This window comes from Paroedura picta, chromosome 16 (genome assembly GCF_049243985.1).
Source record: "Paroedura picta isolate Pp20150507F chromosome 16, Ppicta_v3.0, whole genome shotgun sequence".
In the NCBI taxonomy this organism is placed as follows: Eukaryota; Metazoa; Chordata; class Lepidosauria; order Squamata; family Gekkonidae; genus Paroedura; species Paroedura picta.
This window is the reverse complement of record NC_135384.1, coordinates 22118120-22227706: the sequence shown is the minus strand read 5'-3', so window position 1 is coordinate 22227706 and position 109587 is coordinate 22118120. Positions and strand designations below refer to the sequence as shown.

The 109587-nt window shown below is 46.6% G+C and overlaps 4 protein-coding genes and 2 non-coding genes across 13 annotated transcripts; 2 read left to right on the top strand and 4 right to left on the bottom strand.

The window, feature by feature from the left end:
* Positions 1 to 10621: 10621 nt before the first annotated feature.
* B4GALNT2 (beta-1,4-N-acetyl-galactosaminyltransferase 2 (SID blood group)) lies at positions 10622 to 74690 on the bottom strand. Of its 6 annotated transcripts, none has more exons than XM_077314252.1 (12): positions 74614 to 74690; positions 70653 to 70773; positions 50877 to 51068; positions 29016 to 29153; positions 26471 to 26577; positions 25562 to 25599; positions 19948 to 20128; positions 18911 to 18997; positions 17535 to 17722; positions 16713 to 16853; positions 13332 to 13551; positions 10622 to 12505 (listed from the first exon to the last, which is right to left on the bottom strand). In XM_077314252.1, the coding sequence occupies exons 3-12, from the start codon at positions 50930 to 50932 to the stop codon at positions 12291 to 12293; spliced, it is 1371 nt and encodes a 456-aa protein (XP_077170367.1). In that variant the 5' UTR covers positions 50933 to 51068; positions 70653 to 70773; positions 74614 to 74690; the 3' UTR covers positions 10622 to 12290. The 6 variants fall into 6 exon arrangements, with proteins under 6 accessions (XP_077170367.1, XP_077170362.1, XP_077170361.1 ...); XM_077314247.1 differs by lacking the exons at positions 70653 to 70773; positions 74614 to 74690 and adding exons at positions 51166 to 51248; positions 52684 to 52759; XM_077314246.1 differs by lacking the exons at positions 70653 to 70773; positions 74614 to 74690 and adding exons at positions 51166 to 51248; positions 52643 to 52713.
* Positions 28802 to 28873, bottom strand: TRNAA-UGC (transfer RNA alanine (anticodon UGC)). Its single transcript has one exon. It is a non-coding gene; the product is annotated as a tRNA-Ala (tRNA).
* On the top strand, positions 72853 to 72924 carry TRNAQ-UUG (transfer RNA glutamine (anticodon UUG)). Its single transcript has one exon. It is a non-coding gene; the product is annotated as a tRNA-Gln (tRNA).
* A 2090-nt stretch (positions 74691 to 76780) lies between the features above and the next one.
* EMC10 (ER membrane protein complex subunit 10) lies at positions 76781 to 85875 on the bottom strand. Of its 2 annotated transcripts, XM_077314095.1 has the most exons (8): positions 85705 to 85875; positions 81695 to 81761; positions 80416 to 80528; positions 79839 to 79943; positions 79392 to 79573; positions 78559 to 78652; positions 78287 to 78376; positions 77436 to 77525 (listed from the first exon to the last, which is right to left on the bottom strand). In XM_077314095.1, the coding sequence occupies exons 1-7, from the start codon at positions 85858 to 85860 to the stop codon at positions 78293 to 78295; spliced, it is 801 nt and encodes a 266-aa protein (XP_077170210.1). In that variant the 5' UTR covers positions 85861 to 85875; the 3' UTR covers positions 77436 to 77525; positions 78287 to 78292. The 2 variants fall into 2 exon arrangements, with proteins under 2 accessions (XP_077170209.1, XP_077170210.1); XM_077314094.1 differs by lacking the exon at positions 78287 to 78376 and having other exon boundaries at positions 76781 to 77525.
* LOC143825783 (Golgi-associated RAB2 interactor protein 5A-like) lies at positions 77913 to 96106 on the top strand. Its single transcript, XM_077314098.1, has 6 exons — positions 77913 to 78076; positions 79893 to 79977; positions 88756 to 88880; positions 90855 to 91033; positions 92146 to 92374; positions 95684 to 96106. The coding sequence occupies exons 3-5, from the start codon at positions 88797 to 88799 to the stop codon at positions 92372 to 92374; spliced, it is 492 nt and encodes a 163-aa protein (XP_077170213.1). The 5' UTR covers positions 77913 to 78076; positions 79893 to 79977; positions 88756 to 88796; the 3' UTR covers positions 95684 to 96106.
* Positions 96107 to 96118: 12 nt separating this feature from the next.
* GNGT2 (G protein subunit gamma transducin 2) lies at positions 96119 to 106384 on the bottom strand. Of its 2 annotated transcripts, XM_077314097.1 has the most exons (3): positions 106226 to 106384; positions 102543 to 102632; positions 96126 to 97564 (listed from the first exon to the last, which is right to left on the bottom strand). In XM_077314097.1, the coding sequence occupies exons 2-3, from the start codon at positions 102624 to 102626 to the stop codon at positions 97439 to 97441; spliced, it is 210 nt and encodes a 69-aa protein (XP_077170212.1). In that variant the 5' UTR covers positions 102627 to 102632; positions 106226 to 106384; the 3' UTR covers positions 96126 to 97438. The 2 variants fall into 2 exon arrangements, with proteins under 2 accessions (XP_077170211.1, XP_077170212.1); XM_077314096.1 differs by lacking the exon at positions 106226 to 106384 and having other exon boundaries at positions 96119 to 97564; positions 102543 to 102647.
* Positions 106385 to 109587: the final 3203 nt, after the last annotated feature.

Below are 109587 nucleotides of genomic sequence, written 5' to 3'. Positions count from 1 at the left end.
TTGCCTTCTGCCCTGCAGGAGTTCCATTCATCTTTTTATGAGAATGTCCATGTGCAGTGGTTGGGGAATAGATTTGAGGGGCGCAGCAGTTTATGCATTGCCCTTAACTGTCAGAGGATTGCAATGATGGCATGCTCTTTGCAAAACTGGCAAGAAGGGCATTTTCTCCCCTGCCATTGCCGCCAACATAATGGGTTCTGCACCAGCATTTTGTCTTCTGAATCTTTGTATTTTACAATTGGGTGTCTTCTGTGAACTTTTTATATTCCGAAATTTGCGCTCGGTTCCTGCTGGCTCTTACAGCTTCCTGGAACAAAACTCTTCTTGTTAGTGCCATCCTGAACAGTTAAGTCCACTGAAGCCTGTGGGTTTGGAAGGGCATAGCTCTGCTTACGATGGCACTGTCAGTCTCAGACACATAGAGTGATATTTGGAGCTCCAGTCAAGTTTCAGATCTGGCCCTCTGAGCCTGATTGCAAATTAGCATGCCTGCTACTGCCCATTGCACATGATTCAATTGCCTGCCTCTGCCTGCTTTTGCTACCGCCATTTTGAATGCCATTGGTGTGAAATTCAGTAGTGGTAACTAAAGTGGGCATAGTGGGCTGCAAGTTCCCACAACCACCCTCACCCTGACACATTCCCACATGTTATTCCAAGCTTTACCTCAAGAGATGCTAGACAAGTGAAAATTGCCAGAAAAGATATGGAAACTCTAGGGGGTGCTTTTTTTTTTATTAAGGAAAATGAAATAATATTTGTTTAGGCTCTCTGTCGGAAAGGATGCTGGGAGAATTTTTTTTTTTCACATTTTGGATCTCTCAGCCATTTTTTCCTATTGTGATAACGTTTTGAGAAATCACACCACCCTTTTCTTCATTTTAACCATCAAGCTGTCTGAAAATGGCTCAGTGATAGCTTGTACAAACATGAAAGAAGTATAAGAAGAAAACACACACAAAAGTTTTTATTCGGCAAGTCAATAAAATTGACTCCTTATTTAAAGGGGAAGAAAATGTACTAGTTATGTTAATACCTCAATGATCTTGCTGTATATCAGAATTTAACTCAGATATCTGGATGAATCTCATCCTTTTGTTTTGTCCTTCAGGATACTCTGTGGGGGGAAAAATCCCTCAGTCATTGGTTGGTGTGTTGATCTGGGTTTATTATACTTACCCTTGACAACTGGGAGAGAGAAAACAACTCTAAATGGAAAGGAACTCCACCTGAGTCCATTCGCTGCTGTTTTGCTTGACTCAAAATCCCCAGTTTTACCTGACATTGAGATTGAAAAGGTATCCCTTGCTCATTTCAAGCTTTGGGCTGCTTTGAATCTCCTGTCCGTTACTCAACATGCCCCTCCAAGGGTTACAATCTGGAGAAAGTAAATTATGCTCAAGTCTCACTGAAATCAGTAGGAAATACACATGTTGAAAAGGCCATGGTTTCAAATGGCTTTCCTGTTTTCCAAGTAGGGTTTTCTAGTCAATGCTTCTTGGGTAGTAACCAGGAAGTCTGAAAACTTAAATCTGACTCTTTTTTTCCAGATTGCCAATGGAAATACAAAATGTATACAACATCAAAACTGCAATTTATTGTTGGACGTGATTTCCAGGTGAAGCTTTAACTGTAGCCTTGACATGGAGTTCAGTAGGCATTAACAGCTAAAACTTCTTTGGAAAATTGACTGTGTGTTCACACATTGGACTCTTCTAGGGCCAAATCTGGAATGTCTTTAATTGTGCTCTGGTTTTCAGAGACCAGAGTTTGGCTTAATTTTTTCCCTTAAAAAATATACCTTCTGACGATTTTTCAAGTTATCCCAAGTCTCAAACCACACCAAACCAATATCTCCAGATTTTCATTTAAAGATAAAACTTGGGATCCAAATCTAATGCCCAGGAAATGTCTGAAGGCTTTGGGCTTGATAGAATGCAGTTTTGAAAAGATTAGAAGGGGTGTGGTTTGAGTATAAACATATATGCCATTTGTGTTGCTTTTCTAAAAGAGAGAGAGAAGAGTGAAATTTAAAAACTTATGACTTCATCATAAGTTTATAACTTTGAGAATATGCAGGTGTCAGAAGCAACAGAATTTACACATAATGCAAAAACTACCTCAGACTTCAGAGAAAGATAACAGATTTAAATGATTGGTGTGTGAGTGTATGAATGGGTGTTTCCAACTCTTGAGGCTGTACTCCCAAGTGAATCAGGAAAAGGAAGGTTGGACAAGTTACCTCAAGAAAGTATAGAAGCTTATGCAGTGGGAAAGTGGCTTCCCTTCGCCTTTCCACAGGTACATTTCAAGATCTGATCCTTCACGTGGTTCTGCGGGATCCTTTTGGCTCCCTGACCAAAAGTAAACTTTGGGGGGAGGGATATTATCAGGTCTGAATTCTGCACCCTAAAATCAGAAGTACTGCAACTAGGAAACCTCATGATCTGCTGGCAAAAAAACGTGTGTTTCTGTAACAACGATGGCATTAGTCAGAATTGCTCTGTTACCATCTGACACATATTGTGGGTCAAAATTATACCTTTTAGCACATAATGACCTTGGATTGTCTGGTGGGAAGTTTGAATTTCTTGATGTGGACTTGTAGGATGGAGTACAAGAGTAGGGCATTTTACTAACCTTTTTTTCAATAAGGTGTTCTTTCTTTAAAGTTCTGCAGTTCTCTAAAACTTAAGTTTATTTCAGATCTTTCCTAGAAAAGGATTCTTCAGGATTTTGCAGTGTAAAGAGAGCATCACTTGCATGTAACATAAGTTTAGTGTCTATGCACTGACATACCAGCTACTTGATCCTTGTTTTTTTGCCTCATTTTAATGCTAGCATCTCAGTACACAAGATAAATAACAACCAGCTATGAAAGGGGACACCCTTGGCACAATTCCAGCTGTAATGGAAAATATGATGGACACAGCCATTTGTTAGTGGGTGTTTCTGCATTCTCATTTTCTTCACTTGCAATTTCTGGGTTTTTTTGGGGGGGGGTTCTTTTCTGTACATGTTTTGCCCCCTCTCGTGGTTGATTTCATTGACTGGCTTATCTCCTTGCAGGTTTTTATGCCAAACATAAACTAGTGTCATATTGAATTGTCTACTAGAGAGAGCAAAACAGATAATGAGCAATATTTCTCCTCTCCCCCCCCCCCCAAACAGGAATTTTCAAGAAGAAAGAATTGGAATTCAGAAAAGCCCAATATTCACATTAAGGGAGGCTGACAACAGAATTCTGCCCTGTTGCAAAATGCATTGTTAAAACTGCACCCTAGAATAACCTGATTTAGAAATAGTAGAACTGTCATGTTAGTGCATACTGTGAGTAAGCACCAAATGTCTCTTAAGTCTTGAAAACAGCTTGATCTACTGGCTTCTTCAAGACATTATTCAAAATTCCAGGGCCTGAAATTAACAAAAAAATGTGCATGCCATCAGAATATACATCTGAGGATGCCCCCCCCCCACATAGTTCCCCATAGAACTCAATGCACAGCTCCTCCCGCTGCCAGTCTTTTTCCAAGCAAGATTTTGTATTGTTTTTCCACATATAATAAATGCCATGTAACTCTACCACATACCCTTATACAGACATCTGCAATGTCGTTGACCCAACCATTCACGGAGGGAGGAATTCAAGGTGTCCAGTGCTATGGATAATTTGTTTGGCAGCCAAGGCTGCCCTTTGAATCCATAATGCTTAATGTTTGGGAAATGCCCCACAGAAATGGTATATAGCCTAGGATTCGATAATTAACTGGTAGGCACAGTTTGGTAGATAATGTAAGAATAATCCAAGATATAACACCTTGCCAATTCCCCCTTCCCCAGACATGGGGCCACAGTGTGGCTGTAGGTGTTAGGCAGTGCCAATACACATCACTCTCTGCAAGACTGGGCTATGTACTCATAAGAGGGCTTAAAAAAAGAATAAACCTTAGATGCAAATCCAGGGTAGCAGATTTAATGGATTTAAGGAATGGCTGTGTTTCATTGTGACATGAAAGGAATCCATAGAGCCTTGTATACAGGCTGGTTGTGACATGGCCACAAATCATTCAGTTGCTAGCTGCCAACATTTGCAAGCCACAGATAGCAAGATCATTCTCGTATATAGAAGGACAGAATTTAATTTCAGTGCAATGGCACAGAAACTGCTTTTTAAGGAGGGCCAAGGGGAGATGCAGATTGTGAACATTTCATGTGACTCAAGAAAACGTGGGCCCAAGATGGCAGGAGGTTTTCCTGTGCAAGCTACATCAAACTGAATGAGAATGGTACCTGAGCACATGACAGGAGAACTTCCTGCCAGATTGGCACCAGACATAGAGCTAGGAGGACCCAATCTCTCGGTCTGCGGCTCTCCTAGAAGTGTTCAGAAACTGTGGGGCATGCAGATCTTGTTTTAAGAAGATCAAAATTGACAGAACCTGGGACCCAGTACTGGTGTAACACATTTTTCAGCCAAGGAATGGCTCCTGGAAACAGGAAAGCGTTTTGTGATTACACAAACGCATTTTCTGAAATCCCGGTGCAACAGATGGGATTGTCTTTAAACAGGGTGTTTGGAAAGTCCGCATGAAAACACAAGCAGTCAAGAATTAATCCAGGATTTGTTTCTCAGGCACTCGATCACAGTATTTTGCTCCGAGTGGCAGACAGGAATTTGTCACGTATTGTGGAAACAGGGAACTCTTCAACTTGGAGCATGAATATTGACTGTCATTTATCCAGCGGCAATTTATTACGGTGTACATTATGGCACAACGAAGGCCAGGCATTCGTGATATCCCACTTAGAAGCAAATAGTATTTTACCGGATATCTGTAGTAAAGAAGGGATCAAATTATAAATGCTAACCAATCACTGGGCCTCGATGACATATTTGCACATAAAAATTACCCTGTATACATGAAGGTCCAGGGGTAGTCAAACTGTGGCCCTCCAGATGTCCATGGACTACAATTCCCATGAGCCCCTGCCAGCGAACGCTGACGGGTTCATGGGAATTGTCGTCCATGGACATCTGAAGGGCCGCAGTTTGACTACCCCTGGCTAACGCTTTGGTTTCAAAAAAGTATCCGGTAGGCTACATTGTTCACTTAATTATGTATATCCAGCCTGCTGATGGTTTTTTGATAGTCCGTTACAGAATCGTTCTAATATTCGATTTGTTCAAAGATGAATACCTCCCTGGCTGGTGGTTGGTGTCACTGGCAAAGCCAGTTTCAGGCATGGTTATTGTGTAAAGAGGACTTTTGTTCTTCAAAAACTGCCTTTGGTTGCCTTCCTGGCAAAGATTGACTGGATACAATTGGCCATTTGTCCCGTTTTGCTGCTGAGATCTTTCAAAGGTGTCTGCTGGAATGGAAAGACTGTGGTCAGGATCCAAATAGCTATGGGGAGAGAGCCCACAAGGGAGGCTGGATATCCTCCAGTTATGTTTCTATGGGTGTCCAAAAATAAATGCTGGGGTTATATGAGTGGCTTAAGCAATACCTAGGGCAATTAAGGGCTATTTTGGTGGTGGAAAGTGCCATCAAGTCACAGTTGACTTACGGTGACCCTGTAGGATTTTTTAGGCCAGAGACTAATAGAAACGATTTCTCAGTGCCTTCCTCTATATAGCAGCTCAGCCTTCCTTGGGGGTCTCCCAATTGAGTACAAACCAGGGCCAACCCTGCTTTGCTTCCAAGATCAGGCTAGCTTGGGCCATGCTGGACAGGGCAGCGTTTCATTACCTGCCTGTAAAGTAATATCCACCACACCCATCTTATCAGCCTTAAAGAAAAGGGAGCCACTAGAAATCCTGGGAAGAGAGGACTTTCCGTCACCTGTCTTCGCCAACATACGGGACGGTCAGTTTTGCTCTAGCGGCCTTTCGAGAGCTTTGAGCGAACCAAATAGGGCAAGACTTTTCTCCTCTTGTACAAGCGGAGAGCCAGTCAAAATGGCTGCCTGAGTCTGGACAGGGTTTGTGTCAGCCGCCACAGACCACCCAAGTGTCTTAACATGGCTAGGCCGTTAGGGTTGCCAACGTTTTTCCATTACATGCATATGTGGCCATCTTTGTTGCACGCAGCCAACCTGTTACATGGAAACGTGCCAGCTTTTGCCACATCTGTTTTCTTCTTTGAAAGGCTGCCTGGCAGGCCTTGTTTCAACAGTAGGAGCTCTAGCCATGACCTCCCCCCCCCATATCTGACACTCTCCTCTTTTAATCAGAGCCATGCCATGAATGTTTATGGGGCAGCAAACAAACAAACAAAAACACTTGGTATCCTGTGGCCCCATTTAGCACCTGCAATGACGCCCCTTCTCCATCACCAAGGGATTAATCAGCAGTTAGTTAAAAGTGCCTGTAGACCTGCACTTCCTGTCAATCTAGGGGCATGCTGAACATATATACATATGAATATAACCAATTCATGTTTGTTTATCTACCTCTTAGCACCAGTAGATTAAAAATAAATAAATAAATAGGTAGTGATTATCCCACAATGCTGTGTAGTTTAGGGAGAAAAATACTTTGTTTTTTTTTTTTCCAAAGAAATATTGTTCTGCTTAAAAAAAAAATTTAAAAACCCTAGAAATTAAGGGCTCTTTTTGCATTTTAAAGCAGGTTTGGTAAACTGCAGAGTATTATAGATTCACAAGTGAGTAGCTGTGTTGGTCTGAAGGAGCACAACAAAACTGGAGTCCAGTAGCAACTTTAGGACCAACAAAGATCGATTCGAGGTGTGAGGTTTTGTGTCTGCATGCACACAAAAACTCACACCTTGACTAAACCTTTGTTGGCCTTAAAGGTGCTACTGGACTCTGATTTTGTTGTGCAGAGTATTACGAAATTATGGGCCACGTAGATAGCGTGGCCAGCTCGTTCTCGTGTTCAGAAACCTGAGTTCAGATCAGGGTATAACCAGGATATCACTGGGCAAGTTGCAGGTCTCAATCCAAAGACTCAAGGAAGCAGCAAACAGTTGCACACCCACAGCTGTGCCCTTTGGAGACTGTTAGACGTGTTGCATGCAGAGATCACAGTGAGGCAACCCAGTTCAGCCAGTGGCTGGATGAAGTTCTCCCCCACCTGTGGGTCGTGGTGCACATCTAGCCCCCCAGGTCCTCTGCTAGGGAGAACCCAATGTCTGCATTTCTCTGTGTTTGCTCAGTCGGAACACCTCTTGCCTTAGCACTTCCGGTCTGTCACAAGAGAGCAAAAAAAAATCTTTGTTACCTCACTCAGTTTTTGAGAGGAAGTTAAGCTTGGACGGGGACAGGTGTGTAGCAGCCCTTAAACCAGGGGTAGTCAAACTGTGGCCCTCCAGATGTCCATGGACTACAATTCCCAGGAGCCCCCTGCCAGCAAATGCTGGCAGGGGGCTCCTGGGAATTGTAGTCCATGGACATCTGGAGGGCTGCAGTTTTGACTACCCCTGCCTTAAACTTTTGAAGCGTTGTTGGGTGTTCCTCTGAGCCAGTATGCATGTCTCCTCTCTACAGGTTAGCGAACCTGATCTTAAAATGTGTGTTAGTTTGTAAGAGCCCCAAACCTCAGCCGTTCTCTCCCTCTTTTATGACTTAAAAAAAAAATCTCCCATATTTGTTTCCTTTTCTTCCCTCTCACATCTACCAACAAGACTCATTTTCCTTCCAGGGTTTTTGTTGTTCTTCGCATTACGTTTAAACGGATTTTAGATAGCTGTTTGTCAGCAATTGATTGAATTGTGCCTTAAACCCCACAAGTGTGAAGCTCTCCTCCGTGTCCTTCCTGCAAGGGCACCGAGCATCTACATTACATTAAAGGACAAATAACCTTGAAGGAGCTCAAGTTGACCAACATTAACTTGAGCAAGGGGAAGGAGTTCTGAGGATGGACGAACCACTTTTGCTGGGTCAGCAGCGTTGTGCTTCCAGAAGTAGCCAGCCAGAGGTCTCTCGGAAGCATCCGCTTTTGATCGCCTCCCAATAGGCCGTAGATTCGGAGGTCCACTGCCTCTGAACGTGGAGGCTCAACTTCGTTGCATCAAACAGCTGCCGTTGGGCCTATCCTCTATGAATGTCTCTGATCTTTCTCTAAGGTCATCAGCAACTCTTATCAGGTAAAGGGAAGAAAAGGCCAGGAGTTCTTCCAGTTTTTGGAGCGGGATATGTTTTGCTACTTGGGCGTGGGTACTGGTTGTTTCCTGTCACAGCAATCAATTGTTAACCCTCTGAACGGTCAGATAATGTATCTTCAAAACGTTGTGTGGATTTGGAAAGGCCTCTGCTGTACATTATTATACTGGTTTCAGAAATATGTTTCTCCCTTCCCACCCCCACCCCTCTTCCAAATCCTTTAAGAATCATTGAGAGTTCAAACCCTCTCCTTGAACGGCTGTACCCTCTTAACAGCTGTTTTCCTTCCTTTGGTCAACTGTAATTTTTTTTGTTTTTGAATGACGTTCTCTTCAAACTTCCCTCTCTACATTTCCTGTTCTTTGACACCCCCCCCTCCCCTTTGTATTTTTTGCATGAGGCAGGTTAGTTGGCTCGGATTCAAAGTTTCGATTATGTATGGGCCGCTGGCTCCATTTTTACTTCCGGCTCGGTTAACGCCACAAACTGCTTTTACTCCACTGTTACATTTTTAAAAATAAAAGGAGGGGAAAAAAAACTACCCTTGTGTTTGATTCTGTTCATCCACTTCATTTTCTGCCTTGTGCTGCAGCCCCGCATTGGGACATGCACAGTTTGCACACACAGGCCCGTCACAGAGGAATTCTCAAGCTAAAGTTCCAGAAGGGGGCGCTCTCGGCCTCCTGACTGCGCATGTGCTCTCTCCGCCTACAGACACACACACCACGTGTACTGGGGGTGGAGCACCCCTTACCCTCAGTGCCTTTTCTGACACCTTTTGGCCCAGGTTCAGCTCTTTTTTAAGCACCTGACCGCAACAGAGACCTTACTAGATTATGCCTTCCAAAAACAATTGGATGGGAAGAGAAAGTTGGGGCCAGCAGACTGGAAGAAGGGGAAATAGGTGGGAGGGGGGGGAGGGTCTTCTCCCCTAGATGTTTTCATTTAAACAGTATCTGTGCATAGTTTTATCATCCTGTTTTCACAAGGAGCAGAGAGGAGGAGATTTCTCAACATGCTGCAATCAGTGGGTGTTGATCCCTTGGACAGAAGACATCAGAACAACAAGGCAAAATATACCGTCAAAATACTAATACCCTCCTTAACATTTATTTGGTTGTCAGATGGATTAGATTGAATTGCTTTTATGTAAAATGTGATTTTAATGTATTTTATACACTGATGGTAATCCGCCCTGAGCTTCACAGGAAGGACAGGATAGAAAAATGTTTTAGTACTGTTATCCCAATATTCAGGTCTCTGGCTAAGATCAATCACATCACCAGGTTCTTTTAACTGGAAATGCCAGGGGTTGAACTTGGAATCTTCCGCATGCCAAGTAAGCACGCTGTCAGTGAGCCATGGCCCCGATCCCTGAATGTCTTACACGGAGTCGTATCTATCAAGGTCAGTATGGCGTCTCACAGGCAGTGGTCCTCCAAGCTCTCAAGCGGACCTGTTTATTGAATTTCTATGTTGCCTTCCCCAAGGGCTCAGGGGAGTCTATAGCATGTCAGGGTACATTCCATAAAATGAAACCGTGTAGCTCAATTGAATTTAAATTTATAATTATTAAAATTATTTATAAAACTAGGGGCCAAGCCTGTTGCATTCTGGAATACAACGGGCGCTAGAATGGAGGGATGGAGTGGAAGAACTATGCAGATGGCCTTCCCCTCCCCCCAGGATTTGGAATGGCTGGAGGGCCCAGGGCAGGGAACTCACCGGCAGGGGCAGCTCCCATGAAAGAGGGATCTGCAGCCTCCAAGCCTCAGAGAGAAGTGGAGGGAGGAGGGGTGGTCGGGGTGGTGGACGAAAGATGATTGGCTGGCTGCTGGACAGGCAAGCCGATTGGAGGAGGAGGTACTCAAGGGCAGGACATCCGCCCTGAGTGGGTGTTAAGCGCTGAGTGGCACTTAAGCCATGAGACATGGTCCTCCTCCAAGGCCTTACCAGAAATATAGTGGAACAGATTATTTAAAAACAGCATATTGCAATGTTATCCATCAAGGCGTAGGAGCATTCTGCCTTTCTCAACTGGTGTGTGTATTTTTTTTTGGGGGGGGGGGAAATAAAGAGCTAGGACAGGATATTTCTGTGATGGCTTGGTATTACTGACTGTATTTGCTTATATGCATTCATAGGGTGCATGCATAGAGTGGCCAGTTTCATTAGAGGTCTCTGGTCCTCAGCCATAGGCCCGGTGGAACAACTGTCTTGCAGGTCCTGTGGAACTGCTGTAAGCCCCTGATCTCACTCGGGACAGTATTCCACCTGGCTGGAACTCCACATTGTATCATACCTGGAGATGGTGGGGATTGAGCCTGGTACCTTCTGCCAACAAAATGCTGGGCTACACACCCTCTTGCTGGCTGGAGAAACATTCACGAATAGCTGCTGCAGAAATGCTCCTAATTTGATAGAGCACAATCCAGTTGTGGATCTGTACACTCTTGCCTGTCCAGACAGCCAAAAAGAAGAAATCCAGCAGCAAGGGTTCCATTCCTTTACCAGCCTGCCTCTGGGAGGTACCAAGCTGTTTCATGTACCTTTTATTGAAGCCTTGAAAAGTAAGATGTCAGCACCAGAAATAAATAATGAACATCTCACTCAAATAGCAAGTTTTGTATGCACAGCTCGCTTGGGAGGTGGTGTTTGCATGAGCATGGTCGGCACACCACAATTGAGTGCAATCCTAAGCTGAGTTGCTCTTTTTGCAGTTCTCTGAAGTCAGCAGGCTTTGGAAGGCATAGCTCTGCTTGCATCATTGTGGCTGTATGTTACTGTTGACTGGGCTGTGTCCACCCCCAAAGGCACAGATATCCCAGATAGGCTGAGATCAATCACTACCTTCAGGGGCAAACGAAGGAACCATGCAAACAAAGGAAATCTACCCAAAACGGAAGAGGGACCTTTTTCTGAGGCCCTGATTACGTAAAGACAGTTGTGTCACTGTGCTGAAGAATGAGTCATGGCCAAACTAGAAGTTACGGCAATCGTATGTCCGGCCTGCGGTTGGCAACACCATCTGAAAGGTGAACTTAGACCACTGAAAAATGCCAAGTTGATCTTGGCCTCCCTGTGCCCTTTCAAGGGCCAAAGCGGATTATTTTATGCTTGAGAAGGCATCTATTGGGGAACAAGACCCATGAGGTCCCTTCCAACTCTATTATTCTGTGATTCTAAGAACGCCCGGTCCATCAGGATCAGGCCCTCACCACATTTTCAAACAACCCAAGTTCACCTCTTAAATAGTGGTGCTTACAGATCTGACTCCCAAACACCTTGGAGGCAGCCCATTCCAGATGGCAAGAGCTCCTTTCAAGCCTGGGCATTTTGTGCATCTGGCCCAGAGCTACTGACTCAGTGCTTTCCTAGGCAGAGCTACACCTTCTAAACCTGTTGAAGGCTAAGCCTGGGCAGGCGTAACTCTGTTACGGACTGTACTGTATACAAGGCCAGTAGCTTCTAAAAGCACAACAAGAATTTCTAGCATAGGAGCTTTTGAGCATCTAAGCTCCCTTCAGGGGACAAGTATACTTATACCCAACGAAGGCAGATCTCCATCTTGAAAATTTCCGCCTTGGCAGTTATTAATTTGCTACTCTCTATAGCCAGGCCTGGGGCGATGCTGGTCCTTAAGCTGCACTCAAATCTTGCACCCCCCACATGAAAGGTGATGATGTTTCTCCTGTTTTCCGCCTTCCTAAATTCTTTTAATTTTATAAACGCCAACCAAGGGCATAAAGCCTCTATGAGGTTTTCCAGCATGAGCAGAAGAGAATTTGCAGCCCTTGGTCTTCCGTAGATCTCCAACATCTGTAGATTCATGGTGGTTCTCATCTTGGCCCATGGGGTTGGCATATTTAATTACAGTGTTGAATCTGTTGCTGAATTTTAAAGCATCAACAGTGACCCACCTAAGTAGCCCTTCAGACATTCCCTTCATGGGAGCCATTCTCTCAGTGGGGCCTATCAGAAGGAATCAGCACAGACTGAGGTGTCAAGTGGAATCTTTAGTCTCCAGAAAGTCTAGAAGGTCTTTTGCTGATTCTGGCCACAGCCAGAAGGGATGGTCCATAGGGCTGGTGAACCCAGCTCATCAGTTCAGCTCTTCCCAGAAACATCACCTCTGGGGACCCAGGTGCAACGGAGCCAGACAGCTGTTACCCTATCCTCGTGTAGCATTTCAACCTGTTCTTAAAATAGTGTAAAGACAATTTGAATTTGATCTGTTCCTGGGTATTGGTTCGGAATTTGCCGTAAGTCTTCTCGATGGCAGCCAGCTGAGGATCGGTGGCGGGGCTCCGACGCTGGTGGTCCGCACCGACATCACTGCAGGAACCGACGAGTAGGTTCCCCAGTCCATCCATGAAATATTCTGGAAAGGAGATTTGGAGGGAGAGGAGAAAAACAGTTCAGCCATTCATGGAACCAGGTAATGGAAACACAAAATGTTGGAAGCTTGGCTGGAAGACACCCAGAGATGGCGTGTAACATTTGGGAGGTTGGTGGACAGCAATAACTGGGACAAATCACTGCATTTATGTTTCCTGGGGAATATTCTCAAACTAAGGTCCTTGTACAAAAGGGACTCTTTGTACAGAAAATAAGGGGGCTCCTCCTTCACTCTCGAGATGTGCTCCAAAAATCACTGCAAACTGCACCTTCCATGTCTAGTATTTCAGATTCAGATTTAGTTTGTTAGTTGGCCATTGGCCATTTCCAGCAAATTGACTGTACAGTACAAAAGTCAGTTAAAATTAAGACATCAAAGTGATAAAATCACAGGGAGTAATAAAAGTAATAAAAGGTTACACAGATAAAAGAAGCCATAAAGATTAGGCTTTTAATCCTAATTGCACAATTTGGACCTGATTTTCCTGGCTGCGAGAGGAAACAGTGCAACTCTGTTGGTAACACAGGCATCGATATCAGACAATAAAAGATCATATACTCAGCTTTTGAGAGGCCTGAGGTGGTCTAGTATTTGAAGAGGCTTGCTCAGGAAGTTAATTTTCTTACCTGAGAGAAGGAAACCTTGAGATGACCAAGAACGGCTCACTTAGACAACTTCACCTCCACCTCAGCAAGCAGCATTCAGCTTTCAAAAATGACAGGGTGCAGGATTTTAAAGAGCCCTGTGGACCTTAGAATGCTGCTTTCAACGGGTGTCGAAAGGATAAAGAGACAACCTTTCCATTTACCTGTGTGAGCCACCCTCTGCAGCTTCGGGTCGAAACCAACCCGGCTGCTCTCCTCCGTACGAGCAAGGAAGAAGTTGACCACTGCATTAGTGACCACGCAGTTGGGAAAGCCTTCCAAGGGACCATAGGAGCCACTTCTGATATGCAGGCAGCTGCCGTCATCCCCTTCCTCGTAGAAAATCTTAAACTTGAAGTCATTCCCTTCCAGGCGGCCTCCAACCTGTAAGGAAGATTGGGCTGGGTTAGTCCTATCCCCCTTGCTATGAAGTCTGATTTTAGGGATACCACATCCAGTCTTTTGAGAATGCCGGAAATAATCAGCGGGTTGGATCCAACCTGCTTTTCTGCAAAAAGAAAACAGCCGTGTCTGACCACGCAAAAAGGCCGCGATGATAGGATCTGCATGGACAATAAACCGTGGGGAACAGATGCTGTAAGAAGAAGAACTGGGTGAGATTAAGCAACGCAACTTGCTGCTCCATCCAACTCAGTGGTTTTCCCTGGAAACTCCCTTGGCCGTGTACTTTAATTAGTAGCTCCGTGACGGGGTATGTGTGTGTGTGTGGGGGGGGGAGGGGGTCCTTTGCTCACTGCAAGCTTTCCCAGCATGATACAATTGCAGGGAATTGTACGAGTTGGCTCAGGGGGTGCTCTAGGATCACGCAAAGCAATGGGGAAAGCTCACTAAGAGACATAATCTGGAATATTAAGAATGCAGCCCAAGGTGGCTTGCTCCCCTCTTCCATCTTAACCTTCCAGAAACTCCCGTGAGGCTGGTTAAGACTGAAGGAGTCACGCCAGGTCACCTCACAAGCTTTTAAGCAAATGGGGGAATTTGAATCTGGGTCTCCAATCAAACACTCTTAACTACTGCAGTATGCTGGCTCAAAATGTTCTCCCAAATCCTATGTACAACACATGACAGACATGGGGAGGTATCCTTGTGAATACTTTCAAGACCACATAAAAATCAGAGCTTGTCATCCCCCCCCACCAATTTTGCTTTTATTTTACTTACTTTCCCTATAGCTTGCCTTTGTCTTTGAGGCAGACTACAAAATATATTTTAAAAATGCAACTGGACAGCAGAAAATGTCCAATAAACATTTTAATAGGATGAAAACTAAGAAAATTACAAAACAGTGCCAATAAAATACTGTCTAAAGCATAATCTGTCATAATGCAGCTCACAAAAGTGCAAGGCGATGGCGTAAAGACCCAATAATCCATGTCATGAACAGGGCAACAGACTACAAGCCTATTCCCTTATATCAAAGCACTCTTGTTCTGGAGCATCAGCAGCTATTATGGGACACCAAAGACATTTCCATTTGAAGGGTTTAGTCCAGGGATTCCCAGCCAGGGCTCCTGGGAAAGGGGGTGGAGCCTGGATGTCTACTGCTGTCTGAAACCGCCTCCTTTCTCCCCCTCCAGTACTCTTTGGGCATGGCAGGGAAGGCGTGGCCAGCTGATATCCCTTCTGGCCCAGACCCAGGGGTTCCTCAAAGCCTGAAAATATTTTGAGGGTTCCTCCATGGTCAAAAGGTTGAAAAAGGCTGGTTTAGCCAATTGATTGGTTTCCCATTGAGGTGGGAATGAAAGAGGACACCATTGCAATGGGGGGAGCGGGTATGTAGCACCTTCCTTGGGCCGAATTGTCTTCTTCTAGCATTGTGACCCACTTTCTGCCTTTAGTTATGCCTAAATGGTTTTTGTCTGTTTGCATTGTTGCTCAGTCCAGTGCTACAGCAATATTATCTAGAGGTGTCCACTTACAGATTGCATTATAGTCTGCGATCCACCTCAAGTCTCAGTGAGGCTATAAAAGAAGTAAGTAAACTAAATTTCGAAACCAGCCTGGTGATTGGGCATGCCCCACCTGCTGGACTCACTTGCACATATCAACGGAGAGTCCAGTAGCACCTTTAAGACCCACCAAGATGTATTCAAGGTGTGAGCTTTCGAGTGCAGGCACTCTTCCTCAGACAAAATGAACAACCCTCCTAATCTGTGTGGCGACCTTGGATTTTCTTGGTGGTCTCCATCCAAATACTAAACCGGGCCAACTCTGCTTAGGTTCTGAGATTTGATGGCATCAGGCTAGCTGATTATTACATAGCCGGCAACCAATCCTCACGCCTTGAATAAATCTTTGTTAAAGGTGCTATTGGGCTCTGTTTTTGTTGAGAATCTCAGCTGAGTCATCCCTCCATCCATGCATCCCCCACCCACAAGCTCCTTGGAGAAAGAAAAGGACATCAGTGCAGAGAATCTTAAACTCTTTGATTTAGAAAGATCTTTCAGCAATAACCATGTCACATAGTTTAGTTTGTGGGGTGAAGGGGAATAAACAGAATGTCTTTCCTTTTAGCATCAGGAGGCTGGGTTAGGAATCATTTGGATTTCTCACAAGAGTATGTGCCATCTAGCAAAGAATTAAGCAGACCAAAATCCATTTATTTCTATGCTGAATGGTAGCAAATGATTCCAGGAAGAGAGAGAGAGAGCTGCTTCCCAGAGGATTAGGGGATTGGAGCAACTTTCCTATGAGGGAAGGCTGAAGAGCTTGGGACTTTTTCAGGTGAGAAAAAAGACAGCTAAGAAGGAACATGATAGAGGTTTACATAATTGTGCAAAGGATGATGACAAGGATTGACAAAGAGAACCTTCTCCCTCTCTCCCAAAACTCTAGGAGTCAAGGGCATTCAATGAAGCTGATGGGCAGTCGATTCAGGATGGACAAGAGAAGATGCCTCTTTACAGTGGCTAAAATGCAGAATTCACTGCCAGAGGATGTAGTGATGGCCACAGACATAGATGGCTTTAAATGGGAATTAGATTGATGCATGGAACTACCAGCCATGGTGACTAAAGGAAACCTCTATGTTCAGTTAGAGTTTCATGGCATGGAATATCTTTTAAGAGCTGTCTATGGAAAGGTGGTTTGGTGAAACAGACCTTTTCTGCACTGGAGGCTTTGCACTGGGCTGCAGGCTGGGGTTTGAGCTAGGGCAGGTTGCCCCACTTCTTCCCACTCCCACATGGGGGAGCATTTGGCCAAGTGCACCTCGTCCACCCCAGATTTGTGCTCCTACACAGGAGCCATTGCAGCCAAGTTCCCAGTGCAGAAACGGTCAGAGTGTCACACTAGGATCTGGAAAACCCAGGTTCAAATTTCCACTCTCCCAAGGAAGCCTACTGTGTGACTGTGAACTAGTCCCATCCCCTCAGCCTCACCTCACAGGGATGCTGTGAGGCTAAGAGGAGAATGCTGTAAGCTGCTTTGGGTCTTGACGGGGGAGAAAGGTCAATATAAACAAAGGAGCAGGGCTTTCCCTCCTCAAGGCCTGTTGGAAGCCCCTATTGCCCAAATTTCCATACCACATCCAGGTTGGTGTTCTCCAGCACGTCAACCAGTTTCTCGATCTTGGTGTTTTTGGTGAATAGGTAGTCATCATCCACCCACAGGTAGTATTTAGTTGTCACCTGAGAGATAGCAAGGTTTCTCCCTGCAAACCAACCCTGATAAGATGAAACAAACCAGGGTAAAGGAAGAAAAAATAACACAATAAAAATGTTTCTTGCCTTTCAACAACATAAACCCCCCACCTCCCACCTCCACTCTGGCAGCTCACAACAGTATAAAAACCTTCAAATTAAATATAGAAAGCTGCTTAGAATAAACGCACACAAGCAACAAATTAGCTACTGGGAAGGGAGCTACGCAAAGGGCAAGAAGAGTTACACAACAAATAGATTTTAGCAGCTTTCCTGACAGCCACCAGAGAGGAAGCTGATCAGGAAAGGGCAAGTCACAACATTTTCATTTATTTGGGTTTTACCATCTAGTCTTGGGGTGGGGAGGTGTGGCACTGAAGAAGAACATGCTACATGCATGGAAATCCACGTTGACAGAATCATAGAATCACAGAGTTGGAAGGGACCTCCTGGGTAATCTTGTCCAACCCCCTGCAGTATGCAGGACACAACCCTATCACTCATCCGCCGTAACTTGCCACACCTTAAGCCTGTGTATGAAGGCATGCGTATGAGAACGGGGACCAGTGGATCAGATTCTGCTCAAGGATTCCACGCTCAGCATGAGCTGCAGCCCGTCAAGAATCCCTTTGCTGCAGAGACATCCAAAAGCTTAGAATTGCCCGCCCAGCAGTTGTCAAGGTTGTTCTTCCAGGTGACCGGTACCTTTCCAAAGGGCATGATGTAGTGCTCAACGTTGGCATCGTCGATCTTCTCCGGATGCTCGCTGTCATCGGCCACAATCACCCTAATGTCTGGGTAAAACTGCCTTATGCTTTGAATGAGGACCCGCAGCTTGTGGTACCGTAAGAAGGTCTTGGTGGTAATGGTCACAAGATCCCTGATATTGTTACCTGCAGTATAAAAAGAAGCAGAGCTCAGAGAGAGAGAGTGTGCCATCTGAAACCCATGCAGATCTCTTCCCTTGGAGCTTTCCTTGTATTCACGGCTAAAGCACGTCTGGCTGGAAAGTGTCCCTTTGCCAACCTTTGGGGCCTGCGGGTACCTTTGGAGTGTTGACATGGCCAGGTGGGGCACCAGGAGGCAGAGACAGTCGCAACACGATTGCCACAGTTTTACTTGGCACCCTGCCGGTAGCTGGTGCCAACGCAACTGCACAGCCAATCAAATCTCCAGTAGTCCCTCAGACGCCTTGCTGGGCCCAAGCCACATCCGTTTCCTACAAACACTTGGCAGGTGTCAGAAAAGGTGGTGAGTCTACAGCACTCATGGACACCATGTTGGGGCCACCTGGTCTTGCAATCTACAGGAGTTATCCAGTGCAGCAGGACAGGTCTCCTCGAACCATTTTCCCCACCCAAAATTGTTGCTTCCAAGTTGCTTGTCCCACTGCTGAAAGAAATTCATGAGGAACCATGAATAATAAAATAAATAAAAAAAACAAACAGAAGGTTGGTTCCAACTTTCCAGACAGACAGATGCTCTCCCAGCATCACTGAATTTGCCCTTCAGGCTGCAGAGCATTTTTAGTGCCTGACTCATCACAGTGGCAAGGACCGTCCTTTGATCCTTGGGGTGTAACCGCCTTGTCTAGGACAATGTTACGACAGCCCTGGAGTCTCAGTGATTCCAACCTCAAGTACCTAAATTCAGCATGCTGAACTTCCTATCAAATGGAACCAAAATTCAACAAAGTTCAGGTTCGCTGGAACAAAATCCGACCACAGAACACATGGAGAAGTAGCGGGGAAACAGCATTACGGCAAATTTATTGTTTTTATTTTAAACTGCATTTTAAGATGTTGTAAACTGCCCCAGTTCTGTTCATAGGGAGCAGCAGTCTAAATAAATAAAATAAAATAAATAAAAAGGCAATGCTGACAATTTTGTCTTGTAAAAGGCAATCAGACACAAACCGGTATGAAATGCAAGTCTGCACACAGGACCCAGCTTGGAGTCCTTTCCTGTGAAGGTCTTATCCCACGTCAGGTTGCTGTACAGCCCAGCTTGTATACTCCACAGTGTTTGAACTGGCCCAAACTGGTGAAAAACTGCTCACCTGCTGGTGAAAAACTGCTTACCTGCTCCTGGGTCAAAGAACTTGGGAAGGGGCCGCTGTCGGATGGTCACAGGAAACTTAACAAGGTGTGACCCTGTTTTGAAGCTCACTGGAAAGCAAATGGGACATAGCTAATTAGGTGTTTGTTTGTCTGATTGCAGCTTTTAGTCGCAAATGGCAGAACACATACATTGAAGGCAGAGCATCAGAGAAGGAAGCAGGAAGGGATTTAGGTTCAATGGGGAAATTGAGATGCATTCAAATACTGACCATGGGCAACCCTGCATAGCTTCCAAGATTGGACCAGTACTTGGTGTGTGTGTGTGTTACGGTTCTTTGTGAAGATCAGTCCCCACAGAACTGGATGCTGGCTGGCCTTCAAGTGCTGCCAGGTATATGGCTGAACCAAAACGGCCAACATTGTTCATAAGATTGGCTCCAGCTCAGTTATGAGTGGTCATATAGAAACCATGCATAGCTTACACTGAAGGGATATATTTTTGCTCTGGCTTTTTAAACTCAGTTCATACCTTATGCAAATAAGGTTGGGTCTACAGAAATAAGCCAGCGTTTGGTGACTGACCTTGGACCCAACGGCAGCCATTTTGTAACCGGCCCTACCTCTGTGACAGGTGTGTTTCTGAAGAGACATTTGTTACCCTTTCCAAAATCCCAACTGTATTTCCAACGCTAGGGGCCTCTGCATTTAGGATCAACCCAGAGCTGGCCCAGGTTTGTCCAGCAGTATCTAGAGTTGCCAGCTCTGGATTGGGATATTCCGGGACATTTTAAGGCTGGAGAAGGGAGGGACCTCATCAGAGAGACTACCCTCTAAAGCAGAGACTACCCTCTAAACCTGTGGTCCTCCAGTTGTCCATGGACTACAAACGCTGGCAGGGGCTCATGGGAATTGTAGTCCATGGACATCTGGAGGACCACAGGTTGACTACCCCTGCTCTAAAGCAGCCATTTTCTCCAGAGGAACTGCTCCCTGTTGACTGAATGTCAGCTGTATTTCTGCGGGATTTCCAGCCCCTGATTCCAGTTATTTCAACTCACCCATGTCTACGGCATGGAGTAGGAATATTGTACTGGTGTACGTGACGTGTTCCAGTATGTAATTTAGTAGCTTCGCATTGGAGGTGGAGATGGTCAGCTCTTTCCCCCCTCGCCCCTGCACCACATCTTTGGACGTGTCAGCCAGGGTGTTCAAAGTACCAAATGAGGCTTGTAGAATCACCTATCATTTTGCAAAAGAGAGAAAAACTTAGGAGCAGAGCCTTAGAAGCCCACGGTCATGCAAACACTATTCTACAGACACTTGTTGAGATTAAAAGAAGGAGCAGAGGCAGCGTTCATTACATTTGCAGATTGGAAGAGAGAGCAAATTTAGAAAAATACAGAATTAAGATACAGGACAATCCTGACAGGCTGGAAAACTGGGCTACAACTAACAAAATGAATTTCAACAGAATTAATGAGAAGTTCTGCACTTAGGAAGGACAAATCAAAGACATGTCTTGGCAGTAGGATGTGCCAGAAAGATCTAGGGGGTCTTAGTAAATCATACACGGGACATGAGTCAGCAATGTGATACAGCAGCTAAAAAGGCATGTGAATTTTGGCTGCATCAACAGAGGTATAGTGTCCAGATCACACAAAATGATAGCAGTGTTTGATTCTACTCTCGTTAGACTCCAGTTGAAATAGTATATGCAAAAGGGGGCTCCTCCACCAGGCATTCTCTTGAGGCCGACCGACCGAGAACATCTGCTGCGCCCCCGCTCAGACGCCCTTCCATGACTGAACAAATTTGATCTCTCCAGTGTTGTTGTTATTTATGTTATAAATTGTTACTTGGTTGTTATGATGTTGTATTGAAACTTGTATTTTATAGATTAAAAAGGTAAAGGTATCCCCTGTGCAAGCACCGGGTCATGCCTAACCCTTGGGGTGACGCCCTCCAGCGTTTTCATGGCAGACTCAATACGGGGTGGTTTGCCAGTGCCTTCCCCAGTCATTACCGTTTACTCCCCCCAGCAAGCTGGGTACTCATTTTACCAACCTCGGAAGGATGGAAGGCTGACTCAACTTTCAGCCAGCTGCTGGGATTGAACTCCCAGCCTCATGGGCAGCGCTTTCAGACTGCATGTCTGCTGCCTTACCACTCTGCGACACAAGAGGCTCTTATGTTATAGATTAGATTATTATAATGTTCCATGTAAAATTACATAACGTTCCATGTAAACCGCCCAGAGCTGTAAAGAATGGGCGGTATAAAAATCCAAATAAACAAACAAATAAATAATAAAATAAATCCAGTTTTGGGCCCCACAGTTTAAGAAGGATGCTGGCAGTCTGGAATGTGTCAAAAGAAGGGCAACCAAGATGTTGAGAGGTCTAGAGACCAAGTGTCACGAAGAAAGTTTGAAGGAGCTAGATATGCTTAGCCAGGAGAACATACAACTGAGAGGCGATATTACAGCCATCTTCAAGTACCTGAAGGGCTGTCAGATACAGAATTGCATGAAGTTCTTTTCTTTTACCCCAGAAGGTTGGACCAGAACCAACAGAGCGAAATTAAGTCAGGAAGAATTTCCTGGAACAAGCTTTCTCAGGAGGAGGTGGGCTCACCTTATACAGAAGTTTTAAAGCAGAGGTTAGATGGCCATCTGGCAGCAGTGTTGATTCTGTGCATTTGGGAAGATCATGAGAAGGGAGGCAGGAAGGAATGAGCCCATGCTCAGCTCTCATGGCACTTCCTTATATGCCCAGTGTAATTTTCCTCCAGGCCAGACTGGCTCAAGGATCCTAAAGATTTCATTGCCTTTCTCTGGGCATGGAGCACTGGTCACTAGGGGGGGTTGGAGAGCTGGGAATTGCCTTTTGGTTCCTTCCAGGTCCACATTTCTATGTTTCATTCCATTAAAATCACTGCTTGGCTTCTTTATCCCACTCATTTGGAAGAAAGATCCGCCTAGAATTCTTTTTAAATGTATCAACAAACCTGTCACATCCAGACTGAATGGCAGATTGAATTAATTGGCAGAGTCTGAACTGTGATATCGAAAGGTTATGTCCTGAAAGGATATTTTTCAGGACAGCCAAGTGTTTTATGCTCTACTCAGAAACCAGTGCGAGAACCTTTGCATCTCCTAAGACATTCCTTGCTGACCTCAGAATTCATCAGCACTTTCAGGACAATGGACCCCCCTCCCTTAGTTGCTTCAGATGTTTCTTATCTCATTACAGATGCTAATTTTCTGCATGTCTCATCCTTATGCATCTCTCCCAGCTTTAGTTAGGGTTGCCAGCTCTGGGTTGGTGTAGTGGTTAAGAGCAGCAGTTTCTAATCTGGAGAACCTGGTTTGATTCTCCACTCCTGCACATATATCCAGGGTGACTTTGGGTTAGTCACAGTCCTGTTAGAGCTGTTCTCACAGACCAGTTCTGACAGGGTTCTTTCAGTCCTACCTACCCCACAGGGTATCTGTTGTGGGGAGGGGAATCATAAAATCATAGAATAATAGAGTTGGAAGGGACCTCATGGGTCATCAATCCAACCCCCTGCACTATGCAGGACACTCACAAACCTATCGCTCATCCACTGTCACCTGCCACCCCCTTGAGCCTTCCCAGAATCAGCCTCTCCGTCAAATGGCTATCTAGCCTCTGTTTAAAAATCTCCAAAGATGGAGAACCCACCACCTCCTGAGGAAGCCTGTTCCACTGAGAAACCGCTCTGTCAGGAACTTCTTCCGGATGCTTAGATGGAATTTCTTTTGAATTAATTTCATCCCACTGGTTCTGGTCCATCCCTCCGGGGCAAGAGAGAACAACTCTGTTCTATCCTCTTCATGGCAGCCTTTAAAATACTTGAAGATTACTATCAGATCCCCTTTCAGTCGTTTCCTCTCCAGGCTAAACAGACCTTTCTTCATACGTCTTGGTCTCCAAACCCCTCACCATTTTTGTTGCCCTCCTCTGGACTCACTCCAGTTTGTCTACATCCCTCTTCAACTGCGGTGGCCAAAACTGAACACAGGACTCCAAGTACTGCAAGTACTCCAAGTACCATCACCTCCTGTGATCTGGACATGATACTCCGTTTGATTCAGCCCAAAACCCCAAAGGAAGAAACGCAGGGCATAAAAACCAACTCTTCTTCCTGGGATGGAGCCCGGGGAGAACAGGATTTGGGGAGGGGTAGGGCCTCAGCAGGCCACAGTGCAATATAGCCCACCCTCCAATGCAGCCATTTCCTCCAAGGAAACAATCTCAGTGACCCAGAGATCAATTGTAATACCAGGAGATCTCCAGGCTCCACCAGGAGGTTGGCAACGTATTCAATCTGATTACACTTTCCATCCTGACTCCAATTACTCCTTCTTAATACCCTCCCACCTTAAAGACCTGGCTATAAGGGATGATGGATCTTCACTTTCAGTTGTATCTAATGAAGTGAGCTTTGACATCAATATTTACACCAGCCTTTCTCAGTTTTTTTTTATCATTGAGAAACCCCTGAAACATTCTTCAGTCTTCAAGAAACCCCAGAAGTGGCATGACTGTGCTGAATATGGTTGGGAAGCAGAGCTGTGGACACGCCCACCTGGAGCCCCTCCCCTCCCCACCCCCTCCAGGCCCAGCATTGGCCATTATGGGAGGAGGGGTGAGTTGACATGAACATATATGGCCATATCACCTGATAAATGCTTAACACATTTTAAAAATCTATTAACAATTCACGCCCATTTGGGAAACCCTTCCAGGGCTGTCAAGAAACCTCAGGGTTTCAAAAAACTGCGGTTGAGATTCTGAACTGTTTTAACCTTCCAGCCTGGCTTATACTCTAGAATTGCTAAAGTTTATTTATTTTTAAAATGGGCAACCCAGATGATGTCTTGGCTGAGCCACTGTATTTTTTCTAGGATCAGGTCTTTTCTTAGACCAGATTTGTAATGGTCAGGTCATTCTGCTTGGCTTTCCAGGACTATTAGAATCATAGTATCATAGAGTTGGAAGGGGCCATACAGGCCATCTAGTCCCAATCCCCTGCTCAATGCATAGAATCATAGAATCATAGAGTTGGAAGGGGCCATACAGGCCATCTAGTCCCAATCCTCTGCTCAATGCAGGATAAACCTAAAGCAGGGGTAGTCAACTTGTGGTCCTCCAGATGTCCATTTGCTGGCAGACGCTCATGGGAATTGTAGTCCATGGACATCTGGAGGACCACAGGTTGACTACCCCTGGCCTAAAGCATGCATGGAAAAGCAGGTGCTGTGCCACTGTGTCACATCCCTCCCCCTGGGATTGAACTCATGAACCGTCAAAGTCCCATCAAAGTCAATACCATCCATTCTGGCTGGTGGCATCTCTCCAGATGGCCCCTTTAAAATTGCTTCCTCTCTTTCTCCTTTCAACTTAATTGCTTCCTGTTCTTTCAGCAGGCGCTCAGAAATCATTGGTAGGTAATTAGGTGTAACTGCCATTTTGCATTTTGCCATCAACCAAGGAAACCGTCCTTTCAGTTTATTTCTATCCTGGTTATTTTGTAATCCAACTATTTTGGACCAGTCACCCAAAATAACCATGAGCAGGGCTTGCTACAGGTAAAAATCAGAACTTTTCACTCCTCCTCCTAATTAATAACCAATTAATGAAGGCCCAAAAGAACAAGCGGGAAGTAAATAATTGCACAGCAGACAAAAGAACAATTTTACAAAAAAACCCAAAAAATAAATCAAAAACAGAGCAGCAGGCAGAGAACAAGAAGTAATTAATTAGGCTGAAGGCAAACAAGAAAGGACAGCTGCAGAAAGAATTGGCGCGTCTGCTGAAGGAGACAATTTCTGCCTAGACATTTACATGATGCTTGCTTGGGATGACGGATCCGAATGAGGAAAGCCGCCCTAGGTGGAGCGCTTTGTGGAATTCACCCCACCTCCGTTTCAACTCTAGTAGCAGGAAGAACTCACTTCGTGAAAGTCCCATCAGAAGCACCCAAATGCTTTTATTTGTTGATTTGGGTTGGCCGCTCAGTTTACATAAGGGTGTGACGTCCGGGTGGGGAAATTCCCAGAGATTTGGGGCTGGAACCTGCAGAAGAAGAGCTGGTATTTTGTAGCTTGCTTTTCACTACCCGAAGGAGTTTTAAAGCAGCTTACCATTGCCTTCCCTTCCTCTCCCCACAACACTCTGTGAGGCAGGTGAGGCTGAGAGGGCTCTGAGAGAACTATGACTGGCCCAAGGTCACCCAGCTGGACGCATGTAGTGGGGAATCAAACCCAGCTCTCCAGATCAGAGGCTGCTGTTCTTAACCACTACCCCAAGTTGGCTCTCAGAAGGGCATAATGCTGTTGAGTCCACCCTTCAAGGCAGCCATTTTCCCCTGGGAAATCAATTTCTGCCATCTGGAGATCAGTTGTAATTCCTGGAGATCTCCAGGTCCCACCCGGAGGTTGGCAACCCTAATTATACCCATCCACAGTGCCATCTGAGAACCACCCAGTTTTCTCAGCCTGAGAATCAGTCCTTTCTGAAATTCTTGCTTTTCCCCACTTGTTAAATACAAAGCAAAACCCCGGGCATTACCCATGGCCACTCGGTTATATTAGCTAGAAACCCAGGGTGGTGATGCACGCTTCCAAGTTTTTATGAAATACATTACCTGGACTTTTTCTGCACTTTTGTTATGGAATCCAAGCCCTTTAGGAACAAAATAAACGAAAATCCAAAAACACATGAAGCAGTAAGTAAATACAAGACACACACAGAGAGATTAATATTTGAATCAAAAAAAGAACAAATCCATTTGAACCTATTTCTCTCAAGGGTAGGGGCCTCCCCTTTGGATTGAGGTTACTGTGTCTCTTAGCGCAGTGGTCTGCGCTAAGAGACCTTTTTATCACCGGGGACCACTCACCGGGGACCACTCAACGCCTTTTACTGAGGCCCGGTCGGGGGGGGGGGTAGTTTACTCCTCTACTCTCAACCACTGCCCTAACGCTCTCTGATCGCTATGGTAATGTTTAAACATCCCTTCAAAATAAGATACAGACACGCCACAACAATGAACATAAGGAACATTTTATTTTCATGGAATTTTTAACTCATGGCAATGACAGATCAATGGGAACCCTGAGCTTGTTTCTCTGCAACGAGATAGTCCCATCTGGGAGTGATGGGAGACAAGGACACCCGAAGTGTGTTGTAAAGGGCCGGGGGGGGGGGAGAGGGCGTCCTTCGCGGCCCACCTCCAATTAGTCAAAGGACCACATGTGGTCTGCCGCCCACAGGTTGGGGATCGCTATCTTAGCGGACACATTCCTCACGATTTGGGAGAGAGAACCCTGTTTTGCTATTTTGTGTCCTGTGGCGTTACCTGAATAGGGATTTGAACTTCTTTCATCCAACACTCAGTCTAACCAGTGAACCACATGACTACCAAGGCCATGGCCTGCTTACGTTCGAACGGAATAGTGGCGATGAGGGAAGGATTCCAGGAATGTCTCCTTGCCAGCCTGACAAAGGTTATTTTCAAACACAATTTCCACCCTCTGTTTGGTGCTCAACATACCTGGGATTACAATGGTGTGGAAGGGCATTACTTCCACCCCATAAATGGGGTAGCTTAAAGGTGTGCTTGGAGCAGCGATTACAACATCTTTGGTCATGGTGGGATATCTATAAGAAAGCAGAGAGACAGAAGTGGCAAACAGGCAAGGTGGCTTTTCTGAAGCCGCAGAAACAGAAGAGGAGTTGGTTTTTATGCTCCACTTTTCACTACCCAAAAGAGTCTCAATGTGGCTGACCTGTGCCTTCCGTTCCCCTCCCCACAACATACACCTATGAGATAGAAGGGACTGAGCGAGCTCTGACAGGACTATGACTAGCCCAAGGTCACTCAGTTGACTGCTTATGAAGGCATGGGGACTCAAACCCGGCTCTATAAATTAGAAGCCGCTGCTCTTAACCACTATAGCAAGCTGGCTCCTGCAGGTACCTGCGAAGGCGTGACTACATTTACAGGGCCAGAAAACCGACATTTAGGACCCCTTCTGTGTAAGCTGTACACCACCCCCATGGGACTGAAAAATCAGAGGCTCTGTCTCTAAGGTCGCCAGTACTGGGTTGGGAGACACCTGGAGATTTGGGGGTGGAGCCTGGGGAGGGCGGGGTTTGGGGAGGGGAGGGACCTCGGATGAGTAGAACGCCATAGAGCAGGGGTAGTCAAACTGTGGCCCTCCAGATGTCCATGGACTACAATTCCCTTTCCTCCTCCAAATGGCAGCTTTGGAGACTATAACACCATAGAGCAGGGGTGGTCAAACTGCAGCCCTCCAGATGTCCATGGACTACAATTCCCAGCCAGTGTGCTGGCAGGGGCTCATGGGAATTGTAGTGCATGGACATCTGGAGGGCTGCAGTTTGACCACCCCTGCTCTATGGCGTCCTACTCTCCAAAGCTGCCATTTTCTCCAGGGGACGTGATCTGGATTGCCTGGAGGTCAATTGTAACAGCGGGAGATCTCTGGTTCAATGTGGAGCTTGGTAAATCCATCTGCCAGTGAGCCACAAAACCCTCTTCCCCACAGCCCCAGATGGGGAAAAGAAGAGTTGGTTTTTAGACCCTACTTTTCAAAGTGGCTTCCAATCACCTTCCCTTCCTCTCCCCACAACACTGTGAGGTGGGTGTGGCTGCAAGAGCTCTGTGAGGGCAGCTCTAACAGGACTGTGACTGGCCCAAGATCACCGAGCTGGCTGCAAGTGGAGGAGGAAAGGGAATCGAACCTGGCTCGTCAGATTAGAAACTGCTGCTCTTAACCACGACTCTAAGCTGGCTCTTTAAAAAGCGCAGCAGAAAGGGCTGGTTAAAAAATTGACAGTCCTTCAACAACAGATATAGACGAATGTTCGGTAGTTTAATAAAATCAGAGTCCAGGAGCACCTTTAAGACCAACAAAGATGTATTCAAGGCGTGAGCTTTCGAGTGCAAGCACTCTTCGTCAGCTGAGGAAGCTTGGGCCTTGAATAAATCTTTCTTGGTCTTAAAGGTGCTCCTGGACTCTGATTTTATTGTGCTACTTCAGACCAACACGGCTACTCATTTGAATCTGTTTGGTAGTTTGTAATAGTGAAAAAGACAAGGGAGATCTGAAGACCCAGATAAAATTGGAGGGGGGGGCAGAAATCAAGGGGGAAATAACTGTTTTTCCAAAGATTTAAAAAAATACCCTATGACAAAACTGGACAATTTGGGGGAGCACAAAAAACCCCTCTCCTAATAAATATTTTTTCTTAAGCACACCAGAAAAACCAGGTTGAATCAGACTGGGTTACCAACTTCCTGGCAGGGCATGGAGTTCTCCCGGAATGACAGCAGACCTCTGGGCTACAAAAATCAGTTCCCCAGGCAGCTTTGGAGAGTAGCTAAAGGAGGCAGTCCTGTATTTTAACACCTGATAGGGCATGTAAAGAGAAAGGGACAGAGAGGCTGCATTTCCCCCCTTTCCTTTGGCTCTGCAAAGGCGTACCAGCCACCAAACTGTCCCTAGGGTGACCAGGCATGCGGAAGCAGGGCACAAAGACAGGGTCCAGAACTTGGAGTCCTGAGTCTCTGAGCGGGCAGTGGGGGGCAAGCAGGGTGGAAGCCAGGGCCTGCAAGCCAGAACAGGCCCATAATATCTTTGTGTTGCAAATGATGTGGTTGACAAGTAAACAGAGCATGAACTCTTTGCGGGAAAAGAAAAGAGCATGTTGCATGTTATTTGTGAATTAATGAAATGATAGCTTCTTTAACTGTAAAGACTGCCCGAGGGGCTGAGAGATGGTAGAAGAGGAACACCAGGGCTCTTATCTGAAAATTTATGCTAGAAACTCCTGGAGATTTGCACCTGACTTTTTATACTGGAGGTGCTCGGGATTGAACCTGAGACCTCCTGCATGCAAAGCAGAGGCTCTTCCACTGAGCCACATCCCCTCCCCACAATTCTTTCTTGGAGCATCAGATTATTGGAGATAATATGCTTGGTTAAATCCAGCAAGGCAGTTCTTCTGCACTCAGGTCCATTGTATTGTCCTACAAACTGTGGCTTCTGTTCTCCAAGGACAATGAGGCTTACCTTCTCTGATACTGCTGAAATTCCTTCTCTCGTCGTTCTGTGATGGAGGCAATTTGATCCTTAGCAATATAGTCCTCCATTTGATAGACTGTCGTCCTTGGGGTTTTGGCACATTCGCAATGATTCTTTGGTCCAAGCCTAATGCCGGGGCAGGGAAGGGGGGAGACACCCCAGGGAAGGATTATTAACAGATTATTAATTATTGAATTCCTATATGCAGTTGTATAACGGGCATGGAGCTCTGATGCTTTAGGATGCTTAGGGCTGATCCTGCGTAGAGCAGGGGGTTGGACTAGATGGCCTGTATGGCCCCTTCCAACTCTATGATTCTATGATTCTATGATTCTATGATTCTATGATTCTATGATTCTATGATTCTATGTTAGATTTTATTTTGTAAAGCATTCTATTTCCATTTAAAAGCAAACAAAATGCAGCTCATAGATTTTCCCAGAACGGCGTCTCTATCAAAAGTGTTGCAAAGCATTTTCTGATCCATGGTTGCATTGTGATGCAGTGACCAGCCAACATTAACCCAAAATGTGCACAAAATGGCTCATTGCTAATATTGTAAATATGCCCCCTGCACAGAGTCCTAATTGGGCACTAACTTTGGGGCTTTTCAGATGTTACGGTGGCCCATCCCAGTATAAGAGACGTAGCAACCTAGCATATTGGCAATGGGCTCTATCTGCACTCCTCCCAGTAAGCATGGATGCTGAGTTGTGTGAACAGGGTAGGGATGCCAGCTCCTAGGTGGGACCTGGGGATTCCCTAGAATTACAGCTCATCTCCAGATTACAGAGATCAGTTCCACCCGGAGGAAATGGCTGCTTTAGAGGGGGAACTGTATGGCACTATTTCCCTCACCCCCTGAGGCCCCTGTCCTCCCCAGGCTCCAGCTGCAAATCTTCAGGAGTTTCCAACATGGATCTGGCAATACAACCCCACTATCCTCTCTCTGTGTGTGGAAACCTGGCAATCCTAGAACAGGGGCATTGTGCATACTTAGTCTTGGCCCCCCCGCGTCCTGAAAAATCCAATAATTTATGTGCTAGAGGCAGGGACAATCTTTGCCAATGGACAAAAGGGGCAGCTGTACGAGGCCCTGTGCTGTGAGCCTGTTTTAAAGTGACTGTGCTCCAGAAGCCCACACTTCTCTGTGTTCTCTGTCCCCCACCCTCGCTGGCTCAGGAAAAGGAAAATAAACAAGTAGCTTTAAGACCACCACTCCACTTCCCACTCTGAGCTTCCCCAACCAAGTGCAGCACACTTTCTGTTTCAATTTAGGGGTAGGAAGGAGGAAGACCCGGGTTCAAATAGATCTAAATTCAGCAGGATCGACAATGGAAAAAACAAAGTAAGTGCAGAACCAGCTCAGTTCTATATAAGCATAGGTCATAAAGGGGTGAGTGAGTCTGCTGTCTGGGACTACACCTGCCAGGGAGGAGAAGAATGGTTTGCAGGGAATGAAAAGCTACCTGAAAATGTGCTCCCTGTTGAAACAGCCATATAATTTCCTGATATGACTAGCTTTCATTCCAGCATTAAGGAATATGACTCAAGTTCTTAAACAGCAAAAGAACATACTAAACCAGACTAAACCAAAACGTTGCTAAGTCAGACCATCCTCAGAGAGAGGTGGCCTAAAAAAATTGCAAAAATAAATAAATTCAGACTCAAACTGCATCAACATTCAAAGCAAGAGACCAACGAGGAGCTAGTATAAGAAAGTCCATCTATATAAATGAAAATATACAATTTAACATTACTGAACATTGACACAGGGTTCAATCTATGGTGTCCCAGTTAAAAGACCTGGAATGGGGGGGGGGTGTGGAAAACCTCTGCCTGTGGCCCCAGAGATGCTGGTATGACAATGCTGACTTTGATGCACCAAGAGTCTGATTCAGGAAGAGAAAAGGATAATGTCTACCTACAACAGTAAGATTTGAGTCCAGCAGTACCTGAAAGACCAACAACATTTGGTGTGTTTTTTTTGGGGGGGGGGTTAGAAGCTTTTGAGAGTCAAAGCTCTCCCTCTGTCATATACAAGACATGAGGAAGAGAGCTTTGGCCCTTGAAAGTTTCTAATCCCCCCCCCCAAATCTTGTCAGTCTGCAGGATGCAGTGGCCAAACTGTAGCTCTACAATTCCCTTGCTGGCAGGGACTCATGGGAACTGTAGTGCATGGACATCTGGAGAGCCACAGTTTGCCCCCCCCCCCTGCTTTCATGGGCTATTAGACTCAGATCTAATTCTCCTACTGCAGACCGATATGTCTCCCCTCTGGAACTGTCCATTTTCAGTAATTTAATACAGTTTGCAATCTGAGCTATCTTCAAAAGGGCAGAATTGGATCCAAACTTTGGCACCCATTTGAAGAAATACCTGAGTAGAAGAAGAAGAAGAGTTGGTTCTTATATGCCGCTTTTCCCTACCCGAAGGAGGCTCAAAGCGGCTTACAGTCGCCTTCCCTTTCCTCTCCCCACAACAGACACCCTGTGAGATGGGTGAGGCTGAGAGAGCGCTGATATCACTGCTGGGTCAGAACAGTTTTATCAGTGCTGTGGCGAGCCCAAGTTCAGCCAGCTGGTTGCATGTGGGGGAGCGCAGAATCGAACCCGGCATGCCAGATCAGAAGTCCACACTCCTAACCACTACACCAAACTGGACTTCATGCAAGTTGGCCCAATTTTTGCAAATAATTTTTTTAAGAACCAGGTGCGCACCCAAGGGTTTGCTAAAGCGATTGTGAAACTTTCCAGCCTGAACAGCAGCAGGTTACACTAAGCTGTTCCCCAGAGGAAAACTGGCAATTGTCAGGATTGTAGAATCTCTGTCATAAATTAGCCTGAGTTCCTCCATGTCAGTTATATTGCTTGATTGGGCCTGGCGCCTGCTTGCCCCGGCCTTGTAGTTTGTAAGCTATAAAATAGAATAGTGATGTTATGTTAACCTTATCTTGTTGTGGGCTCACAGGGTAGTTGTCACCTCTCTCAAGGCTGAGAGAATGAAATCCTGTTTTTGTTATACATATGTCTTTTCTCTCCTACCCCCCCCCCTTGGAAACGTCAAGTTTTGGGCGGGAGAAATGTATTGATAAGCTGGGGCAAATCTGGCCTCTGGTCAGATTTGACTTTCAGTCCAATGCGTATAGTGCTAATCAATAAAACTCTTTTCTTTCGAAGAAGTTTTGTTGTGAGTTTCCTGTGCGTCTGACATCAAGTCAAATCTCACAACTCCTTTCACCTGCCAATATGCAGGGCGAAGGACCTACTTTTTCCGATCAAGGAGAGGGCCTGGATTGGGACCTCTCCCAGGGCGATGGCGCTGGTGCAGGGCCGTACAGCTCGGGCATGCTGCGGGCCGTCTCGGGGACGACTCCGGGGCCCGAGGAATTTTTGGAACGACACGTCACCCAACGTAGGCGATTGTCAAAATACGACCGCCCAACTGGGGATGAACTGTGGCCGGAGCACCTGGCACTGCCTAGCTACGGACTGGAGCCTGTGGGTGAGACACAGGACTTGCAGTACAAGCTGGACAGGGTGACTAACTGGCTGCAGGACCTCTCGGGTCGGTTGGATCCGGAGGAGCAACGCCGAACACAACGCCTGCTGAAGGAAGTGCTCGGTGGTGGTGCGCACGACACCAGTGGACGAAGGTCGGGCGGTGCGCTCGCCCTGCGGGAACACGGCATGGCGGACACGCAAGCAGCGGCAGAGGCCGAAGCGGCGGCCAGGGCCAGAGCGCAGCTGGAGATCGAGGCGGAGGCGGCGGCTCGGGCGAGAGCGCAGAGGGAAAGGGACAACGGAGACGAGGAGCGTGAGGACGCCGGCGGCGGCGGTGGCGATGGAGCCGGAGGGGACGGCGCGGAAGGAGAGGATGCAGCAGCAGCGGCGGCGGCGGCGGCGGCGAACGTTGCGGGAGCTGAAGCAGCAGCGGCGGCAGCGGCCCGAGAGGCGGCGGCGGCGGCCGCACGGGCAGCAGAGGCGGCAAGGGCGGCAGAGCGAGCCAGAGCGGCAGCGGGGAGAGGACGAGGCATCGGCCGTGACGCGAGACCCCTGGGCCCGGCCCCGGCACCGGCGGATTGGGGCCCAGGACGCCTACCCCCCCACCTCCGTGGAGTGGAAATGCGGAGCACCTACAAATTCAAGCCTAAGTTTTCGGGGAACCCCGCAGACTTCCCTACGTTCCTGGTGCATCTCCAGGCCTACATGATGGACATGGGTTTCACTTTCCATGACGATGCCGAGCGTGTGCGCTTCGTGGGGGAAGCCCTGGAGGGCAAGGCTGCCAAATGGTTCCTGGACTTGTACCGTTACCATCCCCAAGCCATCCGTAACTACAACCACTTTCTGCGTGCCATGCGCCAGATGTACGTGGAACCGTTTGAACGGGAGACAGCGGAGAAGAAGCTCAGAGCCCACCGGCAGGGAAAATTGTCTGTGGTCGAGTACGCCAGGGAATTTAAGGAGTTGGCGTCTTCGGTGCCGGACTGGACCGAACCCCAACGCGTGCTTGCGTTTGTGGGGGGCCTCTCACCCTCTCTGGCTGACAAATGCCTCCTTTTGGACGACCCGCTCACGGTCGACGGGTGGGTCCAATTGGCGGGGGAGATGGAGAATCGATTGGAGCGGGCCTCGATGGTTCAGGTCCTGGCAGGTAAAACCGTGGCGAAGACTTCCACCCCGGCGAAAGCCAAGCCCAGAGCAAAATTGGAACCTACTGAGCGCACCCGGCGCATGGAGAAAGGGTTGTGTTTGGGCTGCGGCCAAGCTGGGCACTTCCTCGCACACTGCCCATCAAAAGCAGTTTCAACCCCGAGGGCCGTGAGCAGCCCCCCGCCAAAAACCCAGCCCGCCAAGAAAACTGCGCCGAAGAAAAGTGCCAAGTCTCTTCTGGTGCCAGTGGCTGCCGTACCGGCAGTGGACGACTCGGAGGAAGGCAGCGGGCTGGAGGACGAGGATCAAGCTGACGAGCAGTCGGGAAACGAGGACGGTCTGCTGTAAAGGCGCCCCGCCAGCAGGCCGCCAACAGGGGCAAACGCGCGGTGAGTGATTCCCCCTTACTGCTCCTACCCGCCAATCTCTCCAACCCCAAGTCTGGGAAAACGGTGGGGGTCCGATGTATCGTGGACTCGGGGTGCACCCAATCCTTGGTGAGCCCGGCACTGGCCGAGACTTTGGGGGTGGGAAGAGTGCCGTTGGGGGAACCCTTGCCAATTACCCAACTAGATGGGAAATGTGCTCCCGGAGGGGAAGCCACGGCGAAAACGCGCCCAATGGACTTGGACATAAAAAAACATTGGGAGCAGATCCAACCTTTGGTAGCCCCTCACTCTGCTTTCCCTTGCGTGTTGGGGCTGGATTGGCTCAGGGAGCATGATCCCCTAGTGAAGTGGAAAGAAGGGACTGTGGAGTTCACCGCTCCCGCTTGCGAGCAGCATGCTCGACCACGGGGCCCTCCGTGCACGGGGGTTGTGGCCGCGTTGGGAGCCGGGGGGGCAGCGCTCCCTCCCGAGTACCGAGACTTTGCTGATGTGTTCGCGGAGACGGAGTGCAATCAACTCCCCCCTCATCGTAAAACTGACTGTGCCATCGAATTGAAGAAAGGGGAACCCCTGCCCAAAGCCAAACTTTATTCTATGAGTCCGCAGGAAATGGCGGAGCTCAGGGAATTTCTGGATAAGAACCTGGCGAGGGGCTTTATTAGACCGGCCACTTCTTCCTTGGCGGCCCCGGTTCTTTTCGTGAAAAAGAAAGACGGTTCGCTACGCTTGTGCACTGACTACCGTGGGTTGAACGCAGTTTCAACGTGTAATGCCTACCCGCTCCCTCTGATAAAGGACTTATTGGGCCACTTGGGGAAGGCGCGAATTGTCACAAAACTGGATTTGAGGGAGGCCTATTACCGGGTCCGGATAAAAAAGGGGCACGAATATTTGACAGCTTTTAACACTCCCCCGGGGCAGTTTGAGTACACCGTAATGCCGTTCGGCCTCGCCGGCGCTCCGGGCGTGTTCATGAATATGATTAATGAAATTATGCATGATTTATTGTACCAAGGGGTGTTGGTGTACATTGATGATATTTTAGTGTACTCAGAAACTGTTGAGAGCCATGCTAACTTGGTCCGTGAGGTGCTCCGCCGATTGCGGAAGCACCAATTGTTCGCCAAACTATCAAAATGTGAGTTCCACCGAGATGCGGTGGAGTTTTTGGGCTTCCGGGTCTCCCAGGCTGGGATCGAGATGGACCCTGGCAAGGTGCGGGACCTGTTAGCTTGGGAACCCCCCCGTACTAGGAGGCAATTGCAAAGTTTCTTGGGGTTCGCTAATTTCTACAGAACGTTTATCCCCAATTTCGCCAAAGTGGCTTTGCCTCTCACTGACTTGTTGAAAACCAAACAAGGGGGAAAGACAGCGAACCGTCCGGGGGCGCCCCTCCTGTGGACTCCCCCATGCCAGGACGCGTTTGACAGATTAAAATTGTTGTTCACGTCCGAACCGGTGCTGGCCCATGCCGATCCAAATAGGCAATTCACCGTGCAAGTAGACTCTTCGGACGTGGCAATGGGGGCCGTAATCCTCCAAGAGGGGGAGGATGGGAAATTGCATCCGCTGGCCTATCTTTCAAAGAAATTTTCTGGGGCTGAGAGGAACTGGGCAATTTGGGAAAAGGAGGCAGCTGCAGTAAAATTAGCCCTTTCCACCTGGAGGCATTGGTTAGAGGGGTCCGCAGTCCCATTCGTAGTCTGGACAGATCACAAAAACCTCCAGGCGCTCAAGCAGCCCCGCTCGCTTTCGGCAAAGCAGATGAGGTGGGCGGAGTTTTTCGCTCGTTTCAACTTCTCCCTTAAACATCTGCCAGGCAAAATGAACTTTTTGGCAGACGCCCTGTCGCGCCTGCCACAGTACAACAGCAAACGGGACCCATTGGTGGATACAGTGTTTACCCCCGCCCAACTGGGGATGGCCGCAGTGACACGTAGTCACACGAAGTCTGGAACGCCCATTCCAGGGGGTTGGGTCCAGAAGGAGGTGTCACAGGACTTGGAGTTTCACTCCCTCCGCCCCGATCTAACTGAGAAGGGGGGGCTATTTTTCAAAGGCGAGAGGCTTTTTGTCCCGGCGGCAGCCAGGGGAGAGGTTTTAAAACTTTGCCACGATGCAAAAACTGCTGGACATTTTGGGTTCGTGAAAACTCTGCACCTGGTCAGGAGACAGTATTGGTGGCTATCTCTGCGCAAGGATGTGGAAAAGTATGTGCAGGGGTGCCCCATTTGTATCGCCTCAAAACCTGCCGGGGGAAAGAAGAAAGGGCTGTTGCAGCCCCAGCCCACCCCCTCTCGTCCATGGACAGATGTTACTATGGACTTTATCACAGACCTACCCCCCAGTCAAGGGAAAACCGTCATTTGGGTGGTAGTGGACGCTTTTTCAAAACAGGCGCATTTTATCCCTTGTACAGGCTTGCCCACTGCAGCAAAATTGGCCTCATTGTTTGTAAACCACGTGGTACGCCTGCACGGGATCCCGACACGTGTTCTGACGGATCGGGGCCCCCAGTTCGTTGCCAAGTTCTGGCGGGAGCTCCTAAGACTGTTAGGCGTGGAGCAAGCCCTCACTTCAGGCTATCACCCTGAGTCCAAGGGCCAGACCGAGAGGGTAAACCAGATCTTGGAGCAATATTTACGCTGTTTCATTAACCATCAACAAGATGATTGGGTCACCTTATTGCCACTCGCTGAATTTGCCTACAACAATGGGGCCCACGCCTCAACGGGGGTATCCCCCTTCAAGGTGGTCTATGGAACTGATTTGGTGGCAGCACCCACCTGGGAACTCAACTCCACCGAAGCGCCTGACATTAATAAATGGGCAGCAACCATCAGTGCAGGGTGGCCAGACATAATTGCTAGCCTCAAAGGGGCGAAACAAGCCTATAAGGCCCAGGCAGATAAGAAACGGGCGCCTGCACCTGATTGGAAAGTGGGAGATCTGGCCTATTTGTCCACAAAAAATTTGAGGTGCCAACAGAAATCCAAGAAACTTGGCCCAAAGTATGTGGGGCCGTTTAAAGTGGTTAAATTAATTAACGCTGTAACTGTGGAGCTAGCTTTACCAAAAACTTATAGGAATGTGCATCCGGTTTTTCATTCCAGCCTGCTGCGGAGAGCTCCCGTCCCGGATGAATGGCACCCTCCTCCAGCTACGCCTGTGCCGATTTACATCGACAAAGACACCCACTATGAAGTCAACCAAATTTTAGACTCTCGTTTGCATAAGGGTCGTCTTCAGTATTTGGTCGACTGGAAAGATTTTCCCTCTGGGGATAAGGAGTGGGTTGAGGCTGGGAATGTGAAGGCACCCCGCCTTCTCAGGGCTTTCCATCGAGCATTCCCTGATTGTCCTCGCCCGGTGGATGCCGGCTAGGTGGGGGAGTGAAGGTAGTTTTAATGCGGAGGGATGTCAGGATTGTAGAATCTCTGTCATAAATTAGCCTGAGTTCCTCCATGTCAGTTATATTGCTTGATTGGGCCTGGCGCCTGCTTGCCCCGGCCTTGTAGTTTGTAAGCTATAAAATAGAATAGTGATGTTATGTTAACCTTATCTTGTTGTGGGCTCACAGGGTAGTTGTCACCTCTCTCAAGGCTGAGAGAATGAAATCCTGTTTTTGTTATACATATGTCTTTTCTCTCCTACCCCCCCCCTTGGAAACGTCAAGTTTTGGGCAGGAGAAATGTATTGATAAGCTGGGGCAAATCTGGCCTCTGGTCAGATTTGACTTTCAGTCCAATGCGTATAGTGCTAATCAATAAAACTCTTTTCTTTCGAAGAAGTTTTGTTGTGAGTTTCCTGTGCGTCTGACAGCAATAAAACAGTTAAAGGAAAACAATACCCCCCCACCCCCCCAGAATAACTCACATCCTGGGTGGGGAGGTGGTACAGAGATCAATATGCCCAGAACTAAAGCCTTCCAAAGAGACCTGTGGCCTAAAACATCAAACACCCAAGGGAACAGAAACTGCAAAAGCAGATGCCAAAACACCTGCTTGGTTCACATCTGAGGAGGTGGCTGGGTTGATGGCAGCCTATTTGAAAACTTTAAGCATCTGATTCAGGCAAGAGAAAGCCTGTTAAATAGTGCTATGGGGTACTTAGAGCATAACCAGATGTTCATTTATTTAAAGTCCAGTTCCCCATGCATTGATGTATCTCGGCTTTCAGGTCAAGAGGAAAAAATCATTTGTTTGTTTATTTATATATCGCCCTCCCTTGAGGCTCACGGCAGTTTACATGGAACCGGAGCAAAACAGTACAAATAACATCGTAACAATAACAATACAGTCATAACATCAAAACTGAACTGAGAAACCCCAGAAAGAAACCAATTTATATACAATCATGCACAATGGATCTTCATGCCATTGGTCAGTTTTGGCTTAATTTCTGTGAAAAAACCCTTGCATCATTTTATGGTTGGGGGCCACCACAACATGAGGAACTGTATTAAAGGGTTGTGGCATTTGGAAGGTTGAGAACCACTGGGTTAGTGCCATGGTTCCTAGAGTGTCAACTGTGTGAGATCCAAGAACCAAGGGTGGCAAGGCCAAAAGGGAGCCCCCAGTATGATGTCTGCCCCCTCCAGGTGGATTCTGTTGTTCAAGCAACTGATGAATGGGATGGGAGGGAAAATGTGCAGCAGCTTTGGTGGTCAACAGTAAATCATGGCATCCACTCCTGCCACCGGGGGATCGGGAAACCTTGACATGAAATTAGGTATCTTGTGATTTGCTGATGATGCCATCAGGTTGAGATATAGCCATCCAAAGTGGCTCACCGGGAGCTGGAACACCTCTGGGTTGAGACTCCATTCCCCAGGATTTAGATCCTGCTCGCTCAGCCAATCCACTTGCACGTTGATGTTCTGTCCCGAGGCCTGCCAGACGGGCTTCCACCCATCCAATCAGCTTTGTCACCTCCTTGAACAAGGACTTTGATCATGTTCCACCCTGGTAGTTGATGTGTGCCTTAATTGACAAAGACATAGCTGCCCTGCAGCCACTGCTGAAAGGCCTTTAGGACTCTCTGAGCTGACTGCAGTTCCAACCAGTTTATGCTGTGACTTGTCTCTGCCAGGGACTACCAGCCTTGTGCAGAGTGGCCATTGCAATACCCCTCTTGCTGGCACCCATGGTGACTACCACCAGAAACTGCAGTTGAAACAACATGCCCTATATGAAGTTGCTGGAGAGTGTCCACCAGTGGAGCTGGTTTTTGAGGTCCGCTGATAACCGAATCACTTTGTATACCTTCTGTGCTATTGCCCCCTGATGGTGCAGAAGGGCCCTTTGCAAGGCCCTGGAATGGAAACATCCCCAAGGCACTATGTCTATTGTGGAAATCAGAAGACCCTGCACTGCCTCTGGGCGCATTATAGTGGCTATGCTGGCTGTCAAGAGATGTTGTATCATGCTGACAATCTTGTTCTGCTTCTTGACAGGAAGAAACACTCTGGCTTGATGTGTGCCTGTTTTGGTCCCCAAATGAAGCAGATCCCTTGTTAGTGTCAAGTGGCTTTTGGACAGGTTGATGAGAAAACCATGATCCCGCAACAGGTGGATGGTGCACCTTGTTACTTTGATCACTGTAGGGCCCTGAGGTCTGTAAGATGTTGGATCGCTTGTTTGAAGGCTGCCTTCTTGTGAGCTAGCTTTGGCACTGGGGAAGGAACAACCATCTCTGATGCCTGAGAAGACCCATTGGTTGGAGGTGGGGGCTGACCATTCTCCCTGAAATGCTGCAGCCATCCTCCAATTTGGAAGTCAAGTGGATGCCTTCTTGGCTGGAGCCTTCCTGACCTGGCAGAAAGGCTACTGCTGCTGTTGAGGGGTCCTGGACTGGAGCTTAGGGTTTGCTGAGGCTCTATAGCAGGGGTAGTCAAACTGTGGCCCTCCAGATGTCCATGGACTACAATTCCCAGGAGCCCTTGCCAGCATTCGCCAGCGAATGCTGGCAAGGGCTCCTGGGAATTGTAGTCCATGGACATCTGGAGGGCCGCAGTTTGACTACCCCTACTCTATAGTCTCTATATTGCCTTGCAGAAACTGATCTGTATGGATGAAAGGAGTGTATGGATGAAGGGAGGCATGGGCACTGGCACGCCAGTGGACGTGCCTCCCTCCCCCTTCGGTGGCTGATCGCTCCTGGCTGATCGCTCCTGATCGCTCCTGGCTTGCTGGCACGCAGGTGGGTACAAACATACAGCTCCGCACCTACGCGTTTGCACCTGCTGGCGCGCCAGCTTCCACGCCTCCCTCTCCCCCCACGGTCCTCGGCCCGAAAAAGGTTGGGGAGATAATAGGATAACATTGTCCGCATGGAGGAGAATAGGTCTACGTGCCAAGGTGGGTAGGTGGAACTCACTATCCTGGAAGACTTTGATTATATTGTTTATGTAGAAGTTGAATAGGGTGGGTGCAAGTATGCATCCTTATTTCACCCCTTAGATATACTAATGGGGTTAGTGAGATGGCCTTGGGAGCTGTCCATCACCCTTGAAGCTGTTCCTTGGTAAAGTGACTTAATAGGGGCCAGCAATTTACAATCAATGGATGTGCTTTGTGGGTTGTCTCAAAGATGGGCCCTAGATATTGAATCAAATATGGCTTTAAAATCAACAAAAGCCACATACAATGGCCTAGTGGAAGTATATTTATTCGCCAGATGTTGTACGATCATACAGTGATGGATCGTTGAGGCCATTTCGGTAATCCTTTGGTTATAAGAGAGTCCTTACGTTGTACAGTGTCATAATATAACTTCTGGAAGTGAGCAATCCAAACAGTTGGAGGAATTTGCATTTCTGCTAGGGTCTTACCTCTCTGTTTTACCCCTGATGTTAGCTACCAGAAGAGAGAAGTGTTTTTTCTCTTACAGATTAAACAAATGCTCTCCACAACTCTAGACTATACTGTTTCATCTTACTGTTTAGCAATGATGTATAGTTTGTCTTAATGTTAACACATGTGAAATTAGATCAGTCCTATGCTCCAGTCCTTGTTCAATGTTGGTCCCATATGTCTCAATGAGCTCCCTTTTTGCTTTAATACAGCCCTTGTCAAACCAAGACTTCTTTGACTTGTTGCTTTGCTATGTATAGTAGGATTCTGGGGAACTGTTTTCAGCCTTTCCATGAGTCACTTATATTTGATGCTTGGATTCTGGGGGAAAGCTACATTCAGGATTCCATTATAAAGTGCCTGACATTCTTCTGTAGCCATCATTTTTCGGATCCAATCTTCAAGTTGAGGCAACCATCTAGCTCTACGGCCCTGTTGTTCAGATCGCATTATCTGTAATGGATGGTCTAACTCAAGACGATATTGCCTGCGGGGTTTGGAAATTGATAGAAGAAGGGGAAGATGATCTCCCTTGAGATATGGCATCACTTGGAATTGGGCACACTGGCTGAAGACTCATATCCGTCAGCATATGATCAATGGTGCTGGCTCTGAACCCTGCTAAAGAGGTGCATTCATTGGATGGTCTCCCGCAACAGAGCCATTCAGTAAATATAAATTATGCTTAAATGCTAATGAGACCAAGATCTGCATAATTAGAATGGAGATCTTTAGAACTACAAAACAGTAGGCCACAAGCTAAGCCATCGTTATTACAGCAAAGTAACATATATTTGTCACTGTTCAATTATTAGGGCCGATATGGACATTAAAGTCCCCCAGCACTAGTAGATCTACTCTGGGAGTGTTTGAGGAAGGGTCCACCTTCCAGTGTTTCAGCCAGACATTACGCTGATTAATGATGTTAGCCACTTGTTTCCTTAGCCGCTTTCTGGTCCTCTTTGTGCTTTTTGCTGTCGCCTTGCAGCCCCCTGGGAATCCTTCCTCAATGGGCACATTGGCCCTGCTGCACTCCTGCGGTGATCAGAGTCTCCCACATCCTCTGAGATGGCACAGAAGCCCACCCCTGAAGCCTCAGGGGGCTCACTCAGCAGGTCCGCCAACTGTGTCCCTGTGTATGCCACGGACTCTGCCCAGCAAAGTAGCCAGGGACTCAGAGCAATCCTTCATGTCTTTTCTCTTGATCTTCGGGGCTGCAGAACATGTCCAGCCATCACAGCCCCCGTGGCTCTTCCTTCCATAGTCAAGATTTAAAGTAAAGGGTTTTGCTTGCTTGTTTGTGTTTAAGATGTGTGGGGCTAGGCACAATACTTCTACCTGAGCGGATGGCTATCCAGAACTGGAAGGCCAGCCCTTGGTCACCCAGATAAGGCCACCCAATTAATTTGAATAGCCCTACCTGAGTAAGCAGAGACATGACCTAACCTAATCATCCTTGGATGACTTCTCCCACTGAAGTAGAAGTATCATTTCACCACATATCAAAATCCAGAAAGGGGGATTGAGAGACCATTTCTTGAGGAAATGTTAACTGATGATGTCTGATTACTTAGCAATCAGTTTCCATAATTGGAGAAGAGATTTGAAACCTCATCTAGCTTGTGCACGGTGTTTATAATTAACAAGGACACTTTATTTATGATCAACAATAAAACAATGAAAAACTGAATTTTGAAACTTCATTTCCACGGACCTCCATGGGAAAAAGGAAAAGCTGTGAGAATTGGACTATTTATTATTGGGTCTATTGCTTTGGTCACACCCTTCTAAACTCTATTTGCAGAAGTAATGTTCTGTTCAAAGCTAATCATTACACAGTTCACTGATATCATACCCTGCCTAGTCCTCCATCCCCCCCGCCCCCCATTCCAGCAGGGTAACTTAGTAAATTTATTGCATTGAGCCAAAGGTTACTGCAAATCAAAATAAACAGATACAAGTAACAATACATAGAGTTGTTTCCCTTCTCATACCCTGATCTTCAAAAAAGGGAGGAAGGATGACCCGGGAAACTACAGACCAGTGAGTCTGACCTCTGTTGTGGGGAAGATAATGGAGCAGATATTAAAGGGAGCGATCAGCACACATCTGGAGGACAATTTGGTGATCCAAGGAAGTCAGCATGGATTTGTCTCCAACAGGTCCTGCCAGACCAACCTGGTTTCCTTTTTTGACCAAGTAACAGGTTTGCGGGATCAGGGAAATTTGGTTGATGTCGTTTACTTGGATTTTAGTAAAGCTTTTGATAAGGTTCCCCATGATGTTCTGATGGATAAATTGAAGAACTGCAATCTGGATTTTCAGATAGTTAAGTGGATAGGGAATTGGTTGGAGAACCACACTCAAAGAGTTGTTGTCAATGGTGTTTCATCAGACTGGAGGGAGGTGAGTAGTGGGGTACCTCAGGGCTCGGTACTCGGCCCGGTACTTTTTAACATATTTATTAATGATCTAGATGAGGGGGTGGAGGGACTACTCATCAAGTTTGCAGATGACACCAAATTGGGAGGACTGGCAAATACTCCGGAAGATAGAGATAGAGTTCAATGAGATCTGAACACAATGGAAAAATGGGCAAATGAGAACAAGATGCAATTTAATAAAGATAAGTGCAAAGTTCTGCATCTGGGTCAGAAAAATGAAAAGCATGCCTACTGGATGGGGGATACGCTTCTAGGTAACACTGTGTGTGAACGAGACCTTGGGGTACTTGTAGATTGTAAACTAAACATGAGCAGGCAGTGTGATGCAGCGGTAAAAAAGGCGAATGCCACTTTGGGCTGTATCAACAGGGGCATCACATCAAAATAACAAGATGTCATAGTCCCATTGTATACAGCACTGGTCAGACCACACCTGGAGTACTGTGTGCAGTTCTGGAGGCCTCACTTCAAGAAGGACGTAGATAAAATTGAAAGGGTACAGAGGAGAGTGACGAAGATAATCTGGGGCCAAGGGACCAAGCCCTATGAAGATAGGTTGAGGGACTTGGGAATGTTCAGCCTGGAGAAAAGGAGGTTGAGAGGGGACATGATAGTCCTCTTTAAGTATTTGAAAGGTTGCCACTTGGAGGAGGGCAGGATGCTGTTTCTGCTGGCTGCAGAGGAGAGGACACGCAGTAATGGGTTTAAACTTCAAGTACAACGATATAGGCTAGATATCAGGAAAATATTTTTCACAGTCAGAGTAGTTCAGCAGTGGAATAGGCTGCCTAAGGAGGTGGTGAGCTCCCCCTCACTGGCAGTCTTCAAGCAAAGGTTGGATACACACTTTTCTTGGATGCTTTAGGATGCTTAGGGCTGATCCTGCGTTGAGCAGGGGGTTGGACTAGATGGCCTGTATGGCCCCTTCCAACACTATGATTCTATGATTCATACTTACACTCTAAATTGAAATACAGTTAAAATACAACATGTTAAACTAATCCTTCAGAAAAATAACTAGCCTGGTTTGCACTTACCTAACAACTAAAAACAATGGATACCATAAAACATTACAAGACCACAGAGCCAAAAGATATGCTCTGTGAAGAAATAAATGCTGCCCAAATTTTCCTAGCAGCCAAGGTGAAGAATAATATATTATAAGTGATGAAGGGGTTAATATGCCAAAGCAGAAAACAAAACAAACAAACAAAAACCCACAAACAATTTGTCCAAATCAGATAATAAATTATGACCCATTAAGTTATCTGGCCACAGTGCTGTATTAAAATACATTTGAATTTGACCCATTAAGAGCTTATCTACAAACTTGGACCTTGCCTCTGAGTACAAGGCCAAATAAGATGTAATGTACTGGGTCCTCCACTACCGATTCTCCACAATAACACAAACAGAGAGCCAATAGCACGTGGGAGTAATGACCAGTAAGAAGGGCTTCTGAAATTTTGATGAGTGATTCGAACTAAATGAGAAGATCTTTTATGATGTCTTTAAAACAAATTGAACCAATACGACTGAGCCATTGCATGTTTGCCCAGCAAAGCACCCACATTAGGGATCTGTTTACATAGAGTAGGCCCTTCTGTCTGGGTACTCAATACACCATCTGGAATGGAGTAGCATGCCTAGATATTGTTATGGCAAGTAAGCCAAATTATGTCATATTTCGGCACTGGTTCAAAATATAATTTAGGAAATAAGTTAGTTTAACTACATTTAATCCAACATTTTAATTTAGGATTAATTTAATTTAATCTAGAAACGCGAGTCTTTTCTTTTGGCTCCCACCAGTGGAACAACCTGGTCAAGAATGTTCTCCTGCAGCTGTTGCTCTGCAGAATATGGCAGGGGTAGTCAACCTGTGGTCCTCCAGATGTCCATGGACTACAATTCCCATGAGCCCCTGCCAGCAAACGCTGGCAGGGGCTCATGGGAATTGTAGTCCATGGACATCTGGAGGACCACAGGTTGACTACCCCTGGAATATGGGACTGTTTAGGAGGGCATTTGTATAAAGTGAATAAGATTGTAGTTGAAATATCGTAAAGTTAGTGTCATGCATATTGTGCTGGCAGAGGTTGGGTGTTGTTGAGGTTTTTTTGCACTGTTCTTTAATTTTGTAATCCACCTCTCTTATTCTGTTTGCCATAATATGATGTTTCACTGTTTTCTCCTACATTCCCAGACCCCCCTGCATTACTGTCTGCACTATACTGCATTACCATCTGTATTATACTGTGTTTTTTGTTGTACTATTCTTTCTGTGTTGTACTATTCTACCTGTATTATACTGTACTATACTGTACTATTCTAGCTGTGTTTTTGTTGTGCTATTCTTATTTACTCTTATTGTACTATTTTCACTGCATTGCTTTTAGTTGTCATCTGTCATAGAGTGTCAGCCATATATTAACCTGAGGAGACACTATATTTCACCGGGTTTGTCAGCGTGCTCTGATTTATATCCCTATGAGATAGTTACATCTTGACTTGCCGGTAAAGACTCATCCACAACCCTTAGCCATTGAAACATTTTCTACTCCTTTAGTCTACTGGGTAACAGATGATTGATGACAACTATTTACTGCTCAAGACTGATGTATCAGAGAGCTTTAATTGGATGAAAGGAAAGCTGTAACTTGCCATTGAGGGTCAGTGGGAAAGGCAGTCAATAAACAAAGCAGGCAAACAAACAAATAACTTTCCTGCGCTAATGAAAGCTCGTTCTTTTACTCACTTATTTAGATTTTCATAAAATCATAGAGCTGGGCCATCTTGTCCCACCGCCTGCTTAATGCAGGATCAACCTAAAGCATCCAGGAGAAGGATCTGTCCAGTGATTGTAAGCCGTGACTTTTTCAGGTAGGATCTGTCCAGCTGCTGCCTGTGGACGGCCAGTGATGGGGAGCTCTCTACCTCCTTAGGCAGCCGATTCCACTGCTGAACTATTCCAGTTGTGAGTTTTGTCCCCCCTGACATCTAGCCAGTACCTCTCTGCCCATAATGTAAACCTATTCTTGTGAGTCCTATGCTGCCAAAAGGAATGGCTCTCTGCCCTCCTCTCAGTGCTTTAAAAAGTATTTTAAAAAAGCATAGAAGAAGGTGGGATTCTGTGCAGTTGCTCCACCTGCGCAGCTAAACGTCTATTTATTAATTAAATGGCACGTGTGTAATCTAGCCAGGGGATCCTAAGGTTATCTGGCTACCAGGCAAGTGACATTCAAAGATGGTTTTCCATCGCCTGCCCCTGCATCACAACCCTGATATTCCTCGGGCTATTGACCCTGCTTAGCTTCCCAGTTCTCATGGGCTATTCAGGTCTGCAGCTGAACACCTGCAGGGAGACTCCACCTGCAGACCTCAGGACACATAGAAGTGCACACAGACAGAAATGATTGGGGGGGGGGGGCGTTCTTGGAACACCTGACTCTGGAACTCAGAGAGCCATGAAGAGCAATCTGTGTAGGAGCAAAACAATAAGAATAAAAGTGAACGTGAGAAAGCCTCTTTAAACCAGGAGAATCGTGGAACTACTGACAAAAGAGAAAGCTCCAGCTTGTTTTGAGGAGGATTAAATTGGCAAGGTTTGAGGAGCATTAGCCACTAATATTTTGCCGGGGTGGGCAGCCATGTCAGGGTGTGGTGATTAACATTACAAAAGTCTCTCTCTCTCTCTCTCTCTCTCTCTCTCTCTCTCTCTCTCTCTCCAAGGGTGGCTGCCCTCACAGACATCTACCCCGTAAATTCCCATTTTATAGCCAGGATTTAGACGTAAGAAGCCAGATAAGAAGACACAAATCATAAACAAATAGACCTGGGCCTGAAGTGCAGGTGGTTAAAGAAGACCGCCGCTTGAGGACAGCCAGTTAATCTTTTAGAGAAATGCAGCCTTGGACCGGATGTACTATTATGGCATGGGGGAAGAGAAGTAGTGGCAATGCTGGGGCTCCCTCCCTGTGCTCCCTTGGGCTTGTTAACCATGGAAGAAGAAATGAACAGGGACTGTCACGCAATCAGTACCATTCCAGGTGTTGAAAGCACCCCCAGCTCTCTCAGTGCGACCACCTGTTTGCCAATCCCTTGCATTTTTATCTTGTTTCACTTCATTTACATCCTACCTTCTCCCCCAGTGGGGAGCCAAAGCATCTTCCTCTCCTCCGTTTTATGCTCACAACAACCCTGTGAAGCAGGTTAGGCTGAGAGTCTGTGAGTGGCCCAAGGCTACCCAGCCGGCTTCCGCGACTCAAGTGAGCATCTGAACCTGGGTCTCCCAAATCCTAGAATACCACCACCATGCCTCAGTGCCTATCATGCTCGTCCTGTTTCCCAGAGACACAAGCCCTGTACACACATTACAGTGAACAAACGTACAGTGCCTGTGCTATATACCTATGATTGTCATTTGTATGGGTATTGAGCCAGCTCGGTGTTGCGGTTCAGAGTGGTGGCATATAAGAACCAACTCTTCTTCTATTCTGGAGAGTTGGGTTTGAGTCCCTTCTCCTCCAGATACAGCCAGCTGGATGACCCTGGGCTAGTCAAAGTCCAATTACAGCTGTTCTCATGGAGCAGATCTGTCAAAGCTCTCTCAGCCCACCTACATCACAGGTTGGCCTATTGTTGGGAGAGGAAGGGAAGGTGATTGCAAGCCGCTTTGAGACTCCTTTGGGTAGTGAAAAGCAGGGTATAAAACCCAGCTCTTCTTCTATATTTCTTAGACCAGGGGTAGTCAAACTGTGGCCCTCCAGATGTCCATGGACTACAATTCCCAGGAGCCCCTGCCAGCGAACGCTGGCAGGGGCTCCTGGGAATTGTAGTCCATGGACCTGGAGGGCCGCAGTTTGACTACCCCTGTCTTAGACCTTTAGAGATTTCCATGCTGCAGGAGCCAACCAAAAGGAGTTTGGATGACCTACGATGCTCATTCATGATCTCCCAGTACATACAGCTGTAATTAATTTCAGAAAATGGGCACGTAGATTACATTCAACCTATGTACGGCTGAACACATGACTTAAAACCCATCCTGTTTCATTCTGAAAGTGAACACAACTTGCCTCTTTCTAACAAAGGGAAGTGCAAGGAGCCTAGGGGGATGTTCAAGTGTTAACTGCAAGAAGTATACGGGGCTAGGAAGAGAGACAAATAGCAATGCCTGCTTATGGGTCCACTCAGCGTCTGCTCACTTGCCAAGAGGCAACACAATGGTGCCAGGTGTCCCTTTAGTAAGAGCCCTGCAATGCCAGGTTCTAGTGCCAGCCCTCTGCTAGCCAAGGTATCTGGGTTTACTTAGCAACAAGAAGGCTGGAGAGCTTGAAGTGCCTTTCGTAATGTTTGCTCCCAAGTATCATGAAGAAAAGTCAGCAACTCCCAGAAATATATCTGCCTTTCCCTGCTCAAACACACACAGCTGGCAGGTAGATACATGCTTGTGCTCAGGTAGCGGTCTGGGTTCAATAAGGAAGTGGACAAATGTGACGTCCCATAACAAATGGGCTTTTGCCTTTCCAGCAACCTGTTGAAATTCCTCAAAGCTGTCAGGCTGCTCTTACTCATTCACCGTTTGCTGATCCTCAGCTACAACCCTTTTTTCCCATTCTGGGGCAACATCCACAGCCATTAAGAAGCCATCACAGCATATTACCAAAAATTCTAAGCTCTCAGCCATTATGAGCGAGCCAAAAATAATAATGTCTCCAGGAAAACTTTGTTAATTTTTAACTCCTTCTTTGAAGATAAGGTTAGGAAGAATGAGAACTTGTTTGCTGGCTCACAGAACACTAGAGGGATTGTCTGAGGAAGCCATGGTGGTCTGCCAATGACGGGGCTTGACCTTGGACCATATAAGTAAGAACAGCACCGCTGTAAGAAGATAACCTATGTTGCACCAAGCCAATGGTCCAACGCTCTTGTGTCACAGAGTAGCCAAAAGCCAGGTTCTACCAGGGTACACCAGATAGACCAGATACCCTCAAGCACCACAAATACAGAGCATTGCTGCCCCAGACCTTGTGTTCCATCTAAACCTTGGGACTAGTAGCCATGAATGGACCTCTGCTCCAGATGTTTATCCTATCTCCTCTGCAAACTGTCCATGCTTGTACCTGCCACCCGTCCCTGCGGCAGTGAATCCTGCATGTTAATTACACTTTGGGTGAAGGACTTCCTTCCATCTGTTCTCAGCCTACTGCTCCTTAATTTGAATGCCCACAAGTTCTTCTATTGGGAGAAAGGGAGAAAGGGACTTCTTTCTCTGCCTTCTGTATCCCGTGCGTAATTATGTCAAGCTCTGTCATGTCACCCCTCAATGGTTGTTTCTCCAAGCTAAAAGTGCCCAAACTTCTTTACCTTTCTTCACCCCTCAATCATTTAGTTGCCCTTTTCCACGGCTCTATCTCTTTCGAGGTGTGTTGACCAGAGCAATACACAAAGTATCCCAAATAACGCTTTGGGATGCTTAGGGCTGATCCTGCATTGAGCAGGGGGTTGGACTAGATGGCCTGTATGGCCACTTCCAACTCTATGATTCTATGATTCTATGATTCTATGATTCTATGATCCTGCGTTGAGCAGGGGGTTGGACTAGATGGCCTGTATGGCCCCTTCCAGCTCTATGATTCTATGATTCTATGATTCTAACGCTGCACTGTGGATTCATATAGGGGTATTATGGTACTGGCTGATTTGTTTTCAGTCCCCTTCCTATTAATCCCCAGCGTAGCATTTGACTTTTTTTTATTGCAGTTGCATGCTTAGTCGACATTTTCAGTGCATTATCTATCAAGGCTCCTGGTCAGTTACCACCAGTTCGGACCCCACCCCATATATTAGGGAAAGAGGGAGCGCCTACCAAGCCAGGTCTGAGCAGGAGGCGACCAGCCAAACCTGGGCAGCTGCAGCAAGACTTGGGCGCATACCTCAGTGCAGCTGTACATCCCTTGCAAGGGCAGGGTCAGGCAAGGATGTTCTGGGGAAGAGGGCGTCCCAAACACGGGACAGCCCTCACCCCACGTAAGGTGGGCAGAAGCTGCTGCTCCCACTGGGTTCCAACTTCCCAAGTCCCAGACAGGGCAGATGTGAGAATTGTCAGCAGCCTGTTCTTCCTCTTTGTTTCTCCCTTCTTGGGAAGTAGGGCCACAGTCTGTTGGGGTCCCCCAAGTATGAAGCCTGAAGAGCTGTTGTCCTCTAACTCAAGGGTAGTCAACCTGTGGTCCTCCAGATGTCCATGGACTACAATACCCATGAGCCCCTGCCAGCAAATGGAGGACCACAGGTTGACTACCCCTGCTCTAACTAACACCGCCCAGGCTGCTGCATTATTGTTGGCAGCATCCAGTAGCACATTGTTTTCTTCTTCTCCTGCCAGTGATAAGGCCAACATTTCCACAGAAAAACCAAGACGTAAAAGAGACAAAATGCACCGTTGCCTCATTCCACTTCCCAGTGTGAAGAAGTCAGAGCGGAAAGCTGTGCTCAAAGAACCTACCAGATCCCATCAAACTGGAACAGGGACTTATATTCTTCCTCGGACAAAAGCTTCATGGATGACTCCGCTCCTGCCGTTCTGGTCGTCTGTTCTGGTGCCGTGCCGATCGCCCATTTCCTTTCGGCACCGAAGAGTTTGATGGCGTAGAGCGCAATGCCAAAGCACAAGAGAATGATGCAGAGGTACTTATAGCTGCAGGAAGACAGTGTGGAGAGACAGTTAGCATTTCTGCTTCCCACCCCTTAATCACAGCATAAACCTCCAGGCTGGTCATTCACATTTCACCTACTATAAGAAATATTGGCCTCTAGGTGTCCAAGAGTTACGACGAGCCATTTCCGTCATACAAGGTAAACTGTCTCGGTCTCTGAGCTGTCATTACAAATAAGGAAAGACAATTCATGAATAACTCCAGAGGGGTTTCTGTGTTAATATGTCGCAGCAAGATTAAATCAGGAGCACTGGGGCATCTAGAATAACAAAACAGGGCTTTGGACACAACTCGAATTTCCACAGACTTCCTGTCTGCAGAAGCAGGACTTTCCCTACTTGCCCAAGGGCCCCCTGGAATGCAATCCTTGGGGACAGGGCACCTCACGGAATAGCTTGGGGGGAACTGGAGTTTTGGGAGGCACGAGTGTTGAACATCCCCCTCCCCACTGTGCACATGGAGGTTTTAGATAGGAGCCAATCCTTTACTCCAGCATAAGCATTTGAGGACTAAAACCAGCTTTATAAGATGGACAGTAATAAACCATCACGAGGCAGGTTATGAGAAACAAAACAGATAGTAGAATCAAAAAAAAAGAAGAGGAGGAAGAGTTGGTTCTTATATGCCGCTTTTCTCAACCTGAAGGTGTCTCAAAGCAGCTTACAATGGTCTTCCCTTCCCTTTCCCCACAACAGATACACTGTGAGGGAGGTGAGGCTGAGAGAGCCCTGAGATTACTGAAGACGAGGAAGAGTTGGTTCTTATATGCCACTTTTCTCTCCCCAAAGGAGTTTCAAAGCAGTTTGCAATCCCCTTCCCTTTCCTCTCCCCACAACAGACACCCTGTGAGGGAGGTGGGGCTGAGAGAGCCCTGATATTACTGAAGAAGAAGAGTTGGTTCTTGTATGCCACTTTTCTCTACCCAAAGGAGTCTCAAAGTGGCTTACAATTGCCTTGCCTTGCCCTCCCCACAACAGACCCTGTGAGGGAGGTGATATCACTGCTTGGTCAGAACAGCTTTATCAGCGAAAGTGAAATGCAAGATGTACTCTGGAGAGCTGTAATTATACAAAGTAAACTGTTCCTCCTCAATTTGTCTTCCCACCAACCCTTTGAGGTAGACCAAGTCAAGAAAGTGATCAGCCCAAGAGGGAATCTTGGGAGTGGGAGTGGGAATCTTGGAGTGGGAATCTGAAGACGGGACACTCCAGTTCTAGTCTGATCTTTAACTGTTCCACCAATCAAGGCTAACATTTGGAAGTCAATGCTGAAATCAATAGAACAACAGCAGCAACATCAGATTTATATCGCAATTTTGGTCCACAAAGTGGTTGGGAACATTTTAAATAATATATACATTCAACATTTCTCCCTTCCCTCCAACTTAGCCCTGATTCTGGGGGCATAGTTCATCTACTGACAACATCTCGGGCTGAATTCAGCTATCTGGCCCAGTACCCCTCCTTAATATAGCCCCCTGTGCTGGATGGCCTTTGTCCATGACCCATATCCTAGCCTTTTGGGGAGGTCAAAGAGAACTTCCTCCCCTTTTCACCAGCAGAAACGTTGGTTGCATCCAACCCTTTCCCCCATCACCATTATGTAACCAGTGTAAGGAAAACAACGCTGGCCCTCAAGGGTTCTGCTCAGAAGTGAGCTGATTGTGGTCTGCTTCAAGTGACATTCCAGGGGCAGTTTGGAATGGCAGTTACTTGGACAGAATCTTGAAGCAGCAAGAAGTGTCAGGGTGTTGACTATAATATTTACCCAGCAAATGATTGGCCTGAAATCTCTGGTCGTTCTTCCATTTTCATTATTGAGAGGGGGAGGCGGGAGATGCTTCATATGTGGAAGCTCTTACGGGAAATAGACTTATCTCCTCAATTTATAATGGGGGAATTAGCAGTTCTAGGGGACTAGTAAGCAATTCAAGAGGTGGCAACAAGCGAGATACTCCACCTGTGTATATGAAGAGAGTATCTGGCAAGGAATCTTAAGACAGAGACAGTTCTAAAAATTAATAAAAAGGAATTTTATTGAAAATAAAATCAAAATGATCCCTAAGAACATACATACAATTTAATCTAGATCAGTCATACAGAGAAAATGAAAGGATGACTGGGTGTGATAGACATTAAAGCTTTGGATCATTGAAAGGCATGTGTCAAGGTGGAGGGTTCCAGAAGAAGCAGCCCATCCAGCAAGCTGCCTCTCACATAACACATGTCTCTGCTCCCTTTTTATAGCAAATTAATACCTTGAGGTTTATTCAGGGCATTCCTTGATCTCACTGGCTGGGTATTTTAGTTCCAAAAAGGTTTGTTGTAGATCATTTAGATGGGAATCTCTGTCCAGGGGATCTGGAGATGAACTGTAAAACCAGGGGATCCCCAGATCTAGGATACCCAGCCAGGGAGGTCAAGGAACAGATTAACAAAGCTAGAAGGATGCCAAGAGAAAACCTGTTAGAAGACAGACCCAAAAGAGAAAACAACAGAACACCACTAGTGGTTACATATAGCTCTCAGCTCAAGACAGTACAACGCATCATCAGTGACATACAACCTCTGCTGGATAATGACAGTTCTCTTTCCCAAGCACTGGGGGATAAACCTTTTGTTTCACACAGATAGCCCCTCAATCTCAAACAACTCCTCACCCACAACAATGCAGCATCTCATGTGAACATGGACACTGGTACTAGAGTTTGGAACAAACCAGGATGCCAACTTTGTAACCATATACACTCTAGTGCCACAATTACTGGACCTAAAAACATCACCTATACCATCAAAGGCCATCAAAGACCTGCTCATCTTCCAACTTAGTATATGCCATCAAGTGCCAACAATGCCCCCTTGTTCTTTACATAGGGCAGACAGGTCAAACCCTACGCCAAAGAATTAATGGGCACAAGTCTGACATCAAAAACCACACAATTGAAAAACCTGTGGGTGAGCACTTCACCCTTCCAGGACATTCAATAAGGGTCCTGAAAGTCGCTATTTTATTGCAAAGGAACTTCAAGAACAGGCTAGAAAGGGAGATTGCAGAAATGCACGTTATTACAACACTCAATACTATGACATACCCAGGACTCAATAGGGACAAAGGCTATTCATGCTAATGAACTGGTTCAACTGGTGTATCCATATTCCTCACTATGTATTTTATTTGTGATAATGTGACTGTAAGATAAAGCATTGTAATGGAATTTTGAGTTTGACTCCCTGGCCTTGGGAAGTGACCAGCAATTCCCTGGGAGGAATGTCTCACAGTTGTAAGGAGCAAGCTGTATTTGGTTGTGACACAGTCTACTGATGTAACAGAATTAATTTTTGCTATATATTCCCTGTCATGTAGCAAGATCACAGTCTGACGAAGAGTGCTTGCACTCGAAAGCTCACACCCTGAATCAATCTTTAAAGGTGCTTCTGGACTCTGATTTTGTTGTGCTGCTTCAGACCAACACGGCTACCCATTTGTATTTATACCTTGAGGGTAAGGGACAGGCCATGAAAGTCCTAAAATAAAGCCTTGCTATGAGCAGGAAGGCAACATGAAAGAAATGGATGTTTGTTAATAGTTAAACTAGATTCTGATAAAGAAACTCTAATGGGCTACCTCTGGAGCCGGTGAAAGACTCTAGGCCAGGGGTAGTCAACCTGTGGTCCTCCAGATGTTCATGGACTACAGTTCCCATGAGCCCCTGCCAGCAAACGTGTTTGCTGGCAGGGGCTCATGGGAATTGTAGTCCATGAACATCTGGAGGACCACAGGTTGACTACCCCTGCTCTAGGCGAGTCCTTGGGAGTGGACTTCCTCTATTCTGGTTGGGAGGGGGAGTCCGGGTGTGGAGGATCCTCTGTCAATGGGATTTTGATGTGCCAGTAATTAAAGACAGAAGGAAGTTGCTAGAAGTATGACTTTACCAGGAAGTGACTTTAAGGGGAAACAATACAGGATAGTTACCTAGATTTGCCCCTGGCCTCGTCCCTTTGTCCCAGTTGTGCCCGGGTGGGGAAGAACACCCTGCCTACCCCTTCTGTGTGAATAACTGCATTACTCATGTGACAGGAGATCTCTACCTGAGGATCTGATTTCACATAGAGTCTGTCAGTTGACGTATTTCTGTCACACAAAGCATTACAGGTAGCCCATGTGTCTGGCCTCACCTGTGTTGCTTATAGTGAACCTGAAATTAAAATGGAGAATTCCAGCTACTTTCGCTCTTTGCCCTGAGAAGGACTTACTTGGGGTGGGGCAGAGGCAATCTCACAATATGGCCATGAAGAAAAACACCTTGTTATAAAACTCTCTCGGAACGGCTTCTTTCAATAAACAGAGAAACGTTTTTAAAGTTGATTAGCATTCTTTGCTGCATACACGTTCTACACGGTGGACTGGATCCGCTAGTAAAAAAAAGGTTCCCTTTTACCCAACGAAAAACATATGCTGGGGATTGTGGGACCTGAATGGATAAAAGCCATGTGAGATGGGAGCTGTATCATGGAGGAGAATTTGAAAAGATTGAAAGAGATGGCTGGATCCTGTCCTACAGACGAGAGATTCGGTCTTGATAAATGTTAGAAATCAATGTTTGTACGATTTTATTTATTTGAAGATTCTGGGTAATCGAAGAGATTATTTTGTAAGGGGAAAATCCAGTGTATTGGACTGAACAATGGCTTTAAAAATAATCTTTTTTTGTGGTAACTGTTGCTCGGATTTTATATACATCAAGTAGGGATGTCATCTGGGGATCCCCTGGTTTTACAGTTCATCTCCAGATTCCTTGGAGAAAATGGCTATTTTGGAACATCGACTCTGCAGCATTATGCTCCACTGAGTTCCCTCCCTGCCAAAATTCTGCTCACTCCAACCCAAAAGTCTCCAGGTATTTCCCAACCCAGAGCTGGCAACCCAAGCATCAAGAGTGAAAAAAGAACTTGTTAAAGAAACCGACCAAATATATGACAATGGCAAAACGTATATATTTGATGCACAACAGACTAAGATCAAATTTTAGAAGGAATTGAAGTCCAATCTTAGATTATATTGATCAGTAAAAATGAGATGGAAAGAAATAATTGATGTATATAAATTGTATTGTTATATTTTAGAAAGCATGTAGACTGTAGTATACGGTGTGTGGTGTGATATTATGATGATGTAATATTCTAAGTCTTTTCCTATTCTTTCTCACTGGAAATTGTCTCCCAAAACGTGATCCCCTCTTTTTTATGTAATATAAAGTAGCCAGTTTAACATCTTTTAAAAATAGTAGTTCTGTAATATGTAGTATATCTTTTTTAATAAATAACATTTATTTTAAAATACTGATGTTTTATAACACAGAAGAGCTTGCGTTGCCCAGGTGCAACATACTGTCTCCTTTCCCCTGCATTAGAAGTGTGGACTTCTAATCTGCCATGCTGGATTCGATTCTGCACTCCCCCACATGCAGCCAGCTGGGTGATCTTGGGCTCGCCACGGCACTGATAAAGCTATTCTGACTGAAGAGGAATATCAGGGCTCTCTCAGCCTCACCCACCCCACAGGGTGTCTGTTGTGGGGAGAGGAAAGGGAAGGCGACTGTAAGCCGCTTTGAGACTCCTTTGGATAGAGAAAAGTGGCATATAAGAACCAACTCTTCTTCTTCTTCAGTAATCTCAGGGCTCTCTCAGCCTCACCCACCTCTGTTGTGGGGAGAGGAAAGGGAAGGTGAGTGTAAGCCGCGTTGAGCCTCCTTTGGGTAGAGAAAAGTGGCATATAAGAACCAACTCTTCTTCTTCTTCAGTAATCTCAGGGCTCTCTCAGCCTCACCCACCTCACAGGGTGTCTGTTGTGGGGAGAGGAAAGGGAAGGTGAGTGTAAGCCGCTTTGAGACTCCTTTGGGTAGAGAAAAGTGGCATATAAGAACCAACTCTTCTTCTTCTTCAGTAATCTCAGGGCTCTCTCAGCCTCACCCACCTCACAGGGTGTCTGTTGTGGGGAGAGGAAAGGGAAGGTGACTGTGAGCCGCTTTGAGACTCCTTTGGGTAGAGAAAAGTGGCATATAAGAACCAACTCTTCTTCTTCTTCAGTAATCTCAGGGCTCTCTCAGCCTCACCCACCTCACAGGGTGTCTGTTGTGGGGAGAGGAAAGGGAAGGTGACTGTAAGCCGCTTTGAGACTCCTTTGGGTAGAGAAAAGTGGCATATAAGAACCAACTCTTCTTCTTCTTCAGTAATCTCAGGGCTCTCTCAGCCTCACCCACCTCACAGGGTGTCTGTTGTGGGGAGAGGAAAGGGAAGGCGACTGTAAGCCGCTTTGAGCCTCCTTTGGGTAGAGAAATGTGGCATATAAGAGCCAACCCTTCTTCTTCCTCTTGATCTGCAGATGAGTGTTTTGTACACGATCCAGCAGCAACTAGACAACTTGACATAAATGGGAGGGAGCCATTCAATCTCTCTTAGAAGTTGGACTCAGAAATGCATAAACTGGGCTGGCTTGTAAGAAACGTGAATCGGCCACATAAATGCGATGGGCCTCACACTGTGGTTTGGGAACTCAGATTGGGCTGTAGCTCTCTCACAATGTTTCACATGACCTGGAGAGAAGAAGAGGTACAGGGTAGGCCAAGAGAGGAGGCTTGGGTTTGCCTCTGAATGAAATCCAGCTAGCTTCTCAGCATTTGAAAAAAATGACTAAGCTTATTGTTGAAGCCAACGCTATAACAACTATGCAAATAAAGCATAATAAAAACACACACACTAAAACCAAGCGATCACCACCTGACTTTGTGCCATGCAAAAACAAAATCAACAAGAAGTTATCAAGCACAGCACAGAGTAAAGTAAATGAAATAGAATGAAAAGAACTAGGAATCTACACAAACCTTTTCATAATAACAGATGAGGAAATGAAATGAGCCAACATGAAAGTGTCAGGAGGGGAAGCATCTACCAAAAGAAATATCCTTTCATCCTCATCAGAACCAGAGACAGTAGACAATATGGTGTTCAACCTTGGGCTAATCACAGTCCTGAAAGCACAGTTCTTACCGAGCAGCCCTGTCCGAGCTCTCTCAACCCCGCCTACTTCACAGGGTGTCTGTTGTAGGGAGAGGAAGGGAAGGCGATTGGAAGCTGCTTGGAGACTACATCTGGTAGTGAAAAGTGGGGCATAAAAACTAACTCTTCTTTTTAATTCAAACATCATCATATAGAGAGCAATACAGGACATAACAAATAAAATCCTCTATTTTGGTTAAGCCCACAAGGGCGCAATTAGAAGTCAGGTGTGACCTGATTAAACCTGCCATTAAAATATGCTGAAGGGAAGGTCTGAAACCTTACATTCATAAAGGCTTTTCACAGATGATCATAGATCATTTAAATAGCCAGAAAAAGTTCTGGCATATTTATGCCTCAGATACCATCTGGAAAATTTAGAGGTTTGGACTAGATCTCTGTCTCGTAAGGCATCTTTTCCACAAACCCAATCTTGAATTTTACAAAAATTGCATGTTTTGATCAAATCAAGGGAGGTTAATCCATATACATGAAAGCTCAGGGAAATATAGTAGACCAATAATTCCTTTCCAAAAAAAACCCCTGACAGCAGAGTTTTACAAGGTGAGTTTCAGGTTTATTGACAAGTTTTAAATAGAATTTCAGGAGATTCAGGTGCACCCAGAAGGTTATAAATGGAAGACCAACCTCAGTTCTGAGAAAGGTAGCTGGCATGCCTTCAGCGAGACCCAAAATTATCCTAATAAAGGCATTTCAGACAACTTCCAGTTTATCCAAAACCTTTCCCCGCCAGGGCCAAATTTCTGCACCATACAGAAGTTGTGAGATAATTTTACCCTGAAAGACCTTGAGTGCTGGGGCACCCAACTGGCTACCATAGGAGTAAAATAATTTTATAATAGCTCCCTTTGAGTGGCATACCTGTGAGATGTTAGCATATAAATATCATGACAAAGAAGATTGACTCATAATTAAAGGAAGAACGTTGCTCCATTTCATTGGAGTTTACAACCCAGTGAAAATCAGATCTGTAATTACCAAAGGAGACTACTTTTCTTTTATTATAAGTAGTTATCACTTAATTGCGATGGGTCTCAAACCGTGGCTTGGGACCTGAAATTGGGCTGCAGATCTCCCACAGTGTTTCATGAGGCCTGGAGAGAAGAAGATGAACAGGGCAGGCCAAGAGAGATTTGCCTCTGAACAGCCTGTGAAATGGCCAAGAAATCCAGCCCGCCTGCTCAGTATTTATAAATATTAAAGCACAACAATAAAAAGTGAGCTGATGTAAGATTACTGTGTATGTGTTGGGTACAGGAAAAACTGAATAGAGAGAGTCAACTTGGGCTTGCAAAATTCGGTTTGGGGAGGGTACTCAGCAGGGATTGGCCATCATAGAGTTTCCTGTAGGGCAGGGGTAGTCAGCCTGTGGCCCTCCAGATGTTCATGGACTACAATTCCCATGAGCCTCTGCCAGCAAACACTGGCAGAGGCTCATGGGAATTGTAGTCCATGGACATCTGGAGGACCACAGGTTGACTACCCCTGCTGAAGGGGAACTACTGTCTGTAATCTGGAGATCAACTGTGATTCTGGGAGAACGCCAGAATCCACCTAGAGGTCGGTAGCTCTAAGCAGAGTAGAGGGTGCCAAAAATACAGTAAGGGTTGGATCTTTTCTGGTGAAAAAGTGAGAAATTGTCTTCTGTAACCGTCCCCAAAAGGCTAGGCTGAGGATCATGAGACCAACGCACACAAAAGCTATGTGAGATGAGTGTTCTTGTGTGGAATTGGGTGAGACTGTGATAATGCTGGCTGGATCCAACCCTAGATGTAATAGAAATAGCTCTGGGTCGGGAAACAGCTGGAGATTTTGGGGGTGGAGCTTGAGGAGGGAATAATGCCGTTGACCAGGGGTAATCAAACTGCGGCCCTCCAGATGTCCATGGACTACAATTCCCAGGAGCCCCTGCCAGCGAATGCTGGCAGGGACTTCTGGGAATTGTAGTCCATGGACATCTGGAGGGCCGCAGTTTGACTACCCCTGGCTTACACGGTGTGGTTTTCTGCTTTTGTGTTTCACCTGGAGCTCTCCCAGCATTACAACAGGTCTCCCAACAGTGGTGAGATCAGAGAAATATCAGCATCAAAGGGTAGACTCCTTGGAGTGACATCACTGCTGAGATGTGTCCCCCACCCCCACCCCTATCTCCACTTTTTCACTGCTGAGAAACCCCTGAAATTCTTCAGGCTTCAAGAAACCCCAGAAGTGGCATGATGGTGCAGAATATGGTTGGGAAGCATCGCTGTAGACACGCCCACCTGGGCCCCTCCCCTGCCCACCCCCTCCAGGCCCATCATTGGCCTACCCTTATCCCTGATAAACTGCAACTTGTCCAGAAAGCAGTGGCCAGGGTTATCACGGAAACACCTTGGGGGGGGGCACAACTGGATGATTTTCCAACAACTGCACTGGTTACCAGTTGAATCCTGGATTGATCTCAAGGTCTTGGTAATCCAAACCCACAGTTCTGCATGGCCGCATGGGTGAAGTGGCAATGGCCAAAAGGGCATGGCATCCCACTGGCTATACAAAGAGACCCCACAGGCTGACCACTGATGCTGTAGCTGATCCTGCTCAGGGCCGTGTGGAGCATGGGTCACTGGAGAACAGGAAGGCCAGGGCCAAGGGCAGCCCCCCGCCCCCCCAGGTTTGTACATGGGCAGGCTTATGAAAGTTGCACGAAACATGCAAGTAATGGCAGATCCAGCAGGCAGAATCACATCAATACATACAAGGAATGACTTTGTGCATCTGACAAACTGGAGAGGTGGGTCAACATGACCATATACAGTCATATCACCTGATAAATGCTTAACAAACGTTTAAACATAAATAAAAATAAAGTCCCATCCATTTGGGAAACCCTTCCAGGGACACCAAAAAGCCCCAGGGTTTCTCGCAGTCTGGCCTGGGCAATCGCTTCTACCTTTTGCGTTGATCAGACAAGTCCTTTCCTTCCTGTTTTGCCATCTGAAAACCAGGTCAGGTCCTTTATAGGTTCAGGCCAAGATCCATCATTGGGGAGGGGCGGCAACATCACAAAATGCATGACTCCTTGGTTACACACTTGGAGTCAGAGCATGTGTCTGGGGACAGGACTTTACCAGCTGCGGCAACAGAAGCCCGTCCTTTCCCCTCCATAAGGCCAGCAGACATCCCTGGGTGTGGCATCAGCCTAGCCTTGCTTGGCCAGGAGTCGGAAGAAGAAAAAGAAGAGTTTGTTTGTATGCTCCACTTTTCACTACCCGAAGGAGTCTCAAAGCATCTTCCCTTCCTCTCCCCACAAGAGACACCCTGTGAGGTAAGTGGGGATGAGAGAGCTCTGAGAAAACTTTTCTATGTGAACAGCTCTAACAGGACTGTGACTAGGCCAAGGTCACCCAGCTGGATGCCTGTGGAGGAGTGGGGAATCGAACCCAGCTCACCAGATGAGAAACCGCTGCTCTTAACCGCTACACCACGCTGGCTCTGGCACCACCCATCCTAGGGTCACCTGGTCCACCTGTCCAGCAGTGGGGGATAGGGGGGTAGAGTTGCCAAATGAGGCTGGGAAACTCCTGGAGGTTTGGGAATGGACCTTGGGGAGGATAGGGGTTCTCAGTGGGGCACAGTGCCTCAGAGTCTACCCTCCAACTCCTCCCCAGGGGAAATGATCGTTATAGTCAGAAGATGAGCTGCAATTCCAGGGAATCCCCAAGAAAGTCTCCCCTGGAGGCTGGTATCCGCAAGACACAACAGGGCTTGGGCAGGCAAGGGGCAGGGAGGGGGGCCCTCCCCCACTCTGAGACACTTTTCTCCCCTCCCCTCTCGCCTGCTCTTTCTGCGGTGAACATTAAATCACCTGAAGGGATACTTTAAACTCATCCCGTGCCATGATTTCCGACACACAAAAGCTTATGCTGGAATAAATTCAGTTAGTCTTTAAGGAGACCACTGGATAGTTGTTTTACCCTTTTCTTTGTGGTTGAGACAACAGATAACTCAAACTGCGTTTGCCCTGAGGCACTGTGGCCCAGCTAGGTATGGAGGAGGAGGAGGAAGTGCCCTCAGGGTTTTCCCCAACAGCCAGCAAACTCTCTGGGGCCAACTCTGGAAACAACAGGCGCTTTAGAAGTCCCTTCATTCCTTAGGTGGTGGAGGGTCACTCACCTGAGAAGCCTAAAGTGGAGATGGCATCTGATATACCCCGAAAAGCAAGATTTCCAACCTCCAGGTGGGGCTTAGAGACTGCTTAGAATCATAATTAATCTCCAGTTCCCCTTTGGAGGCTGAGCTATAAAGCGGCACCCCCTGCTGACATCCCTCCCCTCCCTTAACCCCGGTCTCCCCAGCCTCTACCCCCAAATCTCCAGGAATTTCCCAGCCCAAAGTTGGCTACCCTGCCCAAGCTCACAAAGTATGGCAATCAGATGAATGAGTGATGGGCGCTCCTGCAAGAAAGAAAAACCAGCCTGCATTTTTCTGAGCCTAGAAAAGAAAAGGGCACCGAAGTGTCTCATTCCTTCCATAAGTCTCCTTGCAGGACAATCCTGAACAAATTTACACCTTTCCAAATCCACTGAAGTCATCGATGGATATCAAAAAGTACAAATTCTGTTTTGAACTTCCTCCACCCGGCTACCAGAGCACCAAACCCCCCATGTCTAAGACAAATGAGAGAAGCTAAACACAATAAAAAACCATCTGTAAAGGAATCTCTGATAGGCGCCCCTCAAAGATAATATTCCTTTCCACTTTTTTTTTAAAGTCCCCATCTCAGAGAGATGCTGGAGATTCTGGAAGCGGAGGGGGTCATATCCATCGCAAAACAGTTCCTCTAATCTCCACCACCCACAGAAGTATTGCAGAAGTCACTCACCTCCGGACCCGCAAGCACGCAAGCAAAGAACACCCTTCCATCTTCAGGAAGCTCCCGGCAGGGCAGGCAAAGAGTAACTATGATCCCCTCCCCCTGCACTCCATCTCTCCTTCTAGTGCTGATATCAACTCCACCCCTCCAGCCGCAGCCAGTGGCCTTCTGGCACCCGCTATCAGCCCCACCTATCCACAGGTACAACAAACCCTTTCCTTTTCCAAAGGAGATTCACTTCACGGGCCGGTCTCAAGAGGACAAGTTTGTTTTTGGCCGCTTTCCTGAGCATGTTTAAACGTCGCCGAGAAATCTTTCTGCTGTGGCTTGGAAATCTGTTTCTAGATTGTTTTGATTCTTACTGCCTTCGGAGTCAAAGGGGAACATGCTGGCCTGGACAGCTGAGAAAGAACTAAAGCGTTGTTTAGCCCCAGATTAGTGAGGAAGGCTCTTGGTGTCTTCTCCCTCGGGTATGAGTCTTTTCCTCATTTGTGTCCCAAAATTTAAGGGTTCAGCAAGAAGAACCCAGGCTTGCCTAATCCTGATACAGGGGCTCTGTGCCTCCTCTGATGTGGACTGGATGTTTTGCACTTATCTGGGCATGCCTGTGGGATCACGAAGGAGCGTAATGACGCAGCAATGCATTGCTCGATGTGGTCAAATGTGGGCCTTCTCTAGCCACCACAGTTGATTCAGCCTGAGGAAACCTGTTTATCATCATTCTAGAGCAGGGGTAGTCAAACTGCGGCCCTCTAGATGTCCATGGACTACAATTCCCAGGAGCCCCCTGCCAGCGAATGCTGGCAGGGGGCTCCTGGGAATTGTAGCCCATGGACATCTGGAGGGCCACAGTTTGACTACCCCTGTTCTAGAGTTATAGTTGTGTTAGCCTCTTGCGGCAACAATTGTCAAGTGGCGCCTTAAAAGACAGAAAAGGTTTCCTTTTGCTCCGAGCCGGATGGGAGGGCAGTATATAAATTAAATAAATAAATGACAAACTTCCATGAATGATGCTGGAATAAAACCTTCTTCTTTATATTTGAATAGCTACTAGCCCTCTATCTGGGTACAGTATTCATTAGATCTGATAAGATCTGCTATGTGATCACAGGCCAAAGGAGGCTCTGTGCTCCAAGTTCTTCTGGGAAATGGTGCATGTGGAAGAGTACATTGGTGTGCACATTAGTTATTTCCCGTCAAAACCATCTCCCATAGCTGCACACAATGTTCACATCTGGCAAATTTACAATTATTCAGATATCGAACAGGGCCCCTCCCAGGGTTACTTGAATTAACACTGCATTCATCTAACATTTTCCTACCACTTTAACTCCAGACTGTTTCCACTAACTACTACTGCATGGCTCAAGAAGTAGCAAGTGGGTGGTAAGACGGCTGGTTTGAGCGAAGGCACGATCATGCATGCCCCCCCCCCCTGCAGGGGAACAGATCACAAGAGAAGCACGGTTGGCCGTCTTCCACCTGTGTCAAGCCAAACTACTAGCGCCCTACTTGGTTCCAGAGCAGCTGGCCACAGTGATCCATGTGACGGTCACCTCTAGACTGGACTTCTGTAATTCACTCTAGGAAGGCCTACCCTTTTCCCTGATAAACTGCAACTTGTCCAGAAAGCAGTGGCCAGGGTTATCACGGAAACACCTTGGAGGGCCCACATATGGATGATTTTCCAACATCTGCACTGGTTACCAGTGGAATCCCGGATCGATCTCAAGGTCTTGGTAATCCAAATCCACAGTCCTGCCTGGCCACATGCGTGAGGTGGCAATGGCCAAGAGGGCACGGCATCCCACTGGCTATACGAAGAGACCCCAGAGGCTGACCACAGATGCTGTAGCTGATCCTGCTCGGGGCCCTGTGGAGCATGGGTCACTGGAGAACAGGAAGGCCTTGGGGTAGGCCAGGGCCAAGGGCAGCCCCTCCCTCAGGTTTGTACATGGGCAGGCTTATGAAAGTTGCACGAAACATGCAAGTAATGGCAGATCCAGCAGGCAGAATCGCATCAATACATACAAGGAATGACTTTGCGCATCTGACAAACTGGACTTTGTGGTTGCCAGTTCAAGGCTGGGAAATTCCTGGAGATTTGGAAGTGGAGCCTGGGTAGGGCAGAGTTTGGAGACAGGCGGGCGTTCCGCAGAGACGCGCTGTCATCAGGGTCCACCCTCCCAAGCAGCCATTTTCTCCAGGCAAACTGATCTCTGCAGTCCGGAGAGGAATGGTAATCCTAGGAGAACTTCTGCCATCACCTTGAGGTTGCAAGCTGAGAAGAAGATCGACAATGGCAGTCCAATAAACAATTTATTCCAAAATTCACAAAAACGTGAGTGATCTATTTTAACCAGAAAGCCATATATACCCGGGCAATCATCACGTTTTTGGAAGTAACCCTTCCTCAATGGCTGTTTTCTGTCAAATACAAAATATGCTATCAGTGTTTGCATTTGAAAGATTATTTCGTGTGTAACAGGAACATTCCCCTGCCTCACATATTTCACATCACGATTGGTTCCAAAACCATTCTATAAACTTATAATCTAAAACAAAGCTGGATCAGGAGCAGTGTACCACTATGGGTCCACATTTGAATGAATCACAGTTCTTAACAGGCTTTCACAAGGTTTTGAGCCAGCTTGCTGTAGTGGTGAGGAACACGGACTTCTAATCTGGTCAGCCGGGTTTCATTCCCCGCTCCTCCTCCACATGCAACCAGCTGGGTGACCTTGGGCTCCCTACAGCACTGATAAAGGTGTTCTGACTGAGCAGGAATATCAGGGCTCTCCCAGTCTCATCTACCCCTCAGGTTGTCTGTTGTGGGGAGAGGAAAGGAAAGGTGACTGTAAGCCACTTTGAGACTCCTTTGGGTAGAGAAAAGCACCATATAAGAACCAACTCTTTGTCTTCTTCAGTAATCTCAGGGCTCTCTCAACCTCACCTCCCTCACAGTCTGTCTGTTGTGGGGAGAAGAAAGGGAAGGAGAATGTAAGCCACTTTGAGACTCCTTCAGGTAGCAAAAAGTACCATATAAGAACCAACTCTTCTTCTTTATTTCAGGGCTCTCTCAGCCTCACATCCCTCACAAGGTGTCTGTTGTGGGGAGAGGAAAGGGAAGGCAAATGTAAGCCTCCTTGAGACTCCTTCGGGTAGCAAAAAGCACCATATAAGAACCAACTCTTCTTCTTCTTGGAATATCTTGCTACTAGGTGCATGCCCTTCCGTAACTTCCTGTTGTATGTACTTATTTTATGTTAATTGTATTTAGTCTAAGTAGCAACAAGGGGGGGGTGGCCTTCACCAATTTGTCCTCCCCCTTCCCTGACCTTTCTGTAGTGAATATATAAGCATCAACCAAAGGGATAGACTCAAATAAATCTGATGACTTGAGTTCTGCTGCACAACAGTTGATGCTGGGATAAATTTTGTTAGTCTTTAAGGAGCTAACTCACCAGAGACCTGTTCTATAATTTTGTCTGTTCTGATGGCATTAGAGAAATCCAGTTTCCCCTCTTGCCCAGAGGTGCTGTGGCCCATATCAGTAAGAAGGAGTCAGAGCTGCTGCAATATCACCCTGCAGGCAATCAGTTGTCTTGGGCCCAAACTATCAGCCACAGGCTGAAAGGCCACTCCGCCCATTATGTTATAGAGCAGGGGTGGGCAAACTGTGGCCCTCCAGATGCTCATGGGAATTGTAGTCCATGGACATCTGGAGGGCCACAGTTTGCCCACCCCTGTTATAAAGAGGCACTCACCAAAGGTGGAGAATTTAGATAACTGAACCTCGACTCACTTAACCAGAGGGACATGTTGATTAAATGAAAGGCTCCCCAAAAGAATAAGTAGCCCACAATCTTACATGCTAACAAAACTTGTCAAAGAGGCAATAGGGTGTCTTTATTCTCCCAGTCCATCCGTGGATCTACCAGCAATACAATCCTCAGCCAAGGTAGTAATAATAACACATTGACTTGCTGGGAGCAGCGGTATGCAAGCCAAGCAAACAAACAAACAAACAAATAAATGCTCCCCCCTGCCACCCCCTCTTCTCCATCTAGGCCTGGGTGGAAATTCTGTCCCATCTGCCTCCAGGTCTTTGTGACCGAGCAGGTTTTCCTTTTGTTTGTTTGAACTGTTTTAAATATACATGGTTTTATCTTTTTAAATGAACTCCTGACTTTTAACTACCCTGTAATTCTTATCTGTGGCCCTTCCCTCTCTGGCTCAGGTTGGTTCACAACAGTTCAAACAAACAAACAAACAAACAAACAAACCTATGAGAAATGAAGTACAGCGGTGGTTGCCCATGTATCAATAGAAAATTTTAAGCACCCAAGAAAAGATTTAGATTATGTTTTATAATACAAAACCAAGACATTAGGAAAAAAAACCATATTCTTTAATGTAGTGTCATTATATTTGCAAAAATGTCTGCGGTTCAAATGACTACATATTAAAGCAGCAGCCAAACATACAGACATATCCTGTTATACATAGTTAATAAGTAGCTTAAAAGTCAACAGGTTACTACATAGTAAAATGACAAAGTAACCAAATGAAATGTTCAAGTCTTGACATTATTAATGAAAAAAATGGCAAGATGGCTAGATAAGATGGGTCTCTGGTAACTCCCCATTGCCTTTCTCATTTATCTCCCAAAAATGTCCTATTAGTAGAACAACAGACTAGTAACAAGGTTGATAATGGTTTTCAAAATCATGCGATCCACAGCATGCTGCTCTAATCCAATATTCACTTTATATCTCTGTAAGATCAAGTCTCACTGTGGAAGTGCTAATGATCCCAATCCTTGTGTGACAAACCAAAAAGGTATTAGAAAAATGTATTTATTGTATATTAAATGTAGGCCTTTTAGCAAACACAGCAGAAGACAGAATCAGGATACAGGATGATCTGGACAAGCTAGAAAACCTGGGTAAGATGAATAAAATGAATTTTTGAGATAATCACTTTTGAGATAATGTAACGTTCTTCATTTAGGTAGAAAAGGTCATATGCATCATTATAGCATGGGCGAGACTTGTCTTGGCAGTAGTACACGTGAAAAGGATCTGGGGGTTCTAGTAGACCAGACACTGAACATGAGTCAGCAGTGTGACTCAGTAGCGGCCCTTCCTTGCATACACAGGGAATTGCTAATTGACACTGTGGGACTGTAGGTGAATTTCTTCCAGGCCAAGCTGGAGATTTTTGGTGGAGGGATCACTTGGGCATAAAATCTGGATCACTGTGGGTGGGCTGGTAGTTGTAAGTTCCTGCATTGTGCAGGGGGTTGGACTAGATGACCCTGGAGGTCCCTTCCAATTCTATGATTCTATGATTCTAATATTTTAGGTTGCGACTTTAAGGTTTTTGATATTTTTTACAATGGAGCAGTGTATTGTGTAATTTTCACTTATTTGAACCTTTTTATTAATAATTGTTTTTAAAATGTCCTGTATGAAATGTCAAAACATTGCCCCACCACAATGTTTGTTACTGGAACCCGTAAGGGCATAATAATATTACATACAAGCTTGATCATATTACTGTAACCACTCTGGTGTAAAAGCTCAAGACCAACTCCTGAATCACCTTTCTAACTCTGAAATACATCTTACCTGTGTTGTAAACAAATAAATAAACAAACAAAAAACAGGAAACATGCCCGTGAGGAGGAGGACGGCTGCCCTGTGCGGGTTATGCATGGTAGCCAGTGGCTGCAAGGCTCTCTGGCCAGGTAAGTTAATGCCCTGAGCGTTCCTTTGCTGATGTGGCTGACTCAGCATCTGGTGGTACGGGACTAAACAAGAGGACAATTACAAAAAGGACAATGAAATCTGAACAGAAAGAAGCCAGCTGGAAAACAGTTAGATTAACTTGTGGGACTTTCTTACTGAACTCCTAACTCTGCTTCAATATTTGGTTCCCTGTAGGGAGGGCTGTAAACTCCAGGTTAGTAAATTGTTATAGGGCTCTCCAAGATCAGTTTGCCTAGAGAAAATGGCAACCTTGGAGGGAGGATTTTATGACGTTACATCCCCATCGAACTCCAGCTACCTCCCTGCCAAATCTCTAGAATTTCCAATGCCACACTCAGACCGTTTATGCACTGGAGGTTTCATGCTGGGCTGCAGGCTGGAGTTTTAGTCGTGGCAGGTTGCCCCACCTCTTCCTGCACCCACACGGGGGAGCATTTGGCCCGGTGCATCTCATCCACCCCCGATTTGTGTCCCTGCATGGGAGCTGGGGCAGTGAAGTTCCCAGTGCGCAAACGGTCACAGAGGGTCTTCTATGCTCCCTCTCAAGAGTCAACCTCCTCAACTGCAATTGGGTTACCTTTTCACCCCAATGGCACCAGGCCCCTTTCTGGCCTTGGAGAATATCTCCGGAGGGAATATTTGCCATGAGGCCCAAGGCCTGTGCATGAGCAGGGAAAGCTGCCTTGCAACCCACAGGATGCAGCAAATTGATTTGTTTTTCAAGAGGAAACCATTTATTAAACAGCCCCCTTATAGGAAATGGCATAAACTGATTAAGGGACAATCCAGGAACGGGCAACCAGAGACGTGAACAAGTAGTGGCTAATTAAAGTGGCAGAAAGCAAGAAGCAGAAATGGCTTTAAAATAGAGTTTTCCAAAATCAAATGTATAGGATATCACACTGGCAGATGCTCATCCATTATGGGGTCGTTCTCAGGCGACCTGTAGTTGGCACGAGGACTTGGTAATGTATGAATTGGCCCTCAGTCTTCCTACCAAGGGAGAACATTGTATGCTACCCTGAGATTTTGGGTGGACGGGGTGGATGAAAACAAGGTAAATGACGGTGAAGTCACTGGAAAAGAGTCATAAGAATCATGCTAGGACAAGGGGAAGGCCTAATATGAGAAGGATTGGTTTAGTCAAGGAAGCTGCAACCTTCAATTTGCAGGCTTAAGCAAGGCTGATTCAGCCATGCTGGTCTGAAGCCACAAAGTTTGAGTCCAGTGGGACTTTCAAGACTAGCAAAGTTTAATTTTGGGTATACGTTTTCATGTGCCTGCACAGTTCTTTAAATACATTGAAGAGTGGAGGCAGAAGAAAGCTTAAACTCAGACTAAAACTTTGCTGGTCTTAAAGGTGCCACCGGACTCAAACTGTGTTAACAACAGGATGCTTTGGAGGTCATTGATTCCTGGGGCTACTTGACCCTATGAAGCAGCTTGACGGCACTTCACACCCACAAGCACACACACACACACCTGCCTGGCTCATAGATGGTCCAGGAGTGGGAGATGTGATGGATGGTGGTGTGTCTGGGTTCTTCCTGAGCAAAACAGCTGAACAAGAAGGCATGTGACTGGTACAGCTTCTTAGAAGATGTGGCATAGTTTTCTGTATTGTGGTTGTTTTGTTGTGTGGTGCAGAATTTTGTAGACAACATGCATGCTTGCGGAGGATGCTCAGGAGGGGAGAGATTAAAGGATTTGGATAATCTCAAGGATTCAGATCAGGGAGCTAAATCTTTGGTTTAACCGTCAAGGGCCAAAATACAACCCAGAAGAGGTTTTAGTACACTATCAGTTTTGTTCACTACACATTTGTTTCTTACATGGCTTTGCCTTTCACAAACATTGGCTTACTTTCTGCTGCCACCCGTTGGCCATGGATAGAACTGCTGCCTGACAGTCTGCAGTCCAGCTCAGAAGACTTGGGTGGATTCTCCCTGCTCCTCTCACATACTTTGTTGAGCACAAGCTGATTCTGTGAAGGTTCAAGGAGGTGGCAGGTTACAGGGGATGAGTGATACGATTGTGAGTGTCCTGCACAGTACAGGGGGTTGGACTAGATGACCCAGGAGGTCCCTTTCAACTCTGTTATTCCATGTTTCTAAGCCCAAAGCAGGAAGCATTTTTGTCAGTTCAGACACCAGATAACTGAAGTTTCAAAAATTGCAGCTTTTGATGCCCGAGTGAGCTGCCTAGGGAGGGTTAGCTGTCACATCCAGTGGGAGTATCTGGGTGATGTCACTTCTGGTGACGTGACTGCTGGCGGCATGGCAAGGAGGTGTGACTGCTGACATCACTTCCTGGGTTTCTCAAAGTCCAAAGAATGTTTCAGGGGTTTCTCAACGGTAAAAAGGCTGAGAAAGGCTGGTCTAAACCATCTTCACTGCATTGTTCACTGTATATATTGTACTGTTTTGTTGTGTCGCTTTCCAGTTTTGTAATCCTACTTTATTATATATGCTGTATATTCTTTTCCAGTATATTCTTTAATTTTGTGTTGTGTGTGTGCGCTTCAATGGCATGCTGCATGTTTATAGTTTTATGCTGCTGCTATTGCATTGTTTATAATTGCGTGAACCGCCTTAGGTCTCCATGAGAAAGGCTGACTATAAATGCAGTAAAGAAATAAACACATGGCACAGGTGGGTAGGAAATAGCAGTTGGCCAGGAGAATGTCCTGGTGGATTGTGCCCCATTGGTTAGGAATACTTCTTGTGCCTACCTTCTCCCCCTCCGCCCCTGCCCCCAATGCATCCTCAAGGAGGGGAGCATTTTTTTTTATCGAAAACATTGTCCAGACATGTAGATCTCAATCACCCAATGCTATGGCTCCAATCCAGATTTCCCTTCTCCCCCTACAACTGTTTTCTGGTGCCCAATTACACATCTGAGTTTTGTTTCTAATTTGTCCTTGATTTATGTGTTGATCTGCCAATTTCACCAGGTGTTGTTCTCCTGCGATGAAATATAGATGTTTATCTCCTGGGCCACATCTTCAATTGTTATTTGGAAAAGAAAGGGATACCAAGGCTGAAATCCGTTGGGACATTAGCACTGGTTAGATGCCCCATTTCTGAAGTGTGTGATCCAGCATGGGCTTCATCTGAAATACATGGGCATGAGCATCACGTGCCATTCCCAAAGTGGCCCTTATTTAATTTCATTTACTGAAAACATTCCCATGCCGCCTTTCTCACCCAAATCGGGTGGGCTATCTGCACATTAAAACCACATATTAAACCAATATTCAACATATTTAAGACCATTCAATTTCAAAGAAAAAATATAAGTATATAGACGCCACACAGCCAGGGAGAAGGGGCTGGTGGGTGGGAGAGGCCAGGTGGAGGGAGGCTCCAGAGGTGCAAAGGGAGGCTGACCCACACTACTTGGGTTGCCAGTTTCCAGTTAGGGCCTGGAGATTTCCTGGAATTCGAACGGAAACTGCAATTCCCTTGGAAAGAAGGGCTGCTGAGATCCCTCCCCAATCCCCAGGCGTTTTCCCAGCCTGGAAGGGGCAATTCTACCCCCGACATTCCACCTGCCCCCCCCCCCATGTCCGCATGGCCCTTGCAGGACAGCTTCCCGGGGGCGGGGCTTTGGCCCAACTAGCAGGTAAGGAGGGGCGGAATTGGGTCTGTGCGCCTCCCTTCCCAGCCCGCCGTTGAATCCCCGGGCGCGCAGAGCGGAGCGGCACTGGATGCCGTGCTCCTTTGGGCCTCCTGCATGCAAAGTTGAGGCAGGCTCCGATCCGAGCCCTTTGCATTCCTAGCAGCGTAGCAGGCGGGGGTTGTTCTTGTTCACGCCTATTTCTTGCAGGAACTGGAGATCGTGCTGGGAAGGGGCGGGGGGTGAAGATCCCTTCCCGGTTTCCTTTCCGGCTTTATTCTCTGAGTGTCTGCTGGGAATTTCCTAATTTATTGAATTCCTTTTCCGCGCAGCGCAACGGCTCTCGCCTGCAGCGCCGGTTACGGCTTACCACAATGCGCGCAAGAGAGGCGCAAGCTCAATTGCAGGGACTGAGAAAGCGTCCTGCGCCGAGAAGGAGTCAGCAGGTCCCATGGTGTAATGGTTAGCACTCTGGACTTTGAATCCAGCGATCCGAGTTCAAATCTCGGTGGGACCTCGTGGGACATTTTTGCCTGAAACCGGGATCCATAAATTTGGCAGCAGCATCCTATCGTGCGCGGGATGTGTAATAAACGCCGAGGGCTAACTTTCACATCAGGGGAGGGGACAACGCGGTCGCTTTTGTTGCCGTCGGATTAGCGTGCGCATGCGTGCCTTTGTCGAAGGCGCGTCGGCGGGAGCAGCTGAGTCCGGGAGCAGCCAAAGCGAGAGGATCATTCTGTTGCCGCTGATTGGGCAGCCGCGATAGAACGTTCCCGTCCTGCCGCTCGGGGATTGGCTAGCGGCGGTACAAATGGCAACATTGTAACAAACATTCCGGTGTGCTGATCGGCGGCCTGTCGGGAGCCTGTCAAGATCGGTGGGGCCAGACGTTGTGTGCTTTCTGTCCCACCCCTTTGGGCTAATTGAGTCGGGTGGCGGCCTGCTTGGTCTGAAGCGGCGGAGCGAACGAAGTCTGAGTCCGGGAGCACCGGTCGGACCAACCAAGCTGGAGTCTGGCCATAAGCTTCCCTGTGCAGGCGCACCAAAGTTTGCCCCAGAATTAAACTTAGTTGATCTTAACGGAGTCGTCGCGCTCTCCCCCCCGCCGCCTCCATCGCCTGGGTTGGGAAATACCTGGAGACTTTGGGGGTGGAGCTGGGAATGGGTGGGATTTGGGGCGGGGAGGGATAGACTGCTGTGTGGAGTCCAGCCATCAATCAGCCATCTTCTCCAGCGGGAACTTGGCTCTGCTGCCTGGAGAGGAGCTCTAATTCTAGGGGATCCCCAGATCCCACCTGGAGGCTGGCATCCGATTCCCGGTGGATTTAGGCTGGCCAATCAGCTTGTTCTAGGTTCATCAAAACTAGAGTCCATGAGCAAGGCCAGCAAAGATTTATTCAAGGCGTGAAGCTCAGGCCTTGAATAAATCTTTGTTGGTCTTAAAGGTGCTCTTGGACTCTGGTTTTGTTGCGCCACTTTCAGACCCACAAGGCTAACCACTTGAATCTGTTCTTAGGTGGTTTGGGTTTTTCCCACGGCGGGGGGGAGGGTGGAAGGGGAGAGAGAATAGTCACAAGGTCCGGTGGCTGTTGAAAACATGGTTAGGCTTTGGCACATGCAAGATTCAAAGCTCAGAGGCCCATTTGCAGTAGAGGGAACCCCCCCCCCCCGGTGTGCGCAGAGCACCTTTGTGCAGGTACCTGGGAGAGATTACAATAATGTGGAGATGGGCAGGAATCGTAAATGGATCTAATCAGGACTATTATGTGGCACTTACTCCCAGGAAAGTGTACTTAAGATGCCACTGTAACTCCGTGGGTGATCCGGAGCCATAATGACATGGGATTCTCAACTGGGTGCTCCTTTCCCAGATGCTGGGCTTCAGAGTGCACTTTTCTGTTTGTATTGTGTAATTCTGCCGGCAGGATTCAGAACTGGGGGACTTAAAAAGGAATCGGTGGCTTGTTGGGGTCACAGGGAGACTAGAGCTATCCAAATTGTTGGAGTTTTACCCTTCCCTGTCACGGGTTTTCAACTTCTTTTGGTACGAGACTCAGAAATCTCTTTTCTTAAGCAGGTCTACTCCCATCATCCTTGCAGCCCCTTTTAAAATTTCTATAGATGCAGCCCCCCCCCCCCAGTCCCAACTCAAACAAACTTTATGCCACCAATATCTCACAGAGCTAGGATTTCTTCTTCCCACCTCTGCCAAATTCCTCCTTCTTTCCCTAAATTCCCAGGGATGTCTCTGTCCAACTGTAAAGCCCTCTCCACTGGGAGCAGAAGAACACCAGGCTTGGCTTCCCAGCCCCACGTGCCCCCCCCTCTTTCAGCGCTCCTGCTACTGAATTCTATTCCTTTGTGATTGCCGTGGACACAGGGCTTCCAGAACCTAGTGAGGTAGGCTGAAGCCAGGGAAGATAATCCCTCACTTGGAGGGATCCCATGACTGTGGGGGACCCACACAGAGCCTGAGTTCCAGCAGGTAGGTAGCCCCTGTCTCTTGGAAACTGTGTTTTTGTTGGTGAAAACATTTCCCTTCCCCAGGTTGTCCTGTTTGTACAACACACCTTTTCAGCAACAGGACATGGCTGGCAATCTCTCACTCTCACTGATAACCCCAGTGCCAGACAACCACAGAACTTGTTAAGGGCAGGGCAGGTGGTTTCCCTTGGGGACTTTTCAATTGCTGTTTCTGTGGTTAGGATGGGTAGGAGAGATTCAAGAGCTGAAGAACTTTGAGACCCAGTGGTAAGATTGCCAGACTAGGATCCAAGAGGCCCAGGTTTGAATCCCCACTCTGTTACGGAAGCCTCTTAGGGCCAATCACACACTCTTGGCCTAACCTATCTCCTAAGGTTGTAAGGATAAAACTGAGGAGAGGAGAATGATGTTGGGTTACCTTCGGTCCCCACTGGAAAGGAAGGAACTTCTGAATGAAGGTAGTAAGTTCTTTCATATGGACTGGCCTTCTGACTGTGGAGTAAGCCCTGAAAAAATGCAGATGTCGAGGAAATCCTGAAATGATGTCAGGTGGCATACCTCCTGGCCATGCCCACGTAAGTCACATGTCACCCCCCCTGCTCCAACCCACCAACCCAGAGTAAAAAACCAAAAACGAATGCCCTCCCTCCCCCAGCAACCCCAGAGGACTTACCTGGCTGGAGAGTGGTGGCTGATTCTGCCCACTGCCAGGACCAAAATGCCAGGCTGCAGCAGTGGGTGAGAGCTAGATCCTGGTCCCCATCCATCTACCCCCAAGCCCTGAAGCAGCCCAGAGACCTGCTCTGCCTAGCCTGAGGCCAGTGTAGCCCCTCCCCTCCCTCCAACCAACAGCCAGAGTAAATTGGGAAATAAAGGCAATACTGCTGGGCACCACACTGGGGGACTCTGAGCTAGAAGATTCCTGAAAGGAGCTACTGCTTTCTGGAGCTCAGCTGAGAGGAGCCAAGAATGAGACTGAAAGGGGGTCAAGGAGCACAGAGATGGAGGGACACAAACAGCATCCTGTTTGGGCTGATCCTGCATTGAGCAGGGGGTTGGACTAGATGGCCTGTATGGCCCCTTCCAACTCTATGATTCTATCCAAAGATACACTTGACGGTGTTAAGGAGCGATCACCCCAGCCTACAGAGATGCCTAAAATAAACCCAGCACTATAATGCTCAGCTCCATGAATCCCCTTTGTCATAGAATAAACAATAAAAGGTACTCTCAATCAGAAGGGTGAGCAAGTAAACAGATAAAATTCAGAGGGGAAGAAAGAAAACGTTTTATGCCATTTTCTGCCCTCTTATCTTATTAATAAGGATGTAACAAAGCAAAACAAACTGTAAATACAGCAGACGGCATATAATCCCAGCCCAAAGGTCTAGAGCTGCTAGTTACAGATAATGGAGGTTTTATCTTCAGTATAGGTGACTCCTCCAAGGAACTCCAAAGTAGAAACTCTTAATTAGCGGCACTCAGTTATCGGCATACAAGTCTGCAGATTTTTAAGTGTAAATAAATCCGACTGGATATTTAGCGTTCCAAGCTTGGCTGTAAAGTCTCAAAATACTTCATGTAGCATCGGTGATTAAAGCAAGCCACCCAAACAAGCTCCAAAAGCTAATCAGAGCAGAAATATGTAGGAGAGCCTCTAGTGACGCTACTACTGCTCCGTCACCGTCTTGGAAACTCACATCTCCTTGTCTAGACTGCTCTGGTACACACAGAAAGGCACGGCTAACTGTAGCGTGTCAAGAATTCCTTGAATGTGAGTAACCCCCCCCCCCATTAAGGAAAGATATGCTTCCCGATATGTGTGTGTGTGCTTCTCACGCCTGTCACTTGTCTCTGGGAGGAAGGGAACTTTTGTGACTCTCCACTTGAATTTGTTAATAAAAGGTTTATTAAACTGTTCAACATAAAGTTTTAGAAATCAGTTCATAGATCTTTTACATAACATCTATTCACTTACACCAAATACGAGCGTTCAGCTTCACCCGTCTGTTCTGTCAGAGACCTGGGCTCTCCTTAAGCCCATGAGTAGCCTGGATTGCCTGTGAGTACTGAGGCGGCCACAGTGCCCCTGTCTTTCTGAGACACGCAACCTTGTTTGGCCCAGAGGCTCTCCTATATCCTCCCTCTTCCACCAAATCTCCACCTCATATTTCTCTCCAATGCCAAGTCTCCCTCTCTGATTAGTAGCTCTTTTGGAATTCTCTCCCTTAGAACCCGCCAGGGCCCCTCCCACCCCCCCTTCAGGAGTGCCCCTTTCCACTAGGGATTCCTAGGTTCTATGGGCTCCTAGATATATGGATCTATCACATTCCGTTTAATCAGGCTTACAAAATAAACAGCCTCCTTCATATTTTCAAGTGACATACGGTCATCCCTACATGTAAGCTTTTAAAACAACCCAACCTGCAACAATCAGAAACCAGGCGAGGGATGACGTTCCTCCGGTAATAATTTATTTACACCACTCCTCTTCCCGATGTGGGGGAAGAGACAAAGCTCCCCTCATCGTCCCCCTCCTCCGGCACTGCCCCCGTTGCCCCCTCCCTGGCCACCTGCATCAGGCGCTCCTGACATCATCAGGAAGAGGACGATGGGAATGATGTACATCCACTGCAGGGGGAGGAAAGAGAGAAGTCAATTACCTAAAGAGTCTTCCTTCTGTGCCAAACTGGGCTCCTCTACATCCACTTCTACTTTAAAGGCAATACCTTTCTCTAGACTACACCTTCATCCCTCGACCTCTGGGAAGGGTTACCTGACATCAAATCACCTGCCCCCTCACAGCCTCTCTCTCCTTCCCACACTGCACACAAACCCTGTCCCTTCTTCAGGCCCTGATCACGACACCTCCCTTCACCAGGGATTGCACCCAGTTTTGCCTGAGTGACAGCCACCCAGCCACCGGGGAGAGTTGGTTGTATCCATGAAAAAAAAAGGCCTGCCACCAAGAAAGGGAGATCTGCTTCTACCATGCAGGGGGACACACAAAGGCAGGGAAGCCACCTGGCAGGATACAAGTGAGAAGGAGAGAGGGTGTGCCCGGCTTGGATGCTACAACTGCCTTGCTTTCTCTAGGGAGCTCGGGACCTGCAAGACTTGAAGCATCTTTTAAAGTTTGGGCAGCTCCCAGAATCCTCTGCACTCCAAAGCAGCCCACTGAGGTAAGCCAGCATGGTGGAGGGACACTCTATCTTCCTCAAGAGCCTCCCACCCTAACACAGAATCAGTGTGCAAGAATGAGAGGAGCCTCTGTTTCTGGAGCGGAGAAGCCTTTTTTTGCCTTTAGGAGGAAAATTAGGAAGGCAGTGTCAAGCTTATTCAGAAGTGTGCAGAAGAAGATGGAAGCAAGGCGAGGCAGGGGGTGGCATTACTTAGGCTCAGGGCTGACGTCCCGGCTCCCGAGGGGCTGTTGCGGAGCTGGTCACTAGGAGAAGCACTGCCCCGCCCAGAATTAAATGCCACTGCAGGGATTGGGGAGAACAGATATCAGAGTGGGGAGTGCATCCCCCACACTTCTGCATACCTAGGTGGGTGACTGGAAAGCAGGGTGGAAGGGGCCCAGTTCTCCCCACCCTCGAGAGACAAGCCAGCAGGCCATCTCCGTAACGTGGATGTCTTGTGGGGGGGAAAGGAGAATACTTACGTATTTGGCAAAGAAGGATTTCTGTTCCTGTGGATTCTTGGCTTTCTGTGCCTGCTCCTGCTCCAAGTGTCTAATAAATGCTGCCGTCTCAGGTCTGGGGAAGGAAACCACAGGCTTTCAGAGACAAGAGAACACACTGAAGAACATAAGAGAAGCCCTTAATTATGTTGTGTCGTTTTACTGTATTTTATTGCTGATGTGAGATGCTGCAAGCTAGCTAGCCTAGGAGTGGCGGCATAAATGTTTAATAAATAATAACAAAATTTGTGGCAGGGGAGGAGCTTTCACGGGTCAGCGAAAGTGGTTTACGACTTCACAGCGAACGGACAGCAAAAGTCGAACTTTTTCACTCAGGAAAAAAGTGCCGAGATGTATATTGCAAAATATCAGAGAGAAATGGTTAATGACTCACAAAAGCTTATAACCGGCCACAAATTTTGTTAGTCTGGAAGGTGCTACTGAACTCTTGCTCTTTCCTACAGACAGACTAACAGAGCTACCTAGCTTGAAAAGATTCTACTTGGTAACTTCCCCACCACCTTTAGATCCTTGGCTGAGAATCTGAGAGCTCTTTTCCACCTACAACTTTCCAGAGGACCTAGATGCTGACGAATGGCTTCAGTCCCTCATCTCTAACCTGCAAGAAGCTCATCTCCCCTCAGGAAGACAACAGAGGCCCCCTTGCTGAGGCATGGAGCTCCAGAGTCCTGGCAACAGCAGGAAGTGCCCATTTCATTCCCCTCCTGGGCAAACCCAGACTCCCCAGCTGCAAACCTCTTCAGCTCTGTCAACACCCAACACCAGGCCCACCTGGTGACGTACAGAAAACTCACATGGCCGCAGGGATGGGCTGCTGGAGAAGGACGGTGGTATTGAACTGTTCCAAGTCCACGTCTTCCACCTCAGCCCCATGGCAGGAGCCCGGGATGGTAACGATGGAGAGGCCGATTACATTCCCAGCCACATCCGTGTGAACTGTCAGCCTGTCAGACAGATGCGACTCTACCATGGAGCACTGTGGCAGGGGGGGGGGGGGAAGAGGAAGAGACAGATGTTTTAGATGATCCCAGGCTTTCCTATGTGTGATGAGCCGCATAAGGTGGTTAGAAGTGAGCAAATGGGGTTCATCTCTTCCCTCTGCAGGGGTTGGTCCTATTTTTAGGTAAAGGAAGGCCATTCCTTTACAACATCCCAGCCATTAGCATCCTCTATAGCAGAGGTAGCCGAATTGTGGCTCTCATGGAAAGGCCTTCCTAAAACTACCATCAGAAGACACTCACCGCCCGGACAAAGGAGGTGACGTATTCAACTCCATTCTCCTCTGTGCTCCCTAGGGCCCGTCGCGGGATCCGCACCCGGTAGAGTCCACCTTCGGTAGCTATCTCCTGGAATTTGCAGGCGGAAAAAAAGGCACTGTTGGTATGGAAATTCTTTGCCTCTAACCCCCATATCTATCAGCCCTCCTCCTTCCTTCCAATAAGATGTAAAAAGCCACATCCATGTCCATGCGAACTGAAAAAACAAGGGATCAGAATACATTATCTTGATTGAGAATAACTTATTCTGCTTCCATGATTCAGAGGGCTTTAAAAAAAAAAAAAAAAGGGCAGTGGGAGAGAGGGAGAGGAATTTTGAAGTTTCTGTCCTCGGTCAGGAGAGCTAGATACTCGTTTGCCTGATTCTGTGCCAGACAAATTCCACCCTGCAAAGACAGGCCTGCCATAGATACCCAAGCTCTATCCGCACCCTCCCTCAAAGGTTTCACAGCAAGAACTTTGAGCTGTGATATCATGACAGCCCTGCATCACTACCCATAAGCAAAGCCAAGTGCCCTCTCTCGCATGCATGCACACTCACCCTAAGTTTATTGCGTTCCTCCTCAGTTAACTGCTTCTGGCTTAGGGAGAGGCTAGAGTCGGGGGTCATATTCCATAGGAGAGTCCCCCGCTTTTTAAACTGAATACTGTCATCTGTGGGAGAAAAGAAAACCAAGAGAGTCTCGGATCCCGGCTCTCCGCGTACAGGATGGACCCAGGCCCCTAGATGTATGCTGTAGGTTTAAGGATTCTTCCAGGAATCTTAGTAACCAGTCTCCCCCTTGTTCTCCACGAAAGATACCTTTCCCACCAGGTAAACCAAAAAACACATCATTGCCCCTTCTCCAACCGCCCCCCCCCCCAGGCCTAACGTATGCAGGTCAGTGTGTGCTGCCTGCACAATTGTGTGGCAGAAGCAAAAGATAAGTTGCAGGGTCTGCTGCAAAGGGTTCAAGCAAGACAGTGTGTGGGATGCCCATGGCTTGATCATGCCAAATTCACCTGATTCCCAGCACTGCCTTTTTTGATAGTCAAAGGGGCCTCTTCTTTCATTTTTGCCTGCAGAAAAACTGGCCTCCAACCCACTGGAACAAAGGGGTTGTTTTTAATACGCTTCTTTAATCACCCCTTCCGGAATACAATAGTGCATCTGAACAGGAATCTTTCCCTGTGATGTCCAAGCTTATATGTTACACTCCAACTGTCAAAACCATATTTAATGCATTAGCCATGTATTTCCTTGTATTGCTTCCCTTGCCTTGGATTGTTCTGATATCATTACCATATTTTATACTTTTACCTTGTATTGCTAGTATCGCTACAGCTGCCCTGTCACAGGTTGTTTCCTCTCCTATCTGCATATTACTGTGGTCTTTAATCCTGTATGAGCATTTGATCCAATGTTGATTGATTAGCATAGATGTGACTGTAGCTAGTTGGCCCGAGGGATCCCCGATTGAAGTATGGGAACAACCACCTTTCACACCGTCTTTGGACTTTATCAGCGGCTGCATTTGTTCCAGCAATTTGGTCAGGAAAATGCCTTCACACCAAAAACCATTGGGTAGAGGGTAGATACGAGGGTGTAGAGGTAGAATCCTTAGTTTTAGCAAGGGCCCCACAATAATCAACTTGCTAATCTTTTGATAAAGAGATTTTCATTCAGTGAAACCTGCTTATTGGGAGTAATCAACAGAATCTCATACCCACTGCATTTAGATGTCACACATGGATTATTCTATGTCAGGCATGAGTATGATTAATTGCTAGGCTTACATGTTCTCTTCACCCACACATCCACCTACCCTCCACCCACTCACCTAGCTCAAAGGAGTGTTCCAGTTGCAGAGTTAGGCCACAGGTTTCAGAGTCTCGAGACTCGCCTGACTGTAAAGAAAGAGAAAGATCAAATCTTCACCTTCCCGCTGTCCTAATCTTACCACGTATGCCCAAGGCACACCTCACAGTGCCCATAAGACATAACCAACAGTAAACAACTACAACAATGCTGTTTAAAGTCAGTCTGTCTTATATAGTAAGTGACTCTCAAAAGACGTGCTAACATGTACCTTAAATGAAACACCAGGTATCCTAACTCCTGCACATCAATTGAGAAGGTCCCAATTTATTATGCAGGTTTAGTGCTATTCATAAAGAGAGATTATGGCATCTGTTTGGGGGACTAAAGTCCCTTAATCAAATGCTGTATTAACTCAAAAGGAAGAAAACCCTCTTAAAAATATTATACGTACATAAACATTTATTATAGGACATTAGTCCAGCTTGGTGTAGGGGTTAAGAGTGGCAGCTTCTAATGTGGCAAGGCAGATTGATTCCTCGCTCCTACACGTGCAGCCAGCTAGGTGACCTTTGGCTTGTCACAACACTGATACAGCTGTTCTCACAGAACCTTGCCAGAGCTCTCTTAGCCCCATCTACCTCACAGGATATCTGTTGTAAGGAGAGAAAGGAAAGGTAATTGTCAGCCACTTTGAGGCTCCTTCTGGTAGTCAAAGGCAGGGCATAAAAAGCAACTCTTCTTTTGAGTGAATACTGCAGCATATTTTTTTTTCTTGACTGGCACATTATATGCATACCTGTAAAGAATAAAAAAGTACCTGCAAGTGGGGCCAAAGCCCCATGAAACGCAAGAAATCATCATCAGATTTCTATGCAACACTCATATGTGCAATGATGTGGGTTTTGAATCAGAAAGTTTTCCTATTCAAAATTAAACAAATAATCTAAATATATGTTAGCAAACTTGGAATAAAGTTGCCAGAAGTAGGGAATTACACTACAAGCCCTGGGGTTTGTCCATGCTTCATATCCTATATTTTGCTGAGCTGACATAACTGATCTGCAGCACAACAGCCCTGACAATAACTGATGAACAGTAAATATGGGGTGGAAAATTACCATTGAAAAATACAGCATCAGAAATGTTTCCATATACCTCGCTACATATCCATGTATCGATAAAGCAATCATGCATCTTGAACACTAAAAGCCACTGATATAACTATATTCTGTAATAGCAACACAGCCTGCATTTTTGTTCTGTGCTCTACCTCTAGACACAAGTGTGCTTTTGGAATGACACAACCATTTCCACATTACAATCACAGAATCATAGAGTTGGAAAGGGCCATACAGGCCATCTAATCCAACCCCCTGCTCAACGCAGGATCAACCCAAAGCATCCTAAAGCATCCAAGGAAAGTGTGTATCCAACCTTTGCTTGAAGACTGCCAATGAGGGGGAGCTCACCACCTCCTTAGGCAGCCTATTCCACTGCTGAACTACTCTGACTGTGAAAACATTTTTCCTGACATCTAGCCTATATCGTTGTACTTGTACTTTAAACCCATTACTGTGCGTCCTTTCCTCTGTGGCCAACGGAAACAGCAACCTGCCCTCCTCTAAGCGACAACCTTTCAAATACGTAAAGAGGGCTATCATGTCCCCTCTCAACCTCCTTTTCTCCAGGCTGAACATTCCCAAGTCCCTCAACCTATCTTCATAGGGCTTGGTCCCTTGGCCCCTGATCATCCTTGTCGCTCTCCTCTGTACCCTTTCAATTTTATCCACATCCTTCTTGAAGTAAGGCCTCCAGAACTGCACAAAGTATTCCAGATGTGGTCTGACCAGTGCTGTATACAATGGGACTATGACATCTTGTTATTTTGATGTGATGCCCCTGTTGATACAGCCCAAAATGGCATTCGCCTTTTTACCGCTGCATCACACTGCCTGCTCATGTTTAGTTTACAATCCACAAGTACCCCAAGGTCTCATTCACACACAGTGTTACCTAGAAGCGTATCCCCCATTTAGTAGGCATGCTTTTCATTTTTCTGACCCAGATGTAGAACTTTACACTTATCTTTATTAAACTGCATCTTGTTCTCATTTGCCCATTTTTCCATTGTGTTCAGATCTCATTATTTTAAGAGCTACAGCATCAGAAGGTCCCCTTAGAAGCAGCCTGCTGAACTCTGAGCATCTGAAGAACAAGTCTATGCTGAGTTCAACTGATCTTTCTCCTGAGTATATACATACATAGGCTTGTGCTTCAATTCTGTAGGGTTTACTTCCAAATAAAGCTGTGGCACTCACTGTCACAGGATATGGTGGGGGCTACTAGCTTCAAAAGGAGAGTAGACAAATGAAAGATAGGCATTAGCCACAATGGCTGAAGGTTTCCACATTCACAAATTGTATGGCTCTGGATACCAGAATTTGTTGTCCAAGAGTTTTAGATACAAGCTTTTTCTTTTTCCTTTTCCACCCCACTCCACATTATGATGCTGTACATTTCTAAAAGTATCAATCTTTGCAACTTTTAGGTAATACTGCTGAATTGTCAAGCTTGTGCAGTCCGCATTTTGCTTTATTTCTCACTGTTTTGCTGTTTCTGAAAGTCTATTTTTGCTGGTGTTTTAATTTTTGAGTGTAGTTTTAGGAAACCCAGGAACAAGTGAGTATTAGGTGACAGCAGAAGATGGTTTAGGTCTCTGCATCCCTGCTGTGAACGTCCAAGCCAACTTATCACCCTTTGCAGGAAGCAGGATCGTAGGGGTTGTGGCACAGTGGTAGATCATCTGTTCTGTGTGTAAATGGCCCCACAGATTCTGTCCTCAGCTTCTCCAGTCAAAGGGACCAAATGGTATGTGCTGGGAAAGGCCTCTAACTGGAGAGCAGCTGTCAGAGCAGACAATACTAGACAGAGTAACGGTCTGACTCAGTCTATGTAGCTAGGCCAACCATTTTCAACTTTTTTTTACCGTTGACAAACCCCTGAAACATTCTTCAGGCTTCGAGAAATTCCAGAAATGGTCCTATTTTGGAGAATATGGTTGAGAAGCAGAGCTGTGTGCACATCCACCCAGGGCACCTACCTTCCTACCCTGTCGAGGCCCATCAGTGACCATTAGTGGGGTCAACATGACCAAACATGGTCATATCACCTGATAAATATTTAACTAGTTTAATATTGGTATAAAATTAATTAGCTCCCACCCATTCAGAAAACCATTCTAGGCCATCAAGAAACCCCAGAGCCCTTCTCGTGTTTTCATAGAAAAGTGGCCAGGATATGGGGTTACCATACATGTGATGCAGTACAAGCAGCAACTAGGATGATGCGAGGGTCAGCATGGTAGACCAGGATCTGGGAGACGCAGGGCAAAGCCCCACCCAGCCACAAAGAAACTCTGAACATAAGAAGAGCCCTGCTGGATCAGATCAAAAGTCCATCTGGTCCAGCATCCTTTTCCACCCAGTGGCCAACCTGTTCCTCTGGATGGCTAGCAATGGGGCGTAGAGGCCTGATGTTGCCTCCTGGCTCTGGGATTCAGAGGCATAGTGCCTCTGTACATGAAGATTCTCCTCAGTTACCATGGCTAGTGGCCATTGACAGACTTATCCTCCATGAATCTATCAACCCAGTGGTCTATCTGGTCCAGCCTTACACAATTCCTCTGGAGGGTCAACAGCAGGCCAAATGTGGAGGCTAGATCGACCTATTCCTCCTCTCAGCCAGTCAGTCTTCGCCTAACCCACCTCACAGGACTGTTGTGACGCCAGAATAAGAGCTCTTTAGGGGAAGGACGAAACGGCAACAGACTGGAGCAAAACCGCTCTTTGCCGCTCAGCTTCGTACGGGTTGCTCAGAAACCTCCCAGCACGCCTCGCCAATCCGCACCCCAAACCGCTACTTGGCTCATGAATATTCATGCACCTACTAAATATTTAAAAGGGCTCAGCGGCTAAGCCACTGTTGGGCCTGCCAATCCCAGCGAGACCCACTCCCGACCCCGCGACTTACCCTGAGGCCCGGCTCTCCCCGGCAGCTCCCGACTCCGGCGGCCTGAACGGGAGGCGACGGAGGCGACGCGAGAAGCAAGAGAAACACGGGGAGAAAGAGCCGCCGCCTTTCGGAAGCCGCCATGTTTGCGGGGTCACGTGACAGGGGAGCCGGCATCCGCAAGGCGACCTGGGATAGGCCGGTGGGCCACGAGGGAGCAGCGGAGCGTCGAAAGAACCAATCAGCGGAGGCGCGAGTTGGGCGGAAGGCTCCGCCCCTTCCTGGTGACGCTGTGGGCAAAAGCGGGCGGAAGGAGACTATCGGGGACCCTTTTTCTTTCTTTTTTGCAAATGCAGCGGCTTGAAAACAACCGCCGCCCAGACTGCAGCAGTTTAGATTGAAGTGGGCAGCCGTGTTGGTCTGAAGCAGCACAACAAAAACTGAGTCCCGGATGCTCATGTTCAAAAACTGAGTCCCGGATGCCTTTCCCCTTTGGAAGACTGTTAAGACATCCAGGCTGATGTGAATATCCTGCAGCACCTCAATTCTTGCACCTTCCCGCTATCTGGGCACCCACAGAGCTGCTTTAGTACAGAGTCAGACATGTGGCTGTCAAGGTCCATGGTAGAAGCTTTGTGATTCTTTTTACTAAGAATGTTAAAAAGGTAAAGGTAAAGGTATCCCCTGTGCAAGCACCGAGTCATGTCTGACCCTTGGGGTGACGCCCTCTAGCGTTTTCTTGGCAGACTCAATACGGGGTGGTTTGCCAGTGCCTTCCCCAGTCATTACCGTTTACCCCCCAGCAAGCTGGGTACTCATTTTACCGACCTCGGAAGGATGGAAGGCTGAGTCAACCTTGAGCCGGCTGCTGGGATTGAACTCCCAGCCTTATGGGCAAAGCTGTCAGACGGCTGCCTTACCACTCTGCGCCACAAGAGGCTCCACTAAGAATGTTAGAGTCCGTTTATCAGGGGTGGGCAAACCGCCCCTCCAAATGTCCATGGACTACAATTTCTATGAGCCCCTGCTAGCATTTGGTGGCAGGGGCTCATGGGAATTGTAGTCCATGGACATCTGGAGGGCCACAGTTTGCTCACCCCTGATGTCAACCGTCCCAAACCCTCTTGTGGAGAGGAGCAGTCTATTAAAACAAATAAGTAAATATGCCAGTGACTGAATCTGGTATTTTCTGCATACAAAGTAGGTAGTCTTCCACTGATCTGCAGCTACTCCGCTAAATGTCACCCCAATCTGCCTTCTACTGAGTCCAGGACTGGTGTCAGCATATCCTGAGGTGGGCCAGTTGCCAGGGCCTATGACATCTGGTGGGACTGTGGCTTCCGAAGCCTCCCCACTGACCTGCCATACCACCTGCATGCCCTTCCCCAGTGGTTTGCTGAGCTTAACCGGGGAATGGCGTGTGGATGGTGCCTGGTGGCAGTATTCCTGGTGCACTGCACACACTGGCCAGTGCGGTTGGAGAAAGGGTGTGCAGGTGGTACAGGCAACTGAGCCTGGGCTGCAGGAAGGCTTGAGACCAGGAAGAAGATGTGCATACTTACTACCCAGGGCCTGCAGAACCAGGAACTGGACCTGACTGAGGCTGCTGGCCTAGTAAGAACTGGGCTCTTCAGGGTCTTAGGCATAGCCTTTCACCTCACCTACCTGATCCTTTTAAAACAGAAATATAGGATTGAACGTGTAAGCCGCTTTGAGACTTGCAGAGCAGAAAAAAACGGGTTTAGAAAATTTTTCTCCTCTTCAACTAATTTTCTCCTCTTCAACCTTCTGTCAGCAAAGCAGACACTACCACTGAGTCGTGCCCCCTCCAATGTTCCTGTTCCCCAGTTTCTGACAGGGAAAGAGTAGGGCCTTTCAACATTTCTTTAAAAAAACAACAAGCAAATTTCCAGTCTTCTATATTGCCAACATTTACTAAAAAGGTGGCATGTTCTGATGGAAAAAGAGGCTTAGTAGATCATCCACAAATGCTAGAATGACATTTCTTTTCATCAGATGGGCAGATTAACTGAGAATCTCTTCAGTCATGGCACAGAATTTTTTGTGATGGGGTGGCAGCTACGGCCCAAACATTATTTTAAATCTACATAGATTTCCAGTGGCCAATCAGAAGTCCTGATGGGCTAAACCTGCCACCATGCTAGACAAACTGGGAAAGGCAGCTGCATTAGCTACTGGTAGCATTGTGCATCAGGATCAAGTTTTTGACACTGCCATGTAAGGCCCTACATTAGCGATCCCCAACCTGTGGGCTGCGGACCACATGTGGTCCGTCGACTAACTGGAGGTGGGCCGCAAAGGATGCCTTCTCCCCCCCCCCCCTGTCCCTTTACTTCATCCACGATCTGGCAGACGCACATGTGACTATCTTGTTGCAGAGAAACAAGCTCAGGGTTCCCATTGATTTGTCATTGTCATGAGTTAAAATTTCCTTGAAAATAAAATGTTCCTTAAAATGTTCATTGTTGTGGCGTGTCTGTATCTTATTTTGAAGGGATGTTTAAACATTACCATAGCGACCAGAGTCAGAGAGCGTTAGGGCAGTGGGCCTCAGTAAAATTGTCAAGCGTTGAGTGGCCCCCGGTGATAAAAAGGTTGGGGACCACTGCCCTACATGGTCTCGGCCATGCATACCTGAAGGACTGTCTCCCCCAATATGTTCCCTGTTGTGCTCTGCAAAACACCACCATTTTGGTAATCCCTGGCTTCAAAAACCTTGACCAGAGCCTGGCTCTGATGTGGTGGAATGAGTTACCGGTCGAAATCCGGGATAAATTGACAGTCACCATGGTGTCCATGGGCACTACATTGCTGATCCTTGCTTTAAAAAAATTGTGGGAAGGAAAAAGCAACCAGAGACTAAAGGAGGGGTGTCGTTTTTAGGCAGTGAGCTTCAGGAAAGCAAGCAGAGAGACTCCACCATTGGTAATTAAGTATTGTTAATTATTTACCAGCCAGAGAAAACTAACTTTTCCCCAACTGCTTAAGCCAGCGTAGAAATGCACAAGAAATACAACATTGCATCATTTCCCCTTCTGATTCTTCCTCCAGGTTCCAGGAGCCAGGACGCTACCAGACACTCCAGCTTTGGAATGGGGGATCTACAAAAATTGCTAGCCAGTGGGGAATACCATGAGCTGAAGAACTGCCCTGTGTTTGAAAGTAATTTTGTCCAGGTGAGGCAGAGGGGAAGGGAGCTGGGGACAGCACTCATGAATCCTTGCCCTCAAACAACAACAATCCAACCACTAGGCTAAGTGAAGCAGCCGCATTGCTCCAGAACAGATTCTGGGATCTTAAGACCCTAAGCCCAAGCTATCTTGAAATTGTCTGCTCGCAGAAGCTATGCAGGGTCAGCCCCGGTTATTGCCTGACTGGAAGACCACTAAGAAAGTCAAAAGTTGCTATGCAGCTGCAGGCCATGACAAGCCACCTCTGAATATCTCTTGCCTTGAAAAACCTCTGTGGTTGTCATAAGTCAGCTGCGACTTGACAGCACTGTCCACCACAACCAAGAACAGACACTTCCTTCCAGAGAGCAGAAATCCTGATTCCAAATTATTCCTAACCTTTCTTTTTCCATACCAGGGAAGACACGATGCTTCTCCTGAAGAGACATAGTCTGACAGTCAGCTGGATTAGGAGTTCAGAAACTTAAATTCAACCCCTTTTCAGGCACAAGCCAGAGGTCCTTGCACCAATCACTTAAGAATGAGGAGGAAGTAAAATGTATGAAATCCCTGGCAGATGGCCCTTCATTAGAGTCCATCATCTTCCTAACAGCTTCTCTGTCCCGATCCAGATTTATTCCCTGTAATTTATTTAAATTCGGTATCCTACCACATACCAAAGGCCCACAAATTTGGGTGGCTAATACATCCCCAAATTCATACTCTCACAGACCAAACAGAAAATATTGTGATCTAATTGTTTACAAAGCCTAAAAATGAAAACCAAATTATAAGTTCTGGGGTGTTGGAAAGATTTCTTTGCAGGGCATAACAAAAAAAGTCTATCTGACCTGACCACAGCCAGGATCATGGCTCCACCTTTTGAACACAAGAAGCTACCATATAAAGAATCAGGCCCTTGGCCCATCAAAGTTAATATTGTCTGATCCAGCGGTCCCCAACACGTTGCCCAGGGGTGTCAGAAGGCCCACTGACACTTTCTGGTGCCTGCCAAGCATTTTGAGGAAGTAGCTGGGGACAGGTAGGGCTTTTCCTCAGCTAGGTGTATGATTGGCTTTGATTGGCCTTGATTTTTTTAAAATGTTGCTTTGGCAGCAGCTGCAAGCACAACATAAAGATTAAGTTATGGCATTCATTTTGTGGCTGGCTCTACTTCCTGTGTCAGGCATTTTGTCGCTACACCCACCATTCTATGTCAGAATGCAAAATGTGCCCACAGGTTCAAAAAGGCTGGGGACCCCTGGTCTACTCAGATGGGCAATGGATCTCAATGGTCTCCATGTGGAGGTCTTTCCCATCACCCACTTCCTGATCCTTTTTAACTGGAGATGCTGGGAGCAGAACCCAGGATTTTTAAAGAAGAAGCCAGCCTCAAGGTGGGGTCTGGGGATCCCCCTGAATTACAGTTCATCAGAAACAGTTCACCAGGCAACAGAAATCAGTTCAGCTGGAGAAAATGGCTGCTTAGAAGGCAGACCGTATGGCATTATACCCTACTGAAGACCTTCCCCTCCCCAAACCCCACTCTCTGCCAGCCCCACCCCCAAAATCTCCAGGTTTCTTCCAACCTGGAAATGGCAGCCTTAGATCTTTTGCATGCAACAGCCCCTTTTGAGTTATGGAGCAGTTGTATCTTATGACACAGGCTCTGGATGACCCATGCCTCTTAACAGCTGTGAGTCCCCAGCTCCCACAATAACATTGCCCAGTTCAGCTCAAGACTGCAGCATGCACATAGAACGGCTTCAAACTCCTTCATGCACTGACTTCTTGACCTGAAACAGGTTGAGATGAGTCAGTTCTGTGTTCTGAAGAGTGCCACGTCCCTTTTATTTAGCAGAAGGCTCAAGCGAATTTCCAGCATGAGATGTTTGGGAAGCCCGCCTGCAGTGTAGAGTTTCCCCGGGAATTGTTATTATGTGCCTCAAGAAGCCCTTCAAAACGATTATCTCTTTCCAGGTCACAAAATCAGGGGAGGTGGCAAACAGGGTAACCATGGGGATTGCAGCCAGCAGTTCAGCCTTGGAACTGCCCGATCTTATGTTGCTGGCACGGCCTGTCGCTTACCCAAAGGATATATGTACCTGCAAGCGTCCCAGACCCATGCTTGTCCCGGGAGAACAACTGCAACTTACTGTGTGAGTCCTCATCACATTTGTGCACAAGGACATTTTGCTGTCATATGGTGGCCAGCCTCCAGGAGGGGCCTGGAGATCGCCACAGTTGATCAGTTCCACTGGAGAAAAGGCTCCTTTGTGGGGTGGACTCCATGACATTATACCCCATTGAGGTCCCAACCCTCTCCCACAAATGTCCAGGAATTCCCCAATCTGGAGGTGGCAACCCTAAGTCTTGTCTGTGAATACCCTAGATCAGGGGTGGGCAAACTGCAGCCCTCCAGATGTCCATGGACTACAATTCCCATGAACCCCTGCCAGCATTTGCTGGCAGGGGCTCATGGGAATTGTAGTCCATGGATGTATGGAGGGCTGCAGCTTGCCCACCCCCGCCCTAGATGTATGGGCTTTGGCTGAGATCATTCAGGGGTGGGGAAGATCCTCTGCACAAGCTTGGAAAGATTCCCTAGATTCCCCCCCCCAGTAATTAAATGATCTTACACACGTTTCTGAAACAAATACTGGTGAAAATTGGGGCGGCGGGGGAATAACTGCTAGTCAGTTACCAGCAACAAGAAAATAGTCACACATTAATGCCTAGCAGCTTTACTGTGGCATAAAGGTGCAAGAGCCACAAAAGTTGTCAGATGCACAATATGTTATTCCCAGTTGGGTTTCACAGAGACAGGTGGTTGATGGTTTCCATTTCCTTAGTGTTACCTGGACATATTTTAGGTCAACAACAGCACCTGAATCAACTCTGCAGGGCAATAGGAAGTGCTATCAGGGGAAAAAAGCACAGTCACAAACTGAGACTGTGTAATAGGAGAGAGGTTTACTTTTTGTCATCTCCTGACTACAATTACAACGATATAGGCTAAATATCAGGAAAAAAATTTTCACAGTCAGAGTAGTTCAGCAGCGGAATAGGCTGCCTAAGGAGGTGGTGAGCTCCCCCTCACTGGCAGTCTTCAAGCAAAGGTTGGATACACACTTTTCTTGGATGCTTTAGGATGCTTTGGGCTGATCCTGCGTTGAGCAGGGGGTTGGACTAGATGGCCTGTATGGCCCCTACCAACTCTATGATTCTGTGATTCTGTGATCCATGAGCACACATTCCTCTTGACCTCCAGGCTCCTGCCCTTGAAGTTTGTCCGGATCTACATCCACAGCAGGACCCATCACCAATTAAAAGTGAAGCTGGCTAGTGGCCGCCTGTTCTACCTGCAGCTTCTGGTGCATCCCTCAAAGCTGAACAGTGTCTTTGGGCAGTGGATACAGTTGCTCTACCGTCTGCATATGTGCCAGCCAGAATACCTGAGCTACTACCCCTGTCCTGCTGTGACCAGGAGGTCATCATAGGTGAGCCGCAGTTTCCCTCCCGAAGAATCAAACATTTAGAGGACTCTGCCTTGTACCTCGTTGGTTGCTGTAGGAACCATGAAGAATGCCAGCTTCTTAAAGTGTGCGCCATGTGGGGGAAGGGGGCTTGTCAGTCTCTTGACAACAGCAAAAGCAGTTACTGTGTAAGCATGTACTGATAAGCCATGGCAAAAATTAAGAGTCTTCCCCCCCCCCCCAAATAACCTTATTTCAAACAATACAAATATAATTATTTCTGCCCAACAACCAACAATGGCTAGAATATACAAACATTTTAACAATTCATTAAAAAGCCTTTGGTTCACGCAATTTTTTGGCTAACTGTTCTTCAGAAATTCATTTAGAGAAATCAAGCAGGTTGGAGTTCCAAATGGTTGCAAGGGCCACCAAGGCTCTTGACTGGCTCCAGAACTTTATGAGGCAACCAGATTCAGCTACTAGCGCATTCTGTTGCTTCTTTGCACGTCAGGCTACACCCGCTGAATCCCTGAGATTTTTCCCAACCCTGACCTGGCAACCCTCAGGAGACCAGAACGAATGGGATGAAATTAATTCAAAAGAAATTCCGTCTAAACATCCGGAAGAAGTTCCTGACAGTCAGAGCGGTTCCTCAGTGGAGCAGGCTTCCTCAGGAGGTGGTGGGTTCTCCATCTTTGGAGATTTTAAAACAGAGGCTGGAGAGCCATCTGGCGGAGAGGCTGATTCTGTGAAGGCAAAGAGGTGGCAGGTTGCAGTAGATGAGCGATAGGGATGTGAGTGTCCTGCATAGTGCAGGGGGTTGGACTAGATGACCCCTGCGAAAGAGATGATTCCCCCCTGCTCCCAATAAAAGTGTTTCTTACTCATCTGATCATCCAAATTCTGTGTGTAGATCAGTCTCCCCTTCATACCCAAGCTTGGATCAGCGCCATAGCTGATCCATCTCTCACACGCAATTTGCTCACCAATCCCCTTCCTACAAAGTTGGATGGACATGCAAATTATCCCATCAAGACCACTTCATTGATGCAACAACCAGTCAGACAGACACAGAGACAGATACAACAGGGTTGGCTGCTCTGTGATAATTGCATCTTTCCAAGCTTAAGGTGTGTTGCATGCTTGGAAATGGAGCGTAAACACCTTGATGCTTCCACTGCAGCATATGTAGGAGTACTTACCTCTCTGGACTTCAGTCGCCACCATGGGTGACTGGCAAGGATTTATATGACTGGGCCCTTTCCCTTCCCACCCCCCTCCCAGGCCCATCACTGGCCATTTTATTATTATTTATTATTATTTATTACTTCAATTTCTTACCCACCACTCCCAAATGGCTCATGGCGGGTTACAAAGTCTGCATAAAATCCCCAATAAAAACCTAAAAATCAAAAAAGATATGACAGAAAAAAACAATTCCATACTAATTCAATCCCATTGCCCCCCCCCAATACAATCTCATAGAGAGAGGAGGAAAGGGGGGACAGATGAAACCCATGGCCGCCATACACATAGCTCTATCCTGAAAGGGGTGGGTGGGTCATACAGATCTTCTTAAGTGCACCGGCCTCAACCATAGACCTGGTGGAAGAGCTCCGTTTTGCAGGCCCTGCGGAATGCCGGAGGCTCCTGCAGGGCCTGCAGCTTGTGGAACGGGGTGGGTGGAAGGGGGTGGGTGGGTCGACATGACCATATGTATATTTAAATTTAAAAAATAACTCCCAATTGGTGAAACCCTCCCAGGACCATCACAAAACCCTTGTTGAGAAAGCCTGGTATAGTCTCTTCGGATGGCCAAAGGGAGCCCTCCCTTTTTCACCAGCATAAAAGCTGATTGGATCCAATAAAGTGGTATTAACGTCTGGTTCCTCTGTAGGAACTTTGCCTTGGGCATTCGTATAATCTCCCATGGGGACCCCTCGAAGAACTGAACCAGAGTTGATCGTTTAGGTCTCACAATGTCAAAGAGAACGAGGTTGTGTTTTTCCAAAATATGGCATTGTTTTATCAGTTCTGCTTCAGATATTTTTTTCATATCACTCATTTTCTTTTGGGGATCCCCTCCATTCTCCTCCCTCCACCAGGGGCGACTGAAATAAATTTCTCCAGCAACATTGGACTTGATTTCCACAAATAAATAAATAAATGGCTCAATAAAGATAATAATGCAGTATATTTCCAGTGCTGCTCACACAAATCTGCATTTTTAATGTTATTACACTTCCATGATTGCATTGGTATCACATAATACAGTTCACAATTTAAAAAGCCATCTTCCCAACTAATGCTGTTTACAAGACTATGAAGTTTGGAGGACACTGCTTAAAAACTGTATTACCTTTCGAAAAAAGCAACACAAGATGCATTTTCCACGATAGCTACAGGCAGCTTCACTTGAATCCGAGAATACGTGGTAAATTGCTGCATCCTTTTCTAAATATCTCTGTGGTTAAATCACATTTGCTCTAAACCAGAGAGCTAAAAGAAGATGGGCAACCGCCATGAAGCAGGGGAGAGTGGCAAGGTGGATGACTGATGCAGCGTTCAACCTAATGGGGAGCGATTGGGTTGGATCTAACCAGCTTTTTAAACTTCATTGCTACCAGTTTTACTGTTTATATCCCCTATCCCACATGGCTTTGGTCCATGAATTTCCTACGATTTGCCAGCCTCGAGGTAGGGCCTGGAGATCTCCCCAAATTGTAACAGATCCCCAGACAAGAGAGATCAGTTGCCTTGGAGAAGATGCCTACTTTGGAGAGTATAACCCATTGATGTCCCCCTCTCCCCAGACCCTGCCCTCCCCAGACTCTACTGCAAGATCCCTAAGAATTTCCCAACCATGAGCTTGCAGCCCTATAACTCTCTTTTGAGTCGTCAAAGCAAAAATGCTGGTTAGAGTCAACTGGTTATGGACACAGTGAAGCTGAGATGTTTTCTATGGATCCTCATCTGAAAGAGGTTTGAGGGAGTGATTTGGAGCAGGGCAGTAATGCACCAGGAAAGGGCTCCATTCCCTCTCCTTCAGCAGCTTCTCTTCTCCAAATCATCCCTCCTGAAGCGGCTTTTCTCTTGGAGGAATAGCTATAGGGCTTTTGCTATTGGTGCTTGTGTCTACTGTGTAGGTAGGCCCCAAGAACAGTAGTGTTGAGACATTTTGAAGATCTCTGCCTTCCTCACTGGAGCAGAAATATTTTGACATTCCAGTAGCGATAAGAGTCTTTTTATGTGCTCAGGTTGTGCTCAAGAAATGGACATGTATTTCTAACTTGTTATGTTTCCACATTGTTGACTATACTTCTGTTGCAGGGATAGTGCAATTTTTCTCCCTGGACTCACATTTTGAATTTTACACCTGGAACTTAAGACACCGTAGACAACACTGATGGCTTTTACTGCTTCAGGTAAGATATGCTTTATTCCCCAGTATTTATTTTGTAGCCCTTTAAACTTCCCACTTCTAACATTTGCTGAAGGCTGCCCATATATTGTGGTTTAACAAGAGGAACCGTTAGCTTAGTTCTTAAAAGGCCTTGCCATATTGAGAAACTTGAGCAAGTATATTATTTGTGCGCTGAATGTTCCACTTGTCCTGTGGTAGAAAGTACATGTAGTACAGACGTTTTTTTTTCAGGGGAAGGGAAGCAACCAAGATGGGGAGAAAAATACAATATGGCTGTCCTCCCACTTCCACAGCAAGGCTGTTACTCTGCATCCTGGATGAGGAATTATATGATCAAACACTACTGGCGCCAAAGAGAACTTGTTGGGAGTAGCTTGCAGACAGCACCAGGCCAAGAAATTGGGGTGCCCAAGGAGGAAAATTAAAATTCAGAGGACAACCCTTCTTCCACTACATAACATGAGGCACCATCTGGAGCAGTACGATTCCTGTTAATTTAAATGGGATGTGCACAGGAGAATTCCTCTGTGGGTAAATTTTGCCAACCTCCGGTTGGGGCCTGGAAATCTCCCAGAATGACCACTGATCTCTAGATGATAAGGGTCACTTCCCTTGGACAAAGTGGCCCTATAGTTTGCTGATGCCCTCTCCTTCTTCTCAAGACTCCACCCCTAGATCTCCAGGATTCATCCAACCTACAATTGACAACCCTAACTGTGCCCCATGCGTTATCTTTCTCCTACTCTGCTGTTCCTTCACCGGCAGACACGTCATTTTTTTTGCCTCCTGGTAAAACATCTTTGGGATACAGTAGATGGTGGGCCTTTGATTGAGTCTTCAGAAAATGTAGGGTAAACATGTAGTTAGGGAAAGATTGCCTCAAGTAGGTTTATGGAGAGGCAGCAGATACATTTTCTAAGTAAATAAATATAAATATATAAGTGCAGCCAGAAGCATTATTCATTCAGTCTATCAGGACAAGCCATTAAGCAACCTAAGATTTCAAATCTGGGCGGTTATTCAGAATTGTTCCTCATCCACAAAGTATTTCTAGGGTTACTAACCTAAAGGTGAGGGCTAGAGTTTTCTCTGAATTACAACTGATCTCCAAACTGTAGAGATCAGGTCTCCTGGAGAAAATGGTAGCTTCAGATAGTGGACTCTATGGTAAACCACAGACCCTAGGAGAAATGGAAGTCCTAGAGTGACATCACATTCCTGCTGAGCTGCATCCCCAAGCATTTTCCACAAATCTCCAGGAATTTCCCAAGACAGAGTCAGCAATCCTAGGTATTGCCATTTTAAAAGGGCATGCCATGGTCAGTCTATTTCAAGCTGGTATCTACTGAAACATCCGTAAGTTCGCAAACTCAAAAGCCTACACTTAATAAACGAAACAGCAATTTCTATCTAGGCTTCTTTGAGGAACTTGCAAAGATTGCAGGATATTTACAACATGGACATCTTTAAGTGGGTGTCTTCTTGTTTCTTCACCTCCGCAAAGACCTTTTCCCAATTTCATCGTTCTGTGGGAGGCTTAAATTCCAGCGAATAAGTCCAGTAGGTTTATTTCTCTTGTGGAAGATTTCTTAAGCTAGAAAGACGGAGTCCAGGTATTGTGTGAGGAGGTCAGTGAAGATCTTGTCTCGGGGGGGCCAGGGTCAGCTTATTATACAGCCTCCCTTCTCCTTAAATGGGTTCTTGTCTTCTGGGATGGGCTTTAAGAGAGGGTCTTCTGCTGAATTGGCCTCTATATACTCCTTGATTTCGTTTGCTGTCTTGGAGATCTGTGTGAATGAGTGGGAAAAATCAACATGATTCTAGTTTTTGCTGATGTCTGGCCCAAAGTCTGAGACAGAAAATACACATGAGATATCTTTCCTAATTAAAATGTTAAAGGGTAGATTGTACTAAAAAGCAGTCTTGACAAACGTCATTGAAATAGAGAGGAGGTGCTCTTGGAGAGTTCTTGTGTCTCTCAATGGGGCTTATTGGGGTTGTCAACTTCCAGGTGGTGGCTGGAGATCTCCTGGGATCACAACTTATCTCCAGGTGGGAGATCAGTTTCCCTGGTGAGAATGACCACTTTGGAAGGTAGAGTTCATGGCATTATAACCCATAGAAGTCCCTCTCCTTCCCAAACCTGACCCTCCTCAGGGTCTACTGCCCCCTCCCCCCCAAATCCAAGTATTTCCCAAACCAGCACTGGCAACCTTTGGTCTTACACAGGACAATGTCCTTTTGATTGTATTTCATGGCCCATCTCCCGCTTGGCCATTCTTAATACTGCCCCAAATCCATTCCCACCAGAACTGGAGGGAAGGGCTGAAATCCAGAACAAAAAGCTTATGAAGTCCTCCAGCAGTCTAACAAAAAATAATGACTGGGATCCCCTGAACAAATTCCATGGTTCTAAACAGCCTCTCCCATCTCCTAGCACTTTTGTTTGCTCAAGGTTTCACTGAAGACCACTGCTCTTGCAGAAATGGAAGTGCCCGTGGAAGGGGAAACGAGCTCTGTGGCAGACTGTCTGGCCCACGCAGAAGTTGTTCAGAGGATCCAAGCCTAGATGTTTAAAACAAGAAGAAGAAGAGTTGGTTTTTATACCCCGCTTTTCACTACCTGGAGTCTCAAAGCGGCTTACAATCCCTTTTCCTTCCTCTCTCCACAACAGACACCCCGTGAGGTAGGTGGGGCTGAGAGAGCCCTGAGAGAAAGTGCTCTGTGAGTACAGCCCTAAGAGAACTGTGACTAGTCCATGGTCACCCAGCTGGCTGCATGTGGAGGAGTGGGGAATTAAACCCGGCTCTTCAGATGAGAAGCCGTGGACCATGGCTTAACCATGACACTGCACTGGCTCAGTGAACATGCCAAGGCAATGGCTTGTATCCACCAGAGCATTTCCACTGGTGGAAAGATTTCCATTGCATAGTGTAACTTTTGGGCCACCCATGGCAGCCCTAAATGCTGGTTCTTTTTTTGGGACAAATGGGGGAGGGGGGATTTTTTGCTTCATTGGGGTTGGAGAAGGCAAAAAAGTCATACTTCCTGGGCAGAAAATCGTCCATCAGAAGAGATACTCTGATGGACTCCAATCATTGTACATCCAGCCTTACGCTCTTCCTGCGAAGTTATTCTGAATGTTTCCCTTAATCTACTTCTTGACTATGAGCCTTGTATCAATATTTAGTCTTAGAGTTTATGTCATAAATGGGGACTGGTTTTAGAGAAGACCTGGTCCCTGTACAAGAGAAAAACTCCCATTGAAGGGAAGCTACCATCATAAGACCAATAGTCAGTGGTAAATATTTATAGATTATATATTAAATCTGTTTGTCCTGACCTGGACAAACTCCTGGTGAGCCTGTTCTTGTCAGATCTTGGAAACTAAACAGGGTTGGCTCTGCCTACTTCTCAGATGGGAAACCACGAAGGAAGTCAAGGATTGCCATGCAGAGATAGCCAATGAAATCCCTTGCCTTGCAAACCTTATGGGATCACCATAAGCCGAAATGATAACTGGGCCAGTTGTGCCCCATAAGCATTTCCTTTGCCGTCCAAAATCCACTTCCTGAAGCAGCTGTCACACCTGGTCTCATGGTGGGGCCACCCTGGAGTAAAATCGAGCTACATTAAAGAAGCGAATCTGTGTAGGGTTGGGATGTTAAGTCAACAGGCAACTCTGTATTGGTTTACCCCAATTAACAAGTTGGGAACTTCAAAGTTCTAGGTTTTGGTATGGAGTTTTAGGCTGCAGTTGGATACGGGTGCTGTCATGGCAGTCCTTGCAAGCATTTGCAGTTGGATTTTCCAATTTTATTGCCCGTGATTGCTTCCTAGCACCACAGCAGCACAATAGCAGCCTAAAATTTACCTTTGAGGGGAACTTGTGGCTGATGTGGGCAACATAATTTAAACGGTTTTAACTGTTATTTGAAACTGCAATTTATTATTTGAAATGTAGTTATGATGTGTTTTAAATGCTGTAGAACTTCCTGAGCCAGCAATGCCAAGGGAGGCAGTATAGAAATCTAATGATAAATAAATTCCAGAGTGAATTCTTTTTCCTACCCAAAAGAGCTCAACGTGGCTTACAAATACCTACCCTTCTTCTCCCTACAACAAACACCATGTGAGGTAGATGAGGCTGAGAGAGACTGGAGAGAACTTTCACTGACCCAAGGTCACCCAGCTGGTTGCATGGGGAGGGGAATTCGAACCCGTTCCTCCAGATTAGAGGCTGCCACCACCCCGCTTGCAAATGTGCTTGCAAAAATCCAAACCAACATGCTTTTCTTGCGACTGAAACTGTCATAGAGGACTTTTGTGTGTTTGCAATTCTTAAGGATTTTGCAATCGGGGAGCTGTCTGTTTGAAACAACCCAAACTCTTAATGATATAAGTAGGGTGTAATGTAGTCCACCAGGAGGCTCTCCTGTGCAAGCTCTATTTGAATGCTTGGGAGCTGTGGAACAGCCTCATACACTTGCATAGCTCCTGTTCATTTCAATGAGGCTGGATCCAGCCAGCTGTTTTGCTGGTGCAAAGAAAAAGCTGGATACCTCGACCACCTAAAAAGGCTATGGAAGGGAATCTGGAACCTGCATGGACAAAAGACATGGGATTAAGTCTGTAGTAAGGGAAGGAAAGAGCCTCTTGTGGCGCAGAGTGGTAAGGCAGCCGCCTGAAAGCTTTGCCCATGAGGTTGGGAGTTCAATCCCAGCAGCCGGCTCAAGGTTGACTCAGCCTTCCATCCTTCCGAGGTCGGTAAAATGAGTACCCAGCTTGCTGGGGGGTAAACGGTAATGACTGGGGAAGGCACTGGCAAACCACCCCGTATTGAGTCTGCCATGAAAACGCTGGAGGGCGTCACCCCAAGGATCAGACATGACTCGGTGCTTGCACAGGGGATACCTTTACCTTTACCTTTTTAAGGGAAGGAAATTGGGTGAAAAACCTGGGAGGAACACTTGATCCAACCCCTTGTGCAAGAGAACGTCCTAGTGGATTGGTGCTTTTTTGTGTTCTGTGTCTTGAAAAAGCCAAAAGGTACAACCCGATGCTGAATATAAAATTCCCTTTTGCAATAGCTCGTGAAATTTTTCATGCCTTTTGATATCTGATAAATGATGCCGTCTTAAGAAACTCATATTTGAATTCGGTTCACTAAAAAAAGTGAGGTTAGATCCAGCAGTCTGTTAACATAAGATGCTTATAAGCAGAGATCTTTTCCAAATTACCCTTCTCCCGGCAGTCCTTTCTGACCCCATGAAAGTTTATCCCCCGGGTCATGGGACTGTGTGGACCCACAGCCATGCAAGTGGGAGATTACATTGGGGAGAAAGAAATGGACATGAAACTCTGCTGATGGAAAAGGGAGAATAAGTTTTCCTAAGGTCTGAAAGGACTGCCAGGGAGGGGGGAATGCAGAAAAGATCCTTTTGCCCATTGATTGCTGGAGCCAACCCGTTATTGTTGTTTTTCCATTTTACTGGAATTTAGGTTTTTTAAAGAAGTTTTGTATCTGTGTCCTACTTGTGCAACCAGATGTCTTTGTTCATGTGCATTACTAGTATCGAAGCCCATTTTAAAAATGGGCTTTGATAGGGGCGGCAGGCAGGAGGGCGTGAGAGGGTGGCCACGGCTCCTTTTGGCCCGCAAAGCGGGTTAAAGGGAGTGGAAAGCTCCCCCTCCCACTGGCGGTAACAGGGTTTTGCAGGCTGCAGGGGAGCTGCAAACTCCCCTACCCCGGCTCTTTCCCAGCAGGAGTGTACCTGCGGGCCGCAAAGCCCTGCCACTGCCTCTCTCCTTGTGGGTGACAATGGAGGCTGCAGCCACAAGGCTTCTAGCAGGCAAGGAGGGAGGGTGGGAGCTGAAGGGGGAGGGCCAATCAGGGTGGATCTGGATGGACAGGTCCCTGGACAGTCTCCTCCCAGAAGGCTGTTTCCCAAATATATAAGGGAGCGAAATAGTGTTAAGAATCATACCATCATAGAATCATAGAGTTGGAAGGGCCATACAGGCCATCTATTCCAACCCCCTGCTCAAGGATGAATTAAGGATGAATGTTTTTGTAGATTCCCATGAAGAAAAATGTCAAAAGCATTAGGGCTTTAATTTCTAACAGCTAAAGGGATTTTTAAAAAATGACAGATGTTTGCATCTTTGAATGCATCTCTTGTGTTCCTCCCCCCCCCATCCCAGCTATTTTATCTACTTCAGGTTTTTGATCTCATCCTGCAAGGAATTGTGTTTCTTGTGCAGCCTTTGAAATGATTTGCTGGAGGGACTTGGCTGGATGAAGAGCAGGTACTGAACACAGATTCTCAGAGGCCGTGCTGTAACAATACTGCTGCCATAAAATTAATGTAATTACCTGCTTGCATCCCATGGAGGATTAGGCTTTGAAAAAAATAGCTTGAATAATCCGCCTCCTACCATTCTGTCTTTGTGCATTTTGTAACCTCCGGCTTGATGAAGAGTTCTGGTGTCCTCAAAGGCTTGTATAATGTCTTGTGTTGATTGGTTTCTAATAAAAGGTATTATCCAGATTCCATTCTTGGTTTTGGGCTTTGCATGGGCCAGTATGGCTACACAACCTTTCTATTTTATGCACAGCGCAAGAGAGTTTACCACTCCATTCTGCCTGACAAATGTTCTGTGTAACTCATTACATTTGCACATACCAGCACCAACTGGTTGGTTCTGGAAAATGGCAGCATTTTTTTTTTGTTAACTTATACTAGAATATATGGAAATGGTTACCAATTGCCTTTCAGTTTTTGTTTCCTTTTTCAGCTGGTCTACTTGCATTTTTAAGATCTCTTTTTCAGTCATGTCCATCGCCATCTTGACCTGCAATCCAGACATAAATTCACGTTAGCCGCCTACATACATCTTTTGAAAAACACCTGTGTGATACAGGAACGCACACATTTATCTTCAGGGATACTGAATATGTGGTTGATCATCAGGTCAAAAGCCTTTTAATGTCCTGTTGGCTAAGTAGTCATTGTTTGTTGGTTTGTTTTGCTTTTTAAAAATCTATTTACATGTTACAATTCCATTTTTAAATTGGAATTGGTGCAAGATGTCAATTCCAGGAAGAGCTGAAAGCTCTGGATGCACGACTCCTGGTGACCAAATTTGTGTCATATGGGGGATGCCTCTGGTCTAACATATGTACCAAGTTTGGTACATATTACATTAACATAATGTACATGCTGCTGTACACTAACAAGTCCATTAACATGCCCATTGCTGCATGTGGTTCTGTAGCCCATCGCTACAGAACTTCAGTGTCTTAAGTTTTGGGGACTTGGCTCATGACATTATTACATATGGAACTGGGTTCTGTCACTTTTTATAATATTGAAGCCAAGTCCCCTGGGCATCTCCTAGAACTGGGCCAGGTAGTATGCCCAGTGGAGATTTCCAGCATCTCTTAAGTGACACAAATCTTGGTTTAATCAATTACTTCTCTATTTAAGCAGCTTATTCAAAGGCCTCTTATCGCCATATGCCATTGCGTTGGTAGCTGTTCTGTAGTACCAGTGCAAGGCTTCAATGTTTCATCTCCTGGGTATCAGCAGTGCTTGTTACCTCCAACCCCCCTGATAATGTGGAGTTAAAACTGTTGTACAAATTGATTGTCATGAAGCCCATTCTAAAACTGAAAATATGTGATAAAAAGGTGACAGTGCATATTGGGAAGATCACAGGTGGCACATCTTCCTGGCATGCGCACACTGGATAGATCCTGAGCATAACCACAAGAGGGATGGTGCACCCAGATTTAGTCACCTCCTGTGACTTCTGTCTCTGTGTTATTTCATTCTTCTCCATCCTTCACTATTCAACCACTGGGGGAAAATATTGTATCTGGCTTGGATTACTTGGATGAAATAACCTGGTACAACCTCTCTAAAGACAAATGTAGTCTTGGGCTGTATCAACAGAGGCATCACATCAAAATCACAAGATGTCATAGTCCCCCTGCATGGCCCACTGGGAGTGCTGTGTACAGTTCTGGAAGCCTCACTTCAACAAGGACGTGGACAAAATGGAGAGGGTTCAGAGGAGAGCAACAAGGATAATCCAGGGCCTGGTGATCAAGCCCTATGAGGAAAGGCTGAGGGACTTGGGAAGGTTCAGCCTGGAGAAGAGGAGGTTGAGAGGGGACATGATTGCTGTCTTTAAGTATTTGAAGGGTTGTCACTTAGAGGAGGGTAGGGATAGGTTCCCGTTGGCAGCAATGGGTTTAAACGACATGGAGAATGATATCGGCTAGATATCAGGAAAAGGTTTTTCACAAAGTAGTTCAGCAGTGAAATTGACTGCCTAAGGAGATGGTGAGCTCCCCCTCACTGGCAGTCTTCAAGCAGAAGTTGGACAGATCCTTATTGTGGATGCTTTAGGCTAATTCTACATTGAGCAGGGGGTTGGACTAGATGGCCTGGATGGCCCTTCCAACTCTATGCTTCTGTGCTTCTAAATGCAAATGGTGTCCCCATTTAAAGCAAATGATTTGGTAGGATCAATCTCATACTATGTGTTCATGTTCGTACAATGCACAGATGGAAAAGGAAGGGAACTGTTCAAGGCAAAGGAAGACATGGTTGGTTTCATAACTCAAATCAACACTGTAGTCTAGAAACATGGAGTCTTTTAATAAAATGATAAAACATTTCCTTATTTCTTCTTCTTTGGCTGGAGGTCTGCAGGCATAATGAGTTTATCAGCTTGAGATCTTTAATTTTAGCAGGAAAGTGGATGTGTTTGAAGCAAGGGGGGCTAACAAGATGTTATGAATATACATGCTGTCGAGTTACAACTGATTTACGGTCACTCCAGCAAGGAGCTTTCAAAGTAAGTGGAAAGCAGAAGTGGGTTTGTCATCGCCTTCCTCTGCAGAGCCTTCCTTGGTGGTCTCCAGTTTAAGGGCTGACCCTGCTTAGTGTCTGAGATCTGGTGAAGTCAGGCTATACCAGGGGTAGTCAAACTGCGGCCCTCCAGATGTCCATGGACTACAATTACCATGAGCCCCTGCCAGCATTCGCTGGCAGGGGCTCATGGGAATTGTAGTCCATGGACATCTGGAGGGCTGCAGTTTGACTACCCCTGGTCTATACCATACAATTTTGCATCCCCTAATGTTAAATGTTCCTCCACTTATAATCACCCTGTGATAATCACCCTGTCATTCCACTCTTCTCAAACCCATTTTACCGTACTGGTTTACAAGCAAGTTCTCCTAACTCAAATTTGCTTGTAAGAACTCCACATCTCTCCTAATCAGATTCCCTCCAGCCACAAAATGAAGGATGCTCTTACAGGATTTAGAATCCCGGGCCACTTTTTCATTGCTAAATTGAAAGTCAAGAATGTTTTCGTCTTTTGATGGGGGAATGTGGGATGGGACGGTATAGCCAGATCCCATCAGCAGGGTCGGTTCTTGAATGGGGGGCCAGCAAGGAACACTCTGCAGAAGAAGGCAAACATATTCTGCTTCTTACTTGCCTTGAAAGCACCTCGCTGGAGTCACCATAGGTAAGCCTCAAAAGATTTCAAAAGTGCATTGCGAACTGTCTTCAAAGGTAAAAACATGAATATTCCTGAAAGGTTGCCGAATTTGTAGTTGAGCCCAAATTTAGTTTCAGCTGAACCACACATACACAAGGAATAAGCTAGAGGTGGACTGGTACATTTCTTTCCCCTACTCTGGGGGCTGAAAACATGAGTGAAGGACTTTGGAAAAGAGGGAAAGGACTGTTTCACCCTTTCCCCCTTCTCATTTTTAATCCTTTGCCAACTGGATGTTCCCTGAATTGTCCGGCACAGAGAACAGCAGAGAGATAATACAGGAAGAAAACAATAACCTTTTAATCAATTCCACAGTCCCCAGTCTGGAAAATAACTAAAGGGCCACAAGACTGCATGCACTTCTTGGTGAAGTGTCAGGTTCTGGGTGTACAACTGGGTTGCTGGATCTGGTCTGTTTTCCGTAGTACACCGAAGCTCTGGCTGATGATAACATTTCTCAGAGCCAGAAGGTGTTGGTGAGAGATGGGGGGCCAGTCATGGGCACCCTCACCCCACGACTACTCAAGGTAAAGAGGTTTGGCAGAATTGGGTAATGTTTTCAAAACTTGCATCAACCAATAGAACAAAAGAAGTGCCCATTAGGCAACAATGGCTCTTTAATACCCCTTTCTGTTCTCCTTAAAACTACCAGTTTTTGCTTATAGAAACCTGTTTCTGTTACTGGCTGCAGATGATTTAGGGTATAAGGCTGTAACTTTAAACATACCTATTTGGAAATAAATTCCTCTGGAAAAATAACGCTTTCTTCCAATTACTTAAAAAAAAAATACTCGCTAAGGAGACCTCTGCAAGGTCTCCAACCGCATGCTTAATTAATCTTTTCCACCGCAGATGGTCTAACTTACCGCTTTTGATGGGTTTTCTTCTCCCAAGTGCTAAAGTGTTCCAGAGAGAAATCTGCTGGGTTCTGATGGTGTGAAGTTGTCTGCCGTGTTCCTTTCTCGGCTCAAAGACGTCTTTGGCTTTCGGAAATGGCCTGCTTTTGGAACTGATTGTCTCCTGTCCTTAATCTGATAATTAACTCAGCGAGTTAAAACTGATCAGGTGTTGAGAATTAACCTCAATGCCTAGGGTAAGTAGAGGAGAGAGACGAGATAGCAGATGGCGCGTTTGCAAAAAGAAAAAAAAAATGGATCCGTTGAGCCACCAGAGCTGCAGAAGGACCTCTTCCGAAGACCCCTTAGTCCCCTAGAGTTAGCCTTCTGGTTTCAAAGACCCTCCAGAGCTGTTGAGTTGAGAAGTTCCAACGCTTCTTCAGCACTGGGTGCATAACCCAGTGTGCATGCTGTGCGTCCAACCCATTCAACTCCTCAGTTAACTTGCAAAGGGTCAATGGAGCTCTTGCAAAGCCAACATGTCATCTTCTCAGTCCCGAAACCTATTTCCCATCACGGGCAGGGAAGGCGTTGGTCAATAATAGAGAGTACTGCATTGCGATCCTATGCAAAGGTACTCCAGTTTAAGCCCATCCACTTCAGTCAGCTCAGAGCAGGGGTGGGCAAACTGTGGCCCTCCAGAGGTCCATGGACTACAATTCCCATGAGCCCCCACTGGAATTGTAGTCCATGGACATCTGGAGGGCCACATTTTGCCCACCCCTGGCTTAGAGTAACTCTGCCTTGGCTCGCAACTTTAAACTCTGAGCTGTACTTTCCTAAATAACTACAAGAGAGCGGTTCCAGGTCAGAGAGGGCCACTTCCAGTAAGCTTTAAGGTACAATTCCTTTTCACTTCAAGAAATTAAATAGGTGCTGGCTCACCCACTAGGGTTGCCAATCTCCAGGTGTGGCCTGAACAAAACTGCATTGGGCAGAGAAGCGTTGCCAGTCTCCAAGTTGGTCTTGATGATCTCCCAGAATTACAGATTATCTCCAGACTACAGAGATCAGTACCCCTGCAGAACATGGCTGTTTTGGGGGATAGACTATGTGGCATGGTACATAGTCTGAAGTCCATCCCCTCCGCTCCCCTAGGATTCACCTCCAAATCTCCAGGAGATTCACAACCTGCAGTTGGTATCCCCAGAGCAGAGAAAGCAGTGCCATAGTCTGGGTCAGATTCAGATCCCTGAACACTCAGGAATTAAAGTTTACCCTCAAGTAACGGAAGGCATTGCAAAATTCCTCCACGGGATTTTCTCCAAGCAATCTGGGACCTGAGTTGCCTTGTCTTTTATATCGATGTTTTGCTATGATTATGCCAATAAAGGTATTTGAATTTAGAATTTTTTAAATTAAATTTTCAACAGGAAACTTGCAGCTGACATGTTACTAAATCAGTCTAGGAAATCCAGGTATCACCAAAACCGATAGTTTGGCCCTTAAAAGGGGCAATTCTGCTTAGAGGGCTTAATGTGTTTGCTGTTGGATGCTGCACAAGAAAGGCAGCTTCCCCCTATTCCAGGCCAAGCACAGGGTCTCCTGCCTTGGTGGAGATTTACGGTATAATCCTAAACAGTTTTACCCTTCTGTCCCTTCTGACTCTGGTGAACTTCCAAGGGCGTAAATGAAGATTTCACTGTTAGCATCCAGAGTGTCTCAGTTTCGATTGACAAGAACTATATTCTTGGTGATTAATTTCTCTTTTCATGACAAGCGGGGAAATATATTGTCGATGTACTAAATTTAAGCCTGTAAGTCCATACAAGGCATGAGAGTTGGCTTGGGCTTTTCTGCCAACAGACTGCAAATCTTGAAGACACTTTCCTAAGAGTAAACCCCACCGAGACGTACTTTTGAGTATACCTGCATCTCAGACTGAGTCATAGAATTATAAAATTGTAATGATGAAAGGGACCTCCATGGTCATCTAGCCCAACCCCCTGCACAATACAGGAATTCACAACTACCTGCCCACCCATGGTGACTCCAATTTCATGCCCAAGTGATCCCCCCACCAGAAATCTCCAGGATCCAGCCTGGCCTGGAGGAAATTCATCTACTATCCCACAGCAGCAATCTTCAGTTCCCTGGGTATGCAAGGAAGGGCCACAAGAGACAAACACTGCCACATCCTTCCTGCTCACCCACTCAAAATCTGCTTAAGTTCATAAAATCAGCATAAAATCAACTCTCTAGCCTCTGCTTAAAGTCTTCCAAAGAAGGACTGTGCTGACATCTGGAATCCGCCTCAGTAGTATAGCAAATAAGCAGATGGAGCAGAATATCGCCAAGCACTGGGAATTTACGTTGTCTTTTTTTAAAGGGCCAATAGCCCATTTGAGAATGGAGGGAGAAGGAAGAAGACCGCCATCTGAGCCAGTGAATAATTCACTGACATTCATTCCTGTCATCTTTGGGAGGGGGAGCATTAGCCTGTGGATGGCACCAGGAAACATCCAGCCAGGTTTTAGGGATCCATGCAAGGCTGGCAGACACATCCCACTGATTTCTTCACAGGTCTTCGCTTGGCTTAGAGCAGGCTTTCTCAACCAGGGCTTCCTGAATGGGTGGGAGTTAGTTAATTTGTAATATATATTTTTAAAAATTGTTAAACATTTATCAGGTGAAATAACCGTTTATGGTCATGTCAACCCACCTGCCCCTCCCAAAGTGGCCAATGATGGGCCTTAAAGGGGTGGGAAGGGGAAGGGCCCCAGGTGGGCGTGTCCACAGCTATGCTTCCCAACCACATTCTACATGATCACGCCACTTCTGGGGCCTCTCGAAGTCTGAAGAATATTTCATGGATTCCTTAAGGGTAAAAATGTTGAGAAAGGCTAGCTTAGAGGTAGAGCTTCTGCTTGGCGTGCAGAAGGTCTCAGGTTCAATCCTTGTCTTCTCAAGTTAAAAGGATCAGGTAGTAGGTGGGAAAGACCCTGCCTGAGATCCTGGAGAGATGCTGCGGCCCTCCAGATGTCCATGGACTACAATTCCCATGAGCCCCTGCCAGCATTCGCTGGCAGGGGCTCATGGGAATTGTAGTACATGGACATCTGGAGGGCCGCAGTTTGACTACCCCTGGATTAAACAGTATTGACTTGATAAATCAACAATGTAATTCAGTACAATTCATGTATTGTTCATGTATTCACAGACAATACTCACAACTCCCATCCATGTACCACACACTTACACTGCCTATTGACCAACTCAGCCAAACGACTGACCACTGTCGCGATATTGCTCTTTCTGCCCCATCTCAGGAACATTCTCACCAACAGCCCTCTGGCCTCTTATTGGTGTAGACTTTGTGCTGGCAATTAATC

What these genes read in the sequence shown, in the direction of transcription:
- B4GALNT2 (XM_077314246.1), bottom strand. Translation starts at nt 52,663, where the DNA reads ATGCAACCAACGTTTCTGCTG. An exon ending in AGAGGCCAATATTTCTTATA is followed by an intron (nt 51,069 to 51,165) that starts GTAGGTGAAATG and finishes GTCTTCCTGCAG; the next exon opens with CTATAAGTACCTCTGCATCA. An exon ending in GCAGAGGGTGGCTCACACAG is followed by an intron (nt 12,506 to 13,331) that starts GTAAATGGAAAG and finishes TCTCCTTTCCAG; the next exon opens with AATATTTCATGGATGGACTG.
- EMC10 (XM_077314094.1), bottom strand. Translation starts at nt 85,860, where the DNA reads ATGCCGGCTCCCCTGTCACGTGACCCCGCAAACATGGCGGCTTCCGAA. An exon ending in GGAACACTCCTTTGAGCTAG is followed by an intron (nt 80,529 to 81,694) that starts GTGAGTGGGTGG and finishes TTTCTCCCACAG; the next exon opens with ATGACAGTATTCAGTTTAAA. An exon ending in TCACCTCCTTTGTCCGGGCG is followed by an intron (nt 79,574 to 79,838) that starts GTGAGTGTCTTC and finishes CCCCTGCCACAG; the next exon opens with TGCTCCATGGTAGAGTCGCA.
- LOC143825783 (XM_077314098.1), top strand. Translation starts at nt 88,797, where the DNA reads ATGGGGGATCTACAAAAATTGCTAGCCAGTGGGGAATACCATGAGCTG. An exon ending in TTGAAAGTAATTTTGTCCAG is followed by an intron (nt 88,881 to 90,854) that starts GTGAGGCAGAGG and finishes ATCTCTTTCCAG; the next exon opens with GTCACAAAATCAGGGGAGGT. An exon ending in GAACAACTGCAACTTACTGT is followed by an intron (nt 91,034 to 92,145) that starts GTGAGTCCTCAT and finishes CTTGACCTCCAG; the next exon opens with GCTCCTGCCCTTGAAGTTTG.
- GNGT2 (XM_077314096.1), bottom strand. Translation starts at nt 102,647, where the DNA reads ATGTCTGGATTGCAGGTCAAGATGGCGATGGACATGACTGAAAAAGAG. An exon ending in CAAAAACTGAAAGGCAATTG is followed by an intron (nt 97,565 to 102,542) that starts GTAACCATTTCC and finishes TCATTCACACAG; the next exon opens with ATCTCCAAGACAGCAAACGA.